The sequence below is a fragment of the Gallinula chloropus genome (genome assembly GCF_964237585.1).
Source record: "Gallinula chloropus genome assembly, chromosome: 5".
NCBI classification, from domain to species: Eukaryota; Metazoa; Chordata; class Aves; order Gruiformes; family Rallidae; genus Gallinula; species Gallinula chloropus.
Window position 1 is genome coordinate 20,016,491 of NC_140090.1, and position 114,974 is coordinate 20,131,464.

General features: G+C 39.0%; 1 protein-coding gene across 1 annotated transcript; it reads left to right on the forward strand.

The window, feature by feature from the left end:
* Window positions 1-18,755: 18,755 nt before the first annotated feature.
* On the forward strand, window positions 18,756-98,473 carry CSRNP3 (cysteine and serine rich nuclear protein 3; the record flags this gene model as incomplete). The annotated part of the gene is made up of 6 exons (XM_084264452.1): window positions 18,756-18,824; window positions 30,954-31,124; window positions 72,483-72,653; window positions 89,121-89,380; window positions 95,671-95,967; window positions 97,430-98,473. The coding sequence occupies exons 2-6, from the start codon at window positions 30,977-30,979 to the stop codon at window positions 98,471-98,473; spliced, it is 1,920 nt and encodes a 639-aa protein (XP_084120578.1). The 5' UTR covers window positions 18,756-18,824; window positions 30,954-30,976.
* Window positions 98,474-114,974: the final 16,501 nt, after the last annotated feature.

The following is a 114,974-nucleotide window of genomic DNA, read 5'->3' on the forward strand; positions in this document are numbered from 1 at the left end:
GGTTGTCACCCTGTTCCCCCGCCCTCTGCGGCAGTCGCGGGCGGGTCGAGGTACGCGCGCCCCAGAGCCCCGGTCGCTCTCCCCGCGCCGCTGTTCACGCAGCTGCAGCGCGCTCCCGTGAAGCGGCACAGACCGGGCGGTGCCCGCTGGGCTCTTCGCCGCCGCCTGCCGGGACGCGGCTCCCATCGCGACCGCTGCGCAGCAGCCGCCGACCCCGCCAGGTTGCGGCACAGCGCCGCCCCCAGCTCGCACGGCGCGCTGCGCCTCGGCCTCACCGCCCCATCCTCCGCTGGCACGCGTAGCGCGGCATGGAGCGGCGGGCGGGGCCTGTCTCCTGTGCGGGCAGGTAGCGGGCGCCCGCTCCAAGCCTGGCGGCCGTCGGGTGCCTCGGGATCCGCCCGCGACTGGAGCCGCCGGGGACAGGTAGGGGGAGTGCGGGGGAAGGCGGCCCGCTGGCGAGCGCTGAGGGCGCGGCGGGCGAGGCGTGTCGGGGGCTGCCGGTTTCCCGGGGTAGACGGCGAGCTCCGGGCTGCGGGCGGGGGCTGCGCGTCGCGCCTGCGAGGCCCCGGCCGACAGCTGCGGCGGGCGGTCAGGAAAGGCGGCGCGCGGCGGCCCCGGCCAACGGCTGTCGCGAGCGGCCCGGCCCAACGGCCTGTGAGGGAGGCGCGGGAAGGCGGTGAGCGGCGGCCCGGCCCAACGGCTTGAGAGGGCGGTCCGGGAAGGCGGTGAGCGGCGACCCCGGACGGGCGGCAGGTGAGGGCGGTGTGGGGGGAGACAGCGGCCTTCGGGAGCCGCTCGGTGTCACCCAGCTCCGGAGCTCGGGAAGCGCTGCTGGCAGGGCTCTGCTCTGGCGATGGAGGGCAGAGGGTCAAGCGTTCCCGTTACTTGTAACGGCCGGCGTAGGACAGATTAATTTCGGTGACGGGATTAGCTGAAACACAGGTTTTTCAGGCCAGGACCGGTAGGCCCATTGGGTGTTTCTGACCGCGGAGGAGCCTATGGAGCAAAGGTGCACCCCTTGTCAGCCCAGGAGCTGGGCGTTCCTCAGTGATGAAGAGAACAAACTCCACTAGTATGTGGGCTTGTAAGCTGCCCAGAGAGAGAGCAGTTGTCTGCAAATCACAGATGTAATTGGTCCTTGCCATGAAACTGCTTTTCCTGGTGCTTCTGACACCCAAGGCATACAGGAGTGAGGTGGCCTGTGGCACCCATTTAGGTCTCCGTGGGTTTTGGCTGTCCCCGAATGTTGCAGGTGCCCCAGCACCTTTGCTCCTAGCTGTGCTGAACGGCTCAGAGCCACCTGTGGTGCCAGACTGGAGAATGGGAGTGCCGTGTGCAGGTGTGTGTCTGAGCCTGCCCGCCTCTTTGCACAGGTGGTGGTAGGGTGGTGATGATAGCTGGTGTAGCCGCAGCTGTCCCCTGGGATAACAAAGTAAGTGGGAAACGTTTCATGGGGTTTTTGTGTATTCTGTGCTGCAGCAAGGCTGTGTTAGTCCTGTGTGAGAAACCGTTCTGAATCTCCTAAGTGCAGTAGATGTTAGGGCAACAGATACCACCAGTTCGTTCTTTGCCTGAAACACCTTTTGGTCCAAGTAGGCAGAAAAGATGGATAAGAGCAGTGGCTGGCACAGGCTAGTAGATCTAAAGAATAAACAGGTTGCTTTAGGATGAAAGACATGCTCAGTTTCCTGTGTTCTTTCACTCATACCTGTGAATTGTACCTACCCAACTTTTCAGTGTTCTGAATGAGGATGTGTTTTGCTGGGGGAAACTTATTTCTGGTAGACTTTAGTTAACAATTGCACTTCTATGCTTGTTGCCTTTATTTCATCAGTGTGCAACTTGGAGAAGTACTATGTGTAGAAAAAATAAAGCACTAAGAAGTTTGTAAATTTTAATGTTTGCTCAGAGAAGTGGTAAACAAAGACACGGGGGAAAGATGCTAGTGGCATACCCTAGGGTGACTCCAGGATGACTCTGTGCCAGTTAGTCTTGCTGGAGAAAAGCGAGCTGCAGTAATTGTGACCTCTAAAATACCCACTTTTAAAAGTTGACTATAAGGAAAGCTCCACCCTTTCTGTATGCCCACTCTTTACTGTGGTTTTTGTTTTAATTTTATTTCTGTGTTTACTTTATGAAGCGTAGTTCAGGCTAGCCCAGCAACATACCTCAGTAGTTGAAGCAAGTCATCAAAAATCTCATCTATCATTTATTTAAGATAGAGAATGCCATAAGAGCAGGAAAACCAGAGAAATCACCTATACTGTTTATCATTGTAATATTCTTAGAGCTAAAGAGCTCCATCTAGCTTTTATTATTAAATAAAAAGGACTTTCTGCAGTATGTGGTGGTGTAAGTTTGGTTGAAGCTAGAGAAATCTATTTGCAATTTGAGTTGGGTAGTCTCAGATTTCTGGAATTTAAAGGTGGTTGAATGTAGGCTGTTTTCTAATCATAATAGACTTGAGAAGTGTTTGCAGCATGCAGTGTTACCTTACAGTGGATTTATTGTTGTTATGTCTGGTGCTTTACTGTTCAGATCTTTGGATTCTGTTAGGTCATTCTAATGACAATTTAAAATTATTTCCTGCCTTTGTGAATGCATAGCAAGAGCTGCAGGGGGAGGGGAATACGCAATAAGCTGCTGCAGGAGGTTCTGATTGTCTCCTTACAACACACATCCACTATTGTAAATGTTGTACTTGGGAAACAAACGCCCTTGTAGAGAGGCTGCAGATCACAATACAGCCAGCCTGGTTTGACGGTTGTCGCACTGATAGTACAGAAGTAGAAGTGGCAGCTCCCTTTAACCACAGACAGCTGTTACAGCACTGATGCAATACATTGATATCTTTGTTCAGAGTGGAGAGAGGGGTGAATGGGACTGAACTGTGTTTTGGTTTCTTTTCTAAACAGCTGAATATAAATAGGGAAATCCACAGGTGGTTGATTGTAATGAATTTAGAGACACTGTGAGCCAGAGGAAAAGAAGAGTTGGCTGTTCCTGGCAGCAAAGATGTTGGCCTAACATTTGTATGGATCTGAGAAATTACTTCAGTAATTCAAGTTCTCTGCATGACTCATCGTATAGATGCAGCATTAAGTGAAGGACTGATATGCAGCTAAAATGATCAAGAAGATTAAATATTTTCCTGGTTTTTTTTACTATTTGTAGTATAATTTGTTGTATTATATTACTTACTTTCTTACTCCAAAGCCCTCTTTTCTCACAAGTCATGTCTGAGGAAAAGACACTTGTATTTTTGCTACTTCTAAAAACTTGATGAATACTGCTATGAATATAAAATCTTACTTTTAAATGTATTGCACACTTAACTGTTTAACTTTGTTGTAAATTGCTTGACTTCTTGAGCCTAACTTAAATATATTTTCAGTTTTTGCAAGCCATAATAAAGATCCAGGTATCACAATCACAGCCACCAGCCCCAACCACTGTCATTCTGTTTAGTGTATGGCTTTGGCAGGTTAAAAACAAACAAAAAAAGCCTGTTGAATTTCCTGAGTGAGTACACTCTCCATTGGAAGTGCCTTTCCTGACTCTGAGTATCCTCAGTTTTCTGATGATTTGTCCAAGCATTTCACAAGACCTGTGCAGTTCTGTGCCAGGGTGTGCAGGCTAGGTCAAAAAGGAGAGTGGACATGGCTGAATTGTAGGTAGCTGCCCTAATGTGTGCCAGGGAGGGGGATGAAATGAAGAATTAATCAAAACTAATAGGTTTCAGTGGTACTAGGTGCTGTATAATTGCTGTCTGGTAAGCAGAGGTTGTTAGGACAGATAAAAAAGGAGGTATTTCCTTGGCAAGGGTTCCACGGAGCTATTTGGAATCATGAACCAGATCTGCTGGTAAGATTTGTAGTTTTTCATAATCTGATACTTAAGTAGCCACAACATTGAAAGAAAAATGTATTTAAAATACATTGAGAGGCTGCTTTGAGTGCAAAAGCAATTATTGCAGATGCTGTTCTGTAATACTGTTTTCTCTAGGGTTCTTCCTGATTTCATTGTTGTGTTATAAATTAGCATATGGCCTAGAGGTCACATCAACTTATCAGCATTTCTGTGTAGTACTTCTCATGTGGTGTTCTCAAGATGTTTTATCATACACTTGTTTGACTGGAAAATAAATCTACTGCCTCTATAAGATTATAAAGGAGTGCCAAAAAGGGTATGTTTGATAGTATGAATTCCGTGTTATTACACGGATCCTTTGATCAGTGTGTTGGATTTTTTTTATTCACACACTGGGAATTGTTTGTGTTCAAGTGGGAATTGCATGACTCTAGGTTTAACACTGACTTTTTATTTTGCTTTGATGTGTCAACGGCCTTCTCCAAAGGCATGATGTTCTATTTTAGTAATCAAACATGACTTTTTGTTACCCGGTGAGAACACAGGTAGGAAAGGCAAATTGCATTATAGCTGACCTTGAAATATTGTTTTCCAGAATGGCATTATAAACTGTCTTACGCAATATAGTCTTCTTTTCTAAAGATCCATTTATTGTCCAGCGTGTAGATGGACTGAGCAATGTGAATCATTAGTGTGCACTTTGTACCGAATATGTCTGGAAAAGACATATAGAAGCTGGTATTCTTGCATTGCCTATAGCACAATTTAAACATTATTTTTTTAATCTTAATTTGTACAAGCAATATAAGTATGTGAGGAGGGTTTAGTGAAAATTTGTGAAGTATTTGTGGAACGAGAGTTTGGAAGTAAGATTTGAGGAAGCATTTTGATTTCAGCTTGAAAAATACCCAAGGATTTCTGTTACAAAAACCTGGGCTCCTGTTAATTTCCCAGCAGACATGTTTCTGTTATACCCTTGCCTTGTCATGACTGGCTTTTTAGCAGTTCCCATGGCAACAAGGATTTTTGATCTGCAAAGCAGAATGCTGTATATGCCTTGAGGGGATATAAATTTTCTTTATTACAGAATAAATTTAGATCAGGCACCCTGCTGCCCCCCTTAATAATCTATGTTTTGCCCTTAAAATTACATGTAAACGTGAATTCCTGTTTGACAAGAATGCAGCTCCCTGCTATTTTTGACATAGTATAAGAGATGGTGCACAATTTGTAAAGGTTTGCTGAGTGACAGCATGGAAAACATGTCATCCTCAGGTACAGTCCTGACAGGAGGCCATTGTATACACTTATAAATGTGCATGTGTCTATATTTGTGAACATTGTATATGTTTATAAAAAATGAAGAGTTAAAGCTGCTCAGGTTTTACACTGGCTTCTGCTAAAGTTTACTTTGGCTTGCACTTGTTTCCAAGATGCAGTCATAAAATATGAACTTTTTAAATGGTCTTACACATTTCAACAAAAGAATATCAAAATGCTATTTCTGATTCTCAAACTAAATTTTTTAAATTTAATTTGTGGTAATAATTTGTGTAGTTTTGTGTGTGTGTGTATCTCTCACCATTTTGAATGAATACACGGGTGGTTTGGGATGTTGTGGGATGTACCTTGAACCAAATAGTTGCTACAGTAAATATACTTAGGACATGGATATTTTTTCTAAGTTAGGTACATTTTTTGTGTTGTTTTTCAAAACCAATTCAGATTTGTTGAGTTCTCCACCTCCCCAGTTTTTATTTTGTTTGTAAATCGGGGAAAAAAGAAAATAGGAATGATGTAGCTACTGAAACAAGCAGCCTTGTTAAACTAGGCAATTACTGTTTATGTTGTAAATGCCTTTCAATATTAAAATTAAGAGATATCTTCATGGCAATTGAAAGGCAATTTAGAAATGTATTAAAACCAAAGTAATGCCGTCTGCTAGTGGCCTGCAGGTCTTCATGTGGTTTGGGCAGGGCCACCTCTGTCTCCCATTGTTGCCACAGAGAAGTGTAGGATTATTATGGAATCATGAAAATGTTGATCGCTGCAACTGAAGCTTCTCATCCAAAGACATTCAGTTCTGCTGGAGAAGAGCAGTAGGGTTAGTTAGTATTTAGGTATAACTTGATCCAAATACCTGTTTGCAAAAGATTTTTCACTTGTGCAACAACCTGTTGTAGTTTAACCCCAGCTGGTAACTAAGCACCATCCAGCCACTCACTCACCCCTCTTTTGCCAGAGGTAATGGGGAAGAGAGTGGAAAAAACAAAGCTTGTGGGTCGAGATAAAGATAGGATAACAAAGGAAGAGAATAACAACAGCAAACACCAAACAATGCACAAATGTGGTTGCTCACAACATCCAGAAGGGAAGAAAAAACCCTGATACGCAGTCTTTTACCAAGTAGTAAATCTGCCTCCTGGATAGTTTCCCCTATTATGTATGAATCATGATGTCATATGGTATGGAATATCCCTTTGGCCAGCCTGGGGCAGCTGGCCTGCCTGTGCCCTCCCAGCTCCCCGTGTACACGGCAGGGCATAGGAAGCTGGACTTGACTTGGTGTAGATACACCTTGACTTGGTGAAGGTACTACAACTTATTGGCACCAACTAAAATCATGAGTGTATTATCATCATTATTCTCATATTAAATCCAAACCACAGCACTATACCAGCTACCAGAAAGAGCTGAAATCAGGACATCTGCATTATGTCGTAGTTGTGAAAAAATAACATATATTCATGAGAGAGAAATTGAGCTTTACACCCATACCCAGACATGAATATACTGGATGCACTAAAGTGCGTAACAGTATAAATTTTTTCAAGTGAATCTAGAAGCTTTGAAATGACAACTTCCTCCCTGCTCCCCTCCAGATCCCTCTGGGAGATGAATTGATTAGGGTTAGGTGCACGTAGTTTAGGGCTATGCATTTTCCTTCTCATGAAAACAACTTTAAAATCAGTTCAGTGCTAATATTGTGGGAAAAAAGCTTATAGCCTGCCATAGTGTATCATTCAGAATCAGAATGGTGTGATATTGGGCCATCCTGGTACTTGGGAATTCAAGAAAGTCAGGGTATGAAAATTGGAATTTTGAACGTGGATCTTCAGTGATCTATGAAGGCTGATAACATCTGGCAGAGTATCACATATTGCTGTCTCCTCCTCTGCCTCCCTACACAACCTCAACCCATTTGTAAAGGCATGAAGTTTTATTTTAATGTTTTTCTGGCTTGGCTTGTAATACTAGGCAGTGTTGTTTCTCACTGAATAATTTGTACAGTGCTCTCTGAAAATTCAAGAGAAAAGAGAGTTGCTAGCCTGGTCTTTAAGAAATAAACAAACTCTAGGAGAAGAGATCCCTTAAATGCAATTAAAGAATAAGAAGAATTGTAAGTTGAAATGTTAGATATTTGCCATTGTATATGGCAAGGATGTAGGGCTGGTAATACTGTGTGAAGCTGGATGAATAGGTCAAACAGCTTCTGCATGTCTATTGAGTCGCATTAGGAGTGAAAATGCAATGGTGTAATTGCTGACCCCACATTGTTCTTAGGTATAAATCCTCTTGTTGCAGTCTCCACTGTTCCTCAGCATGTGTGTTTCATGTTTAAGGTCTTTTCAGATCATGTCCATCACTATCTGCTGCATAACGGACACAAACCAATTGTGCTGTGTGTGGAGCCAGCTGAGGTGGAGGTTTGCAAAATATATTTTGTTTCTAAGAACTTGTTTCTCTGGTTGATCTCATTGATGTACTGTGCACTGGTCACTAGGCTTTCATTATGGATGAAAACCAAAGTGAGGTAGTGACTCATTTACAGGGACGTATGTTTCTCAAGTATGTTTCTCAAGTAGATCAGATACTTCACACTGTATGTGTGTTCTCATGCTTGTGTAAAAGGAATACTGCACATCCTTTCGTTTCTAGAAGGAAAACATCACCCATATATATGAAACATCTTGTCAGCATGAATGTATTGGCAACTTATTGCCTTCATTGGCAAGAAGATAAACAACAGGATTTCTTAACTGCAAGTATTCACTAGGTGTCAGTGCATGATCATACTGAACTGATGTTCTTGCTGACTTCTGTGGTCATAGTGGTGGCACCTCCTTTATGAATAGGGAATTTAAAGAAACTTCCTACTTTTGTCTCCAATATGTCATGTGGTTTAATTTTAAGACTAACTAATGATTTAAAATAATTGGTTCAGCCTTGTTTTTAGGAGTAGTCTGATAAAAATGCTGATTTAAAAAATCTCAACCAACAGGTTTTGTGGTTAATGAAGGTAATTTTAAAGACTTTGACTAGCCCTTGTGTTGATCATTATCTACCTTTTTTGTCAATATGTTGTATTACTGATCAAACACATTATATGGTGATGTTGCTGATCCTGAGTGTGACTAAAATTCCTATTAAGATGAAGAAAAATTACAGTTTTCATGGTGATACATTATCTGTAACACATTTGCTTAATTATTTGCAAAACTGTTGTTTTCCTTAAGGGATGAGAAAGATCAAATTTATAAGTGTTAGCCCAGGTGAAGGGAAACCCCACGAATATAGATAAATTGCTTGGCTTCCTCTTGCTGTATCATGTCACAAGTATGAAAAAACATGTTTGTTAGTATACCTTATATTACTTGCATCTCAATATGAGGTTTTATTTTTAAATTGGTCTTATATTAATAACGTGTAGCCTAGTTTTAATGATAGATGATATGGGGATGTGTCTTTTCAATCTGTATAGTGTGATTAGCATTCATCTAGAATTTTAAATTGTAGCAAAATGGCTTTTTTTTTCTGTCTTGTAAGTGAAAGTATTTGGTGAGAACCATACTTAGCAGGTTAAAATAGTAAAAATAGTCATTCACTTGATAAATGTAAATAGCACTTGGTGACTGGTAAAAAAACTTACCCGTAAAAAGATTAGATATAAAAGGGTAACAAGTGAGGCATTGTTCCATTATTCCCTGGTACCCTGAGGGAAGGGTCAATACTTGTGCTAATAGGTAAGAGAAATTAGATTGATTACAAATACATGTTTTTTCACTCATGCTTGAAATATACTCCATTGCCATTTACTCCACATGTAGCAGAAAAACTGATTTGATTATTTGATGGCCAACCTTGTGTATTTCCCCTACTGTTGTACCTGTATGAGAGAACCGTTTTTGGTGCTATCTTTCTATATTGATCGCACTTATCTGATCGTCAGAAAAAGGCGTATTTCTTGAACCCTCGTGTCCGTCTGGTTCCATCATGTAGCATCTCTCATCATGGGACACAGCTACCTGTCTGCCCAGATATTATGACAAATACTGATCAAGCTTGTCTAAAAAGAGTTCATAAGAGATATGGTAGGAAGGCTGCATAGATCAAAATAGACCGTTGTCTAACATACACCTCCTCCTTGCACAGACACATATAGCAAGTTCTAAATATACAAGAACTTGAATGACTTCTTGTTGCTTATGACTCTGTGTCTCAGAACATTGAATGAAAGAAAGCCCATTCTCCAACTTCAGTTGCTCATTAACTTCACCAGAATTATTATCTTTTCACAATGATGCAAAAGAGAGCAGATTATGTCACCATCTTAAAATTGTTCCTAATTAAGGCTTAACAATTTATGTGTAAGAAATGCTTATTTTCTTTTTTTATGACATTTTTTGGGATTCTTACAGGACCTCTCTTCAGAAGTTAATCTGTCTGAAAAGATATCTGCACAGTGACAAAAACTTTGTCTTCCCTTCTTTGACATGTCTAGAGAAATTAATTTAAAATAATTCCTGGTGATTGTTTTATACTGTCCTGCTTTTATTGCCAACTGTAACATTCTGTTGGTATGATTCTGCTAAGTCTTTTCTATACAGGCTTACTGCTGCACTGAAGGTGATTAAAAAGGCATTTGTAACCCAAGAAATCAAATTGATGTTTCTATGCAGTTACAGTTTTAAAAGTAACACATGCTGTGTTTTTAGCATAGGAAATAGAGCTCCTATTTATGCAAAACATGCAAAGAGAAATTCAGTCATTCTGAATTTCACTGGGGTTTCCACCCAGCTGAAATGGAGATTCTAGCACAGTAGGATGACTGAACTTTGAGCTCCTTTGAGTGGAGTCAGTTACATGCACTGAAAATCCAAAGCACTGTTCCCTCGTCTGTGGGTGGACTCAAAATGTAATACAGGTTTTCTCTTTTACCGATGATAGCTGTGTACATGTTTATTGCAGTTGAGAACACTTCCTGAGAAAGTGAGACATGGTTACTGTTCTTTTCTTAGTCTGAAAATACTCAATTCCACACCAGCATCTTCCAGAAATGTACCATAATTGATGAGTTATAAAATAATTTGAGGAAAATAATGCTAAGCAGGGTTCTGTCTTTTCTTCTGGGTGATACTGTATGAAAAGGGACATAATACTCTAATGTGATATTGCGTCATTCAGTCAAGCAGAAGAATAACTGGGCTCTCTTTTTCACAAGATTGTATTAGACATAGAGATTAAACTCCTGTTCCCTTCCAAGTGAGTGTAGTCTTCTAGAACTCTTGCAAATCTGTATGTGAAGGCACAGGTGGATTGTTTGCAGGAGGCTATTTTCTTTGGTGTAGTGAATGAGCACATTTTTATTTAGTTCATCATCAAAACTATTCATCAACATTTTGAACTCCACCTTAGTCAAGGTGGAGCGAAAAGGTAAGTGATGACCTTTCTTTTTGCAAGGAGCATGACTCTCCTGGTTTTCAACTGGTACGGAGTTCACTTTCACAAGAAGCTGGGAGGAGACAGGCAAGACAACTGACCCAAACTAGCCAAATTGGTATTTGATACCATGATGTCATGCTTGGTTTGTAGGGGGAGCGGAGTGTGCACAGGGAGAATTGGGTCAGAATCTGGTCAGTGAGCAAACTGCATCATGCAATCACCTGCTTTGTATATTCTAAGTACTGTTGTTCTTGTTTCCCTTTCCTGCCCTTTACCTTTTTCATATTCTCCTCTCCATTGCCCCGGGGGGTGGGGAGGGAATGAGAAGAGTGAGGGAATATAGAGCTTAGCTGCTGGCTGGGGCCAAACGAGAGTAGTGACATATCAGACACTGTATTTACTGTAATTAACCGCAGTATAGGTGCTTAGGCTTAGAATATTTGGCTTCAGATGTTTATTTTTTTTTTATTTTTAAAATCATGTTCTAGTACTTTCTCCAATGATGCTTTCTGAAAGAATTGCTAAAGGAAGTCAAAAAAGGAAAAATATTTATGGTTTTTTTTAATAAACTCCTAATAATGTTTGAATACACACATGTGCACGTGTCTTCTCTAAATGCAGGTTCAGTAACGACATTGTGGGTATTAATTACCGTGAGCATTCTGTGTAAACCATACTCGCTTTTGAGTGGGAGCTTTCTTTGATCCTGTGACAGAAATAGAAATATTAAAGATTGATTTTGTAGTTCCTTCATCAATAAAATCCTTTATTCATGGCCCTAAAAGTAGGGGGGTCAGGGAAGGGGAAATGCTTTCCATGTTTGGTTTGTGGCATTTATTAAAGTAATTATTAATTAATTAAAATCTCCAGGCAACCTGGACACATGGAAGCATTTTATTTTCAAGCATCTTTCTGTGTAATTGCCATCTTGGTCTGAACTGGCTCGACTCAAAATCAGCTTAAAGGTTTCATCAAGTCAGTGCATTAGCAGAGGGAGAAGGAATATAAATAAAAGAACAAACCCATCTAACCTGCAACATAACAGAAAGAAAAAGAACCCTTATTAATCTCTCAGGTCCTCAGCTGTGGTGACTAAGGAAGATCTCATAAGGCGCTTGTCATAGCAATAAAAAGTGGTATTCCTCCCTGACCTAGCTGTCAGTCTGTGTCTGTATTCCTTCCAAAAGGGGTACTACCTCATCTTTTCTTCTTACCATGTTGTGCCAGCACTATGCTCCTCACTAGAGCAAATATGACTGAAAACCAATATATTTTTTACAGCTAATAAAAATTGGGTTTGTAAACTTGTTCAGGTTTGCTTAATCTTTCCTTTCAGCCATGAGGTCTAGATTATGGTTTGAAAGAAACTTGTTTTTAAAGTCTGATCTTTCAGGCTTGTGTACTGTTACTTGTGAGAAGTCTGTTCCTGAGTTTTGAGAAAAAAAAATAGCGTAGTTGTATGGTGGTATGTAAATAATGAGAATTGGAAATAATTTCTGTGCTAGGAAGAAAAAATAGTCATAGATGAATTAATGGAAATCCATGTATACTCTTGTGCAGAAGTTCTTTGCTCACCTTTTCTCTCTTTTGTGTCATATATCCCTTTTAATTTCATTGAAGGCAGATGACTCTACTCTTCAGCTAATTGAAGGAATATAAATGGATGTTGGTAAGTGGGTGGAAGTCTGAGGAAGTTGAAATTTATGTAACTTAAATTTCTGAGTGGTGAAAATTAGTCTGCCTTGAATATGTTTCTCAGTTTTGCCCCTGAGATTTGCTCTCATGTGACACAATTTTTATGGAGCTTTCTGGTGGTTTTTACGCAGAATTTTTTTTTTTTTTTTTTGAGGAAAGGAGAATTTGTTTTGGTTTTGTTTATCAAAGGATAAAGAAAATATACCAGTTTTAACAGGCGTGCTGCAGTACTGTTTCCCTTTAGTTCTGAGGAAGGAACTAACACGATCTGATTTTGGCATTCAGCCCAACAAGAAGCAAGTGTAATGCAGTGGGTTGGTTTGTTGTATTTTTTCTCACCAGCTAAGAGTAGTTCTTACAGCTAGTTCCTCCTAAGGAAATGTGTATTCTAGTGTCAGATCCACTGACCAGTATGGTCACTTTCTGTCATCCTTGTGTGCCTTGTAAAAAGGATGCAGTTACTGTTTTAAACTGGAACAAGCACTGTCCAACAAAGTTGCTTCAGAGACAGCAGACTCCTCTAGGCTCTACTGAAGAGTAAAAATGTATGAATGCTGTGGTAAATTAATCCTCTTGTTCTTTCCTGAAGCAGTTTCAATTTTCGGACTGTAGGGTGATGTGTCTTCACTGTGCGTCACCCGTTATTATCTAGCTGCTTCTCCAACCCAAAGAATCATCCCTTCAGGCTTCATTAAACGCAGTCAGCAGGGCATTGAAGCCAATACAGTTTGTTGTATGGTACCTGTATTTTAATACATTGCCATTTCTGACTGCAGAGTTCTGGTTTGTTCAGAGATTCATGGAAACTATCACACATGTCCAATTTGATAGCTTCTTGCTAGTTAAACCTTGGACTGTTGGAATCCTACATGCTTGAGGAATTTCAAAGGCTAGAAGATGATTGCATATGTCCACCATTTGTAAGAAAGAAACCTCAATTCTTCATGGTTTTAAGTCATTAATCACAAGTAATTTCCTTGCCATGGCAGTAGCTTCAAATGAGGGAAACCTTGGCATGGATTTCATAATCAAACATCACTGGGTTCCTGTTCTTTTAACCATGCAGGATTTTTGCAGGCAGCAGCCTTGTGTAGACGCCAGTAAATCATACGTAGCTCAGTCATCACTTTTTTCTCTGTGTTTACTCTGCTTGGGCACCATGCTGGCACGTTTCTTAATGGCATTGGATGCTGAGTTGCAGCATGGAATTGGTGGTGGCTCTGATAGCCTTGTTGCTGCCTTACAAGATTGGTTCGTCCCTCTTGAAGGGTCTTTCCACAGACATGTAGGTTGATGAGAAACAGTGAGAGAACATGTGTGCAGTGTGACCTATCTTCATTAGATGTTGCTAGTAGAATGGTCAATAAGGTTCTTATTTCTAAGCTGTGTAAGAAATTTTGTTCTAATGTCCTAGTAACTTAATCTTTCAGGAGAGTATGTTGTAGCAGATCTGACCTCTTCTAGCATTAATTGTTGAGGTGATAGCTCTTCTGCTCCTCTGCTTCACAGAGGCTGCTGCTTTTCTTAGGCAAATGCCTGATCCTGTGGTCAGTAGCCTGGTGAACAAGCTGTTAACAGTCTCAAATGTCTGCCTGAAGCTTCTTCTAAATATTGAGCTCCACCAATGTCTTCATTGAGCTGTATGTTAGAGCTGTTCTTGTGCTTGGCAGAAGAGATCTACAGTAATTGGTGTCTTATGAAAGACTATGTTATCAACTATCACAAAATTATGTAACTTGAGGATGAGTGCTGGGAGTTGTGAGCTTTACGAGTGCCTGGGTGGATGGGGTGTGCATTGAGAGATGTTACAGTAATCGGAGTTCCTTGAGGTAGGTAACTCTCCAAGTTACCTTGTGCCCCGGCCATTGTTTTCCTTTCGTTCTCTCCTACTTGCAAAGATTTCTCTTTAAGAATAAACTGAAATTGTGCAGAAGGTGCTACCTTGTATCCTAAACATGGGAGTAGGTAGTAAATCTGCACAGGCTATATTAGATTGCAGAAAGAATAGTGGTCTCATTTTGAAGTGAACTATGATTACTGATAAGCTGTCATCTCACTATATACCTTGTTGTTTGGTTGGTTGTTTTTCTTCGAAAATGTGAAATAAAGGCCACTAACAGAAAACCAGATGCAAAACTTAACAAATCAAGGATCCTTTTTGATAGCAAACAATGTTGCAAACAGGTATTAGTATTCATTTAGCTTTAAAGAATTTTAACTCCTTTATCTTAAAGGTTTATCTTTATGGTTCTAGGATGGAAACTGGTCTGTGCACTAAAGAATCAAGTAGCCTGGATATTGGATGGAATAAAGGGAAAATAGAAAATCTGGAGTTTTGGGGTTTTTTTTGTTTTTGTTTTTTTCTTTGTCTTTAGGCCTTATGCCTTTAAAAAAAGAGAAATGGACTACTGGTAGAGCCTACTAAGGGAGAGGAATGGAACTTTTGGCTCTGCTAAAGGAGGAGGCTGAAAGTAGATATTGTGGGAAGGATTGTGTTTAGTTTTAGTGGTGTATGCTATGAAATACAAGAGATTTGAAATTCTGGTTATTTACTAAGCCGTCATTTCATCTTTACAATCAGAGTTGTCTAAAGTGCAAAGATAAACATGGGCTTTTTTTTCCCAGCATCACTTAGTGTGGAAGTTTGTATGGTTTAATTGTCATTATAAATAGCTTGTACTATGAGAATGTTGTTTTGCTTGTCTCCAGTGGGTCTCTGCAGCACCATCCCACTTTGTGTCTGCCATAACTTAAAATTAATGCTGGAGTGGGAACTAAAATCTTGACTGGTAAGCCTCGATGTCACAAAGAACTGTGAGTTGCAAGTGAAAGCTGAACTATCCGTGAAAGTTTCGTTCATTACGAACCAAAGTCAGGAACCTCCTCCAGCCCTTGCAACATAGCTATGTAGATTTAGTCAAAGAGCCCTGGCAGCCTTGCAGATTCTGATTTCAATTTACTTCCTTTATTTTATTTGGTCAGCATGGCAAGGCAGTGTGCATTACTGAGGTCTACTCTATATATACATTCTAAATTTTTTTGCTTGAAAGCTTTTAATTTTTTGTTTTCTTTGGAAGCTGTAGCATATTATCCTTTGTCGTGGTTTAACCCCAGCTGAGAGCGTGTGTGAAGCAAGGGAAGCGAAAAGGAAGGGGCAAATAACAACCCCAAAACCAAGAAACCAAAAGCCCGTGGGTTGGGATAAGGATAGTTTACTAGAATAGCAGAAAGATAAAATATAACAATGCTAACAGGACTTTAGAGCAAAAAATCTATGAAACTGTTGATACACAATGCAGTTTCTCACCGAACCCACAGCTCAGGCCGTGCCACCCAGAGCCGTCCCGGAACCCGACCGTCCCCCAAAAACCACGTGTCCCGGAGCCGCCCCAGGCCTTCCTCCCATCAGCCCCCTGATATCCTGGGCAGGACGTAATTGGCAAGGAATACTCTCTTTGGCCAGTTTGGGTCACCTGTCCTGGCTTTGCTCCTCCTTTCTCATGAATAGAGAAATATGAAGAGCTGAGAAAGTCCTTGACTGACAGCAACTAAAAACATCAGGGTGTTATCAGCACTGCTTTCATTTTAACTCTCAAACACAGCATTCCATCCGCTGCTACAAAAGAAGTTAACTCCATCCTGACTGAAACCAGGACACCTTCCATAAAGGAATTGTCAAAAGAAATTTTTTGTAGAGTCAGAGAACATGGAGGCAACTACTTAAGTAGCAATGGACATAATCTGGGAAAGAAGTGAAGCAAGTCATTGCAGGAATCTGCTTCCTGACGAAGCCTTCTTTTTGTCTAATGTAATAGCTCTGGAGAAAATACATAACATGTATTCCCTTTCTCTGTGTGTATGTGATTTAGTCCAATATCAGCACTTTGGACCTGGAAGGCATTGCTAAGATTTTGCAGGTGCTGTCTGGGACAGGACAGTTGGGTTCAGGTGACATGCTGGGGAGCGGGTGAGTCAGTGGGTGACGTGGAACGGACAAGGGAGCCAGAAGCCAAAGGTGGCTCAACAGGATGGGCATGGCTGTCTGGCTCAGTCAGGGGCCCTGTTTCTGGTGGAGAGGCAGGACTGAGATCCCCCGCAGGCAGGCAGGCAGGCAAGCAAGCCTGTGGTCTCAGGGTCTGGGTCAAGAGCATACCTGGCCAGGCCTGGGCATGGCTGCAGCAGCGCAGAAGTATAGCGTAGCTTGGGCAGGGACCAAGGGCAAGAGGCTGAATATCAAAGCAGTGTCCTGACCAAATGGAGGCAGCCCACAGGCCTCTCCAGGCCACCAGCTCCACTGTCTAGAAATTGACCTTGTGCCCAGGCAGTTAAACTTGCAACACCACACAAGCGAATGTCCTCCTTGCCCTGATGGACTAGCAGAAGTGAATTCCATATATTTAATATGCATTAATTGAGTAAATTGCTTAATTTTTGGTGTGCAAAGTGGGTCAGATTTCACAAGGGCTGTCTGAAGGTTGTGTAGAATTCTGAAGAAACTGACAAGTGTAGGTTACAGAAATTGCACAGTCACTGCCCTGCTCAGGGTGTGCAGCCCTTTTAAAGTGCAGGGGCAACATCAGCCTGCTTAACGATGGTCATTTGTTGTAGCAAGCCTATTTGTGTTTTATTTTGGAAACAATGGCTGTATTAGAGTTGCTTCATTCTGGGACTACTTTAGAGGTGTTGAGTGTTTTGTTAATATCCTCCATTCTTCATGGTAGATTTTGCAAGGCATTCTGATGTACTTGTTTGTACTACCCATTTATCTGTGATTAGTTATTCTAATAGTGCTTCAGGGCTGGAACAGTATTGCACCTTGCATCTGCATTGAAAAGTTTTTTATATTAAATCCAGTTAAGGGACTACAGTTCTATATGTCTGTGCATATCCCTCAGCAGTCAGGCTGGTTGAGAGTTGAAGCTCTGGCACTCAACTCTAAATTTCTTTCTGCAGATAAAAAAGAAAACAAAGTTGAAAATACCTTCCAGCCAGTTGCTTAGAGGGGCAAAATGTCCATTTAGATTCTCCTCAGTGTTGCCCACAGTTCTTTCACACTAAAGAAAATTGTACTGATTGCCTGGATTTGAAACATTATAGTTGAGTTTTTTAATGCTTGCAGGAATGTATTTCCATTTTTCTAGGCATCTAGGAAGAGGTTTTATGTTAAACTAAGATAATTTGGTTAAAAGGACGCCTACTTGTTAAGACAGAATCTGAATGGTATGCACAGGATCCACTGGCAGTTCATTATGGTAAGACTGACAGCTAATTTTTTCAGAATCTAAACCAGCTATTACTTTATAGTGAAAGTATGCTAATTGGTATAGTCTCTGTGGTTAAAGATCAATAATTCAGTGAAGAGGATAGATGCTCTTATTTAAAGGAATTCACAGTTAATTTTATTGGAAAGCCATAGCTGAAGACTAAAATGTGTAAACACAAAGGTATTTGTCAGCTTCTGCTTTGTAACATCTTCCTTCCAAGGGGAAATCCTGGAGTACAAGTGCTTTGCTGTGGCACTAAATGTTACCTTAGCTAAGACTGAAGACTCAGTTGTTGATTTTAATTTTAATCAAATATTATAAAATAAACATGATGTTGTCTTGAGGTGAACTGATACCTGATTTGTATGGATATACAGAAAATTAAAAAATCCGTGATCTTAGACAACATACTAGATTTAACAAGTAATATTAATAATTTGAGTTACACAAAACTTGCTCACAGTAATTTTTTGCATTAGGATTCTTATTTAGGTATAGAGTTTTGTGTGGACAAAGCTTACACACATTGGATTTTGCCTACTGTTATAAATACAGTAGAATAAATCCATCTGCACCAATTATATGAGTAAAGCTTCATATAGGTAGAACTTGAAAAAAATGAAGTGTTCTCTTTCAGGTATTTTATAAGTACTGCCTTAAACCGAAGGAAAATGTTTTTAGTAGGAAATTACTGGCATCCATTTCTGAATTACTCTACTTTGCACTGAGATTTTATATTCTTGTTTTCTATAAAAGTGCCACAGTTATTTTGATAGTTACAAAATTTCCTAAATACATAGCAGCACTTTTTATTGAAGTTGTGGATAGCTGAGTCAGTCTCAAAGAATGTATACAATCAATAAATGTGTTCCTACAGCTGTTTGCTTGGGTTTTTTTCTTACAAAAAGGAGCTGAACGGGAGAATTGCTATTTACTAGTGGAGCTGAAGGTTATTAATATAGAAACTCGCTTTTTCTTGTCTTTAAATGTTGTCATTACCTTCCAGTACAGAGCGTCCTCACTGATTACTAAGTAGCTCATTAAAGCTGGTTTTTTAGATGTGCTTTTTTGTTTTGTTTTCTTCTTGCCGTTTTCCCGTTTTGCTGGCGTGCAGATGGGGGTGGGGAGTGGGAAATAAGGGAGAGAGCATGTTCCAGAGGATGCCAGGATGACTGCAGTTATTGGATGACTGCTGTCTGATGGATGGAAAAAGGAGGAGTAAACCTTTCAGTCTGCACTGGCGGAGCTGAAACGCAGAAACCCGTTTTACAGGTAAGGGTGGGAAAAAAAAATCCTGTTTTGGATAGCTATTCTTGATCCTTGCTACAACATTTCTTGGGTGTAAAAAAAATGCATGTGCAAGCATCTTATTTTTTGTTCCTCATTAATGACTTCGAAGCAGCTTTTTGGGTTCGGTTTCTCCTGCCTAGGAGGTTTCAACTGATGAGAGCCATAGACAGTGAAATCATAGGCATGCCTGATGCTGACAACTTTCTCATGTGACAGTATAGGCATTGCATCTCACTGATGCTGAAGTAAACTGTAGGAAGACATGCTTTTTCTGTGATGGAAGTGCACACTGTTGAAAATACAGTGTGTGCTACCAGCAGGAAGATAGTGCTGGAAGATCTAAAAATGTTTTCTTTGAGTTTGGATAGGAATAGGACTTGCAAATGAACTCTTCCTTAAACAGTATATGTTTTATTTAGTGTTGAACAGACAGTAAGAGTGGCTCCTCAGAGCTACTCTTAAAGGGCTTTTGTTAATTTTTGCATTATTTTTCGGTTTGGAATGAATGTGATTTATAATTCAGTCATAAAATTATATTTGTCATAAAGAAAAATATATATATTATCTACAAGGCAGATAAATATTATAGGTGCTACAGCCATACATACCAGTTTTAATAAACTGTTAAAATAGCTTGTATGGAATCTGTTCTGCTGAGTTTAGATGTTATGAGCACTGTTAGTTCAGAGATGCTGGGGATGGCAGGTAGTAAATAACTTGTTCAGTACAGAAAATAGAATTGTCTATCAAGCTACACTATTTAAGGATACAGGACTACAGGCAGAAGTCCTGGCCTCACAGAAAGAATTTGAGATTTTGAGGTTGACTTCACAGTGATAAAGATTGCCACATGTCAGTTTTCTGTTGACTTATTTCTATGTTTTACATAGAGCAAATTATTATACTGTAGGACCCCATTTTGCAGTTTTGAAGCAGAAATATTCATGGAAATAAATGATTGTGATTATAAACTGTTACCAATATACAGTGATTTTTAAAAAAAATATTATTGTTTATATTTTTAAAAGGAAGCAGACATTTGAATTACTTCTCATTAGTGATGGAAGGAGCACTTTGGGAAATATTTTGCTTTAGATAACTATTTGGTGTATGTAATCTCTTGAGTATCTGCAGTAGCTCCTGCTTACTTAAGATAATTAAGTGCCATATAGTTCTAATGTGACCTCTTTTCTGGAATTTCTTGAAGTTATGATTAGTAGATACCTATAAGCCATTATCAGTTTATACGTTTTATGGAAGAAGTTGCTTTAAAAGAATAGAAGGCAGTTGTTAATTCCCATACAGCATTCAAAAGGCAAGTGTCATTCTAAATTAATCCATTAATAGAAAAACTGGGAATGTTATTTTGTGAAGAAATAGTTTTTAATTAGTTAATTATTCATTTTCTGCTTTGTTTAAGAGTATATAGTCATAAAAATATTTCTAAGGCTAAAATATTGGAATTTAGTTTTAATAGATTTCAGAGATGAAAATGAATAAGTGTAACATGTGTTGTATTTTGTTGTATTTGCTGAGTGTGCAGATCCAAAATTATTAAAAAGTGATGCTATTTTAAAAAGAACTGGGCAAGGCCAATAAAAATCTTACTGAGCGCTACTGAGGACTGGAAGAAGCTTTATCCCTTATCCAATTAATTATAAACCTCACCAACTGCAAGTATCTGGAGTGGTGTCCTTTTCTCCTAGCTGTTCCTTCAGGGAATGGAGCCTGATATATTTGCTAGATAATAATAAAAAAAGACTGACAAACTGCATCTTCTTTTTATACTGGAATAAGAACATGGGTAAATAATATTGACTGAAAAATAGATGACTTCCATCCTAGTATCTATTATTTGTCAGGAATGGATATCTAGCTGATAGCATATGTACAACTCTTAAATTACAATCTCAAATCTATGTATTCCAATCACAAATAAGAAATCTGAGTCAGAGCAGCTCCAGTAACAGAGATGAGTTGGTGAAAACAGAGATCTTGTTCCACATGTATTTAAATTATTCTGTCTCCTTGGAAACGCTGCTGCTGCAGATGGATTTGGCTTTGGGTGGCTAAAAATACCTACCACTTAATAATGACAGCATGAAAGATACTGAATAAAACTACTGTGTTGCCACTAGTTTTAAAGTTCCCTAATGATTCAGGTATTCTGTGTGCATTTTCTGTCCAGTATTCGCTATCAACCACTGCCAGCGCTCACCAGCTCAGCAGAAATAAGATAAGCTCGTTAGCATGGTTGCAGACCCTACTGAGACAGGAATATGTGGGTGGGAGGTAGGATAGCTGAAGAGTTTGAAAGCAGGTAGAAAGTTGGGGGGGTAAGTTCATGGTCATGATGCGAGTATGCATTGTGTAATGTTTGAGGATAACAGGCTTATTCCCAGCGAAATCATCAATGGTAGTAAGAGTCCGCTTAAGGTCTGCCTTAGTAAGTTAACAATTTGTAAATGGAAGTAGGTCTGTTATTTATTGTGGAATCTTTAGTGAATGCTTTGTTAGTAGTTGTATGTGTAGGTGATTTAAGTATCACACAAACTGTGTGTTTCTAAGTCTAATATTTAATTACCTTAAAAGCCAAAACCTTGTGCTACTAAGAAATGTCATCCTTTAAAAAATTCTTTTCAATTAAGAAATTATAGCCACAATATTTTTTTATTCAGTTCTTAATTATTTATACCCTCCATGTATCACAACCTCTTTTGTTGTTAGCTGTTAAGTATATATAAAAAATACCACTTCTGTGGGTTTGTGGGTTGTTGGTGTTAGTTTTTTTTTCACCTCTCCGTTTCTGTTCTATGGTGTCCTGCTTGTGCCCAGAGAACAGAACAAATGGCAAACATTTCCTCAGTGCTGCATGGTGGGCTACATAGACCTCTGATTTCATTGATGCATATGTGATGTGTTGTAGCACAGATAAAATTGTGGATGAATTTTCCATTATTGAACGAGGCATTTTTCCTATTCTGCAGTGTCTCAAAGGCAACATTAAAATATTACAAGGTATTGTTACACATATAAATAATCCTCTGCAAGTTAATACTGAAACCTATTTTTAGGTGCCAACATAAATGCCAAAGGTTCTTTAAAGTAAAAGTTGAATGCTTGCTTTTGATTAATTGAAATGAGTAATAAGAAAGGATCAGGTATCTTGTTTTAAGATTCTGTTAACATAATAATAAGGCAGATTATTAAATGGATTATAGAAACTTTCTGTTGAGGACAATAAAATGTAATCATAGCAGGCCTTCTTATTGAGGAGAATTTGTTTTGTATTAAGATGAACAAATCTGGATTACTTTATTTTTAAAGATGCCTTTCCTGTAGTATTTAAAGACAAATAAACCTAAACACTGTTTGAAGATGTGAAGATGTGGTAAGTGGCTGGAAGTAGCATCTGTGTATTTGACGGTGGTAGTCGAGCTGTGCCAATTTGACATGAATCCTTTGATTTCTGGATATAGAAGCAGAAATTCTCGTCTGCTGAAAATACCAATGGAGAATTTGCACATCATTATCACTAGGTTGTGGAAGATAGTGGTGACAACAGAGAAAAAGTAAAGCTTTTTTGTTTTGGCTTGATTTTTTAAAAAATAACAAATTGCAGGCAGATGCCCTGAGGTTTCTGCCAGGCTAGGTTTTTCCAGCAGTTTTCAGCATTGTTTTTTCATGCCTGAAGAAATGGACTTCTGTGCTGTACGCAGGTTGTGTCAGACCCTGCAGGTGAAGACAGACAATCTTGCCATGTTTTTCACTCTCTAAGAAAAAAACTCAAATGATCCATTTGTTGTATTTCTAAATTCTAATCTTAATTAGACACTTTTGTCACATGTAAGTAGTACTGTTGTTGTCAATAATTATGGCAAGAGCAAGGTATGGAGAATTTTTTCCTCTGTTACCTAAAATTTGCATGTAAGCTCCCCAACCCCCCCTCCGATACAAACACTCAGATACACACACACACCCCCACACACCCCCCAAACACCCACACCCACACCCCCCCCACCTGCTATACATAAGCTGTTAAACTGGAAGAGTTTGCTTCTGTCTTTTCAGGTAAAAGAAGAAAACCTAGTTCAGAGTTTCTTTTGCAAGAATGTGCCAGTACGCTTGTGTCACAAGTTTATCTTGCTCTTCTTGGATTTCAGGTGTTCTGGTTTAGGGCTGTTGGGATTTTTTTTTTTGTTTTTTTCTTTGGGTTTTATTTTGTTTGGGTTTTCTGTTTGTATGTTTTGGGTTTTTTTTCTGTGGGGTTAGTTTTTTGTTTGGATGTTTTCTGCTTTTATGTGTTCTTTTGTTTGTTTAAACTCTGTTAAATGATACAGATTTCAGATGAGAGAATGGTTAACCCAGTGTCAAGGCTAACTTTATATTAAAGACCAGTTACTTCCAGCATTCTGTAAGTTGATGGCACTACTACAGAGCTGGACCTTACTGCTGTTCTTGTAGCTGAGAGCAGCATAATGCAAAGCCTCTGTGCGGAAAACATGACTGCCAATCTCAGAACCTCACTGCAGTTGCTGGGGTGCACCCCAGCTAAGCCAGCCAAATGTTATCTGTCCTTTTGCAAAGAGGTGCAATAGGATGTGGGGTTAGTATGCTGTCTGCTATAGAGCAGATGGACCAGTTCTTCTTATCATCTGCATACTCACTCTTCTCTAAAAGTCTGTGTATCTGTAGAAGCTGTGGTAAGACTAGTTGGCAGTGTTTTCTGTTTTTCATTTTATGAAGAGCTGTGATATCTTCTGGACAGAGCTCTGTGGCAAGCAGTCTTACAATACAGCCTAAAAAGTAGCAAGTGTCTTCTAAGAGCCCCATTGGTGTACAAATATTTCTGCAGTGGAAGCCAAATACATTGCCTTGTGTGGTAGTGATTTTTTTTTCCTTCCTTCAGACAGAAGCAAGAGATTTTGGTTGAAGATATTTTTAATTGATGAAATTTCATAATCAAAGCTTAAAACCTAGAAAAGAAATGGCCAATGCCAGGTTTTCAGCAGTGTTACCTGAAGACTTTGAAAGGGATTTCATGATAGGCTCACCTAAAAGTGTTCTAGATGACTTGGACAGAGGTTAGGCATTATGAACCTGAGTTTGTGACCCAGCTCCCGAATTACCTGTTTGTGTCTTGGGCTCAATCATGTATACATCTTTCACTCTTGTAGAAGCAGTTCTTGCTGCAGTATGCTTAGAAAATTGTAACATTTGTAACAGTCTCAAGCTAAATAGCTTGTGTGGGCTCATCCTGACAGGCAGACCTTTCTACCCCTTCTCCTTCTCCCAGGTTGTGTCTTCGTCATTGGAGACTTGAACTATAAGCTCCTGGATGCCTGATTGAATTATCATTGTCATTTTATTCTCTGGGGAGTATGCTGAGAGACAATTTAGGAGACCTAGCCTGGAATCTTCTGTTGACAAGTTACATGACTGTTTCCTTTAACTGTTGACATTAGTTGATGTCATGAAGAATTGAACTCGAGTATCAGGAGGCTGTTTCACTGCTGCCATATGTGCGAGTTTTATACCTGGATGTTGGAAAGGGAGATATTTATGTGTTTGGTCCATGTAAGGCCGTATGAGATGCTTCTGGAGGACTAATGGAGCCTGATCTGCTGCCATCACATCTCTATTGCATCTCTACATCACAGGACGTGAGCATATGCCAACATCTCTTCTGCATTCTAAATTCATTGCCATTGGAGCTAGTTGGTGGTGTTAGAGTATACAACAATGTGTAGGCAGTCTAGAAGATAAGTGGATTAGTATTCAAGTGTGAAATCAGGAGTGCTGTAAAGTAATGGTATAGAAACCCTGCAAAGAGCAGACTTGGCAGGATTTGGCTTGCAATGCCTGAACAGATTCCCCAGGTTGAATTGTGCAGCATTATCTTGCAGGATTTACTTGGTGCTATGGATTTAGCAGGACTGAGACAAACAAGCAGAGACACTTTTCCTAGTTTATGTCTGTGTAACTTGACCAGTGTGGTAAGCATAAATTTATGAGTAACATTATACTAATGGTATGTCCTGTGCCTATACAGAGCAGTCTTTTCAGTGGAATTAGCTTGCTATGTGTTCTTAATTTTCACAGATCGTAGTTCTGAAACTATCAGAGCCTACCTCTGGCAACTGGTGCTTGTGATTAGAGCTGCCAACATGTATTGCAAACATTAATTTGAATTCTGAACAGCTGTTTGATTCATGTTCATGTACCTCTGTTGTTCACTGTTTGCAAGCATTCATGCAAATGGATTTTTGTCTGCATTAATGCAGTTCTTTTACATGAATAGTCATTTTCACAAGCAAATTATATTCTTTATGTGAGTGATGTTGTCACTGTAGAGGCTTTTGGTTTTGACTCTTCCCACCTCTTTCCCACCCCCCCACCCCCCTTTAAAACTGTCAGTTACACAAAGAGCAAAAATAATTAAGTACAGTGTGTGGAACCAAGCAAATACCTCGACTAGTTCATGACCATCTCTGCTGCTGACATTTATTCATCAGGTAAGAAAAAAAATTTTTTTAAAAATCCAGCTTTGTTTGCAAGTTAGGAAAGAGACCTAAATTAAAAGAGAATATTAATCATAACAAATAATCTAAACATCGCTGCTTGTGAGCATCAATATTCATGATTTAACTGTGAAATTATTTGCCAAGTCTCCCTAGCTTGTTATAGTACATGCTGACTGGCCAGTGGGTGGGAGTTGTTTGTGATGAGTACTTTGCAGTAATGTTTTATGTGTAACATCTGCTTTCTGCATCCTCCTGTTCAGTTTGCAGTCATTTGCATAGAAGTGTATTTTGTTCATAAGCAAATCTGTATTGCTACTACAGGTTTTTTCTGAATTTTTCCTTACTTTCAGTTTGATACATTTGAGTGTGGCTCATAGGTCAAGTCTTTGTTTGATATCCGCCTTTTTATTTTTATTTTCAGATAAGAATTTTTATCCAGGTAGTCTTTATGTAATCGTTCCTCAAGAGGAATTAGTACAAAATAAGGTTTCATAAATAAATGAAAGAAGCAATTAATTTTATTTCTTCCTACTAAATGCCAGTGTGTTCTTGGACTTTCTCTTGTTTTTCCTGAGCTTTAGTCAGTAATCAATTCCTATACTGTGACTTTCCTCTAAATAATGAGCATGAGGCTATATAATCTGAGGCAGGGTCTTATTTTATTATTTTATATCTGTTTCATTATGCTTACTACATATGGTACATATCTGATGTTTACATATTCGCAGGTATGTGCCATACCTGTTCAGTTTCCTATGTGATGTTTTATGAGATGTATCATGTAGTACTGAATTTTGCAAAATGGTCATTTATTTGAAGATTTTCATCAGGGTGGAAATGTCTTTGGATTTGTCTTCTTACAGCAAAAACATTTTTATCCGCTCTTTATTTTCTGTATTGCAGCATGTTGTCCCTTTCATTAGTATCTTTCATCACATTTCAAAGCAGTAGCTGTTCTGAAAGTTAGGAGAAATGCTTTTACCTATCCAGTGTGGTACTGGTGGTTTTGTTGTGTGGATTATTTTGGTTTACTTAGTTCCAGTCTATATGTGTCAGTGAAACACTAAGGATATGCCAGCTTTAAGTTCTGTAGAGAAAGTTTGGCAGGGTGTGTTATGGAGTAACTTCTCCTGGAAACACAGGTATGAATGCACAATCACCCTTCCCTCCACTCATTCAGCAACTCTAACACTGCTCTTTTGGGGCTTTTTGCTGGGATTTGAAGATACATGCTTTCTAAAAGACTGCTGCAGTGAGGTGGTTAACGTGGCTTTATAAAATTTTCAGCCTTTTTAAGAACATTATTTAATTTTGTAGGTTCTGGATAGTTTTTGTGACTGTTTTAAATATATGCCTCCTCCTCTTCCACCCCACCCCCACACCCCTGTTTACATGGGATTTTTGTCTTCTAGTAATAACGTGTTGCCTCTGAACTTTTTAAATGTATGGTGCCTGCCAATTACCTGGCATCATAGCAAGGCAAAGCTGGTTGCCATGGAGCTTTGAGGACTTGCTTGACAGTCAGCCTACCTGCAGCTAGAGAATGGGTTAAATGATCTCTTTGTGGCAGTAGTTGCTTTGTGGTGAAGAAAAACTAGCAAAGAGAGAGGAAAAATGGCTGGTGGGGTGTTGAAGATACAGCCTTCTCCCAGCCCACATTCATCATATGCTTCTGCTGCGGCAAGTTGCCATTTCCTTGAAGAATCCTTAACTGTGAAGCAATTGGTGTTTGACCTAGAGGTCACACAGCATGATGTTCCTTGCTTTAATACTGTTCCCTCTGTTTCAACTTTGTTTTGCTCTGCTGTGGATTAATGCCACGTTAGCATGGTGATGAGCGTGGCAGAGGATGATGTATCACATTGCTGTGCGGGGATTTTTTTTTTGCGGAGGATGCATCAACAAACAGGAAAGCTTCCAGTGCCTGCTTGTTAGTCAGCTCTGTGAATCAGCAGGATACTGCTCCAAGTCAATCCTAGCTACTAGACAGCTATTTAGTAATTATCCAGAAAGGTCTGGTTTTAATTGAACTTTTCAAGCCAACTTTCTCCCTTTTTCACCTAAACAGAGTTTGATGCAGCAGTTCCCTAACTGTAGCTGGTCATTGTGTTTCAGAGTTTGCTTCTGATGGCTAGACCTCATTGCTGTCCTGTCAGAAGTCCAAGAATATCGATTTACCACTCTGTGGTTTTGTTTTTTTGTTGTGGGGTTGTTTTTTGGGGTTTTTTGTTTGTTTGTTTATTTGGGTTTTTTTGTAGTAATGTGCTGTGTTTGGTTCCTATGGTCAGTCACTGACTTTGGTGTACTGGGCTCTATCCAGAAATACGCACATTTGCTCATTTTTCTTCACAGTATATGTACTACTGTAGTACTTCTGCATGTTTGAGATTATTCCCATTCTAAATGAAACAGTCTTGCACACTGGCAATTGTACCATTGTGTAGTTATATTACTCTCACAATTTCTGTTATCAGATAGGAGGTCTATTTATAGTTTTACTTTCCATTCACTTACTGACTTGTGTAAGGCTTTGGTACCTTGTACCCAAACCTTCAGTTAGGATGAGATTGGATTCAGATTTCTTTGTGACTGCATTTGTTTCAGTTTGATTTCTCAAAATCAAGCTTACCTATCTCCCATTTCCTGGAGTTGTGATTCTCGCTCAGGTACTACAGGATACCTGTAAACAAGGTGTGGATTAAGTGTATTGGGTAGAAGATGCCTCATATGCTCCTGTGCAGATGTGCCTCTTGTGAAGAATATTGGCTTATGGAGCAGCAGCTGTTTATACAGATGTTATTCTAAAGGGATCTCCTACTGGTACGTAGTGTGTACAGCTTCAGATACTTTTAATCTCTCCCTGACAGCCACGCTCTTGGGTAATGGAAGTGTCTCCTTTTCCCTGTGTACCATTTTCATGGGAGACTTGACAGCAAAGAGTCAACAGGCAAGTGGCAATGCCTGAATTTTATTTCATTAGACTGTTTTGTCAAACAACTTTCTTGGCCAACAATGATACTGAAATATATATAATGGAGAGCTGTGCCTTTGTGTTGTGGTGATACTGAGGACTGAGGTTCTGCAGCATTCCCATACCTCCTAGCTTATCTTGATTGGCTAGCTGGGTGTGGAGTTAGCTATATGCCACTTCCAAGGACCATGGGAATCTTCTGTTATGATTCATTACATACATTTCTTAATGAAATGGCTTTGCTACTACCAGGTTGTGATATTGGGTGTAAATGTAGGCTATATGATAAAGGCAAGTAAATTTAAAACCCTTTGGAATGAAAAATATTTTTCTTCTACTACTTGAAATTCTCACGATCTGTAATGACTTTATTGATGTGCAAGATGCTGAGTGGTATTACTTGCAGAAGACAATGTCTGACAAAAGGGCCTTTGTCTGGAAATCTTCTTGGGCTATGAAATTAGTTCTTGCTCTCGTACAGTCTGCACAGTAGTGATGGTTGCAGCTATTAGATTTGCCTTACAGTGAGGTTTTTTTGGACCTGGTACTTCATGACTCCTGTAGCCATAATTTCAATGGATTTGGATGTGAGTTTGACCTAGGGCTCACTTGTATGATAAAGCCTTTGTGAGTGCATTTCTCAATCTCTTCACAGATGTTTGAGTGTAAGCATTTTCTTCCTCGCACTCCAGCTGTTTCTTTACCCTCTTCTGCAGTCAAGCTATAATCCCGTGGTTTTGATATTGCAGGCTGTTGCCATGGAAATAATGGTGATTTCACAATTTCAGTGCTGTAGAGCACTGCAGGAGGCAATGGAAAAGGTGGTTGGCAACAGATATGGTGAGGGCATGGGTACAGATCCGAGGAGCTGTTTTAAAACCTGCTTGTTTTGTTTTTTGGTTTTTTTCCCGGGGTGGAGGGGTCTGCCCCCTCTCTATTATTGTTGTGGGTTTTCTCTGTTGATCTTTATATATTTGTCTTTTTTTTTTTTTTAAATGAGTGATTATATTAAAGGTTGATGCTTAACAATTTCATGTATTCTTGTTTTTTGCAAAGGTTATTACAAAGTGATGTAAATGCTCCTTTCCTTGTCCTCAGAATAAAAATGCAATGTTTCCTTTGCAGTTTATATTAATTAATTTTTGGACAAAAGGGAAAAAGTTAAAATCTAAATAACGTATTTTGCCTGGAGAAATCCCTTTCAGGAAAAGAGCTTTTCTATAAATAGTAAAACAAGCAGAGAACATTGTGACAGACGTATGCATTTAAAGCTGTGTGACTGACAGCATTAGAATCTAATATATTATTTAATTTTTAGTGTGATCTGCATATAAACAAGTTCAATGCTGAAGATTGTCTTATGCAGTATCTGTTCTTAGCATTATGGCCCAATTCTACATCTATACGGAAATCTTTTCTCTAAATTAGATGGACCTGTAAAGATAGAGTGGAACTTACTGGAGGAAATCAACTTCGTTATAAAATGAATTGAATTGGCAGCTTAACAAGCTGAAGGCAAGTGGCGTTCAGAAGAATGAGAATTTTTGATACTATATGCTTGAAAGCATCAAACAGTAGCCTTTTTTCCTAAGCTATTTACAGCAACGTTCCACTGATTAGTGTGGTAAGAGAGCAGATATTATCTGTAAATTTTAAATTAAGAACTTAGAATTAATTTTCAGTCTTCAGTAGGATGTAATCAGTAACGATGGTGACAGTAAACTTTAAGATCTTTTTTTAATTAAAGATAGGCTGAAACAATTTTTTCCTCTATTGGATGCATTAAAATGATCTAGGAATTGCTTTAAAAATATTTTGATCTTTTTCTGTTTAGTATTCCATAAATGAAGATAAGATCAGTTGTTAATATGAAAGGGAAACAACAAGGAATGCTCTATGTGACCGGCTTTGTTGGGCAGTGTTATTAGGAAGCCAAATTCATAAGGATAGATTCAGTCCCTTGATAGTTTATTTGCGTGAATGGAAATAGTCTACATGTGTGCCAGTGTTCATATTTGGATTTCACAAAAGCTCTGCAAGAAACTTGTGCATAAATTAAAATGACAAAATGAGCCAGAACTGTGTTTGCAAGGGCCAGCCTGAGAAGATGCAAAGTATCTCATGTTCTCAAATCTAAGTGAGAATGTGGGCATTTGATAGTACTGCTATAAAAATAAATCCTTTAAAATAAATAAAAAATTACACTTTTTTTTTTTTTTGTCATGTTTCTTGGTGCCAAATAAGTTTTTAAGGGTTATTATGAAAGTACATTTCTATTGAATTATATTGTATTATATGTATGTTTGGTCCATATTTGTGTAACTGAAATATTTATGGGTGTTCTGCATGAGATTGAGCATTTTTTTGTGTGCTGGTATAATACAGGTAGCATTTACCTTCTATTTGAAGAAGAATGGACTACCCATAAGAAAGTGACAGGATGAATATACTGATAAGTCCTTTCTGGAAAAGTTGTTTAAAACCCTTGGTAAGGAGCCATTTAGCTACAGGTAGTAGTACCTATTTGCTATATTAACTTGTTCATGATAGATTAATTTAAAGACCTGGACTACAGGCAAGTGTTGCAGTGCCTCATTGTCCCTGTTCATGTTACAGGTACATGTCATAGTGCTGCAGCAATGAGTGGAATTTTAAAGAGGAAGTTTGAAGAAGTTGATGGCTCCTCACCTTGTTCCTGTGTGTGGGAATCGGATGATGATGTTTCTAGCAGTGAAAGTGCTGACAGTGGAAGTAATGTCCATCCATCTACTTCTAATCCTTTTACTCGTAAGTACTAAAGTGGTGTGTAAGGCATGTTACTCCTTTTCATGCAAGCCAAGAAAGGTTCATTTTACTTGGAAGAAATACAATGTAGGCTATCTGCTTTTATTTTGAAACATTGTTTCTGTTTTATTACACTTAAATATTGCCACTGTGAGGCAGTGTGAAAAAGAGTATTTCCTCTAGTAGTTGTTGTTTGTGTAAAAAATTGTATATCTGAGTTCTAGAGTAACTCCACTATTATACTGTATCATTTTCATCTAGATAGTGTGAAATGTTTTAAGTATATAAGAGAATGTCTTCTATTTTGGGTGATTTCGGGTAAGAGGAAGCAAAGCTGAAAGGCCAGCACTTCTACTTGACCCTATCTGTTCAGAGTTGAGAATAACCCACGTGATCTGTGACAGAATAGTTGATCCCTCTGATCATTTGTGCTGTTACCTAAGCCAGTGCTACCACACAGCCCTGTAGTTCCACACATTACAGGAGTAAACAGAGGAAGAAATGTGCAATTTTCCATGAGATGTTAGATTATTATTCACTATTTCCATGAGATACTTGATGAACAGAAATCCTATTATTTTTCCAACCAGCTAAACATTAATAGGTAATCTACAGCATAATTTTCTTGCAACTTCTCAGGTTGAGGTTACCAGTTAGTAAACTCACATAATTTGTGGCATGTACATAAAGCTTCGTATCTGCAGTAAGCCATGTGTGTAAATGAGCATAAGCAAGTGATCTGGACTTCACATGGCAATTCATATGTAGCAGCTAGAAGGTTGTCTCCAGTAAAGCTAGGCTACAGCATATGGAGTTGCAGTTGGAGCAAAATTAGTGTAGTTCCTTATCTGAAAAAGAAGAAAGCTCCTCTGCATAAAGGACACTTCTGTACTGCTATCTAAATGGACTTTTCAGAAGCATGCTGAGGGGGGTGGAGGTGCTTGACACCAAGGGGGCACTACAGGAGACTGTCCTGAAATGCATTCTGCCTAACATCTTTTTATCGGTCACCTGAAGGAGGTAACTAAGTGACTTACATCAAGTTTGCAGAGAACCACTTTGTCGGGAAAGGTTAATACCCTTAAGGGAAAAGCTGCCCTTGGAGGGTACCTATGCCAGCTGGAGGAATGGGCCGACTGGAAAGACAGAAAATTCAGCAGGACAAGTGCAAAGTTGTGTACATGGGAAGGAAGAGCCCCTTGCTACAGGCTGGGGTCTGACCTGCTGGGGAGCAGCTCTGCAGAAAAGGTGCTCGGGGTCATGGCAGACAGAAGTCAAGGTGAAGGTGAGCCAGCAGCCTGCCTCCCGGGCTTCATGCAGCACAGCTAGCAGAGTAAGGCAAGTGACTATCCCCCCTCAGCTCAACACTCACTAGGCAGTACTGAGGATATTGTGTCCAGGTTTGGCCTCCCCAGTGCAAGGAAGACATTGATAAAGTGGAGCAAATTCAGCAGAGGGTCACCAAGATCACGAAGGGGCTGGGATATTCACCCTGTGAGCAGAGGCTGAGGGGGGCCTGGCTTTTGTTAGAAACCATGCAGTACTTAACAGGAGCTTATGCAGGATGGAGTCAGGCTCATCCCAGTGGTCTAGATGGGAGAGTGAGAGACTACATAGATTAAAACAAGATTTGCTGAATGAATGTAAGGAGAAACTTTTCACCAAGAAGACAAGCAGGCACTGGTTGCCCATAGTGGCTGTGTGGCTGGCTAAAGCTGTGAGCAGCCTGGACTGGTATCTGAGTTGATCTTGGTTGCTGGCCTTGCAGATTGTAAAGACCTGGCTGGCTAAAGCTGTGAGCAACCTGGACTGGTATCTGAGTTGATCTTGCTTTGAGTAGGAGGTTGGAACGAAGTCCTTCCAACCTGAAATATTTTGTGCTTTTATAGCTTGTGTGCATCAGAGATTTGGAGAGAGTTGAAGTAGCACTACTTGTTCCTGTTGCAGAACTGGGCTCACTGGTAAGCAGAGAGCAGCAAGCATGTGTCCAGGAGCAGTTTGTGCAGTGCTGTGAAACATTAACTAGGTCTGTAGGGAACTGTGTTTTGCTTCATCAGTTTACTAGCTCAAGTCTCTGATATCTCTGGGATGTATTTGCTGCTATTCACTACCAAATCTGTGTGTACATCCTTCTGTGTTCTGATTTGGTACTTCAGGTTTTCTGCCTCACCTCTGTGAGTGCAGATGGTAGCCGGTTTTATGTAGGCTTCTTGCTGAATTTAGAATGCTAGTGGGAAGAACAAAGACTAGGATGACCTGAGACACAGGTAGATGTGAGAGATCTGTCTTCTCCCTCTCCCAAGCTCATCATCCAGCTGTGATTGTGTTTGAGACTCTTGCTGTTGGCTCTTGAACTCTCCATATTCAGTGATGGGATTTTCAGCCTGGAATTTCTTCCACTTGGCAGTCTGCCAGTGCTTTTGTCTACTGAACATGCTTTAGGGCATAATGCAGAGACATGTTATTTGCTTTGCTTTCATTTGTTTTCCATTTTTATGTGGTTTTGGTTGTGTGGTGTCCTGTTCCCCCTCCTTTGTTTCCTTCTCAACAAAGCCACAATCTATTTGCTCATGTTTCTGTAGGCAATGATAGTATTTTTTTTAATGCACCTAAATATTTTGTAAGGTTTTTTGGGACCAAATAAACCCACCCAAAACATGCCTGACTGCTGCCACAGCAGACTTTATAAATCACAAAGTAAATAAACTAGTTCAAGTGTTTTTGTAAAGCAGAAATAAACAGCAAAGATTGGCTCTTCACAGATGAATCTTGTACAATTGAGTGGTGTCAGAAATAGAAGCCATAGCTACTTTTTACAGTGCTGTTTATATCGAGTGGTGAAGAATCAGACCTATGTAATATTTCATGCAAAATACCTGAGGAACTTCTTGCTATTTTCTTGGGTTTTACCTCAGAGAAAATTTGGAGATTCCTATGTAACAATTTTATTTTTTGCAATTTTACTAGCATCTGTTGAGTTGGGTTTTTTTTAATGTACTTCTATTTTTTTTCTGGGGAGAGTGAGTTTATTGAAGTGATTACTGCAACAGATTCCTACTTACTAAAGGTTTTTCAGAAGATCTATAATTGCTTATTTTGTATCGTAACTTGTTTCTTTTCAGTTGGGCAATGGTAGTAGTGGTTTTCAGATTCCTGTCCTCTGTTGCTGGCGTTCCTTTCTATTTGTCATCAGCTTTTAACAGAAACAAATAACAAAATCATTAATAGTCCAAAATCTGTAGATGTAAAATGGAAATAGGAATATTTGCAAATAAAGATTATTTGTGAGACAGTGTTGCAGGATTGGGTTGCGTAATGTTTGAGTACAGGGCAAAACGAGAAAATGCACCTTGTGGCTGCAGACAACTCTGTCCTCAGTAGCAGATGTTATATGCATAGCAGCAGGCTTTTAGAATATGTAAGACACGTTTGCTTCAGCTACATCTGAGATCAGTGTCAAATTCTCTCCTCCTCAGCCCACTTCATGTGGTAATGTGTTTATTCTGTACACATGTTCCCTGAGGTCTGGGCTCCTCCTGTGTGCTCAAGGCCACTTTGCTGTTCAGAAAAAATTGAAGAGATTCATATATGTTATTCTCACTCTTCCTTATCAATATATGTGCAGATTCATTGCTTCTCCAAGGGACTGCTGAGACACAAAACAGCAATCTAAAAAAATCCTCTATTATGCCATGAGCACCACTAATCCCTATCAGTACTCAGTAATTCTTTTTGATAGTGGAGTCTAATATCAGTATAGCAGTATTTTGGAAGCTGCATGTAGATTAAGACCATTGTTAACAATTAATACTCACCCTTTTACATTTCTTTTTTAATAAAACATGCTATCACAGGAAAATAAATCTAAAAATGAATGTTGGTCATATCAAAATCAGTTAAATGAATACAGTAGCATTATATTGCTTTTCACTTCCTTAATGAGTAGCATGGAAATGAATGTGCCTCTTTTAATAAAGAAACCTATAGGTTGGTGTGGATGTGTACATTTGTATGCATAGTTATAGCTTGAAAAAGTGTAACTATATATGTGTATGTACATGTAATTTGAAAAGCATGTCCATATGTATTTATACAAACACAAGTACAGTAAATGTACAGCATAGAGAAATATTGAGTGATCTTTTAAATTTAAAAGCTTGTGACAGAATGCCATGGAACTGGATTGAGAAGCTATAGGGTTTTATACATACTGTTGTCTAGGGTCCTAGTCATGGTAACTGAAGAGATATATCTGTCTCTCTCCCTCTAAGGTTGGGGAATTTGTGTGAATCAAACAGTTGTTTTCTAGTAAGAAGCCTGCGTGGGATGTGCAGGAAACAAATTAATTTGTCCTCTTGTTAAGGAGAGGTCATTTGTGGTTATTTCCTTGTTCCTTGAAGAAAGTTTACTATTACGGTCATGCATTGTTTGCTGGTCATTTTACTAGAATCAGGATTTAACTTTGTTTTAAATCTGAAGTTTTTTCTTGACTCATGATTAGTGAAGTTGACAGCTGAATTTGTGCTGGACCAAACTTTATCTCAGGAGCAAGTGGAAAGTTTCTCTAATTTTTGTCAGTTAACCTTTTGTGGATTGCTGAAGCACCTTACAGACCTGGTCTCTCACCCCTGCCATAAATATAACTCTTAAACAAGGTTTGGGAGGGTGTCAATGAGGTTGTTCAACAGGTCTGGAAACTGCTAGATGCAAACATGATAGAACAGAGTTTTGTCTTTAAGGTAATTCACTAGGACGTGTTTGCTCTTTATTTAAAATGTGTGTATCTAGTTACTTGAAAGAATAAATTAAAGCTATAGAATGGAAATGTGTCTTAAGGAAACTGGCTGAAAACAAAAAGAAGTCCCTTAAATTTTTTTCATAAAACTCAGTTCAAGGCTTATGAGAGTTGTGCAGGTGTTTTGGATGGGGTTTGGGGGGTTTGGGTTTTTTTGGGTTTTTTTTTTTTTTAAGGTCGGAATCTTTCGACATTCACATTGCTTCTTGTCTTGTTCATGGATAAGCCACCCAATTTGATCACCTGCAGTGAGGCCAGTCCAACAGTGTTCCTGTGTATTATGATTATTTTCTTTAGAGCAGGATAGTCTCTGTTTCAAGGGCAAATGGTTGCAGTACGCCAGTGCTGTCAGTAATTATGAAGTGGTTCTTGTAAAAGGTGGGAAGAACTCTGGTGTGTGAAGTTGGTCTGTGATTTGGTTCTGGGAGATGGAGAGCGAAAGGCTCTTGTAGACTTTGCTAGTCAAGAGCAGAATTGTATTTTACTCAGTTTCACGTTGTAGGGAGAGAACCTGAAATAATGTTTGGCATGGAGCTGGACCGCCTTGGGTTGGCCTGGAGATTATAACCTTTTTTTCTCAACAGCATATGTAAGAGATTGAATCTAGTGGCAATATAGATTTTTAGTTACATATCTCATCTTAAAATGCCAAAAATAGGATCTCAGGAATGCTGAGAACACTGACCAAAAGTCCCTCCAGGGTATCTCAAACATTCAGTTAAGAAATTCAGTCCTCGGAAGTGGAAGCTTGTACTGAATGTTCTGGGAAGAATCTGTTTGCTGCTAATGTAGCCAGCGTGTAGAGCGGGAGTAATAAATACTATTAATTTCCAGACTCTAAGCAGATTACTTAAAACAATCATACCTACTCTTTGTTAGATTTTGGGATCTGCTTGACTCTCTAGTTAAATTCACTGAAGCATTTCCTGCATGAAAACCTGAGCCAGCAGACATTTTCTATTATCCTGTTGTTATGTCATGACTGACTTCAGTTTTTACAGTTTCCATGACAACTGTGGTTTTTGATTGGTAAAGAATAAAGCGCTAGAAGATTTTTATTTTTTTCTTGGCTGTACAGTATTTTTCCATCAAAGGAGTAGAGTAAAAACATCAAAATGCTTTTTGCTAATCAGTATTTTAATTGAATTGCTACGTAAATGTGGATACCTGTTTGTAGCAGACTCCGCATGCACTAACTTTTCAGACAGGGATGTTTTCTCATCTATTACAGTTGCCAAATAACTTTCTGGAAAATCAATGATAAGTTATACTTAGAATTTAAGAAATTATTTTTCATGATGACATTATTATTTTTCAAATAGTCTAGATATTTACATTCCCATGCTAGCCCTTAGAGAAATGTGCTTGTCAAGACGTGGCTGAAAGCAACACATTAGGTTGTTTTCTGAGATTCGTTGGCAATTTTTGCAAGTTGTGCAAAACAGCAGCAAAATGGTACTTGGGAACTAATGATGGAATTTCCTTAGGTAGGAGTCCAAAAGGAAAAAAAAAAAGTGGAATAAGAACGTGACTTGCTGGATTATAAGAGAACAGCAAGAGGGGTCAGAATGCATAGGGCAACAGTTACTGATCACGTTTGAAATAGGAGCTAATAGAGCTGATCAGAGTGAGAAGATGGCTTGCTGACTATGTCATGTGTGAAGGAAAAGAGAGAGGGATGTTCAGACAAGAGAAGCTTGAAAGCAACAGGGTGTTTATCAGTAAGAGCAAGAAAGCAGTGGTAACAGATTTTTACTTGGTAAATATGTCAGTTTACAGAAAGGTCTACAGATTGGCTGGCTCATAACTGGGAAAAGAGGGAGGGCTAATGAACAGAATAAGAATGAGCCAGCTTATCAAAATCAAAGGAATTTAATGCTCCAGCAGTTTGCAAATTCTTACTCGGTGAAAGTGATTCATCCTCTTTCACTACATTGCGCGTGGAACATATTTCAAAAACACAGTAGAAAATCACTGGAAGACGTTGATTTGGATCCTGTAGCATTTCCGGATCTTTTCTGCATTTGTTAAAGAGAAGCACTGTGCACTAAGAATGTACATATAAATCCTGGCCCATATGCAGGAGTATGTAGTACTGGCCGGTCTAGAGCCATCTTTTACAGGCAAATGGATCCCTAGGTCAGATTAATGCTGACTCAATGCAGGAAACTGATTAGCTTTTGTCTGTGAAATTTGTTAAATATTAAAGGTGGTGGTTGGATTTTGTCCTTCATTTGTGATGCGGAATAAAATTAGATTCATGGTTGGAGTAGTATACCAGATCAAGTTTTTTAGGTACTAGTTTTAGACTTTGTATAGCAGTTGATGTCTCTAGATGCTATTGCAATATGCAAAAACTTTTAAATAACTTTATAGTCAAATTTATAGACATAGAATGTGAAGTTTCTTTGTCACCTGTGACATATATGTACAATTTTAGAATCAAAAAATCATGGTGACCATGTCTTTCTCAATAAAGAGGAATGTGCCTAAGTCTTCAGCCTTTAAAATACTCCCAGAAGTCTTTCTTTTCATCTGATCTCTAGCTTTGATTTGAGTTAGTTTTACCATCCTTTTCTGGAGAGACCATAAGGTTGGGATTTAAACGGGGCTGTATTGTAGTGAAGACTCGTTCCATGGTGTCTGGTAACTAATATAAGAATTTAAAATGTGTTGCTGAGGGTAAGAACCTTAGATGTCTTGGGTACTGAAAGTAACTGTCCTGCTTTTCAGACATGAAGAATCACTGCCAGCATTTGGATATGAATGAAAGCTGTGTGTGTCTGATACCATTACATTAGCCTCTCTAGGAAAATCATTCATGAATCAAATCACAAAAGAGGGAGAAATGGATTTTTCTGTTACCAGTTTTTAAATTCTAATAGGTTCATTTTTGTCTGAAAAAGTGTCTTCATGCTTGCCTTCTCAAGACCGCTCTATCCTAACACAAGCTTTTATACCTTGTGCGAAGACCCAGTGGTCCTGGGTCAAAGCTTTCTTTGAATTTGCTTTCTGTGCTCTTACAAAGCAAATGAACCTTCAGAAGGAAAAACCTTCTGGAGGGCTATATTGGCTTCTTGCTTTCTTCTCACTCTGTAGACCTTAATCTCATACATGTGTTTCAGTCTTGCTCTTTGCTGAGATGTCCTGGTGTTCATGGCAGTCCACTGGTGTGCACCAAGTGTGAATGAAGTGTATTAAAGATCCTGATCCTTCCAGAAATACAGAGAAACCAAGTATCAATCCCCCCAGAGGTACTGTAGTGACAGTTTGAGCAGTTGGAAGAATATATCCAAACTATTACTTTGTGCATTTTGCCAAGTCACTGAAATCAAAAAGGTGGTTAAAAGGATTCTTTGTGGGTTTTTTTTGGTTTTGGTAATTTTTTTTTGCTAAAGCTGTGATGGAAACCAGGCAGCTTTCTCAAACTTCTTTGTCCCATGACAGCTTGTCTGTTTCACTTCAGAGCATTCTTGCTGTGGTGTCTTGTGTTCATCTACCAGTGGTTTTGAGCTTACAAGGGTTTAAAGCAAGTGAGGGGACATGATTCTCCATTTGTGCTATTCCATGCTGTGGATTAGCATTCTTCTGTTCTCTGAATGCCTAGCATATTTGGTGTTTTGATTGTGTATGTGAATACTGATGTTACCCTACTGCAGTGTATTTGTAGCACTAATACAGTTAAGGTGTGTGGGTAGTGTCCAGACCTTGGAGTTTGTATTTCAGAGCTTTCGTAATACTTGAGGAGGGGGAGGGGGAAGGGAAAAAAAGGGGTTCTCTGAACTCACATAATAGTGAAATGACTCTGTTCTAATGGGGGAAAGCAGTTAGCAGTTGTCAAGGATGTTGACTTCTGCTATTTCTCAGCTCATTATCAAAGTCAATTAGTGGTTTAGTAGCATGGAGTCTTTTGTATTTTAATAAATTCATCATCAACTACGTATGCCCTAGAGTAAGTGGTGAGAAAGGGATTTTCCCTTCAAACTGAAGACTGTACCACTTCTTCCCCAGTGAGGCTTTAACTGTTCTTATCCATGGCTCCAGCCTTGTTACGACTGAGTTTCACTGTGTGCTTGTGTGCAAAATAAAATGCCACCCCATTAACTCTCACTTGCAACAACCACACTGAGTACACTGTCTCAGAACTCACTGTGTGCTTATCAAAGACAGCTTAACCTAATGTGAGTGCTTTCTGAACTTCTGTGATACTGATGTTTAGTGGGTTGCTTTGTATGCATATTTTTCTTATTTGCAACTTCCTGTAAAGTTGATTGTCTCCAATTTGGAGACTCTAGGCTTGAGATGCAGACAAAGATTAGAGTTCTGCGGTTCTGACTGGTTAGCCAAGTAGTTTATCTACAGAAGGATATTAGGATATACAAAAATGTTAAAGGGGGGCTTACATTTGGAAGTAAATGGCAATTCCAAGCACTTCTTTAGCTCTTTCTTATTTTAACGGAGGTATGGCTGTATTTGTACATCACCTGCTCACAAAGAAAGCAGCCATAGGCAGTGGTCATCTGTAGAGCTATAGTTCAGCAGTGGTTACTATGGAAACTGTACGTGACCTACATTTTACCAAAAAGTGATAAAGTTTGTGATCTTTTTTTTTTCTTTTTAAATGAAGCACACCTATTGATTCCTACTGCTGTGTTTCCATCTTTACACATTGTTTTACTCAGGTAGTATTCTTAGTTTTGAGTGGTTCATAAGTGTGTGTTCTTGGGAAGAAGGTACTATTTAATTAATTATAGCATGCATTATAATAGCATATTAGTTATATAATGACCAGTGTATGGTCTGTAATGGCCTGCAGTAGAAAGGCTCATTCTTGTGAATTTACGTTTGACTAACATTAGAAGTCAATAGACTACTGCATGAATAAAGTTACTCAAACTGTTGGACTTTGAGTAAGCCTCAGAAATGCTTCTGGCTTCAGTAAATTCAGCTTGTTGCCCTTAAGGAAGTGAGAATTCTCTTAAAGAAAAATATACCACAGATGTTGGTAGAGAAAAGAACATTCAGAAGAGAGGACAATGTGTGACATGGAAATAAAGCTTGACTTGGGATTTTACATACACATTTCTTTCAGTGAGATGTACACAGAAGAGTTAAGTGCTGGGCTACAGTATGTGTCTAATGAAGTCATTAAATGTTGTGATTTGTCTAGAACTTTGGCTTGTGCATGGGAGAGGTCTTAATTTTCAGAAAATTATTTTAAAACAGATTCTTAGAGAAAGGTTTTATATTAGGTGTTTATTTTTTATTTGTGTGTCTTCTTTAGATAAAAACTCTCTTCTACTTTGTTCATTGTTCTTTGTAGTGTGAAAGAATGTTTGGTTTCACAGAAATTAAGGACAGAGGAAATCTAACTTTCTCTTCTCTGCCCTTGTATCTTTTGTAGCCCTTTTTATTGCTCTGCAGTTCATACAGCACAGTCAGTTTGATCTGTACTGTGTGGCATGTTACACTTCTGCCACTTCAGTCATGTGTTACATGATTAACAACCAGCTCATTTGTTTGCATACCTCAAAAACCCCACATTTTGTGTTTGCCTTCCTTCTTTCTCCAAAAAGCTCAAGTTATGTGCACTATGTCCAACTGCCTACACTGTGATACATGCCAACAACAGCAGTAGTATTGGGAAGAAATATTAATTACCAGTGTAGAACAGCCAGTATTAAATGCTTTTGGGAGTTGATCTAGTCTGTGTTTCAGACACAACTTTAATTATCACCAAAACTTCATGTATCATGATGAAAGCATTTGTGTTTTTCCAAATTATTTTGATCCTAAAGTATCTCAAGCATGCTTTCAGTAGAGAATGGTGCAGTAGCAGTGTTTGACCACTGATGCTCAGGATCATAGCAAAGAGAGCGTATAGGAGTTGTATGCCCAGTCATGGTCTGTGCTGAAGGAGGGCATGAAAACTGCCAGATATCTGACTGTACCACAGGTTCTTCGTAATCACATTATTATGAACTAGTTGCAAGCACAAAATACCTTCCAGGCACTCTTGAAGTGTGTCTCTGCTGTTCCTGGCTGCAAGCCTGTTTCCAGCTGTGCTCAATCTTCAGTGACATAGAAAGTGAAAAATGATCAGTCAAACTGTAGAAATAAGATTCTACATTCAGAAATGTTTAAATGAATATTCCTTTCTGATCCTCTGCAAGTTGAGCTGAAATACTGAACCAAGATAAGATTCTGATGTTATTTTAAAGGAAGATCACAAGTGGTAGCGACCAGAATGGAAAGTGGCCCAAAGAGGCATCTTTAATGGTTTATGCCACCAGTTCCTTCTCCTTTTACCACAGCCATGACCACGAGTGTATGTTTTAGATCAAATGTTATTTGTGGGTTTTCTATTCAAAAACTATATCCAAAAATGTCTTTTAGAAAGAATTCAAACATTGCTTTAAGGACTTCCAACAGATGGCAAGTCTGTCACCTGCCTTGGTAAGCAGGATTAATGTTTAATTGTCCTTGCTGTTACTGAATTTAGTTCTGTTCAGTGAAATACCAGGAGGTTTTCAGACTCCCTGATGTGTCAGAGCAGAAGTAGCTTGTGTACCAGAAACCAAATGTGGATACTGGCTATGTGCTCAAAATTTGTATGATCATTTATATTATAAAAAATATTTTGTATTTCAGAAGAGCAGACCTGGCTTCTTAAGTTAGTCAAAAACTGTTTGCAATGATTAAATATTTTGGTAAAATAACTACTGTGGCTTAGTCATACATGTGACTCATATGCTTTTCTGACTTCTTTTTCCCCAATATGGTAATTGGTTTCATTGCAAAACCCCGTGAATTTTCTGTTTGTTCTGTGAGTGTGCATAAGGCATCACTAATACTTTGATAGAAATTCTAAAAGTTTGTTGGTATCATTTTAACAGTAATGAGACATGAATTTCATTTTTTTAAGGACAGATTAAGGAAATGTCTACAGACTGAAAACATGATTTCAGAGGTCTAAAAATCTCCTGAGAGAAACTGGCGTTCTTTGAGATCACAAGGTCAGTAGTACAGTAGCAGTTATTCACATGCATATATCTATTCAATTATACAGGCCCGATTTCAGTTATGTGCCATTTGATGGTACGAAACCTGATGTTATATTTTACATTTCTGCAAATATTTTTATTAGCAATTTTGTGACAACATTAGTAAAAAAAATTCCATTTTCCAGCTGCAACTTTGTTTAAAAATGCTTAAAATTCATGCTAAAAGCTATTGGATTAGTATACATGAGCAGTTTCCAATGTAATTAGGTTTATACGGGAAAAATGTTCCTAACTCGTTGCCTGTGTTTGTAAATGAATTAATTATTGTGTATTTGCATCTTTCTTCACTTACTTGCAAAAGTTAAAGCTGTTTAATATTTTGGAAAAGGAAACACAAAGTTACCTGAAGAGGTACTTTCAAAGCTTGTATTTTAATTTGTCACATCATGATGTGATTTATTTTTTCCAAAGACTGGAAGTAATGGATATGATTTATTCAGCCATAAAGAGCTAGGCAACACATCTCAAGTAGTAAATGTGTTCAGAGAACTGTGTGTAATCAGTATAATATTTTAATAATGTCACAAAGTAATTTAAAATGCTTGATAGATATCAAGAAAATTATGATAGCATCTTCTCTTGGGTAACGCTTAGCTCAGATACTGGAAAATGTGTATAATTGTTATCCTTTAGGTGTTTGTTCTTAGAATGTTATTTTTAAATATTACATGTAGTGATGAAGGAAAAATCAGAAAGTGTAAGTGTAGTTACTCTTATCCTGAGGGGTCTGTTTGGATTATGGGTAACCACGATATGAATGCAGGCTTTAAACCTGTCTTTTCATGAAGGACCGTGGGTCTAAATGCAGCATTATGTTGCTTATGTACATCATGTGGCTACACATGTGTTGGGCAATAGTTTGTGACTACAGAGTTGCTGATCTCCTCTTCCTGTTTACCTTGCTGAATGTCTTTATAACCATAATCAAATGATTTTTTTATATCGTTTCTTTTTACCTTACCTCGATTATCCTTATCATGGATTACTGAAGGCAGTTGGCAGCCAATTCTTTCAGTAGTTTAAGCCTTAGCTTATGTGGTATCTGATTTTGATTATCTGATGAGTTTCTGGAGTGCAGAGGAGGATGCACACTGCTTAATGAAGTCTCACTTGCCCCAACCTTCCTCATATTTAGTGCATAAGGTGAATTAATCAGAATTTTTGCATAATTCTAATTTAAGAAAGAATAACACTGTTGATAATGAAATAATTTTCTTTTGCTGTGTTCAAGTGATGTGAAGTGAGTTCCTCTTATTTGTTTGCTTAGCATGCAGTGAGGTGGAACTATAATGAAAAAAAAAAAAACAAACAAAAAAACCCCAACCAACCAAACCCAACCAAACAAACCAAAACCTAAACAGCAACTCTAGCAGTACTGCTGACTTAAGAGGTGCTCCACTGAGTTAGATTGGTAAATACTGCAGGAAAACTTGCCAAATCATCCTTGGTGTTACTATTGTTCCATTGCTGGGTGCAATTAAAAATGCAATTTAGAAAAGTAATAGACCAATATGCCTTTAGTGGCTGCACCAGAAGGAAGGGTTGTGGAGGGGACCATGTGATTTACAGTAAGACAGTCTGACGAGCCAACTGTAAATTTGTGCCCTTTTCTAGACAGAGAGGATGTGTATGCAAAATTCTGGAAAATATTTGTAAGTGTTGTCTTTGCGTTGCAGTATAATAACTTCAGCTGTTCTTGAATTATGGTATATAAATGCATCTTTCAATGTAAGGCTTATAGGTACTGTGAAGGAACCAGTGTCTAAAAACCTCAGTTGAGTAGATACTTACCCTGATCTTGCTTATTGTATTTTAGCATTTATTGTTCTGTTGAATATATAAACTTGAAAAAAAAGAATCTGGCAAAGCAACCTAGACTAAATGTAAACAATTGAATTGTTCTTGTAATGCAGTTGCACATGTGGAAAATCTGGGATAGAGTCAGTAAGTTGAACTTTTGGAGTCACTTGGAAAACACTTATGAAGAAGAAAGGTTGTCACCTGCTTTTGTGTAGATAGTATCCAGGAGCTGCCACATGGATAGCGAAAAGGACCTTAAACTGTCCCCATAGAAGACCCCCAATTCCTGTACCAGTCTGGACTCACAGTCTTCCTGCCTGGTAGTAACACATAGCCACTGGGTATAGGAGTTTGTTCTCATTCATTGCCATGGATAAACATTTAGATAAGATGACAGCTTTCTTCCTCCTGCTTTTCTAATTCTAACAATAATGCATGTGAGAGGAAAGCATGTGATTCTTGATTTACCATGTGGTTTGGTAAGAATCTTAAGCTTGTTTAAAAACTGCCTTTTTAATAAACAAAATGCTTCATTTATTTCAGTAAGCATGAAAGCATGTGTCAGATTACTGGAATTAATTTCTTAGATGCCTAAATGTTACTGAACTTGCAAAAGCTTGTTGATACAGTTGTACTTAAAATCTGAGTCATCATCAGACACTGGAAGACGGTTAGTGCCTACTACTAGTTCCTGGTTATATCTGCTATTGTAATCCTGCAGTGTGAAGCCAAGCTTTTTCACAGTGTTCCAATTTGAGATGTGCAGGAAGGACAAAAGCGCCCACTCTCTCCTCTCTTTTCCCCCTGGTTCTTTGAACCAGATTGGGAAGAGGCTTCCTTTTCCAGGCTTCATTTTGTAAGTAATATGTGACCTATCTAATACATGAGATAATAGCAAAAAATAAATGATAAAATAGAAGCTATCTATTTTTCTGGATGTTTTTTCTCCTTGCCTTCCCTTTTCTGAAGGGGAATTTTGTTCTGTGTACTTTTTAAACAGCAGGTTAGTGGTTGTAGGTAATTCACAGTAATAAGCAAATTCCAAAATAAGGACAAGATGGGAAAATTAATAATTTAATTAGGTGGGATTTGCACAGGATTGCAATGAAAAGGTTTTTGGAGAAGCTTTTGTGTTAATTAGTTAAGTATAAAGTAACTTTAAAAGTGCTTATTCTGCACTTGTTTCGTGGCAGACTACATACAGTCTGCCACTTCAACTGTCTTGTTGCTCCTGGACCTTCTTCCTCAGGCATTAACCTATCTTTTCCTTGCTTTGTGAACACCCCCTCCTTCCCATACAGTGTCACCACTTAATTTCTCCTTGTGGATCAGCCCTCCTCAGAATTGTGACAGTCATCATAGCCTCAAGAGACGAAGTGTACTGAGGTATAGATGTTGATGTATCAAGCAAAGCCAGGTTCCCCCCTTATTTCTTACTGGATTTGAATTTCTCTTTCAGTTACAGGAGAAACAATAGACACTTCTATACACCTATAAGATAACAAATACAATTTTGATGAGAGAAGTTTTGTCTCTACCATGCATAATAAGGAAGAATTGCTAGCTGATAAGAATTTATTTATTCATTTATTTATTTACTTACTTATTTATTCTGTGTCCAAACATAAGGTTCCTGTCCACCATTTATCTCTACGCTCTACACCCTGGCTAACAACAAAGGGCGGGTGCTGGGGCGGGGGAACCCAAAACAAAGCCAAAAAAACCAAACCCCAAAACAAAATCCAGATAATCTACAACTCTTGAAATGACTGTATTTACAAGGTCTGAATGAGGTGGGGATGAAACTACATATTTAACTCTCAATCCACTGTTTTAAATGGAGGGGAGGAACAAAGAGACGTCATAAATCGCTAATGTAATTGTGCTGGACCAGCTGCCCAGATTTAGCAACTGTGAAATCTATAGTTGAAACCTGATTTATTTTTTTAACCACAATGTCATCTAATTTAGCTGTACGTGCTGCATCACCATAACTAGATCCAGTGGCTGCTTTAAGACGTTTTACCTGGTTGGGTAAACCCCAATGAGAGTTACTGCACAAATGCAGTATATACATCCTCTTCCGTAGTGTTGGCTTGGTGCTAGCATGTGTACTCAGCATAGGAAAGATGTAAGACATGCAGAGGCTCACCAGAGGCTACAGATTTCTGAAGGGGATGATCCTTGACAACACAAGTATGTTTTCCCATGCCAAGATCATAAAACTGCAGGACAATGGAACAGCTGATCTTTCAGGAACAAATGGCATAGCCTCTTTTAAAAAGGACATAATTTAATTCTATGTGATGGTGCCTGCATTTTAATTCATAGCATAATAAAGCCTGAACCCTTTATCTGAGGTCAGCCTATCTACTAGTGTCTTCTTTTAGGATTATTTAAGCACATAAAGAAAAATTCTTCTCTTCCTTAAAGATTTTCTAGTGGTTCAGTGCAGAGAGATAGAGATTTTGTTGATATTATGTAGTGCTTGAAATGAGACTGAGACTTGTATTCAGGGCTCTAGGGTTTCCTTCCTTTGGGAATCTGAAGAGTTCATTAAATAAATCTGGCCAGGAGAGATTAAGCTGTCTTTTAGCAAAGTGCTTAAGTTACATTCATGCTTAATGAGAATACCTGCGCTAGCACCATTGTTTTTTTAATATCTGTTCTCAAATGGGACCTTAAAAATTCAACCATATTAAAATTACATCGGAATAAATTATAAGGATACTGATGAACAATTAAAAATATAATTCACACTATAAATATTTAACCATTTATTTCTCCCTACCTCTGTTTCTTCATCATCATCCTTATTACCATTCTGATTATTTGAAAAGCATTATAATTCAGTGTTCTAGTTATGTACTTAAGTAAGTCTTCGACACATTCTTGTTATTTCTAATCCATCAAGAATACCCAACAGCTCCTTTATTTTCTTTACAGCAGTCTAATGAGGTCAGAAAGGTCAGAAGAAACTAGCAAGACAGGTCAGAACGGCTTATACATGGGTTCTTTTCTGTAGGGTGATATTCAGCATGCTGGGAATGGGTCAGGCTCTACTGTTCGGATTGCGCAGTGAAATAACGACATGACCAATTTGACAAGAAGTCTTCATTATCGTTTCTCACAGAATGTATTTCCAGGACTAGAGCAATTAGTGAGGATTATCTTTGAGAAGAGAAATAAATGTCTTTTAAATGCTTTGTGTGTACTAAAATAATGCTAGATGGCTTAAAGTTTTCCTATCTGAAGAATTTCTTTTTTTGTAAATTCAAGTGACAGGTTATCACCCAGTGTCAGAAGAAACAGTACTTTCCCATCCATTTACTGCTATTACATAGGAATAGATTTGTAATGCTCATATCGGGCTTAAATTTTCAGATTTGCCACTATATTTTTTTTGTACTTGCTATTGACAGTAGGGCAAAATAACTCCTGATTGATTTTCTTCCTCTAATTATTTTGACTTGTTCAGTGAGACAAATTCTTTCAAACTGGTGGTCTTGAAGAACACCTTTTAATCACTAAGAGTGCCGTTATGAGATAAGTAACAATAAAATGTTGCTTGAATTTTTTTTATATGGAGAAGTTGGCATGGAATAGTTGAACTGCTCTAGGTCTTAATAGATTATGCATTAAAAATGACTTTCAGGGTTTGACTCTTTATAGAAACTGATTTCAGGTCTCTGCTGCCAGTCCAATGCTAACAGGTTCTCCATTTTACAGTCCAGAGAAAAGTTTTGCAACATAACCATTTCTTCTTAAAGTACACCTGTATAGTGAAAATAATAGTTGTGTAGAAATTAACAAATGCTTAGCAGTTTCTTTGTAATATGTATCTAAAAAGAATGTGTGTTACTTGTTAGTTTTTATTCCTACTGTTGAATTGTACCCAATCAGGCTATGGCTTCAGAGTCCTCATTGGTTTACCCGCTCTATAGTTAAAATTCCTGTACCTTGTATTTGACATTTACTGTATGTGTGAACCCCTGAAAGTCTGGCTTTGTTTTCTGAAGATTTCAGTTTGGCTGTTGGGGAGACTTCTGGTGCTCCTGCTGCTAGTCAGTTACCTTGTTTGTATGCTTAGACTGAGCAAAACACTGGATGCGTAGAGAGATAGGCAGGCATTTCCACTCCAGTTCTGGCTCAGGCTAATTTTAACTCAACTGTCAGCCTGTCCAGTGTTTTGGGGGTTGGCTTTCCCTGCTTCCATCCGTAGTAACCTGAGTTCATTGGTATTCTTTTTGCCAAATTACCTGATTTGTGTAGCACTGATAATTTTCATACGTTCCACTTTTTGCTCAGTGCGTTACACTTCATGAATCTTTGCCTCTCAGTTTGCCAGAAGGTTTGAATGCAAGGGAATTGGGTTTTATTACCTTTTTTTTTTTTTTAAATGGATAGAATTATGTTCCTAGCAAATGTTGGCAGTCCATGTCACAGTATGGTGTTTCTGGTGTTCTCATTCATTTATTTTATGCTGCTATGCAGTTACTTTAGGATCCATGTGCTTTATTTTCTGCAGATGTACATTAGATAGATACACTTGTATTTCCTAGATCTCAAAATATTCAGCCTCATCTCTGCAACCCATTTTGCAAGAGTTTGCCATATTTCCATTTCTTCCTGAATATATAAATGCTGTTTCAAAGATTATGTTACTTTAACCTGCTGATGCATCTCTTTGTATCCTTTTTAGTGTCCCACGTTTTTACTGTTACAGATCTATATTCTGTTTCTGTCTCTTGACATAGAGCAAGTTCTTCCTGGTCTTTTCTTCTCCACTTACCTGCCAGCATTCATTAATATTGGTAACTTTAAAGTATTAAACTCCCATGCTGTTTCTAATGTTTTGGAGTAATTCCTAGGGTTTTTTTAATTCTTTTTTAAACCTCACCCTTATCATTATGTGTTTAAATTTTTATGTAAAAATAACTGGCATGTAAAAATAACTGTATTAAGTGCTATGTCTTTATTTGCTCTGCAATCCTGGCTTTTTGAACACACCTTTGTTACCTGCCAGACTTTTAAGATCTTTAGCTTCTAAGGCTATATATTTCAGAGGACCTTTTAAAACTATATATCAGGCTATATATGGCTTTTAAGGCTGTAATGCTATCATTATTGTGGTATGACAATCTAAGGATAACTGCCAGGCAAGATCGATAGGAAAATCAGTATTTTTTTTCTTTAGATTTGTTAGAAAAATAGACAGGTTTTTGTATGTCTGACCCATTTATCATGTCCTCAAAGGCTTCAGTTTGCATAGTCACCTCATCTTATCTGTGTAAAGATACAGCTTTTCCCTGCAAGCTCTGCCTCTGTCATTGCTTGACAATCTGAATGTCACGACAAGACTAGCAATTGTTGATCTGTTCCAGTATCACTATGAATGTAATTTTTTTAAGAGCTGTTTTCAACTGCTGGAAAAGAATAAGATCATCAGTGCGAAGTGTGTACCAATTTGCTGTTTTAAGTATGTTACAAGCTAAATACGACAACTTTCCAGGAATTCTCCCAGTGCTGGAGATAATAAGAAAACCGCAGGATACCCAATGCGCAGTTATGAACTCATTGCCATTGGAAATGACATAAAATACACTTTCTGCATTTAAATGGATCCAGTCCTGTTTCTCAGCCCAAGACATCCAGGGCAGTGAGAATGTCTTTTGCTCTGGAAAAGTGGTTGGCCCTGACAAATCTTTATAGTTCTTGAAATCTTAAATGGCTGAAGTCTGCATTTATGATCCTGTATCCTGGAGGCTTACATACATGCTATCAACAGTGCACTTAAGGCAGAAGGAGAGCAGTTCTGACATAGCTAGAAGAGTGGTAAGGTCACTGAAATATGCCCGACCCAGGAAATGAAATGAGATGGCCAAGAACCTTGACTTCCTGCTCTTCAGTCACAGTACTGGTGAGTTCCTCTGAGCTTGGTGCTGTTGATCTAGTAAAAGTTTGTTAATGGAAGGTGTTGCTGTCAGCCTGCACCTTTGCTGTCACCTGGAAGGTCAAAACAGACACATTGACTACACTTGCTAAATATCTAACTAGTGCTATCTCCAGAAATAAACAGGGTCCTCATGTTCCTGAAAGGAAGAATATTTTGATAGAGAAAATATTATCCTCCATGCTTAAAGATGTCGGTCAAAGGGATAAATCTGATTGATAAACCACATTCAATGCAGGGATGCAAAAAAAAAAAAGAAAATCATACTGAGGTAGCAATTACTGCTTTTCTGCAATGCAGGAAACTGTCAGATGATGCAACTCCCTTTCATGTGATACCAGGGGTCCCTACAGTCCAAGTTTTGTCTGCACCTTGAACTGGCGAGCCGTATTCAAAGTGTTTGAATATAATTCTGCTTGGAATGCTCACTTATTTTTTTTAAATCTAATCACTGGAAAACATGTCAAATAATCTAAAAAAGAAGAAAAACCTTCAACAAAATGCAACAAACAAAAAATTTTTCTCTGCTGAAAATGCACCAAAGCAACATAAGATGCTGAAAAAACTGCAGTCATTAGGGCCTGTAGCTTGCCATAACCCATGGCTGTTGTATTTCAGTCAGGATGATAAGTGTATCTACTTGATACTGTGACCAAAAATCTAACTGGAATATTAAGTACTGCAGCTAGTAGTTATCAAGCAGCTTAATTTAAAAAAAAAAAAAATAAATCATAAAGGCTTCTCAAATGCTGAAATCTGGACATATTTGAGCTATGAAAATACTCTAATAAAAGTCCTTATTTAGTCTTGATGCCATTTAGGTAGAACTTTTAAGTCAAACAGCCATTTGATTAACACTTCAACAAAAGAATCTCCACGCCTGAGTGTGTTGCAGAAATGTTTATCCTTGCAGTTTCAGGGCATGTGACTACTGCAGTTACTCTTTGTTATCTTGGAAAGTTAGCTTTCAATTGGTGTTTAAAGACACATTGTGTTTTCAGTCTATCTACTCAATTTGTAAATCCTGCTTGGAGAGTTTGGAAGATTGTCTATTTTGATCATTAAAGTAGTGGATTTATATCAGTACATCCTAGAACTGGCTACTGACTTCCTAATATGACTGGTTATTTAAATATTGCTAACCGATCATCTTCCTATGTGAAAGAATGGCAGTCAGTGTTCCTTAGAAAACATATTTCTGAGTGGGAGTGGCTTAATTTCTGAAGCGTCAGAATATTAGAATGACATAAGAAAGTTTTCTGTAAGTGTATAGTGGTTCAGGCTTTAACTTGGTGAAAATCTTGTCTGTGTTCTATGAAATATATTTTGGATGCTAAAATAAATGATAGGATTTATCATTTAATTTCTTTAATGCTTATTTCAGGAGTAGTTAAATTATTACTGTGTTTTTTAGGCTATGAGGAGAGGCATCTCCTGCAAAATACTTAATGTACTCTGCTGTTACGGAACATATGGCAGGGAGAAAATGTGTTGTGTGCAACTGGTAGGGAAGACTCCAGCAATAAAATTCCCAAAACTGTGCTGATGTTGTTAGAGGTCCTGGTAGACAAAGAGAGAAGTAAATAAAAATTATTTTCAAGCTCTGCAGGATTCTAATAAGGCATAATAGAAATGCTTGCCTAATACAAATGGACAGAATTATTAAAGGAGAATTTGTTCCTATGCTTTAAAGGTTATTTGAAACAGTTAAAAGTTACCATGGGACCTAAGATTCAATGTCCTTTTAAGCTTTAAATGACAAATCTAAGGTGTTATGAGAGATGTACAAAGGTGGGAAGAAGTGTTGCAGTAGATTCACTTCATGTGGAATGAGATTCCAAACTGGTGTTTAGCAATTCAAGGCAGACACCTTATTTTAGAATTTGGGTATCTTGTTGTCTGGAAGAATAAAAGTCCATTATGTATTTTAAGTAGTGCATTGAAAATGCCTTGTATTGCAAGTGAGGATGCTTCATAAACTCACTGCAATGAAATGTAAAAAACTGTTTATGTTGCCGCTTAGATCAGCGTGTCTATTATACTTTTGTTTGTCTCCCCTTGAATTAAAAGATTTGTGTTTATGGTACACAGGAACAATTTCAAAGATTGTAACAATGAAAGATTCATCTTCCAATGGAAGATAACAACTGAAGAGTTTGTTTGCTCTGATATGTAAATCATGAAAGCAAGGAATATGGCAATACTGCTGGTCACAGCGGTGCTTTAGAAAGTTCAGTTGACAGCAAGTCCAGTAAGGAAAGATGGTCTGTAACGTGATGGCTGGATTTTACTCATGTTTTGGCTGTGTTGACTTGGTAAACAATTTTTGGTTTACTGTGGCATGAAGGGGACTAGAAAAAACAAGTAGTTGGAGAAGAAGAGAAAGAGAAAATGCTTGCTTCAAATATATCTTTATTTTAAGCTTGTTGCTCATCAACAGCCAAGTGAAATTTATAGGATGGAAAATGGTAGTATGGGAAAAGGTGTGCTTGGTTACCAAAAAAGAGAAAAAGGGGGTGGAAAAAGTACCTTTGTTTCTTCTGTTTGTCTGTCAGTTTCCAACCGCAACAAGCACAGCTCTGTGTAGTTCTGAATTGCTCCCCAGCATGGATCATGTTGCTATGTCTGAGCTGTCATGGAAACTGGCTGGAGCAAAGCTGGCTTATGAAGCACATACAAGAAGGCACAGCCAGTCTCTCTTCTTAAAGTATCTGCCCTCTTCTAAGGGTTTTTTTTTATGTATGTGGCGGTTTTTAATATAAAAGATAACAAGGGGTTTGCTCTTTAAAATAGAATTTACTTCGGAAACTCTGTGTTCTGATGGCATTTAGGGCCTGGCATCTGATGATAGCTGTCTCAAGCATTCCAGCAATCAAAAATTAATTGCTTTCATTATTTCCATCACCTAATGCAACAGCATTCAAGAGATTCGTTTGCTGCTTGCTGTACACCTCTCAGTATATTAATTTGCATGCCAAAGTTAGTATGTTGCTTGGTTTTGGTAGTTAACTACCAGTTTTGAGAGTGGTTGTGAAAGGACAAAGAAGCCCTGTATGTTTACTACAGAGGAATACTTTTGCTTATGTACAGTAACTGCTGCCTAGTACCATTCAGTGGGTTTTTTTTCTGAAAGGGAGTGCACCTTCCTCTCAATATCCTTCCTGTCAGCTTTGTTTTATTTTAGAAAAATTCAGGTATTGTAAGGTGTAGTGAAAATGTGTCATTAAAATAGGTTGTTTTCAAGAGTTGTTGTGCTGAAAATCAATAGGAAGCAATGTGCTGTTGTGGCGCTGTGGCGCTGGCAGTCTTGACTTGACATGCTAGTGGTCACTGTATGAAATTTGGAGATGAGGTCGTGAAGGTGTCAGAAATCTGAACAGCTTCTCACAGGTCTAACCTTCATTTATAAACTGCTTTCTCCATCTATCTGAGGATGTCATCTTACATTTCAAATAGTTTTTGTCTGTTTTCTTGTGTTTGACGGACAAGAACCAACCATTTCAAAATATGGTTGCGCTGCTTTGCTGAAAATTCATTTATGAATGAGTAAGGTTTTCATATTTGTGTAATTTGGGAACCCAAAATACGTTGCTCTTTCTGGCAAGCTATTGATGAAATCTATTGAGCCCCAGAGTTGGAAATGACTAGTTAGTGTGGCACTACGTGAAGGTAGTTTAGCATTGGCTGTGATGCATCCAGAGAAAGGAAGACATTTAGGGCCAGAGGGAGGAAATGTGATGAAATTAGATTTGGTCTGGAAAAATATGTGGAATTAAGTATGTAATAGTATTGTCCCTCAGTGTTACTGATAGTAACTTCAGGTAAAGTGCTTTAGTTTTTTTTTTTTGCTCACAGGTGGGCATTTGTAATTCTGTAGAAGTACTTATGTAATAGTAGACTTCCATGGGAAGTTTCCACCTAAACTCAAATTAGAGGAGTTTGTGTGGGCAAGGTTTATGGTACTTAGCAAAGTAGTGATCACACACCATCTACTTCCAAACCTGAAAGTCAGTGCTGAGGCATTTGGAGATGTCGTTGGTGTACCTCCTAAAACGCAAACCATGGCATGCAAACCATGGTGTTTCTAAGAGGTGGAGTAGAGCATGTATGGTGGAGTAGAGCAGATATGGTGCACTGAGCATGTTTTGTAGATCTTGGACTTCAAATCTCTTTTGGCACTAGACTGCAGAAGAGTTTCAGCAGTTTCCCTTTCTCAACTGGTGTTGATACTGTTGCAATTCTGGTGTACTTGCAGAACAGGAGCTCTTGCGGGTTTTTTGCACCATAAGGGATTCAGCCCTGTAGAGTACCAAGGCTACGAGTGCAAGTTGCTTCTTTTTGTTCCATGAAATTGAATGGTACTGTGGCAGTAATTGTTTTGATTCATATCTGATTCATCCAACTGCGATACAGAATACTGAACAGCAGATTAAACTCAATACATAACAAAATAATTTAGTTGTATAAGTTGGGAATGATATGAAGTTAAAATCATAGGCTTAGTCTGTTTTGTGATATATGTGTAGTTTGGAGTCACAGTGGGTTTTTTGTTGGTTTTTTTTTTTTTGTCTTGTTTTTTAATTCCGTGCAAGATCTGTATTTTCAGTGCATATAACCTGCATAAAAGTACTCAAGTTTAAATATGTATAGGGTAGAATAAGCTAGGCTTTACATAATTATTCCATACTAATGATGGAAATTATTTGGTATCTCAGTTTCCTTAGTGGTGCCCTTTTGCTGTAGCTTCTGTGGGAATGGGAAAGTATAAGAATTTTCCTGTGAATTGCTTTTCCTACAAAGCAGATATGGGATCTGACAGTTTACCTTTATTTACAATTTATCAGGGGGTTTTGATTCTGTTTTCATTTGGATTCACAAGGAACCTTTTACTAGTGAAGAGAGAACCCATGCTTACCTCAACATCCATGGGAGACCTTGGGTGAAAGAGTCTTCTTTGCATATCATTCTTCCACTATTTTCTGAGAGAGGTGAATTTGGATTTTCCTGAAGAAGTCCTGCCTGTTACAGGAAGGATGCCAGAAACTATTGTCTCATTTGGAGATTTTCCTACTGTGGAGTGTCTGGATTCTGCTAAAGTGAAAGTCTTGGGTGATCTAACTCCTTTCATGATGGCAAGAAGGCACTTCCTCAATAGTATGTTTGCACAGAAATTTAACAAAATGGCTCTGACAAAGACTTCCTTCTATTTAGTGAACCTGTAAGAAGAATATGGGATAGTATAAAATTTAGCTACCTAAAATTGTCAAGTTAAAATTCGGAAATACCAAATTCAACTATGGAGGATTGAAGCTTCCCTTTCTCCCGCGCTTCCCATCCCCCCACCCTCCTCCACCCCTTCCCAGCCTTGAAGAACTGATTAACTGAGGCTGCCTTTTGTACAGCATGAGGACTGCTTGCTGCTATTGTCTCCTGCCGAAACAGCACTTTCCAGCTAACTGGTTTAACTGTATCATGTCCTTGAAAATGTTTTCCTCTAATGCCTTTTCAGGGTTTGAGAAGTCCTCCATAGTGTATAGAACAACAATTGAAAAATGTGACAATAGTTCTCTTTTCCTGATCAGGTTTTGTTTTTTCCATCTGTCAAACACTTGGTTTTTCTTTTTTTCCCTAGTGCTACTGCAGCAAAAATGCCTGCCTTTTGTTTATGTCTTCCTACACTAGCATCGTGACATCATCAGTGATATTGCCAGGGGAAAAAATATGCATAGCTGTAGCTAAGCCAGCTGTTCGTTAGCAACCCATCTAGTCTGCTTTAGTTTCTTCTCATTAATGTATATGTGGTAGTGCTTCCTGCTTACGAGATGTAGAAGGTTCTCAGCCATGAGCCATCTGCTCGATCCATGTCTTTGGATGAATAAAAATGGTACTTTTAAAATACAATCATTTTTGATAATGGAATTTTGATTAAACAAAAAGAATGAGAGTCTAGAAGATACTCATCTTAGAATGAAGTTGTGGGTAATTCTGAATCCTTTACTACCAGTCTCTTACAATTCAGTTTAATCATAGAGACTGCATATCAACTGTTAGAAAATAATACATGACGAGCAAGATATCAAGAACAATAAAGAAACAGGGAGTTTTGTGATTGATTTGCATGACGACACAGTAAAGTGCGTGAATCTGTTTGTCACGCTTGTCCCCTCTTCTATGCAAATCAGCAGCAGAACATCCACTGACTTCCACAAGACCAGAATAATGCCAACAATGAGCAACAAGCTGTCATTTATTCTAACGAGGGAGATCTTAAATAGAGTAAGTAGGTATTTAATTTCTGCAAAGGTAATGAGAAAATATTTTATTTTTTCCATGTTATATTTTCAAAATGCTACAAATTATTCCAGAGATAATCGACTAATTCGTAGAATAGCTGCATCTTTGCAATGTTAATATTATGGATATTTGCATGTTCAGTACCAGTTTTCAGGGGGAGAAGATATGTTCATTTATCATCGCTAGCTGTATGTTAAAAGTTTAAAATTAGAATACTCTGGCAGTTCACTCTGCAGTAGGAGTTAACCTCTCCCCAAATATTCCGAAATGGATCTCTAAGATTGACAATGTATCAGTAAAAAAAAAAAATCTTCTATGTACATGCTTTTGTAATTGTGACTGTAGATATCCACTTATGAAATCCTTAAATATTGCATTTTTAGATACTATAAAATGTCATTTAAATACAGAATTTTTCATTTAAAAAAGCCCCAAACCGAACAAACACCACTTTTCCCCCCTCAAGCAACCAAATTTAAAACAAAGCAGAACCCAAACACCTAAATGTAAGCAGCTGTTATCAAGAAGAGATTAGATTTCATTGTGCTCTCTAATTTCTCATTTGGATTAGGGATTAATCTTTGCTCAAACGGCCAATTCTTATTCACCTGAGTAGTCTGACTGAAACCAGCAAAACTAATTTTATGGCCAAAGATTACAGGATAATGCCCTTGACTGATGAGACAAATTTAAATCAAGGGACTGCTATTTAGGAACAATTCTTCATTCAGAAGCTTGTCCTCTACGTAAAGGATAAACACCAGCAGATTAAGTGTTGGCAAAATATTACTACTTCAGAATATTAATTTCAGGGTGTGCTGTGTGTGGAGTGATGCAGACAATGCATGGGTTTTGCCACTCCCCGCAGGAAAAAAAAAATTACTTTTAAAAACTCTCTATGTGAATTTCTATTTGAACCTGTGTTATGATGGGAGGAATAATAATAATAATAATAATGAGGAGAGAAAAAAAAAGTTGAGGGGATTTCCGTAATGACTGCTGTCTTAATGAGCTGAAGAAGCTTTAGAATTTGTTATCCCTTCTTCATAGTAGACCTCAGCTGATAAAAATATCCATAGCGGGTGAAATCAGTGGCATGCCTGGCTTTCTCAGACAAAACTCCCATGTGATCACACAGGCAGCCTCAGTGAGCCTGAAGCTGCTCAGCAAGCAGTAGGTAATGAGTCTTTGTGCAGAGCGAAGGTCTTGTGGCTGAACAATAAAGCATATGGTACCAGCAATAAAGCACAGTGCTGGGAAATTTAAGAAGATCCTGCTGGAACTAGGAAGACAGTGAATATGTCAAACATTATAAAATGATGATCAATCTGGTTTGGTTCCTAATTAATAAAAACAGTGCATGGATTGGAAAAACAACAATTTGAACAGGTCAGTTGTTTTATAGATTCTTCACACACTTCAGTGTTTTAAGCATAAGTGGGGGTTTTGCTGTTTCCTTATTAGTAGTAAAGCCAGGGGGTTTTGCATTTTTGTGTGGTGGGTTTGGAAGGATGCACATTAGTATGATATCAAGCTAAATAGTTTTAAGTTCTGTGATCAGATTCAGTGTAAAAATGATTTTACTATTATTCCTCTGCAATTCAGACTTCAATTGTGCATGAAAAGCTGCATAGCAAGTAAAAGTAAATTTGTTAGATGGATCATTTACCAGTATCATAAAATATTTAGTAACAACAATCTATTTTTCTGCTATGTATTCGAGACTAATTCTTGCTCAGTAGGAAATTCGTTGTGTCTGGCTAAAAATATAACATTGGAGCATATCTACCAGTGCACTTGGATATCTTTTTTTTCTCCACATTTTTCTTGGATGATTTTGAAAGTGGTGTTTTGTGTTATTTTTAATGCAACTGTAGACGCAGAGGAATGATACATTATAAACCTCTGCATTTATTTCACTCTAACATTAAATGCAAAATACGGGGTTTTTTTTCAAGCAAGTATTTGTTTCTCATAGTAGTCCTTAGTTAATCACACATTTTATTTTTTTGTAAGCGGCCCCTGAAGATTTTAGTGGCCTATGTTTATCTTACAGAGGAGAGGATTTCATCATATCACATAGAAATTAACTGTGTAAAAGTTATTTTTTTCCATAAAGCTCTTTGTAATAGTGTTTTTCTTTCTTCACCAGCAGTAGATGCAATAGTAAGGACTCAAAGAAATGTATCTGTTTATATTTAGAGAAAATACCATCCTGAGTGAGGTTGAGCCCTTGAAATGCGATTGGGTATATAAAGGAAAAACAAAATCTGGAGAACATAATGTAATTTTCATGTGAATTTATAATTGCACCAGCGGCCTGTTCTCTATAAATACCAATTTGAATAGTTTTAGAACGTGTATTTTGTTCCTGAGTGAATACGGGTAATAAATCTCGTCCAGCCCCCGGCCCTGGGCGAGTGTTTGGGTGCGTTGCCCGGAACTATTCACCGCTAATGAGCGGGCACTACGCACCACTCCTACAGATGCGCTCGCGATCTGTTTGTAGTTTTACTATTGTGTCTGTGCGTGATGCTAATTCACGTGGGTGAGTTGAAAGCAGCTGTGCATAAATCAGCCCTCTGCCTGTCCCCCTGCGCTCCTTGCCCTCTTTAATTAAAAAAGGGAAAAAAGGGTAAGGACGGCCGTGCTCTGGCTGCAGAGCCGGGGCCGGGGGGGGGGGAAGGGAGGGGGGGATGTGTGTGTGTGCTGTGGGTTCCCTTGGAAACCGTCGGGGAGGGCTGGCGCTCACCCGGTTTTGGGCGGGCGGGGCGGTAGAAGCTGTCGCTGCCGCCTAGCCCCGTTGCGGGCCCTCGGCCCCGGTGCCAGCCCCGGCTGCCCTGCCGGGTGCCCGGGAGGAGGCGCGGCCGTCCCGGCGGACTGGGCCCGGCATGCCCTGCGGAGGGGGACGGGCCCATGTAAATGAGGGGGTGGTGCCCAACGCTGCGGCGCGGCTGGGGCTGTTCTGCGGCCGGTGCTGCCCCCAGGTACGGCACGGGAGGGGTGTCTGCCGGGGCGAGCGGCCCATCGCGGTGGCCGGGGTGGAAGTCCCCGCGGTGCGTGGCTCTACGGCCGAAGCGGTGCATGATTGTCCGACCCCCGGCGTTCCGCATTGCTCGCTCTTCTCGGGCTCTCCGGAGGCGCGGTGCGGCGCGGCCCCGCGCCTTGCTGCGGGCTGTGCATAGCAGGAACTGCCCTTGCAAATAGCAGTGTGTGGCTCTTCTCTGGCAGGGGCTCTGTAGCCCGTGCTCTTAGATTCAGAAGTCTGGTGTGTCGTCAAGCGCAAAATTTTACAGTTAGAAATACTAGAGAAGCTCAAGTGAAGGATTGCTTTGCAGTCACTGTATGAAAGCATTTCTCCTATAGAAAGTAATTCTGTATAAAAAACCCCAAGCGGATACAGCTTGGCATCTCTTTGAAAAGACAGTAAAGTATTTGTTTCATACTTGCCATGTGCACCTCCCAATTTGTTTAACAGAGAACCCTGCTAAAGTTGTAGCAGTACGTGCAGTATTTACCATCAGGCTGGATGAGATACAATGAATGTGTCACTCCGGTAATTAAATGGAGAAAATAAAGCAGCATATAGTAATGCAATTATATAATTACTGTATTTGTCTAGGATGAGCGCAGTGGATTTTAAGTTTAGATTTATGAGGCAGTTAGGTACTTACAGTGAGTATGTACATAGATAAAATTAACAGCGTGCACTAAAATAACAATATTAACGTCCCTATGGAACAGTGTTCCCACTGTTAAAACAGAATCACAACTTTGAAATACACCTGCCTTTTCCCTATATGCACACAAACCCAAACATTTTTCCTGTGTGTGGATCAGCACTCCCAGTACAAAGTTAATTAAACTACCTTAAAGGAAAAAAAAAAAATCAAGATAATTCCTGAAGCAAGTGCTCTATTGCTGCTAAGTTATGGTGATTCTGAAATACGCTTTTCTCCATCTACACTCCTTTGAAACTGTTATTTCTATAAACGTTTTCTGCTGCAGTTTGAGTGCTGGATGTTGAGTTCCTTTAATCAGCATAAAAGTATGAAACGAATCTTTCAGCATGCATCAGATGTTTTGGAGACAATCTACTAAAGTTCAGTGTTAATTTACGTCTAGATGTGAGAAGCCTGAGTCTGGTGTGTAATGTTTTGGTTTGAGCACACACAATGTTTATAATGTATCTTAGATTTTTGGTCTTGTTTGCTTACTGGAAAGAAGAATTTGCTCTTGTTGAAGAAGACATTGATTTGGACAGATGAAATAGTTGAACAATGAAGTTTAAGTTCGATGTTAGTTGAAGATATATAACTCATGGTTTAGGGTACATAATGGTAAATGTTTGGAAATTCATTGCAAACTTTAAATATTTTCCCCAAAACTAAAACTTTCTTGCTCTTAAAAGGTACTTCTAGTAACTGAACTTCAGGGTTTTTTTTCTGCCTGAACAAGCAGGTAGAAAATAATGCTGAAGTGAGGCGGGTATAATCTCTTGCAAGATTGGTAAAGCTGTCTGAAAAGAAGTTTACATGTAGTCTGTCAGTATATGTCTTTGTCCTTGCTCTGAACCAGCTATGAAACTGGATTATAAACATGCCATTCCTTCAGTAAAACAATACCAAACACCATCACATCTTTAAAACAATGATGCCATTTGAAGGCCTACCAGTGGGTTTTGATCACTGCTGTTTCATTACTCTTTTGTGGGCGTTTTTGACCTTGAAAAGGGGTTTGAATGTAGATAAAAGACAGATATGACTCATCTACAAATGCACACAAGCCAAAAATATTAGTAGGTTCAAACAGTTTTGGGATAAATAGCATGACTTCAATTTCTCCATCTCTCCACAAACATGGTTACAGTGTTTTAATGAACCCAGTGATAAATGAAAGTTGTGAATAATTGCTAACAAAAAAAAATCTGGAAAATTTTGGTCTTTTTTTTTCTTTCAGATTTGCATAGAATTGTCTCTAACAGCTCTGCTTCCTCTGGTCTTTGCCCCCACTCTCCTAAAAAAGTTTGTATTTCTGGGACCTCTGCTTCAGTCCTTTTTTTCCCCACAATGAAATAGAGAAAATAGGAAAAGTAACATAAATGTGTATTACCATAAAAATTTGGTGAAAAAGCCACTTAACATGCAAGATATCTAAAGGCAAAATTAGCAATTTCAGGTTTTTGTATGTTTAAATGCAAAAATATAAGCAAGGTTCTTTAAACATGCCACTGAAATGCACTGGACCACTTGCATTTTGACTTTCTTATGAAAAGATAGATGGCTTTTGGTTACTACTTCATAAGTTGTTTCCTGAAATATTTAACTTGATGTTCTGATTCAGTTTGAGGCCGGGTAGTATTCTGCTCTTTCATAAGCAACAGGGATTTGCATATTAATTTTATTGTCTAGTAGGAAGTAGGGGCTACATGGTATGGAGTCTGACCCTCATCAGGCTTTCTGAGGGATGTTGGCAAGAACTAGAACATCATTTACCAACTGTAGCTTCACCATCCTGTGTAGCCCTTGGATTTTGATGAGGAAATGCAATCAGGTGATACTGTCATGTAGGGTAAGGCTGTGTGGAGTAAATAAGTGAGCCTCTGTGGTAATTGTAGCTTTCATTGGCATGCTGCCCCTTTGAAGGGTAATGAGAGGAATTTGGGGTTGTGTTACATTTGTTTGTTTCATACTGGTAAATCATTTCTGTGCATGTCTATAAATAAGTCATGTTTTTAATCTGTGCTATAAATCAGGATAAATTGGTCTGTGCTGAGCGCTGTGCTGCTGCAGCTACTCTGGTGTCAGTGCAGTGCCTCAGCTAGCTGGTCCAGAGCTGGCCCAGGGATCTTCAGCACTCTGCAGTAAAAGTGCTGTCTGCTGAAAGCAGCAGGCACTGCTGTGGTGTCTCCACCTGTGGCACAACCATACCAGCTGTGAAGGAAAGGCTGGCAGACCAACACCAGGACTTACCTTTACCTCCTGGGGGGAGAGGGCTGCCTTTTCTAACCCACTTTCCCGAGCCACCTGTGAGTGGGGTCCAGGGCTCCTCTGGGTCCCTGGACATCTCCCACCTGAGGAGCAGCTCTCTGGTACTTTGGCTGACCTTGCAGTGACTTCAGGTGGGGGTTGGGGTCTTTTGAGTATGGATGTGAAATTGATAATGAAGCTCTCAGTGATTTAAAATCTGTTCTTTATTATAATTTAATACAGTCTCATTTTAATGTAGCATGAATATGTAAAAAAAGTAAGCTGGGTTGCAGATGTTTCAGTTGTACTTCCTAAATGATTGCAATCTTTTGTAAGTGCTATTTCTGTGGGGTGAAGTGCTATTTGTGTGGGGTGAAAGGGTAAACAAAAGATGTATATATTTACTGGTTTTAGTGTGGATAACAAGTGATAGTACTGCTTACTTCCAACATGAACCATGACAGCTGACTAGGCCATTTTCAAGAAACATTATTGTCCTCGGGTATTTTACTGGGGGGTGGAGCATGGACCCCACGACTCTGGGGGACTTGGAGTGCTTGCAGAGCTGCCATTGTTTTGCTCTCTTGCAGTAACTGAGTCTTTATCGAACCACTTACTTTCAGAGTAGGGCAAGGTTTAACTTTGCAGTTTTCAATTAAGTCCCTCAGTTGTTTACCTCATCCACTCTTACTTCTAAACAAATGTAACAATGAAATGGAAAAGTGAAAATTACAGAATATTAACTGTCTCATCTTAGTTCTCCTGGAAAAGACAGAATAATCAAGAGATTTGATAAACCAAAATATCCTCAAATATATAAAATAAAAAAACCCTCAGGTTGATAGTGTAAGCCAGATAGCTTTGCAGCAGTGCTTTAAGGAGAGCGTAGGGCAGATAATTAATTTTGTCCCAGCAGAGTCCTCTGGCTGAGATGTCATTGAATGGTCATAAGGTGCTTACAAGTCAGGCGATGCTGTGGGAATGGGCTAGCTGCTTAGTTTCTATTCATCACTGTCTCCGTGACAAGAGTGCCTTGGGAAGTAGATGGGTACATACTTGTTATTAGACCTGCAGCTCTTCTGTCAGCCTTCTGGAAGAATTTCAGATTTGAATTATAAAGTGAACTGAAAGGGATTTTTAAACATGTTTATTATGATGCCAAGTCAGTACAGCCATAAACTTCAGATTTTATTCATCATTAAAAAATGTGAAGAGTCGATGTTCAATTATAACACAGTTGGGATCTAATTCAGGTCAGCCTTACTGTGGGCTGTAGCTTTACACGTTCATGTTGTGATGATACAATATACCCTTCCTCCAACTGTTGAGTATATGAAGGTATACTCACGCAGGTGAGTGAAGACCTGTGTGTAATTTTGCTGGCCAAAAGTATGAAGATGGAAAGATTGGCTTTATTTCCATATGTGCTTGTGTAATTGTAATATGTGTCATTGGATATGACCACCCTTTTTTGGGGTGGTCAGTTATAAAAAACTATGGAGAGTTTATTGACTGCATGTTTTCTCTCTATAAATTTGACCATCTCTATGTGATGCCATGGTCACTAAATTTGGGAATTTGAAGTCTTAGTGTAGCTTATCTTTTTGACTGATTTCTTAAGGACATGCCTACTATATTGCCAAATATGTCCAGCATATTTTCCTTTTTAGTTTTTTTAACCTATTACCTCATTTCATCTGAGCTTGAAAGAGTAGTAGTAGATTTTCCTCAAATACTGTGCAAATGGGTGGGGAAATGGGAAAGAGAGAGACTGTTAGTTCACACCAGTGGAAAAAAAAATGCTCTATGACTATGTCCCTGATTATCAAAGTAAGCACGTGGAGGAATGCATTAAACACCACAACCCTTTGTGTACCAAACCCCTTACTGTGCCTAAGGCAATCCATGCAGAAGAGGCAACTTCATGAAGAATCAAGTTCCATTCATTTCTCAGGGTATTTTTTTTAAACTTGAAATTAAATTTTACTTATATTTTCTAGCTTCATTTACCTTGTGCTGCTCTTGGAAGAGAAGGTGAATTGTCAACACTCTACATAAGTGTCAGTGTCAGGAGGAACCTTACCAGTTGTAGTGTATAAATTCACTGTTGCCTATATTCAGTAATTCCTTGTTCATGTGATGGGTTTTTCTGGTGAATTCCCCAATCAGTGTTTATTGTTTAAATAATGGTATTGCTAAAAGTCTCCTTTTTTGTTTTTAATGAAATCTATTGGTTTTCCTGGTTGAATAGTTACACCATATATGGTGGAAAGTCAAAAAGCAGACAATAGAAACAAATATTAATTTTACATCTTTTATTTTTAAATGTCATTTTTTGTGGGCCTGAACGCCTACATAGGACTGTCTTGTGTGTGCGTTAAACCTGCAGATTGTAACATTAGATGTTGGTTGTGGATTGTCCTTGATTTAGAAAGAAAGCTTGAATTATTATAGCCATAAAACTATTTTTGAAGATAGTTTTAAAACATCACAGCCTTCCAGTACATATTAATAATTTATATTGTCCAATACAAATAGTTTTATTGACTGTTCTCCAGGGAGAAAGATGCACTTAAAGATCTTTTTCCCAATTTTGGCTTCACTTGAGGCTAAGCCTTGAATGAAGTCATGATTTTACTGTCATGCCACAGGCCTATATTCATTTCATTGAATGTTGGCTCCTGCTAACCAAAATTGGTTTTGTTTATAGGGGTCTGTTTCATACACTCTCCCTCGAATATTTCCGCTAAAGAAAGTAATAGGTTTTATGGTATTTTTTGAGCTGATGTTTCTGCCATTTTCTTTCAGCTTCCCAGTAGAAAAAAGCCAGAGTAACCTCTTCATGAAGTGTTTTGGGTTACAAGAGATGCCAGTCTTATTGCCACGTTGCTACTGATAGCTATGACAAATATTTATTTGGTACCTTAAAATGTACACAGGCCCTGTGAGGGTGTTAGAGATTCAGTTAATGATGTTTTCTCTGATTGAAACATTTATTACAAAGGTGAAACAAGGTATTATGGGAGACTTTTATGGTTTCAGTGTTTAAAATATATAAAGTCCATCAACCCAAAATCTTTTGATTTGTTCCTTGTTAAGTTGTCAAATGCAAAGAACCAAGCTTATACCATTAGTTTTAAATTACTTGTTGAAGTTGGAAGAACGGGATTTGACCATCATAGTATCAGACGCTCCCCACCAGTTTCCCTGGTCTCCCTCACTGAAAACCCGGAGGCTTCTGGAGCACCCATAGGCAGAGAAGAAGGTATTCCTTCAGCTGTGCTTTTTTTTTCGGTGGATGTGATGAGACAAAGGCATCGGGTTGGACAAAATCATCTGCCAAGCTGGAATTTGAATGCCGAATTAAGGAAAGTTGAAACAGTCTCCATTAGGGAACGTGCTGAGCATGCCTATTGTGTAACGCTGCAGCAGTGCTAAAACACAAATGGCTGCTGGCTGTGCACAGGCAGTTCTTTAATATCTCAGGATTTGGTGTGTAATAAGCTAAGAATGTTTTTTCATGCTACCCATGCAAAGAATTCTTATTAAAAATATTTGTCAAGACAAATGAAACCTCTACCTTAAACATGTATACGTAATTAAATTTTAACAGTGTGTGACAAAAGCAAACCTGTGTTAGAAGAGCAACAAAATTTGCAGAGCTAAGCAATGTATAATTGGCAACTAGCGTAATTTTTGCAATTATATGACCCTTTACTGTGTATTTATTTTGATACCCAAAGCAATGTATATTTACACTTCAGAGATGGCTGTTGAAGCTAAGAATACATTTTACAAGGGTACTGCAAATAGTCTTAACTGTATTAGGGCAGCATTCTGCTTCACAAATCAGTGCTGCTGAGAAGCGGGGTATATTAATACAACTGATCTGTTTCTGCTGGTTGTGCTGGCTTGTTCAAAGTGAGCTGACCTAATGCAAATCTTTAGCTATATGTTCAGATACATAGCACAGATGAATTCCTGCTGCATGGTAACACTCAGCATTGATAACACCCGTATTTTTTTAGATCTCCTTTATAACTGGCCTCCAGTTATCACGGCGCTACATGGTTTTGCTATTTTGTTTGTATTTTTCTTAAAGTATGAAGGAAATTCAGTGGTTTGGGATCAGAAAATAATTTTTTTAACGTTCTACTTAAGTCTTCAATTCTTTCTCATTGTTTTTTCTCTCTCCAGTTTAACTTCTTCCATTGTGGTTCTTATTGTCAGTTCTCAAAACCTGATAAATTAGGGAAAATTTTGTGCATTTAGGTACATCTTTGACATTTGAGAAAAAAGTTCTTGAGAGTGAGAGTGCTTTTCAACCACAGCAGTTGCAAGATATTTTTTAAATCATTATTATTTTTAACCCAGGTAAAACAGTTTATCTCTTTTCACCTTGTAAATATTTTGCCAAGTTTAAACATACATGAAGGAACATCTGAAACTTACAAAGGAAATGAGAGAAAGTGGACAAAAAGTGAGATTAAGTGCCAAGCTCTTCATGTTCCCCTTGCCAGAAGAATATATTTAGAGGTCAGAATAGTCAGCATAATTGATTCCTGCCAGAGGCAGTATGAATTTATATCTTTACCCTTGGCTTGACTTTTAGCCTATATTTATTTAGCCATTTAAACTGTTGTTTCCATTTCTTTTGACTGTACCCTTGGCAGTCTCATTGTTGACACTTTTACTTCCTTCCTATTGGAAGTCATAATGTCTGGAAATATTTTTTTTAAAGAAAGTGTGTAGACTACAACTAAAGACTGTGTCACAAGTGTTAGTGTTTTCTCAGTTAAAGCAAGTGTTTTGTGGTATAAGGGGTATTTCTACATAGGGAGGTTCTGACTAAATATTTTAATTGTAATCTTGGCAGTACATTTGCTGTGATATGCAAACTTAATGTTTTAAAGATATAATTAGGGGTATTAAGAGATCTGAGTTGATTTTTAAGCTGTCCTGAAGATAAATTAATCTAGTTGTCTTTTCTTGAAGGGGAGAGGGATCACTGTTCAGACAAATCATTTTAAAAATGGCCAAGCTGTTGTCCCCCCAGAGGTTCTATCATTTAATACAGCTGCTCTGGTTTTCAAAACATTTTCTTTTGAAGTGTTTTAGAACTGATCAAAATCCCATTGTGTCTGAAGACAAGGCAAAATCACAGTGCCAGAAAAGCTCATTACCAATGCAGAAGTCCAGTACCACACTGTAGGGAGGAGCGTGCGTTTCTCAGCACTGTCATGATGGCTGTAAAATACCCCTGTCCTTCCAGCAAGGTCATTGAGGACCACAGGTCTTTTGCTTCTGAATGAGGTTTCAGGAGTAGTACCTAAGTCATGTTTCCTTAATGAAATAAGAAGGCCATTAGAGGTTAGATGCTCCAGTGTTAAGTGTTTTAATCCGAAACATCTGGGTGGTTACCCTTCAGCACGGAACCCCCTGCTCAACAGCTTTGCTGTCGAAGCTCCCTGGGGTCCAGCCACAGCCCAGTGACCGCACCTGAAGGCAAGCACATAAACCTTCTCTTTCAAGAACAGAGCATAGGTCACTCTTTTAAAATCACCATTCTTGTAAAGATCTGCTGCCGAGTGGGTTTCCTGTTATTTTACACAGTAGTTTATCAGCTAAGGATCTCACTGGGATGCTGGAGAGCTGAATATGTTGTTCAGTAATAGCTTAGTGGAGAGCACCCTCATCTTTTGCTTAGGTGGATGCTGTTTCACTATATAGAAAAAAACCCCTAAGATTCATAGTCCAAAGAGAGTGTGCACAGGCAGTATGCCAAGCGCCGTACTGGATTAACCAACCTTTGGGTACAGAAGCAATTGCTCAGGGGTTTAGACCCAGTTCAGCCATTCTGTCCCTTTTCCTTGTCAACATCCTCTGAACTCATACTCCGTTTTCTGTTTGTTCATAGGCACTTGCTTGGAAGAACACCAAGTTTCATGCTTCCAGAGGAACCTAGATATGAAGTTACTCAGGCATGTTAAATCTCTGTAATTTCTGGGTATGTGGAGAAGCAAACTTTTGCTAGGGAAAGTGAGACCCTGAAAAAGCTGAGAGGCCTTGGAAGAAGATGGTTTGGTGACAGAGGGACTGAGCCTTCTAGGTTTTGATCTGAGAACTGGTCAAAGACCAGTGGCCTTGGAGCCATTTCATCTAATTGAAAGCTGCAGTTCCTCAGTCAACAGGCACTAATCAGCCATTTGCGTGCCCCTGTGCCCTTTCAAGACGTAGACTGAGCATGCATAACTGCAATGTGGCAATGTGTACCTGTGGAGATTGCAGGTCACCCACCCCACCCCCCTGCTTTTTTTCTGGCCCTAGGGCATCTGGCACCAGTTCCCAAAGCAGACTCAAGGTGGCTGTATCAGGGACCATTGCTCTCTGTATGTTACTGTCAAGCACTGAGTACCTTTTAATGGGATAGCCACGTCTTGTTCTGGGAGTCATTAACTCAGAATTGAGTCTGTTTGAATAGTAACCGAGTGTACGAGTGGTTTCAGACCTGCACGGTTTTTTGCTCACTTCCTCTCCTTTGTCCTGTCTGATGAGCACTTAAGTTACGATGTCAGAAGTGGAATAGTGTCAGCAAGAGGCTCAGGTGCTCTGGGGCCTTCCCCAGAGGCAGGCTGTTAAGGGTTGCACAGCTGTGAGATTGAGAGCATAGGCAGTAACGTGCTGGGTGCTTTCTGGCAACTGCATTGATCAGACAGGCTCCTCAGCTTCAGGATGAGTAACTTGATGCTGCAGTTCCCCTTGTGTCTCCATTGCCATTCCCTCCCTGCACACCCTCCAAGTATAACGGCATTTTCTAATTCCATATGGCATCAGCAGATGCACTGCACTTCTTTCTCTTGTCATATCATTGCTATCAGTGATTGAAATGGAAATACCACTGTACCAACAGCAAAGCAACCTCAGTGATGTCTCTTCAGCTATTTCTGCTTTCTTGTATGTGTGGAGTTCTATCTAGTACAACGTGCTGCTAGACACTGGCATGCTTCTGCTGCTGTTCACTGTCCAAAATACTGTAAAGACTGAAACACTTCTGATTTTGAAGGGTTTGTGGATGTAGTTTTGGGAAATGTTTTTTACTGTGGGTTTTTTCCCCCAGTAAGCTAGTATGAAACTTCTTGTCTCAGGAGAGCAAGTCACATGAATTTCTAAGAGGCCATACACTGTCATATAGCAACGTTTCAGCCTTATGCTTCAGGGAAATTGACTGTAAGGATGAGGAAGCAGTCATGGATCTGCAGTGGTTGTGACTGGATTTCTCATCCCATTACTTTCTGCTGAAGCGTTAAATACTGACTACTGCTGAAGACAGGATATTAAACTTGGTGCAGTCATGTATGTGCTTCTTTCAGCTTTTGTTTCCTAAGAGGTGAATGAACTCCCTTATTATAAAACTTCTAGTCCTTGTCATTAAATAATATCATAAAAACGTTGTATAATGTATACATAGTTTCTAGGTTTGGCTTACAAAGGCAAGTTTAAACCTGCCTATAATTCCCTTAGGCTGTGCACCGGACCTGGTAGACAATTTAAAATGCTTTGTCAGCAAAGCAAAGCAAGTAATTAGAAACTAAGTCTCTGTTGCATGGGATGAAACCATGATATTCTTGCCACCTCAGTCCTAACATTTCCTGGAGACAGACTTAAGTGTTTGATGAATTCTGCTTTTGAGTTAGTTCTACAGATTTTGTAACCTGGTAAACCCATCAATGTTTTTTAATGTTTTTTCTTGTAGCTCGGTTTCGTTTATCCTCTCTTATCCTGTTCTAGCTGCATATCAGGCCAAAAATTGGTTGCAAACCTCTTCACATGGTCACTTCCTGGAAGAAAACTGGTGTTGAGATTTAAAGGGGGCTGTAGGATGCATAAGAGACATTGAAGCTACTTGGTACTAGACCGAGTGTGAGCAAAGATACCAGAGAATCTACTGAAGTGCTCTGCTTTACAGGATCAGAACACAACAGCTACATCACTGAGATGCTACCTCTGTTAAATAAAAAGATAAAACAGTACAGGCTAAAGACAGCATTCTCTTCCTTCTGCTGTCAAGTGGCAAAGTACAGTTTATGTCCACAGTGGCAGAGCTGTCAGCTGCCAAAACCCAGGTTCCCCCATCCAGCCTGCCTGCTGGGAATGGTTCTGGCGCCTGCTTTATCTTGCATTATCCAGGAGAGCACAAGGTGACTTGGGCCAAAACTCTGAAATGTGCTAATTGTTCAACTGTATGGCCAGTAGCGAAGCCTCTACCTTAACCTTGTCTTACTTACTAGTCGTTTAGTACAGCATATGTCAGCTTCCTGACAGTTTGTCGGTGGTAGGGGTTTTTTTAACCACATAGCTAGAGAAACGTTGGTTGGAAGGTGGCTCTGGAGGTTCTCTCTGAGCCAGAATGCAGCTGGCTCAGAATTAATAAATCCTAAAGGTAGCTTCAGGGATTTTAAAAAAGTGAGGAATACAAATTTATTTTTATTTCTTTTTTTTTTTTCTTGCTTTGAGTGGGATTTGGCAGAACCCCTGGGGTAAGTCCGTAGCACTAGGTTGTGTGTACTACTTTGCGAGTCTAGCATGTCATCAATCCTAGGAAAACTTTTTGCCTGGATAAATATCTGCACTGCTTGCCTCTGCAGTGCTGTCAGTGGCAGCTGCATGTCTTCAGAGTAAGCTTCAGCCATTGATGATCCCTTCTCAGTTAGTTAAGGGGACACTTTGTTCTTACTGATGCACAGTTTATATTATATTTCTACCTCTGCTGTTAGATTTCTGCTTGAACACTTAGCTTCATCATCATCTTCTCAACATGGACTCTAATTTCTTAATTGTGGGAAGGAGAGAGTTTAGGAGGCAGTTGGTATCTCTGACTGGAGTGGGGAATTTCTGATTCTGAATGTATTGAGCACTTTACTGGTATATGGTCTTTATGACCGCATTGTCTTATCTGTCCATTATTGGAATTATCAGATGGATTTCTTATAGGGTTGAAGCGAATGCATATTAGATGACATACATTTGGCAATGGGAACTCTATAGTGTTCAGTATGATTTCATCTTATCTAATTTTATCCCTCATTGTGAACATTCCTTCCTCCTGTGGCAGCAAAGGGTGTACCAAGCAAACACCAAGCAAGGGTGTTTAAAGAGAAACACCCTTTTTCTTGTTTGAAATTTAAGAAGATAACCTAGAAATTGGGATCCCCAATAATGGGGAAAACACTCTTGAAAGTAATCTGTTACACATAATTCTAGTGAAATAACCATCTCCATAACAAGTTAGAGTATGACTTACAATGGTTTGTTTCTTTCCTATAGTTTCACTGTAAATTAACTATATCTTATTTCATACTAAATGATTATTCAAGGGTAGAAGTGCTATCTTATTGGTACTGCTAAGTAAAAATTATTCTGGAGGTTATGACTGCATATTCTGCTGTTGGATTTTTTAGTGCCTCACTGCCTCTGTTCGTGTTACAGGTACATGTGACAGCATTGCAGCAATGAGTGGAATTTTAAAGAGGAAGTTTGAAGAAGTTGATGGCTCCTCACCTTGTTCCTCTGTGCGGGAATCAGATGATGATGTTTCTAGCAGTGAAAGTGCTGACAGTGGTGATAGTGTCAATCCATCCACTTCTAATCATTTTACCCGTAAGTACTAAATCTGTGTATCTAAAGAATTCCTCCCATTCCTCAAAATAAAATAAATTTTATGGTTAGATAAACACTGATTTTAAATTGAACAGATGATAAATTGGACTCTTTAGGGTTGAGTTTATGCAAAATGAGGTTGCATCCTCTTCCTTTCTCTTTAACTGTATAAAACAATCTGTCAGGTAAGAATTTGAAGTCAATTGGAAGCCCCTTCCTGTTTGCTATTTGAATTATGTAGCTGTTTGTAGTTAATGTTGGGAGTTGTGCTTAAGGTATTTCAAACAGATACTGTAGGGAAGGTGCTTTAAGTAAGCTCAATTATTTTCTCTAGGTAAGTGTACTGCAGCTGGCAGCTTTATTTGCAGTATTGTGTCAGTGAGAGTTCTTCTCCAAAGAAAACAATCAGCTTTCTTGTATTTGGAATTGAGGAACATTGTGTATGTGCATTACAGTAGTTCATGCCTCATGTGAGGAAGGGTATCTCTCTACTAGTCAATGCCTGTACTGAAGAATTTGGGGTTAAGTTAGCAAAGCTTTGTGTGCAACATATGTATCTAGGAAGAATAAATTTACAGCATATATTTGTAGTTTATGATACTGATTTTTGGTGGTTATATTATTTTAATATTGAACTGCTGGTTTTAAAAAGCAGGGGTTTGCCACCTTGAACTCTATTGCATATTGATCTCCTGGCTGGAATTTGTGACTATAAAGCTGTTTTCTTAAGACTATGGACAGAGGAGTGGGTAAAGCTTCTCATTGCTGCCCACATGATCCATACAACTATGTGGTCTAGGTTACACCTAGAAATCATGTTTGTAGTATGCCATATGAATATAATTATAACTGACTTGTTTACCAAATGCTGCTCAGCAGTTTGAGCCAGGGTTTGGATGTGAGGGTCTGAATCCTGTGTTCTAGAATGGAGCATTCCTGTGCAAAATGTTACACAGGCACAACTTCACAAATGCCTTTATGTGCAACAGTCTTGATACTTTAAATTATATTTAAGATGCAGTACTAGTAGGGGGCCTGTTTTATTGAAATGCCACAAAGGAGCTAAGTGGCCCAGTAAATCCTTTTGGTAGCATTAAGAAATAGTTTGATGACAATATTACCTGCATGCTGACCTTTTAACTTTTGCATCTGTTTAAGGACTTAGATTATTCATCACAGATTGAAAGCAGTCCCTTCACATCAAATAGTCCTTGCCACCCACATAGAAGACAGCAAGTTTATTGTGTATACGCAGATAATACAAAGAATCATAGAATCGTAGGGGTTGGAAGGGACCTCAAGAGATCATCGGGTCCAACCCCCCTGCCAAAGCAGCTCCCTAGGACATATCACTCAGGCGTCCAGGCGGGTCTTGAATATCTCCAGAGATGGAGACTCCACCACCTCCCTGGGCAGCCTGTTCCAGGGCTCTGTCACCCTCACTGTGTAAAAGTTCTTCCGCATGTTGACGTGTGCTTCCTGTGCTTCAGCTTGCAGCCATTGCCCCTTGTCCTGTCTCCACAGACCACTGAAAAGGGGCTGGCCAATTCCCCCTGCATCCCATACTTAAGATATTTATAAACATTAATAAGGTCCCTCCTTAGGCTTCTTTTCTCTAGACTGAACAGTTCCAGCTCACTCAGATGTACTTAGATTTTTATTTTTTATTTTTTTTAGAACTTCCAGATTATCTAAAGACTTTTACTTTAAAAAGCTTATTTTGAGTTCTCGGAATTGATAAGAAATGAACTAATGTTACTGAGGTACTTGGCCCTGTCTTGTCAAGTCAGAGTATGTGGAAATTGTCAGTGTTTGTATCTCACAAATACCAGTGTCTTACAGAGCCAGTAACTGATGCCCACTTGAAAACTACATGCAGATGCGTTGTACAGTAACAACACTGTTAACAGTGTACATTAAAGAGTAAACAGAAAGCCAAACACGTCCATCTCCCAACATTAAAAAGCTTTCCTAGGTTGAATATTTGAATCCATACTTTTAAGAGAATGTGGAGAGGGAGAGTTCTGTGAGACTTCAGTCAACCGGCTGAAAAGAGCCAGTGCAGAAGAAAGGCCTGGGCTGATTTCTTGCCTCTGTTACATGTTTGAGTACCACCTTGATGGGGGTTATCTTTCTAAGCCATTATCTGACACATTGTACCGTTTTCTTTCCTTTGGTGAGATACTGTCAGATCCTGTGTACTGTTTTCCTTTGTGTCTGTTTTCCTCTAAGAAAAGTATAAACTCTGTTTTACTGGCTGGAAGTGTGGGGGTTGTGGGTGACCTATAGTTGACACCAAGATTTATATGTTAATTCTTTAACTGAGCGTTTTAAAAAAGCCTAACTTGGCCCTCCAAGTTTTATTTTGCCTTTCTAATTGACCTGACAAGGAGATGGTATTTTAATCACTTGCACCTACAACTCTGAACGCTTCAGCAAGGAGGCAGCTTGTGTATAAATCTATCTAGAATAGCTGATGCATCTCAGTATTTACACGGCCCTTGAAACAATATGTGTTGGGTCAGATAAACAAGAACCTTTCAGCTATCCTGCTCCATTAGCCTTAAGGTCAGTTTAACCTGCCAGCTAAATGAGGCACACAGCTCCTCTGGATCATTCAGGTGGGGCAGAACCACCAGAAGAAGATAGCTTTGATCTCAACAATTAACCCTGTAGTATGAGAGCAGAAAATACATGACTGAGATGTCCTAAGTGCTATTTGTTGTGCCTACTACAGAGTTTCTTTAACAATATATCCATTTAAATAAATTGAGACAGCAACAGCAACAACAAATCCCTAGTCTAACTTACAGGCATCTTTCTTCTGAGTCAGGAAATGAAATTTCCGTCCGTAAAACATGGGCAACTATTGTCAGGTTCATAACCAAAAAATAAATGAATGTAATACTTCCTTGGTCAGGTGTGAGTATTCATATATATGTTTGTGTGTGTATACACACATATATGTACGCACACATCTGCACATTTTTAAATTTCTTACGAAATGGTGAGGGAGTGCCTTCATTACAACTGGCAGATACAATCCCTGATGGTTTTTTTACTTAGTTTTCTGTTAGAGGACATTCCTTTTTGATTCAGCAGGCCATTAATCACACCAGAGATTTACTTTAATGGATACAAAAGCATGTTACTAACTGGTACACATACTTGTCCCATTTCAGGGCCACTTTTTATCACTTTTTATCACTTTTTATTTTACTCTTTGTCAGGACTAAGGGTCCTTGGAGGTACATGGAATAGTGTGGGAGCACACTCAATGCCATTTCAGCTCCTATGAATTGCCCTGTTAAGCTAACACACCCTGCTGCTGTGTTTCACCAGCTCCATCAGTTGTCTTTGACATTGCTGTAAGTACAGTGCTCCTACAGATCCTCTGACTCTGTGCTGAGGGACACTGGGTTCCACGCTCCAGGTGAGACGGGTGCATCCTGCCTTCTGGAAGTACCTGCCCTACGTGTTTTATATATTTTTCTGATAAATACACAAATTTAAGTTGCAGAATTGCATGCGATCGAAAGACCTTGTAAAACCTAATCGTGTCCTGTCCTTTGTGTTTTGGTGCTGGTAAAAAATCCCCATAGCACATTTAGCACAGACACATCTCCTAAGAGATGTACTTTGAAGAGCTGCTATTGCTTTGCTCTGGCATTTCAACTTCGATGTAGCAAAGCTGAAACTTTTAAAGTAGTGCTTTTATTGCAGAGGTTTCTCTTGAGCTGTAGAGGCAGGTGAAATCTCCAGTACCAGCTCCTCTGACAGGAGGTAAAACCACTGCGCAGCCTAGTTGATACCCTCCATTAATTGTCACTATCTTGCCATTAACATTATCACTGTCATTAGCAGGCTATTCTGCAGACAGCCATAATCATAGGTACTGTCATTCTGCTAATTAGGGTACTGTCTTGGAAGAGTATTGGATGCTTGAGGTTTGTTATGAACGTGGCTGGTCTTGGAGGTGGTTCTGAGAATCAGGAATAAGGGCTGTTTTTAAGGGAGTTTTCTTAGTTTGTGCAGCTATTTCTCTGTATTTTTGAAAAGTGCATTTCATATACAAACAGGGACAGTTGTGGTTTTACATGATATTTTTTTGGGCTTAGATAACATATAAATATTTTTCTTTTTTGTTGAAGATGTTCGTGACAGGCAAAATACATTTGCAAATGCAAAGTCATGGACAGCTAAATGGGAGGTTGTTTGTATCAACTGGCTATTCACCAAAGTCACCTGCAAGATGGGAGAAAGGATTGCCTGCAGTGTCTTTGGGTGTTACTGCAGGGGATCTGTGTTAGTGGCTCTGCTCCCTTCACTGTTCAGAGCTGGGGGCCAAGGTCAGAAATAACTGTCTACCAAAGAGCAGCTGGCAGTTAGAGGAAACGGTGAGGTAAAGGCAGGTAACTGATGCCACTTCTCCCAGCAGGCTGATGGTATTCACACAGTGAAGAAACCAGGCCAGTATGATGAACATCACAGATACTCAGATGTTCTAGAGATAGAGTGTCGAGGAAGTAAACTTAAAACTGTCACTCAAATTTATGCAGTAAAATTCCAGCTTTTAGCATGCATCCCAAGAATTTAACATTTCTGTGAGATATTAAACAGTGCTCTTATAGTGAGGTAAAATATTCAACTAAAGTACAAATAAAAACCCTCTCCTATTCATGTCAAACTTGTCTGGGAGCTAGTACTTTTCAAAAGCCTTTTCAGATGTGGCATACATAAATCTAGCATTAGGCAAGCATTCCCACAGGTCCCTTCCTGTGAGGTGGATTTATCTCTGGCTTTACCCAAGAGGAAGGTACCAGAAGGGTAGAGCAGTGAAATGCTGCTAGGGCTAGTGTTGCTATTCCACAACATTGTCCCTGTCCTGTCTAATTGCCACTATTTGATTTACGCTTTTCTGACTATGCAGACCCCTTCCTTCAAGCCCACATACTTCTTTGGGTGGGTAAGTTGCATGTGACAGCATTTCCTCTTAATGTGGATTTCCAGCAAGTAAGAAGTGTCTTTCATCATTAAAAGTTTAAAATTTTTAAGTATATGGGACTCAGAAAAATTTCCTTTGGGAGTCAATGAGGTAGAAGGAGAGACAGAGATAGAAGCAATTTCTGGAGTGCGACCTTTTCCCAAGTTTTTGTTTTCTGTGAAAGATTGAGAAGCGAGATGGCACTGAAATGCTGTTCTGGCCTGGATTGCCATGATGAATTATGTTTTGCTGTTCCGTGGTGGTAGATTTGATGAAACACTGTGTGGGAAAGTCATGGAGCAGTTGGAGAATAGTGTTATTCATTCTTGCCATAGTGGTTTGTGTGGCATGAAGAGCATGTAAAAAGGGGACATGCTAGGTAGAAGAGTATATAAGAAAAGCAGCATTTCCGCTGGTTTAAGATAAAACTTTCATCCAAGAGGCTGCTTCAGATATGTTTTTTCCAGCCTTCTGAAATTTTCATGTGCCCGAGATATTTACGTGCTGGTGACAATGAATCGCTTTGCCCTCATTGATGCAAAAGTGCTGGTAATCTGCCTGGGAGCCATATGGCTCACATTTATTTTAATGTGTCTTTGACATCAGGAGAATAGCTGAGACAGCAGAAGAAAGTACTTATGTCTTGGAGTTCAGCCAGAACCGAGATTATTTATAATCAAAGAACTACCACTTTTCTCAGTAAAAAAATATTTGAAAAACATGATGGGCTTAAGATACCATTCCTATCAAGATTTTGTAAAATAAGGAAGCAAGCTTTGCATTTCTTAGACAAATACAACCACAGCAGGATCCCTTCCCAGGTGGGAGGGTTGGATTGTTTTGGCTGCTGAATGTGCAGAAGGAAACCCTCCTGTCTTTCACAGGTTTCACACTGCTGTAGCTCTGCAGCCCAGACAGCAAAATCAGCATGTTCAAGGCGAACAAAATCTGCAGCTGTATAACAGGTCGTGTATGTGAGAGGAACTCAGGAAATCTTTCGGTCTGCCAGCACATTATTGCTGTTGCTTACCTATTTCATCAGTTATAATTTATTCATACACAAATGAGACTTGGATGATTCTCATAAGCATACGCTGGACCGCTGGTGTAAATACTGTTTTTCCCCCTTGGAAAGTGACTTTTCTTGGGTTTTGGGAGTTGGGTGGACCCATGATGACATTTGTTACTAAGGCTGTGGTGGTTTAGCCCTGGCTGGAGGCCAGACACCCACCGAAGTCAGTCTATCACACCCCTTTGTAGTTGGACAGGGGAGAAAATGTATATTGAGAGGCTTGGGAATCAGTGTAAGGACAGGGAGAGATCATCCTGTCCTCAATGACATGGGCAAAACGGACTCAACACAGAGTGAAGGAATGAAATCGAATTTATTACACTACACACACAGTGAAACCGGAGTCGGAAGCACAACCAAATCTTAAAACAACATGAACAGATCTTAAAACATGTTCCCCTCACCGCTCCCTTCTTAGCAGACTTTAGTCAGGATTTTTGCTCCCTTCTTCCCTCCTGTTGTGGCGCAGGGGGGGGCAGGGACTGGGGAAATGGGGTTCTTGGTAGCACCTTACCCCTCCATTCTCAGCAGACTTCCCTTTAGCCATGATCTTGTGCCCATCTTCCCCCACACTGTGGAACAGGACGGGGTAGGGACTGGGAAAATGGGGTTCTCAGTCACTTTTTCATGAGCTGGTTTTTTTTTTTTTGGCAAATTGTGCCAAATTTGCATGCAATTTGTGCCCAATTTGTGCCCTTTTGGTGCCAAATTTGTGCCAAATTTGCGTACTTTTTGTACCCCTTTTTGTGCCAAATTTATGGCAGTTTGTGGCAATTGTTGCCGAATTGTGCCCTTATGTGGAAATTTTTGCCAAATTGTGCTGAATTGTGCTCAGTTAGTGCCAATTTTGTGCCCATTTTGTGCCCAATTTGTGGCAATTTTTGGCGAATTGTACCAAATTTGTGTGCAATTTGTGCCCTTTTCATGCCCAATTTGTGCCAAATTTGCGCACTTTTTGTGCCATTTCTGTGCCACATTTGTGGCAATTTGCACCAATTTTTGCTGAATTGTGCCCTTTATGTGGCAGTTTTTCCCAAGTTGTGCCAAATTGTTCCCTTTTTGTGGCAATTTTCCAAACTGTGCTGAATTGTGCCCAATTTGGCCCATTTTTTGCTCATTTTTTGCCCAATTTGTGGCAATTTTTGGCGAATTGTACCAAATTTGTGTACTTTTTTGTACCCTTTTTTGTGCAAAATTTGGAAATTTGCACCAATTTTCACCGAATTTTGCCCTTACATGGCAATTTTTGCCAAATTGTGCTGAATTGTCCCCATTTTGTGCAAAATTTGTGGCAACTTTTGGCAAATTTGTGCCAAATTTTGTGCCAAATCTGTGGCAATTTGTGGCAATTTTTGCCAAAGTGTGCCTTTATGTGGCAATTTTTGCCGAATTGTGCTGAATTTTCCTGAATTGTGCTGAATTGTGCCCAGTTAGTGCCCATTTTCTGCCAAATTTGTGCCCAATTTGTGGCAATTTTTGCTGAATTATGCCAAATTTGTGCCCAGTTCGAGCCTAATTTGTGCCCTTTTTGTGCCAAATTTGTGGCAATTTTTGCCGAATTGTGCCCAGTTAATGCCTAATTTGTGCCCATTTTGATGCCAAGATTGTGGCAATTTGTGGCAATTTTTGGCGAATTGTGCCAAATTTGTGCACATTTAGTGTCCGTTTTGAGCCAAACTTATGGCAGTTTGTGTCAATTTTCACTGAATTGTGCCCTTTATGTGGGAACTTTTGCTGAATTCTGCTGAATTGTACCCAGTCAGTGCTAAATGTTGCCATATTTGTGGCAATTTTTTGCGAATTCTACCAAATATGTGCACAGTTTGTGTGCAATTTGTGCCCATTTGGTGCCAAATTTGTGCCAAATTTGCGCACTTCTTGTGCCCCTTTTTATGTTAGATTTGTGGCACTTTGCACCAATTTTTGCCGAATTGTGCCCTTATGTGGCAATTTTTGCCAAATTGTGCTGAATTGTGCCCAGTTAGTGCCTAATTTGTGGCCGTTTTGTGCCCAATTTGTGGCAGTTTTGTGCCCTGGAATGACAAGAGTGAGTCAGTTCCAAAAAATACTTGAAGAACACCACGACAATTGTGCATCTTTCATTTTATTTTTATTTTTTCTTACTTTCTTTTGCCATGCCAACTGCGTATTGTCATGGCTTTTGCCTTTTCCCCATGCCTTTTGCTCTTTTGTGTTTGGCTGGGCCAATTGCCATTTGCCAACTTTTGCCGAACTGAGCCGAATTGTGCCGAACTGAGCCGAATTGTGCCGAACTGAGCCGAACTGAGCCGAATTGTGCCGAACTGTGCCGAACTGAGCCGAATTGTGCCGAACTGAGCCGAATTGTGCCGAACTGAGCCGAATTGAGCCGAATTGTGCCGAATTTGTGCCGAATTGTGCCAATTTTGTAGCCATTTCGTGCACAAGATGTGGCAATGTGTGGCATTTTGTGGTGAATTATGCCAAATTTGTGCACAATTTGTGTGCAATTTCTACCCTTTTGGTGCACAATTTGTGTGCAATTTCTACGCTTTTGGTGCACAATTTGTGTGCAATTTGTGCCCTTTTGGTCCCAAATTTTTGCCAAATTTGTGCCCTTTTGGTCCCCAATTTTTGCCGAATTTGTGCCGTTTTGGTCCCCAATTTGTGTTCTTTTTGTGCCCTTTTTTGTGCCAAATTTGTGGGAATTGGCATCAATTTTTGCCGAATTCTGCTGAATTGTGCTGAATTCCTCCGAATCCAGCCAGATCCAGCCAAATTCTGCCGAATTGTGCTGAATTCTGTTGAACTCTGCTGAATTGTGCCGAATTCCTCCGAATCCAGCCAAATCCAGCCAAATGCTGCCAAATTCTGCTGAACTCTGATGAATTGTGCCGAATTCCTCCAAATCCAGCCAGATCCAGCCAAATTCTGCCGAATTGTGCTGAATTCTGCTGAACTCTGCTGAATTGTGCTGAATTCCTCCGAATCCAGCCAAATCCAGCCAAATTCTGCTGAACTCTGCTGAATTGTGCCGAATTCCTCCGAATCCAGCCAAATCCAGCCAAATGCTGCCAAATTCTGCTGAATTGTGCCGAATTCCTCCGAATCCAGCCAAATGCTGCCGAATTCTGCTGAACTCTGCCGAATTGTGCCGAATTCCTCCGAATCCAGCCAAATCCAGCCAAATGCTGCCAAATTCTGCTGAACTCTGCTGAATTGTGCCGAATTCCTCCGAATCCAGCCAAATCCAGCCAAATGCTGCCAAATTCTGCTGAACTCTGCTGAATTGTGCCGAATTCCTCCGAATCCAGCCAAATCCAGCCAAATGCTGCCAAATTCTGCTGAACTCTGCTGAATTGTGCCGAATTCCTCCGAATCCAGCCAAATCCAGCCAAATGCTGCCAAATTCTGCTGAACTCTGCTGAATTGTGCCGAATTCCTCCGAATCCAGCCAAATCCAGCCAAATGCTGCCAAATTCTGCTGAACTCTGCTGAATTGTGCCGAATTCCTCCGAATCCAGCCAAATCCAGCCAAATGCTGCCAAATTCTGCTGAACTCTGCTGAATTGTGCCGAATTCCTCCGAATCCAGCCAAATCCAGCCAAATGCTGCCAAATTCTGCTGAACTCTGCTGAATTGTGCCGAATTCCTCCGAATCCAGCCAAATCCAGCCAAATGCTGCCAAATTCTGCTGAACTCTGCCGAATTGTGCCGAATTCCTCCGAATCCAGCCAAATCCAGCCAAATGCTGCCAAATTCTGCTGAACTCTGCCAAATTGTGCCGAATTCCTCCGAATCCAGCCAAATCCAGCCAAATGCTGCTGAACTCTGCCGAATTGTGCCGAATTCCTCCGAATCCAGCCAAATCCAGCCAAATGCTGCCAAATTCTGCTGAACTCTGCCGAATTGTGCCGAATTGAGCTGAATTGTGCTCAATTGTGGCAATTTGTGACAATTTGTGCCAAATTATGCCAAATTTGTGCCCACCTTTTGTGCCAAATTTGTGCCAAATTTGTGGCCATTTGGTACACAATATGTGGCAATGTGCGGCATTTTGTGGCGAATTGTGCCAAATTGTGCTCTTTTTGTGCCAATTTGTGCTGAATTGTGCCCAGTTATTGCCCAATTTGTGCCCAATTTGTACCTATTTTGTGCACAATTTTGTGGCAATTTGTGGAGAAGCAGCAGCAACAGGCAGCGAGCCAGCCCAGAGGGACCCTGGCAAGGTGTCCTGCTCCGTGCTGCAGAGGAAGGCAAAAAACCCCAAAGGACCAGTGCCAACATGCCACAGGGGAAAATTCCTTCCTGACCCCAGCAGCAGAGCTGGAGATCAGCTATTCCCTGAGCACGTGAGCAAGACCGACTCCCTCCTCCCACCGGCTGGTCACGCCTCCCCAGAAATGCCCTAGCCCTATTGTCTCAGCCTAGAGCCCAACGGAGGCCTCTGGCTTCCCAGAATGGCCTAGTGCCCCCACCCCCATCAACCTGAGGAGCAAGGATCCATCCAGCACCTGGCAGAGTGCTGGTCAGTGTGTGCTCCTTGCAACCTCTCTGCACCCCATTTGCTTACAGCTGCTGCTCCTGGCTGCACAGGGGATGAGGATGGTGAGCGCTCCTCAAGAAGGTATCCCCGTGCTCTGGCCACAGCCTTAGCCTCCTTTGAGTTGCTTTAGCAGCTCCTCTAAGAGCTCCTCTCTGGGCTGTGCCCAGGACAACTCTGACAGGGGGACTAGCAGGACGCCCCGGAGCATTGTGACATCACCGTTGCCTGGTTACAGGGGGTGACAGGGGCCCCGCCATGCACAGCCTGGCCTGCTGCAGCCCCGCCCAGCATCCATCCGAGGAAGGCCTCTGGGCTCTAGGCCTCTGAGCTCTTGGCCCCCAAGGCAGTCCCTGTGCAGTCCCTGTGCCCAGGAGGCTCAGAGGCTGTCCCTGCCTTTGGTCGCCATGGAGTAGACACAGCTGCTGGGAGTCCCTGATGTGTCCTCTGCCACTGGGCTCCCAAGGACAAAGCCAGTGCCCTTACTCTTCTCTCAGGCCATGACACAGACCAATCCTGTGGCACAAAGACCATCCCGATTAGTCGTTCCCCTTCTGTGCCGGATGTAAAGTTCATGAGGCCACGCAGCGTGGGCGCCCAGGGACTTGTCTGAAATCTTTTACATTTCTATACTTTGCTTTGCTTTGCTTTCCTTGCCCAGTTGTTACTTTTTTTTTTTTTGGGGGGGGGTGGGGTGGTGTTTCAAATTCTTTCTTGAGTTTTTATGTTTGGTTTACTCATGCAGTGTCATGCAGTATCATGTTATGCGATTTTCTCTTACATTAAATTACATTATTTTAGGGGGGGTTGTTATTCTATGTTAAGGTTTCTTACTATTTCATGGCACTCTATGCTAAACCTCCCTGGCAGTCTGGCAAAGCCAGAGAGCCATGGAAGTGAGCAGCAGGTGTACAGGCTGTGCAGCCTTTGAAACTTGTGCTGCTTGGCCAAGTTTCCATTCCATTCCATTCCATTCCATTCCATTCCATTCCATTCCATTCCATTCCATTCCATTCCATTCCAACTTTCCATTCCATTCTATTCCATTGCATTGCAACTTTCCATTCATTTCCACACTCCTGTATACTTTTCTACTCCCTCTGCTCCCTCTCAATCTAGTATTGAGACCGTCATTTCCCTGGAATGCCAAGAGTGAGTCAGTTCCACAAAATACTTGAAGAACACCACGACAATTGTGCATCTTTCATTTTATTTTAGTTTTTCTTATTTTCTTTTGCCATGCCAACTGCGTATTGTCATGGCTTTTGCCTTTTCCCATGCCTTTTGCTCTTTTTCTTTTGTGTTTGGCTGGGCCATTTGCCAATTTTTGCCAAATTGTCCCAAATTGTTCTGAATTTTGCCCTTTTTGTGGCAGTGAGGCCATGTTTACAGTCTGGGGGTTGCAGAGAATTCCTGCAGCCATTTTTTCCTGCCATCTTCTCTGCCAGCACCCAGCTACTTTAAACTGCGGCAAAGGTATGTAGGCTGAATATGAGCCAGCAGTGTGCCCAGGCGGCCAGGAAGGCCAATGGCATCCTGGCTTGTATCAAACACAGTGTGGCCAGTGGTTCTAGGGAAGTGATTGTTCCCCTGTGTTTGGCATTGGTGAGGCCACACCTCGAGTGCTGTGTCAAGTTCTGGGCTCCCCACCAGAAGGACATTGAGGTCCTTGAAACGAGTCCAGAGAAGGGCAACCAGTCTGGTGAAGGGGCTGGAGGGCAAATCCTGTGAAGAGCATCTGAGGGAGCTGGGGCTGTTTAGTCTGGAGAAGAGGAGGCTTAGGGGAGACCTTATCACCACCTACAACTACCTGAAGGGATGTTGTAGAGAGGTAGGCAATGGTCTCTTCAGCTGAGTAATAGGAGATAGGACAAGGGGAAATGGCAAGAAGCTGTGCCAGGGCAGGTTTAGATTAGATACTAGAAAAAACATTTTTACTGAAAGAGTTGTCGGGGCCTGGAACACGCTGCCCAGGGAAGTGGTTGAGTCACCGTTCCTGGATATGTTGAAAAAAAGGGTAGATGAGGTACTTAGGGGTATGGTTTAGCTTAGGATGGGAATGGTTGGACTTGATGATCTTAAAGGTCTTTTTCAACCTTGTGATTCTATAAGGAGAACAACCATGGGCGCACAATGTCAGCAGTTAAGAGAGCTGCTGGTATTTAGTTTTGAATAACCCATAGGAAATGAGTAATAAAATTCTTCAATGTCCCAATGATACATAAAATGAAAAATAAATTTTATTTGCAATGCAGAGGGTAAGTACAAAAATTCTTATATGAGCCTATTGGTAGGAATAAGGTGATGGCAACCATTATTTGAAACAGGACTTGCTGGTTTCTTCCATCTAACTACAACACTAAGGAGACTGTCCTTAGCCATAGTGTTCTAGTTACATTTAAATATATTATGAAAATATTTACACCAGTTTGTTACAGATCTGTGTATTACATCTCCCTTCACCCTTTTCTGTTAATGATGTGTATTCTAGATGTATGTTTAAACTTTTCTGGCATAAAATTTGCTTCATTCTCTTATTATTAACTGTTGCTGAACAAAGGCCCTTCTTTATTCTCTAGCCTCACATGACTTGAATAGCTCTCATTTTTCCTACCTTCTTTGTTGAGGAGTCTTTTACCAAACCGGGAAAGTATTTCCTCACTTGATGTGTTTGGTTGGTGACAGAATTCCAGCACAGATCAAGGCTTTGTAAAACAGACTTTCGCCAGGATGGATCTGACAGGGAAATTTTATTGTCAAAACACTATTTGTAATAGCTGTCCTTCTCCCATTATTGTCATTGTGACAGAGATTAATTCAGGGAAAGAATAGCAGCTGTGGAAGCTATTGTACAGAACAGTTTTATTTTTTAAGGTAATTGTTATTTTCATGAAAGCTGTATTTTCTTATTTTTACATTGATAGCTTCTTCAGTTTTGACTTTAAAGTTTCACTTCTGGAGTAACATTAAAAAATTAATTAGTGGTGTCTCTTGTTCCATGCAGAGAAATGGGACACACTAGGTGTTGAAAAATCTATTTAATGCACTTGATCAAGCATGTATAAGCTTAAAAAAATCTGAGGACCACTTAGTCTTTCTGGTAAACCATCTTGTACACCATTGCTGTTAGCCACAGGGTGGTAAGAATTGTACTTTTTGAAAGATAAAATGTTACCATTTTAAATTGAAACCATGTTAATAAAAATAATGGTAATAAAAGTTATGGTGTAGTGTCCCAGTGTAGGAGATGGTCTTCAACTGTGTGTATAGTTTCCCACCACTGGGAAGAACTATAATGATGTTTGTGTTTTGGTATGATTTCAGATGAGGAATTCTGACAGTGCTGTTTGAAGATACCTATGTCTGAAGACCTTCTTTTCTAAGAGAGAGTTCTGTAGCAGTAATTTATGTTCTTACCAGTATCACCCTTCTCTCTGATAATTGATGTACTTACGGCATTACAGGACCTACTGTATCTGTCAGAAATACTTAATTACATATAATGCTGAAATAAGGAACTAAAAATTATATTGTTTAAATACACAAGAATTGAGTATTTTTTCCTTCCATGGAATATATCAGACTTGTAGTGCATAAATGTGTTAAGAATCATGTGTGATCCACAGAACAAATTGAGGTGCTGGTGAATATTCCTTTCCCCCTCTAGCATCCTTGCTCACAACTGCTAGACCCAAGAGGTGGCATTCGTTTTCAAAACCCACCTTCTAATTCTTGTTGACAGTGTGCATCCAGCAGCTGGTAAACCAATACATCTCTGCCTGGCACACTGCCTGGAATCAGCATCACTGTTTTTCTGCAGAACGGGTGGTAGTGGCATCCACTGACACCACTTGTTGCACGGGCAGACGGCACGTAAATACTTTATTGAGACTGGCCAAGCAAGGAAGCTGCTACTAGATCTGTTTTGAAAAGTTACGTTTACACTCTTTGGATAAATTTTTAGGCTATGAAGTTTTGTTTCCCTGCAAAACCTTTGAAAGTGATGGCAAAGAGGTATGCAAACCATGCACAATCTGTGTTGCTCATTCTGAAAGGAGTTTACTAATCAATTTATGTCACTAAATTTTGTCCAGGCATATGTTCATGCTTTGTGATGTATCAGAAAATACATATTTTTTAATGTCCTGCTCTTTCTTGAGTATAGCAGTAGTCACAACTGGCTTGAATGTGCTATTTAAGGTACAGTGCATGCAAAATAATGTATGCCTCTGACTCCTGATAAGATGATCTGACTTCTGATTGATTGGCTTGCAGCAAAAGGACTGAAGACATTCAGCATTTCCATTGCATATCTAATAATGGTTCTTCTAAGATCATGTTAAGGTGGCAGTCTGCACAGAGATTTTAGGAATTATAGTAGGGCAAGAACACAGCGCCCTTGTGGTGCCAACTGTGCTTCCTTCTGTGTCCTTTGTTACGGAGGTAGTTGCGGTTCCCCGTTCCCCTCTGACATAGCTACTCCATGCTTTTGGATAACCAGATAAAATCCTGCAATCTCTTGCAGTTCCTGCCTGTGCTTGTAAATATTTGACTATATTCTGACTGCATCCTAGCAGTACCACAGAGGAGATGACAGAGTTATTGACAGTATTTCAGACAAATAATATACTATTTCAGTGTTTTACAGGAGCTCCAAGTAGCTTTACGATGATGTCAATAGGGCACACTGTCTGTAATTTGATTACAGGACTATATATTCCAATAGGCTTTTTCTTCATACAGTTAAGTAGATTAGGCAATTTTTTAGACTGAATTACTTTATATAAAAATTGGGGGATTTACATTTGTGGTGATTAATATTTCACTACATAATAATATTAGAGACTAAGAACTATATTTTAACTGTGACAACAAGACCTGTCTCTGGAGATGGTGCAGTTTTAGCTGAGCAGTGTACATCATGCTACTGCTTTGATAGAATGGTCCCAAGTGTGGGTGCGGTCAGGCACCTTTAAAATTATTTATTGCCTGAATCCTGGCAGTTGGGTCTCATTCACACCTGCCTGTTTGTTGCTTGTAAACTGCAAAGCAACAATGACTTATCTACATTCTCAGCATCCTGTTGCCATTTTGCAATAAATCAAATATATGATTCGGTTCATCTTAAAAATCAAGGGGTGTCTGTTACGTTTCTCTAACATTTGTGCCTTTTTTTTCCCTAAAAGGAGAAGGAAGGAGTTAATAAATGCTTGTAGAAAAAATATTTAACAGTTAAAAGGAGGTGAATCTGACTGCTACTCAGCATTATTCCTATATTATTCCATGGAGATGATAATGGTATGGATTTCTGAGACAGTCTGAAACACTAAGCGTATTGTCTTTATAATTTTTGTAATGCTAATTTATTGTGGTTTAGGTTATAAGGGAAAGGAATCTTTTCTACTAATGTGATCTAGAGCTTTAAAGATGTAGTTACAGATCTCTACTGCTATGCCTTGCTGGCAGAACAGGGACAGGTACATAGACTGAGAGGCCCAGTCCCATGTTCTCCTCACTGCTGTCATGTGCAACGTCATTTAGTTCATAGGGGGTTGAAGAGGAGGAAGTCAGTGGATTGCTGCCTTTGAGGTGACAAAAGAAACTCCTTTTGCTGGGATTTATTTGCTTCCTTTTCATAATGCTGTGGGAAATCACAACTGACCTGACCAAGAATTTCTGTTCTAAAGTAGACAACAGTGTTCATGATTGTAGCAGTTTGTAGTGACTTCTGCATCCTTGGTAAATGTTCCTAATGTTATCTCCTCATTCAGACTGCACATCATTGAACTTAGTGCATCAGGTATTGTTAAGGTAAATGGAACTACACAAGTGGAAATGTAGTCTATGACTGCAAGTTACCATTCATACTGTAATCTGCATCTGTTGTAGCTTCTTCAATCCTGAAGAGAGAGAAGCGGAAAAGAACGAAAAATGTCCATTTTAACTGTGTTACTGTTTATTACTTCACGAGAAGACAAGGCTTCACCAGTGTTCCCAGCCAGGGGGGGAGCACCCTGGGAATGTCGACTCGCCACAACAGCGTGCGCCAGTACACACTTGGAGAGTTTGCAATGGAACAGGAGAGGCTCCATCGAGAGATGCTAAGAGAGCATCTAAGGGAGGAAAAACTCAATTCTCTAAAATTAAAGGTAAACATTTTTCAAAACTTTGATCCCTGCCTTATTTATGTGAGTGAGCAGTGTCAGAGAAACAAAACCAATCCCTTTCTAGAAACTCCATTTTCATTTGAAACAATGGTGCTTCCCCACCCCCATTTATTTTACTGAAGACATATTTTTGTTGGATGTGTACCTCAAAGTGCTTTATGGGGAGGTGGTTGTTTACACCTTGTTTTCTACAGAGATGAAAACAAAGGCAGAGAGGGTTGTGAGTTAGCACTGAACAGGGTGTCCAGCAGAAGCCTGGAAGTGCTAGTATGAGACTGAGTCTTCTGAGCATGTGCACAGTGCCCTATTAGACAAGGGAATGGTAATAGGTCCTAAGTACAGAAGGTGAAACAGCTTCTTTTCTAGGCCAACTTGAACAAATTTGGCAAAAAGAAGCAGTAATAGTATGTAACTGTTTTCTCAGTGTACAAATCCGTATGATCATGTATCTTTAATTTTTTACCAAAGGATTCCAGTGTTAAAGAAGAAATGTGTCAGACACATTAACTGGCTGTGTCAGGTTAGCTAGTCAGAACCCAGCTTGGCTATAGCTTTGAAGCTGTCTTTTTCAATAAAGTGTAGGAAAGAAACTGTGTATGTGCGGAGAGGAGACTCGAGAAGGGACTAGTCTTCCTGAAGGTGTCCCTTCTGCCTCTTTAAAATAGGTAGAAAAACTTATGGTTTTGTTTTAGTAGTAGATGAGAGGCTTCCTGCATAATGGCTTGTGTTACATGTATTGTAGGCTCTTTTTCAGTTGAATCCTGTAATTGAAAGTGAAGAATATTTTGAACTGTAATGGAACTGCTGTGCTCCAGAGTCCCTTTGTGATACTGTATCTGTTTCAGATACTACCACAGCACAGAGCAAACTGGCACCCTCCAAGTTTAAGAAATGCCTTTCAGCACTCTTCCCCTAGCATGAACTATGGTCATGAGTCCTCTGTCCAAATTCCTGAAGTAGTGTATATACTATTGTCATGACTCCTTTCACTCTCATAATGTTTTTTTATTTGAATGGCTAAATAGATTCTTAAATAATCCATTAAATTTTAACTGTTGTAATGAAAGCAAACAGAAACCTACTCAGGACAAAGACCAATTAAAGTCTTTGTGTTTTCTTAATTCTCCTCTTGACTGGGATGGATCTCTGCTTCATTAACTTACTTCACTCTAGCCCACTCTTTTTAGGGCACAGACTCTACTTTCCACTCCTCTTGCAAGAAGATTGTTTATGTGGATGATAATCTTTGCTGTGACTGTTAAGTTCCTGCAAAACCTCTTCATAAGTATTCAGTGAATAAGGGAAACCTGATTTGCATTCCTCCCTCTGTCCTAATTTTAATTGCTTTCTTTTACCAAATAGAGAAGTCTTTTCCCCTACTCTTAAATCAGCAGTGGTGGGATTCTCTTCATTGATCCTCAGCAGTTGATATGGGAATAGTTTTCCAGTATGCTATGGGACTGGCAAACTGACTCCAAAGTTTCAATTCAAATATTAGGAAACTGTGGTTAGGTCTTCAGAATCCTGAGTGTGGCTTAAAAATGGTAACATCTTACTGGCTTTCACTCTTAGAGCATGTATAAAAACATTGGGAACACAAAAGTTCCTTTTTGAACTAGTCCATTAATCTCAGCTTTCTCAAACCTCTGATTATACACTTGGGATTAAAAAAAAAAAGCACTTTTCCTTCCCAAAATGAATCCAGGACTCTTCATTGAATTAGCAAATTGTCACCATAAAGCACTGAGTTTATTTTATTTACTTAACTGGGCCTTGCTGATTGCCCATCATAGAGATTGAAAGGCTGCTTGGTCATTCTCCTGGCTTCTAAATGAACTCAAAAAGGAAACACTGTAGCATTCTGAAGTCAGCAATTACAGTCTTTAATGAAAATGTACTAATTGGGACATCTGCACAGAAACATGAAGAAAATGAGAAAAGGATGTAGGGCAGTTTGCTCAAACAAAGTCACCTGAGTCTGTAGGTAGAAAGCAGTCTCCAGCATAGAAATTGGAATTGAGTCTCCATATTAGGTACTGTTTATTATTTTACTTGCTAAGAGGGAAGAACCAGATAAGAAACTTCTCTTAATTAAAAGGAGATAAAGACTTTAAAATTATCTTCAAGTCACTTTTGCCATCTAGCACCAGCCCTATGGTGTAAACACTGCTGACAGTGGCATAAGCACTGGTTAGCAGCCGAGTGTGAAAACTGTGATGGCAATCTGGACATAAAAGCCATCATGTCAAGATGAAAGGTACAAGGTAGGCATTACTTGAATATGCTGTCATTTGAGAAAACATTATGAGTAAGCACAATACATTAGCTGGAATAGTCCTTATTGCTTACTTATTATGCCTCCTCAAATGAAGATGTATTAAAATGATTAGCATGACCCTAGTGATGTTAAGGCTCCTGGGTCTGTGGATGCAGTTGGTTGCCTTTGTGAGAAATTGTGAGGAATAATTTCCAGCTAGGGCAGGCGAAGCATCTAACCTAAATTTTTGATGCTTTGCAGAGTTGAATTTCACCCAAAGGCTTCACATAATCATTGCCTTGTTCTGTTGTTAGGACGTTAACCTTTAGCTTTATGAGAGAAATTTTACCCATCTACATAGCTAGTTTATTTCAGATGAGCAATATTATGACAGTCAAGAGAACTTAATGTTCCCCTGATAGTCTGCGTTGGAAAATTTATTTGCTGGTTCTTGATAATCTTCCTCCCTCTGTAGCTTCCCAGTTAACTGCTTGTTTGAGAAAAGCCCAAACCTTTGATTTTATTAATTCATGTGTTCTTTGTGTGACAAAATTGAGAAAAAAACAAGAGGAGATGACAAAGAAGTCATCCAGCAAAGGAGTCGGGAGCTGAGGTGCCTTGAAATGGCAAACTGCTGTCTAATCCTTGGTCCCCAGGCATTTGCTTTTTGAGCCAGCTGGATGCCTGCAGCTTTCAGCACATGGCTGGAGTCCATCCCTTCATGGTCTCCCACTGTGTAGCTAAGCAGTTCACATTCGCAGGAGGAGGAGAAGAAATGCACGACAGCTTTGGTGTTGTTCTGTAGGTGCCTTTCTACCTGAGCAGTTACAATGTTCACCTCATGGGCAAGAGCCCTCCCCCCCCCCCCCCCCCCCCCCAATTTTTATTAAATAGCTGTTGAATAAAATTCTAAAATGACTACTGAAGCAGGGAGTGGATTTTTTTCCCCTTCCCCAGTTTCAACTTTAAATTCTAGTAAGTGATCTGCATAAGGAGTGTTTTAAGCCTTCTGTATATAAAAGTAGAAAATCCGAATTCTTAGGTCATTCTCTTGTTACATATTTATATATATAAAAAAAGGGAAGGCAAGCAAACATAAGCACACTGTACTTAGTTGTCCCTGTTAACAAAAAAAATGTATTAAAAACATCAAGGATGCCTTTCTGGATTTGAACATTCAGGCTGAGTTATACAGTGGATTATTCCCTCCCACCAGCTTCAGAGTGCTAATTCAAGATGCGTTTAATTACTCTGGGGATTTAACTGTGTCTCACTGTAGATTTTATAGAAAAAAAAAAGGATGACTTCTAATGTCTTTCCTACCTTACTGAACTAATACGTTGAAATGCCAGGTGTAAATAATCTCTTGGTTGGTGCAGGGCCAGGCAGAAGGAGCTATTGCCCCCTCTTTTCCTAGCCACTGTAATGTGAAATGTGTAACAGAAAACAGCCTAAGCAAGCAATCTGAAGGGAGTTTGAGAGGATGTGTAGAAAGATGAAGGAGTGATACATAGTTATACATAAAAGGATTTGAATGTTACAGGGATAAGAGACATGGTAAGTAAACTGAAACACTAAATAAAATGCAGGCACTATGCTCTGAAGGCTGCAGTTACAGAGGAGCATGAGAAGCCATTGAAAGGAGAAGGAAACAACACCACTAATAAAGTGGAGTTGTGGAAGTGGCAGGAGACCTCTGCATGAGCTGAACACAGGCCTGAATTGCAGAAAGGGTGATTACTGGGCTCAGGAGAGTTTTTCTGTGCGCCGTGTACGTGGCATGTAAGGACTACCAGTCACAACTCTGCTACTGCAAAGGGAAGAGTATTGCTTTTAATCTGACTTTTACTGGGTTTTTCTGTGATTGTCTTAAACAGTTTTTACAAACACAGAACTGCAATTACAAAGCAGAATAAACAGTCAGTAGGAGCTCATGACTGAGTAGTTCAATAACACTATAAATGACAGTTACAATCCAAAATAATATAAATGGGGAAATGAAACAGTTGGGAATGTAATAAAAGCAGAAATAGGGTAATGGCTAAGATTAAGGCCTGCTTTCTTATACACATAAGCAGCATAGCTGGATGGAGATGAAAGGGCTTTTGGCCAACCAAAATGTTGTATGATTTAGTAGCAGAAAAATGGAGTGTTCCTTTTGTAGTGATAATTATTAAATATTTAAACACTGAAATGCACAAGAAACAGGCAGTGGTAGTTATGACTGAAGTGTTTATCTGTATTTGAAACTGGCATCTAAACATTTTTTTGGGGTAACAGGCCAAGCTGAAATTTTCTGCAAGTAAATAGGGCAAAACAGAGAAAGCATTTGGATGGCTGTTTTCCTGTAGGTATGAAACATTCAAATTGCATTCACAGGGGGCATTTCTATGCAGTCTAGGTGATGCCCATGATGAAACCATTAATTCAAATGAGCCTTGAGGCTTCACCAATGTGTAATTATCATAGTTGCACCATTTTTTTTTTCCACAAAAGTGCTCACCTAGTGTCAACCAGCAACTTCATCAGTTGAGAACATACGTGGAGCAGGGTAAACATTTGGAATCTGATTTTTCATTTGTTTGGTTTTCCATTTTTAGCAAAATTATTTCATAGAACAATAATAAAAGTGTCTACTATAAGATACATTTTATAACCGTACTTGGTTTACATTTGCTATGTAGTACAATGTTCAATCTGAGTAATGAGATTGAGGAAATTTAGTGAATTTGATAATCTCTCTGAATTTTGTCTAAACATTTGATATTATTTTGATTGCCAAGCAATTTTCTCTGTAGAAGAACCTTATATAGAGACTGTAGTTGTGGTATCTGGCAGATACGACCAGTGAGTTCTGCTGTGGATGGAGAAAAAAAACCTTCCTTCACTGCAGCAATTGTTTTTCTCCTTTCTCCTTCATATCTGTCTGCATGTTACGGGAGTTGCAGGAATATGGTGCAAAGTGTGTTATCTTACGAAGTGGCACTGGATGTTTGTGCTTGATGCTCACAGCCATTTAATTTTGAAACAGTTTTTGAAACATTTGAGAGCTAGACTATACATTAGTAAAAATATAGTGACAGGATACTTATACCTACAGAGGCTCAAAAATTCATAGCCCTAGGAAAGGAGCATGACACCTCTAAAAACTCGTAAGATCTTCCATAAGAGGTTAACAACTTATTTCCTTTTTTCTAAGTTTATTCATTCATTAACTGCCTAAGAATAATTGTTAGTGAAGTACTAAAATCTGTGACAGCTCATAGCTAAATGGGCCCTTTTCAGGACCAAAGGGGACTAGAAAGAACTTCAGAAGAGCTATGTGCATCAGGACCATGAAATGCATTGCAAATAAACATGCAGTAATGGAAGTAGAAAGGGGCAGAAGAAAGTGACATGAAGGCTTAAAATTGTCAACTCAAGAAGCAAATATAGGCATATGCCCAGAGACTGAAGTGGAAATACTGCATTGTGACATCAGCTGTGCAAGCATCAAACTGTCAGGCCAAAGAGGAAAAGGGTAGTGAATGAAAGGCACCGTTTCACAAGTCTGTGAAGCATCGTAATCGGAAACAATGTTGGTAGTATAACTACTATCTCAGAAGAGATACTGACTAATTTCAGAGTGCCCAGCAACAGGAAGTAGAATCAATTAAGGGCTCAAAAATTATCTTGTGAAACAACATAGAAAAGACTAGGATTTTAGAAAGGCATGAGATGTGGCAAACAATGACAAAAGATAAAGGACATAAAGAACAGATAAGAAATTAGAAACTTGGAGAACAATTAGCTTCATGACATGTGAAACAAAAAATGTGTATTTAATTCACATGTAAAATGTGAATTAACATTCACCCCACCTGCATTTCTATTCTGGAACTTACTGGCAGTTACACAGGTTTTGTACATATGGCTTTAAAGCCATGATCTTAACGCATCACACATATATGTACATCTATGACACATGTGTGAGAATAGCTTAAGGACCTAACATGCTAATTGTTCTATGCGACAGATGACAAAGAACGGTACAGTGGAATCTGAAGAAGCTAATACCCTGACGCTGGATGACATTTCTGATGATGATATTGATCTAGACAACACTGAAGTAGATGAGTACTTCTTTCTACAACCCCTGCCGACAAAAAAGCGAAGGGCATTGCTGCGAGCTTCTGGAGTGAAGAAGATCGATGTGGAAGAAAAACACGAGCTGCGGGCCATCCGCCTGTCCAGGGAGGATTGTGGCTGCGACTGCCGGGTGTTCTGTGATCCGGAAACTTGCACCTGCAGTCTCGCAGGCATAAAATGTCAGGTAAATGTCTATATTGTTGTTACTTAACTATCAGGGGGAGGGGGGAAGCACGTGTGTGCATGCACGTATTATTAATTATTAAACAAAAACACTTGTGGATCTCAAACCAGTTTTTTTAATGCCCAGATTTAATAGAATATAGTGTGCAATACAAATAATCTCCTTAAACATCTTTATTTTATGTCTGGGTTAGGCACATACACTGTTAAGGGGGTTTTTTTGTTATTGTTATACAAATACTCTGCTCCTCATATGCCCCTTTGGCCTTTATCTAAATATGTAGATGAAGACAAGATGTAGATGAGTAGCCTGCAGATTGCAAAAGGGATAGTACCTTTTACTTCAGAGACAATTCACATACTGCCCAAATGTGAATTCTAGTCCCAACTCAATGAGTAATAATAACTGAATCTCTGTGGTACTGTCCTTCATTTAACGTGCATGACACTTCAAATGAATGCATGATAAATGTGCACGTAGGCAGTCTTTTAATAGAGCAGGTAGGCTTTTTTCCCCCGCCGACTGAAAGAGTGTTTGTATTGTACATTTGCATGATGCCCTATGTACACCTGTAACTGTCCCAAAATGTACCCTAAAAGATGTTCCCACTAATTCCTGTGGTGCTGTTTTGCAGCTTAGTTGATCTCTTTCTGAATGCATTTTTTGTTATTTCTTATATCCAAGCTAAACTTTCTCTGCTGTTGTAAATAATACATTGTTTGTTGTTCTTGTTCTCATCTTCACATGTGGGGAAGATGGACTAGATTGTGTTATATAGTTCTCCTCTACATCATATTTGATGTTTAGGTATTATAGCGTAGATGAAAATCATAGATCTGATCTGTTGTACTTGAACTGGTGGATTCACTCAAACTTTTTTCAGCCACAGAAATTTAAGATGGCTGTTACTAGATAATTATCTAATAATAGTTTTGCCCACAGTCTGAACTTGTAACATTGAATCTACAATTGACTGGAATATCTTTTAAAATGTGTTTGAGTGTTGAGTTTTACTTTTTGTGGTCAGGTGTCCCCATTGGCAACTTTGTAAAGGTTTTTACATAGAATTAATTTTGTTTCGATAGGTTTCTATTTTTACCAACTTTTTAAGACGCTTTCTGGTAAGGCTTTTGCCTGGATTTGAGCACAACATGAAGTAAAACTGTAGCACATCCATAAAAGCTACCTAGTTTTTGCACCACTGTGTAATGCTGTCAGGTAAAAACAGAAACATAAATACCTTTCCTACTCTGCAACATTGGTGCATGTATGGGTGCCTCACTGTTCCTAGCAGTAGTGCTAAAGTCCAGGGCTAACCCTCTGAATTATCGTCCCGGGTTCACATATTTTTACAAGTACTTCTCCAAGTGAATCCCACTTCACTGTTGCATTTTTCTAGGTTCTGTCATATGGCCAGGGGCTTACACTACGTATTGTTAATCTCTATTCTTTTTTTTAAAAGGTGGATCGTATGTCTTTTCCATGCGGTTGCACTAAGGAAGGGTGTAGCAATACAGCAGGTAGAATTGAATTTAATCCTATCCGTGTACGGACTCACTTTTTGCACACAATAATGAAACTTGAATTGGAGAAAAATAGAGAGCAGCAAGTTCCAGCACTGAATGGCTGCCACAGCGAGATCAGTGCGCACACTAGTTCTATGAGTCCAGGACCCCACCCAGTGGAATATTCAATTGCAGAAAATTTTGAGATTGAAACAGAACCTCCGGCTGCTGTTATGCATTCTCAGGCAGCCGAGGACTTGGACTGCCATGGGGAAGAGGAGGAAGAGGAAGATGGGAGTAGCTTTTGTAGTGGAGTTACAGATTCTAGCACACAGAGTTTAGCCCCTAGTGAATCAGATGATGATGAAGAGGAAGAGGAAGATGAGGAGGAAGATGATGAGGAAGAAAAAGCAGACGATTTTGTAGAAAGCATGGGCTCCCATGCTGATATGGTGCCTCTCCCTTCTGTCCTTTGCTACTCTGATGGAACTGCTGTGCATGAAAACCACTCTAAAAATGCCTCATACTATACTAACTCTTCAAATCTGTATTACCAAATAGAGAACCATGTTGCTGGCACTGCTAACCCGCTTGGTGAGACTTACTCGGAAAGGGATGCTGTCAAGAACGGTAGTCTTTCTCTGGTGCCTTACAGCATGACTTCAGAACAGTTTGTTGACTACGCACGGCAATCAGAGGAAACTTTTAGCAGCCCTCATTACCCTTCTGCAAACCCCTCCGTGATTGTTTGCTGCTCATCTTCTGAAGGTGATAGCTCTGCTCCCTGTAACAGTTTATACACTGAGCATAGGCCAAGCCACCCTCAAGTGGAATTTCACTCATACTTAAAAGGTTCTTCTCAAGATGGCTTTGTTTCTGCTTTGAATGGTGACAGTTGTGTACAAGAGCACCCTCCTGAGAATTCACTAACCCTCCCAGAAAAGAGCAGACTGCACGATGAGTGCATCAAATCACCAGTGGTAGAAACAGTACCTGTTTAATATTAAAATTGTTCTAGGACTGATTGCCTGTATTAAAACAGACTCACGTTGGATTTCCTAGAATCTTACTTTTTTAAGAGGAGGACAACACTTGGACTACAGTCAATGTTCCAGACATACTTTGTTTTCTCAAGCTACACTGGCAGTGGTATTGCACAAAAACAGTTCATGTAAAAGTTTAAATAAAAATAATCAAACTGTCTTTTGATAAAAATAAAACACAAGTAAAAAACATGCCCAACATATTTCAAAGTAGCCTACCTATCAAACTGTATGAAACCTGCCAAGCTATCTGAATCAAAGCTTCGTGTTTTTGATTGTCGGGCCTGTGCAAGATTGTTAAAAGTGATACTTTGAAATAATCATGTTTAGAGTCCTAATTTTCAACATATCTGAAAAGATGGTAAGTTTAATGTAAAAGTAACTACTGTACAAAAAAGTTTTAATTGTTCTGTACTGTATGTATTTTATTTATGGTAGTTTAGTACTCATGTTTTGATTAAAATGAACAGCATGTTCATTTGAGCAGAAGATCCATAGCTAGTTACAAAGAGCATGTCCTGTATTCATGTGGAGTACCATGGGGGTTTGCTTTGGTTTGGGTTTTGTGGTTTTTTTTTTTTGAAAGCCCACTTCTCGTAAATGATCTTGAAACACATTTTGAGAGTGTCTTTTACTGATCTTGACAAACAGAAGAGTCAGAAAGGGGGCATTTACATCTTCTAGAAAGGCGAAAGGTAGACAATCCTCCATTCAAATTAAAATCAGTGGCATTATTCCAGAATAAGTACCCCCTCCCCAAAGAAAAATGATATTGTATATAACGGCAAAGCAGTAGCATAAGCTTGCACAGCACCTTTTTAGCCCAACAAACATTCAGATACTTATGCACTTTAGTGCCATTTTGCAGTACTGTATTAACTGTGGGAACTGTGAATTATTTTGGAGAAATGCCATAGCTCCAGACTCAAAGGTATATGTAAGATCTTAAAATTCACTGTAACAAAACCTGTATGTTCTTCCTAACCCAGTTTATGAGTATGCCAGTAGGTAATTTGTAAAAGCAGAGTCTTGCTCAGAGAAGTTTAAATGAAGCATTGTAAAAAATGTGGAACTGTCTAGATTTCCTAAGTATTTAGCAGTTTTTATGAAATATGAGACTGGCTATTGTGGACTTCTGATCATATCTGTAATTTACAAAGTCATTTGGTTTAATTAGGAACCAGTAGATTGATTCAGTGATGAAACAGCTCCAGGAATTTTATAACTGCTAAAGTTGGCAAGCAAAGTACCCTGTGAATCATACGGATATCCATTACTTTGTACTCCTTTTGTTGTTAAATGAAATGGGAATTAAAATACCTGCTGTATCTCAACCTTTAATTTATTAACCAACCTTGCTTTCTTCTAGAAAAGGAGGTAGAGGAGCCTTTTTTCTCTACACTGACCATTTTGTACTGCCTTATTTTGATTTCAAAATGTATTTTAACAGTTTTCTTCTTCAAATACTGAAATTTTATTTATTGTACATCAAGTGGGTTGAAATGTAGACCTGTCTTGTCGAAAGAAGGATCAGCATCTTAGTTTTTATCTGTGTCAAATCTAGGTGGTTAACAGTATGCATGTAAACACAGTGTAAATTTTAGCTCTGTAACAGTAACTCTTCTGGTTAGAAGCTCTTTAAAACACCATGTACAGTAGAAAAACTGCCAGATTTAAAATACGCTTTTTACAAAAAATAAGCTGACTTAAATGTTTTTATATCAACTCTGGGCAAAGTGATTTCTCATTGTTATGCTAAATTAGCAAAATATTTTTATTCCATGTAGTAGCTGGAAAGGTTTTTTATTTACTTGTTTCCACAAGAAGTCCTACCTGTTTTATATGAACTGTAATGAAAAGTTGTAGTTCTCTAGAAACTGTGTTCCACACTTGGAACATATTCCATCTCCTGGGACAGTACAGTCATGTTGGTTATCTGGCTCAGCAGTTCCTTCGCCTTTGTTCCTCTCGGTCACAGCTCCCTCTAATCTCTCTAAAGGTCGAGTAGCCAGGTAAGCTTTTCCAATTCCATATAGCAAATACCCATCTTTATTTTTAAGAGAAACGTGTCAATTCATAAAGATCTGAATTTAAGAATTGTATTATTTTGCTCAAGATATTCTACAGGCAAATGTAACAAGTGTTTATATAGGTATCTTGCATTAACAGCAGGCTTAAATTTGGCACTCTCACTCAACACCAGCACCAAAAGCACAAATCCCTTCTATTTGAACTCAGACAGTAGCAGCTTTTTAACTTTTTAGGGTGTTGGCTACTGGAGGATCATGCACACTTTTACCAGGGTATTTCTCTCAGGGGAAAGGTATGTGAAACATTTTGTTTCATTGTTCACCCCCTTACTGAGCAATAAGAAATTATTTTCTCGGCTCCTGTGCTTTCACATGAAAAGTATCTTTAATCATACTAGCAAGCACAGTAAATGATTAACCTTACAAAATACACCTCAGCTAGCTTTATAATACTGTGATGATGGTTATTTAATATTTCCATTGGAACAGGCTTCAGACCCAAGGCCTCCTTAGTATTAGCATTTGTATACATTTCTGACTAGTTAAGATTCATAAACACCACACCATTGGGGCATCGGCTTTGAATACAGCTAAATTCTCTAAAGCTTGCAGCATGGGATAACAAGCAGTAGCTTGTAATGCACAGGGTAGAGAAGGCAGTCACTATATAAAGAACTTGGGCTACACTATTTTCCTTTGCTTAAAGTAGCAAATTTCTGGGAGTCACAAAGTAAAAGATGCAGAATAAAGACAGATTTGTATTAAAAAAGCAATCTTAACTACTTGGTGATACGTAGATAGTTATACCCATTTTATGTTCTGTAATCAACATCTAATCTGAGGATACAAAGTAAACAAATCTTATTTAGCTTTGTAACTTGTTGGAAAAACTAAACCTGTTTATAATAAGTAGAGATTATATGCTAATGGTATGAACAAGTCTTCTGCTAGGGACAAGCTCGTATTGAGGAAAGACACACCAGAAACCTCTTTTTTAAATATAGGCTACACCTATTCCCCTAACAACTCCATACCAGCAAATGACAAAGCTAAGGCCTTTTGCTAGCATGAGGGTTTTTTTAGAAAATCCACAACAATACAACAGCCTTGGCCAAACCAGACAGGCTCCTTCTTAACTATGAAATGAAATCTAGAGTGAAAGTCAAGATTCCTTGTCTTGTTTACAAGAAAAAAAATCTCTTCATATAAGAAAAAATGAACTTAAATCATAGGGTGGAAAATGTTGTAATTTTATTTTCTGGGCCAGTATATAATAATACATGATGTGTCCCATTTCCTAGTTGGTTAGTATTGGTTGATAACCAATCCTTTTGTTTTGGGTCAGCTTATTTCCGCATGCTAAAGTATTATGTTATTCAATGATAAAAAGCAGTATTTGCTTCTGTATTGATGCAGTATATCATCTGTGGAAATGTTTACTGACAGCTGTATCGCCTTTATTTCCCAAGATACCTGACTACTGATACTCACTCCTAAGAAGCCAGGTTAATAAATTGGTAGATGGTTTGCTATTATGATACGTAGTTTTAGAAAACATAACAATATCATCCTGTTAAAACAGAATTTTCACACAGAACTTCACTGGAACAGCACCTAAAACTGGGTCTCTTCTTGCCTATAATGTGATGTTGCCTCTCTTGGAAAAATATAATTGTTAAAGTTTATACATAAAGCTTCAACTGACATTAGACATAAAACTAGAACATTGCTGCCAAAATTGCAGCAATTACAATTGTTTCCTAAGAGCTATAACTCATGCCTACTGGAACATCCTTTAAAAAATTAGAAGCTGGTCAGTAAAAGTTTCTAATATTTCTCTCCCTTTTTATTTCATTTTAATATTCTTTGATGAGCTGTATGCCATTTAGATCAGGAATCTAGATTTGTAAGGTTTTCATTTACATCAATTCCTGCTAGTGAATCATAATTTGAGATGACATTTGTTTACTTTAAGGCCACTGATTACACTGTAATAGTAACCATCCTTTGCTCTCACTATGGTTCATCTGTTAACTGATTCAGTTAACAGGTCGGTTCTGCAGAAGCTGTATGCAGTAGTCAGGGTGGTGTTACTCACTGGATTGCTACTTGATCCAGATACAGTTCCTAATCTTACCTGGGTGTTGTATTTCAGTAGATGTTCTAACCAACTGATCATGTAGCATTCCCTGCTTCACAGTCAGAAGGATACCGTCACAGAACACATCTAGCTTGTTAAAGATTGTACACATGCATTTGTATGCAAAAGAAAACATATATTACGGTTTTTAATATTTCAGATGTTCCTGACTTTTTCAAAGAAATGTGATATGCTGCACAGAGAGCACTGGGCTCAGACAGAGGAGACCTGGGTTCTATTGGCTTTACCTTTGTCCCGCTGTGTCACTTCCATTCTCTTGGAGATACTGTTATAAAATGTAATTCCATAGAACAGGCAAAATACCACCTTCTTCCTTTTCTTTGGCATCATAACTAAACTTTCACACTGCAAACTAAGTCACTTTCCCAATAAAGTTCAGTAGTCCAGCTCAGAAGTGACTAGCTAAATGCAAAAGCAAGCTCTCCTTTCCATGGACCAGACTGATGAGCAGACATTTAACAATAAATTTCACAGTGACAGCTAGAATACAAGCTGTGGTGAAGACACCACATTTACCTGCTGAGTGCTTAGCATTTCAACAGCAAGACTGAAGTTTGGCAGCAACAGACAGTCTTACTGCTTGCACACTGCCTTCTTTTGCCAGATGAATTCTCTATCAAAATTCGATGTCTAGGCTGCTGCTGGAGGGAAGCAGGAAGCTTACTTAGAGCTAAAGCAAGAGACCCCCATGATATTGCTTTAAAAGGCATTTGCTAAATAAGAAAGTGACATGTGGTAGCTCATGAGTTGCATAAGCTCATGTTCATTGTGCCAGTTGTTGAATTTCCTGAAGCAGTTAGGAACAAGGACAGAAGATGATGATATGGGAAATCCTTATGTGTTACGGGGTGTTACGCTTTCCCACTGGGGCTAAAGAGTAATTTTATCATCTACTTTATTATGGTTGCAGAACATCTGATGTAAAATACTTAGAAAAACTAGAAATAACTCAGAGAATATATTCTATAGAATTTATTTCTAAAATATTAAATCTGATTACTATTTTTTTAAAATGGTAGAAAGCTGCTGTTATTTTCAAAACAGAGTCTAGTTCATTAACATGTTCCTTGGTACAAGAAATCTCAACATTTGCCTTTTCAATGTTTTCAAATTTTTGTTAGATGTTCCTTAATTTTGCTGTTCTCTGTATTTGCTGTCCATGTGCAAATTACTAATTGTCTGTTTTCTCCAAGAAGTGTGAAATCCAAAGCATGAACATTGTGGAGTGATGAATAAGTGTGATTTAATAGTAAAGATGTCTGAGTGAACACACACTTGAGTTCTTAAGTGCTTCCTGTTCACTGTCCCTTCCCACTCCTACATCAGAGGCAGCTTTTAATTTTGTTGCTACTAAACATGCCAGAGTATTGTTTTCACTTAAGGAGGAGAGTTACAACATCCATGAGAACTTCCTGCTACCCTAATGGCTGATAATAAGAATTTTACTTTTAACAATATCCAATTTATGAAATATCTTTGCAGCTTTAGTCTTCTGGGTTTTTTTCTGTCCAGCCTTCATCTTAGTGTATAGGAAAGGTTTGTTGTACGGTAAGGCTTTTCGTTAAAATCAAGCAGAATGGCAACTCTAGTGTCCTTTCTGCTATCTATCCTTTATTTTACTGAAAATTAATCTTAATTTTCAATTAAGATTAGTGTGTAGATAGATCAGAACTGTGCTGAAATATAGTCCCCCACTGGTGAGAGTCATGAGTGAATGATCCCAGTGGGGTCCATGTAGACAAACAAAGAAAGAGGAAGGAAACCTACCCACAGGCTGCAGAGAAGTGGAAGGGCATCCTTGTCAACTCCTGAGATGTGCCAATCCAGGGGAAGTGTGTTCTTGATACAACACAGCCCAGTACAGGGTAAAAATCCAAGATTAGGGAAAGCAGAAAATAATCACCTGGGGGAACGAAAAGTTTCCTTCACTGTGATGATTTTTTTTCTTTTTTCTAATAGAAGACATAATAAACCCACTCTTTTTATAAAAAAGAAACAAGTTAGATCTTAAAAAGGAGAAGCTGTATAGTCTTTATAGTTAGGAGGACAGCTGCTGTACAGAAGGTCCCACTGACATGAGCACCACATTCATGATGCTCTGTATTGCTACTTCTCAATTGAGGTGATGATAGTCCTTCATCCAGGGCTGGGGCAGAGGACAAAAAAAGAAAATTATTGACTCTATTTTAATTTGGATCTTAGCAATGCCACTTTTGTTAGGTATTTGATGAATGTCAGATAGAATCAAGAAAAAAGAACTTTGCCTCATACGTATGTTCTTCTCTAACTGTGCACTTATCCAACAATCCATGAAGATTGGATTAGCTTTTCCTTAGTGGACTGGAAAAATGGTGGAAGAAACAGGTGAACACCATCTTTCTAACACAAGGATCAAGATAGTCCTTTGTCCTGAGGCGCAGGTGGATACACCCTAGAGTATGTAGGGCAGGATAGAAAGGGAAATTTAGAGAAAAAGGATGAAGATTACAGGTGGATAGAAGCAGACGTTTTTTCCTTCTAAAGGTCAAAAGGAAAATTATATGAAAAAAAAAGTACAAAGGGAAATTAAGACAATCCCAGAGCAATGATGGAAAAGTATATGCATGTTCACTACAAGCTTGGCCATGGTAGCTCATATTAATTCTGTTATTTAATATATTTTAAAACAAACTCAGTGAACATGGACTCAGTGCAAGGAAATGTCATTTTTCTGTATCAGTTGTATATAGGCAGACATTAAATAAAAGACTTATCCAAAAGCATGGAGTAAAATTACAAAGCAAAGCATCATCCTAGAAGCGTGTCTTGTCTTTTGCCTACGTCAACAGCAAAGTCACATTCAGTATCATTTTACCTAACTCTGCTCCCAGGCACATACATACTCTGATGTAACCAGTTTCTCAGGTAACGAGACACTGAAAGAAAAGAAGAAACAGGTGTTCTTTTTATTAGCATTTTAGCTTGGGATTTTCAAATGAGACTTAGTACTATGGCAGCTGATTCTTCTAGCAATCTCCATCTTAAACTTTTTTAAGATGCTTTTAATAATGAACTTTTGGGTTGGATTATAGGTGAAGGTCAACTTTGCTGGGGTACTGGCACATCACTGTAAATAACCAGCCATCCATTTGTGAGTCTCTGATACACAGACTAAGCAAGAGTTTTCAGCTTCTTGAAAAGATCACATCATGTGTACTGGCAGCTGGTTCTCTTAAACCCGAAAGCAAGCATGCTGGTTTTTCAAATACCACCACTTCAGTTCTCAAACAACAATGCCCATGTAAACAATGCTTAGTAACTGGGCCCTTCTTTCAATTGACCGATTGTAGGCACTTCTATGGAAATATGTCTGAAGTGTAGTTTGTGAACCATGTTAAAGTGTTTGATGTAAAATAAGCGCTAGACATTTAACAGTGCAAAAATAGTCAAAATCTGTAGGTTACAAATCTGTTCCTAAAAGCCTCAGCCTGTAATATTGTCTTAGTAAAGTCTATCTTTTGAGTTAAGTTGCATTCTGGTGTAATAACCTTTTACAAATAAAGTCATTAATACAAATGTACTGGTTAATACCTGTTAACATAAAACACAGCAATTGGTTATTTTGATTCAATTCCACCTATGGCTAATAGTAATTTTGTAGAAAACACAAACCCAACACTTACTGCATCATTATGTTTATAAAGTATTTTCATTGTTTTCACAAATACAAGCTATGAAACTTTTACACTGTCTAGTCCACCCCTGCCTTTTGGAAGGTTCATCTCTCTATGTGTATATATTTCCCTATAGGAATATAAAATTACTCACCAAATTGCTGTTGGCAAGTGATAAATAATACTCCACGACATGGATTCCAAAGCACTTAAGCTGATGGTCTTTCAGACATGTAATCCATTCAAATGGAACTAGTAAAATTGGGGTGTAATTGCAGCCATTTGTTTAAAATCTGTACGTTACTTCTAACTTTACTAAGGTTTGAAAAAAGTATTTATGTTAGTTAAGTACTTAACATTTTCCATTACAGAGGATTTTGCATACTAAAATTATGGAGATCAACGTATTTAATTGGACTGCTGCTTTTAAGCTGTTTGAAGAATAGAAGGGAAAGAAAATTCACCTTAAAATCTGTACGTGGAAGTAAACTTCATGAACTACACGTTTCCTTATTTTCTTTCTTTTTGTTAAACAAGTCGTAACATCAAAGATGCCAAAGGGTAATTATAAGCTACAATAATATTCAGCAGAACTTAACCTAGACCTTATGTTGTAATAATTTATTCAAATTAACTGTATTCTTCAGTATTTATATTTTCGGTATTTATTATGAATGATATGGAATTTGATGTATTTATTGTGGCTTATTACTGCAGTGTATATATTACAAAAATGAGCATTTTTAAGTCTTAACATTAGGTTTTTTGTTAATTAGTGGCACTTGTATCGGCTGTATTTTTATTATATATTGTACAATATATATTGTCCATTTGTTTGCAATGAAGTAAAACAGGTTTCTAAGTTACACCGTGGCTGCCAGTGCTTTGTGCATCCTCCTTCTACTGTGCAGTCACTAGACATGCCCGTCTTGTCCAGTAGTGCCAGAACTCGCACTGCACATCCTCCTCCCTACCTGCAGAGCCTCTCAAGATGCTCCATGACATTTCAAGCATTTCTCCCATTCCTCACTGTCTGATAGTCTAAAGAAAAACAGTTTCCTGCTTTTGGTTTGTCTTTCCCTCCCCCCCCCCCTTTTTATGCACATATAAATATGTAAGAAAAGCACAGAAATGCCTTGTTAGGTATATCCATTTGCCCTTTAATGGTACTGCTGCCTACACTTTGCTTTGGCCAGTGGAATAAGCTACAGGATTCAGCTGCACCTATCATGGTGAATTTAATAATTTCAGTTAGAAGTTAATAATAGTTTTCAACAGCAGTTGGAAAAAGCTTTGCAACAGCTCTCTCTGGTGGACAATTTGCAGTAATTTTATACAACAAATTATGTCAATAGCTACAGTGGCATGTCCAGCATACTGCTAAATTTCAGAGCAACCCCTTAATTACTTTGAAAACTACTGCTGGACATTACTTCACTATGAAAATAATTGACAACCACAGGTCTCCACCATCTTTCTATTCTTATGTTTGGTAAAAACGAGCTGTAGGTTTGTAAAAGGTGAGTTGTTCTTAAATGTGCATTAGTGACAAATGACATGTGGCTTAATTATTTCTATTTACAAAAAGTGATAAAGATCAGATGTTATTCTCTAGATTAGAGGTCCCTTCCAACCCCTAACATTCTGTGATTCTGTGAGGAGAGAAAAAAAGTTCTTACGGGATTTAAGGCAGCATTACTTTTAGCATTTAACTTGTTAGGACTTACACAGCATGGAATAGATAAGCATCCACTATCACACTGTTTTTTGCATGGCCATGAACTATTAATAGTGCTGCTCCAGGGCTTGGTATGTCATACTGACAAAAAAAAATTGGTACAAGTTTCAACACTCCTGTTCTAAGTCAAGACATCAGGATTACTTCTTACAGACATATGAAGACTTAACAGTAAGGTTGAGTTGTAAGTTGTCTATTAATAGTACTCACACAATTCTGTACTCACACTGCTGTAAATCAGATGTTACTCCCAAGAGTGATGAAACAAAATCCTCGTGTATGGGGAGGTGATGAAGTCCCACTGCAGTAACTGGTGCCGTCATCAGGCAGAGCCATGAGGGACCAGTGGGAGTTGCCCAGAGCCCTTAAGTCCCAGAACACATAGGACCTGCTTTGTCCTGCTGGGAGCATGGCTGTGTTGTCTTTGCCTGACATTAAGCTGCCTTCTCCACTGGTGATTATTTTCCTGGATGTATAAGAGAGCGCAGTGAGATGGAGGTTAACACTGATGCTAGCTCTTCTGGTAACCATCAGTAGGGGGGATGAATGCAATAATTACTGAAACTGTTTTAATTTTTTTTTAAGGCAGCAGTAAAAGAGCCAGAGAACCCTCCAGCAAACTCAATGATTCGTCAGCATGCTGCTTATGTGAATGTTGACATCCAGAAGAGCTGCACGTAATATGAGGCACCTGAAGATGTTTCAGTTAAAGACACGTAACAGAATTTATAAAGCAGAAGCCCAGGTTTTAGACAGGCCCAGCCAATCCAGGGAAACCAGTTTCTGTTCCACAGCCAGCAAAAACATTGCAAGGCTACACCTTAACCACAGGCCTTGCATAAATCAGAAGGCAGGGCAATAAGTAGCCTTCAGTGCTTAATTTCCAGTTACCTAGACAAGGAGGCAGTAGCCATGCTTTGCTCTGAGCTCACCAGCATTCGCTTTCCCTTATTCCTTTCTTCTTCTCGTTACACATTCCAGTCCCTTTTGAAAATATGCCAAAGAGCGCTTGGATTAACAGGCAAGTATATTCACGGAGTCTTTCCTGGCTCTACAGTAGCATGGCTCAGCAGCCTAGGTAAACCTGCTGTGCCATTGTGAACTACTGTCCACTGTTTAGTACTTATTATCTCATAGAAATACCTTAATTTTAAAGCAAAGTTTAATACTAAAGCAAAGATTTTTATTTAGATTCAGGGTTACCTATGTAGACAGATGTTGTTTTACTGAATGACCTTTAGCAGCAATTAGACCAACAAGAAGTGACAAAAACACATATTACTGTTTTCCTTGGCAACAGCCCCAGTAGCTTGCAGCCTGTCAACTGACCAGTTCTCAGTCACAAGGCATGTGATGATTTCTCTGGTAGCACATACATTGTCAGCCACTTACTGTTCTCCTGACAGCGTGATGTGCTTGGAGCGCAGATGGTTTAGCCAAATAGAGAAGAAAGCATCTAGATTTCTCAGACCTATATAAACCCAGAGGCACTCCAAAAGAATCACTAGTTCAGTGAACTATGGTGAAAGTCATTAAGAAACCTCAGCAGCAATTACAATTGCAACCTTGGAGCTTAAATTGCCCCATATATTTCCTGTCTGAGTGCCTTTTTTGACAACATTCTTCCCAGCAGAGATTCCAGATTCCTTACAACTTCAGTTTTCCATCTTTTTCCTCAACTCTCACTGCCCTTCCACTCAATTCTCACTGTTGCTGTCCCATGCTCCTAGAGGCACCTGACCTTTACTTTCTTTGCTTTTCCTCCCACATCTTTCCCTTATCCCTAGCATTTCTTATTGTGACTTTTCCAAGCCCTTTTTTTCTGCCTTTGTCACTGTGGTCCAACATTACGGTCCTGTCTTTCAGACTCCACCATTTTTTCCTTCATCCCACTGGGAGGAAGGCACCTTTTCCCTGAGAGTTTTAATGTGCTAGAAAATTGTATTCTCTTCCTTACACACAAGTTTATGCTTGGTAGATACAGACTAAGAGGAAAAGAGGAAACTAAATTAGGAACAGAGTTAATTAAATTAGGAACAGAAAATAGAACCACTACAAAATTAAAATACTAAATGTTTGAAATGTCTTTGAGACTAATTTTTTGTAGGGTTGCTGGCTTTAGTAGTAAATGCCACTTTAGCAACACAAAAGTTATTCACTAAATAATTATTACTCCTTACCCACAAGCTCTTTTATTCCTGAAACTCCTATCTCCTATGTACCTTACAGAAAACACAGCATTTCTACTTTTAAATTTGCAGAACGAGATTAGTTGTCATTTCCTACCTTTTCAGTGTGCGAATGGAATGCTGACCTGATGGCAAACAACTTCTAAAGGCAATTTGCCATTATAAATCCCATCAACCAGAGTTTCCATCATCTGAAACTACTTCATGAGGAAGGGGGGTGGGCAGAAATATGACATTCACTTTTTAGGGGATTTTACTTTTGTTTGCTGAGCCAGGGAACACCAGTGTGCAATTTTAAGCTCTGTATACAATTCTGTACAGTTTTAAATCATTGTACCCAATCCCCCCCAAAAATAAAGGGCACCTAATATATACAGTAATATTTCCAACACAGCTCTGTCCCCATCCATCTAGCTCACTCCTATTCTGCTTGTCTTTTCCTCTTCTGGAAAAAAAGGAGGAAAAACCTCCAACTCTTTGATAATGCTGTACTTTTGAAATCTATTTTCTTCTTTTTAAAAATGGTAATCTTGTATTAAATTCTTCCTCAGACTGGGGAGAAATCAAGCTAACATTTTCATAATAAAAGATAGAATCAGATATTGTAGATTTAACTTAAAAAAAACTTCAAAAACTCTTAAGAGGGCAACCTAAAGTAAACGGTTTATTAACGTTCATAATGCAGCAAAGTTTTTTAAAGGAAGTTTGTGGGGGTTTTTTTAAGCACCATGATAGTAAACTACTATTGAAATATTGTTGTGCTATTGACACAAGTGCAGTTTTGGACAGTATGTTTTGGCAATGAAATTCTTGAAGAATTCAAGAGGTTCATTAACGTACAGAGAAGATTACATGTCCCTTCCTTGGAACATTTGAGAGGAAGTGCAACCCTCAAGGAAGCCTGTGCACAAGAAGTTCAGAGGACCATCTATAGTTCTGACAACAGATCCACTGAAAGCAAGCCCCCTTCCTCTCATACCAACATCATTCTGAGTAGATGTGTAAGATTATATAAATCTCATACCCAAAATACAGAAAAGGAAGCAGTGTGCACAAGTTCTTTCAGTTTCATGTATTTCTCAGTTAAAGTAATTGAACATATTTTTTAAAATGTAAACAGCAAAACAAAGGATAAAGTTAGTACTGCATTGTAGAATGTGCCATAAGTACTAAGGAGAATCATGTTGGAGGAGTAAACTGTGCCAAGAGGAGTATCTGCTTCTGCCCTCAAAAAAACCCCCCCAAAAAATGAGCCCTGTGAAATAAGTTTATTTTTCAGAAAAAATTGAAGTCTAACACTAGAAAAGCACAGGGAAGAGGCACAATAGCCAATACTTAAACTGCTTGAAATTTTCCTTACTGCTACTTTCTTACTTCTTTTGAAAAATGAACTTTTTAAAAATATAATTGATTTTTAAAGAAATCTTTTCTAAATCTCCAATCATATTTATGGATCTACTGCTCTTCTAAACTCATCTGATATCTATATGTACATATACACTTACATATTTGGAGGTGTGATACACAATACAGACACAGATGTTAATTGCAGATCTTTGAACAGAACAAAAAAGTCACTTAATGTCTTCCTCTGTTCACAGAGGCAGGTACTAGGGAATCAGGGTAATACTGAACTGCTGTTGTACCAAGGTCTGAAAAAATACAGACTAAAATGTCAATTATAGCTTAAAGAACAGATAGTAAACACACAAAAAAGGATCAGAGTGTTTGCAATATCAGCCATGGTTAAAAAGCCTATGCTTAAATGTCTTTGGAGTTTTAGGCCAGAAAAGAAGTCTCAAAAAATGAAAGGAAATATTAAAGGCAATTTTAACCACAGAGTAAGTTTTCCCCTTTCACAGGGGAGATCCTCTAGCACTGAACTCCTGTTCATGAAGAGATTCCTACTTCCAAGTGCAATGGAGCCCTTGTTTCCTTGCATTTTAAATTCTATGCAAGCTTTTAATGTTACCAATTTTTCCTTTTAGATGAAATGAGTAGATAAAAATGGTTCATATAAGAAAATTCCAATCTGACAAATTTATAAGAGAAGCAGGTTGCGTGAAGAAATTAAAATTACCCTTGAGTAAAAGGGTCTTAAAAATAGCATCATACATTACGATACACCACGAACAAGGAACTAAAAGAGCTCAAGTCCTTTTATACAGTTGTGCTATGTACCTTGTCTTCTGCAACAGGCTTCTTGAACCTCGGTTACCATTTCATACCTGGAGGTCATTATGGCACAGCTGCTATCTATGTAATCCCCCATTCTCCATTCGTGTGACCTGCATCCTATTTTTGCTCAACTCCTCCAGTTTGTCAAGAGCACGTGCTGCCCTTCTGATACTGGCTTGATCTGCAAAAGTAATAAGAATACTTTGTATTCCATTACTGGATTATGGAAATATTTGTCAGAGGGCACAGGCAGATCGTGGTACAATGACATTCACGGTGGCACTAATAAGTCTTCCCAGTACAGTCTTTTCAACAATTTCTGTCCACACTGTTGCAAGTTATTCAAGTCATACAAGTTTAACTTCACAGGATATTCTCACAGGTGCCACCAAAAGTCTTACACAAACCAAGACATGATTCAAAGGCATGATTATTGAGCCAGAAAAAGAAATTAGCTTATGTTAATGCTTCTGACAAATTCTTGCTGGTCTTGCTTATCCACTTGCTGTCTTTTAGATAACTTAGAACTACTGAAAGGATGTCTTCTTCAGATGCTGAACTCATTAGTCAGATACTGTTAAATTAAGCAGAGAGAGGCTTCCTCCACCATTAGAAATAACAACCCCCCATCATTACCTCCTTATCCACCATATTTTATGGATAAATTAGCATTTATCTTCAATTTATCTTTATGACAAAAAGGACAAATTTAAGTGTATGTTGTCATATTCAACCTTTAATACCCCCTCTTCAAATTTATTCTCACCTTTATATTTGACCATGCAGATATTTGCGTCTGAATTTCCTTTTGGCAGCCATGACTTTTTCCTTAATCTCCCTCCTGGACACAGTACTTTAAGGAAATACTAAGCATTTTTCAAAATACTAAGTGTTACTGGCTGCATCTAACTAGGCCTGACCTTACCGTAATGTGCACCTTTAAGATTCAGATCATTAAAGGCATTTATTATTAAGCCAGTTGCTATTACACCTCCTATTTCATTCCATTTGAATAGATACTCTAAATGTTCAACACAGTTCTTCCGAGAAGCTGCAAAGTCTAACTACCTTTTTATCTTTGATATTTCCCATCCCTACTTAGTAACACTGGCACATCTGGACAACATTAAGTCCTCTCCTTGTCTTATTCTGCTGCTTTCTTCCCTTCCTAGAAGCTTACAATTTTAATTTCATAGCCTATTTCCTCCCATAACACATGCAAATTTAATGTTATTTTTAAACATCTTTAATTTGCATAAAACAATTAAGTCCTCTCCAAATCAGAATATAAAATTTTATTAAGAAATAGAGTTTACCATATTAAAGTGCAATTTTATGTGACCTTAAATGCTTTAAGGGTAGGATGATTGTTAATCTCATATTCATACCAGAAACAGACACTTTCAAGTAAGTACACATCTTCTTCCTAAAGAGGACATTTCTTTTGCAGAAGTTACCTTCGTTAAAGGAGGTCAGAAATGATCAGTCAGAACATGCACATGGTTGCAAATCTCCAGGGAAGACTAACAGAAGCTGTTTTAAAAACTGTGCAACCAGTAAAATAACCCCCAAAAAGCCAAGCATATCCTGGTTAGGGTTAGGGTCTGCATCAAGAGTGACCAGCAGGTCAAGGGAGGTGATTCTGCTCCTCTGCATCCAGTTCTGTGGTCCTCAGTGCAGGAAAGACATGGACCTGTTGGAGTAGGTCCAGGGATTGGCCACAAAAACAATGTTTCAGATGACTGGAACACCTCCTGGTTGAGGACAAGCTGAGAGAGTTGGGGTTGTCCAATCTGGAGAAGGGAAGGCTCTGGGAAGACCTTATTAGTAGCCTTTCAGTACTTCAATGGGGCAAAGAAAAAAAGATGACCAAAAAGACTTTTTCATAGAGCCTGTTGTGACAGAACAAGGGGAAATGGTTTTAAACTAAAACAGGTTGGATTTAGACTAAAAATAAGGAAGAATTATAGTAGATGTCTCATCCCTGGAAGTATTCAAGGTCAGGTTGAATGGGGCTCTGATCAACTTGATCTAGTTAAAGATGTCCCTTCTCGTTGCAGAAGGGGTTGGTCTAAATGACCTTTAAAGGTCCCTTCCAACACAAAATATTCTAAGATATATATTTTTAAATAATCAAAGAAAAGCTATTTATGAAGTCATAGCTCTACATGATCTATTGAGGTACACTTGTGATTGCTTACAAGAATACAATATTTCATTAACAGAGACAAAAGAATAATTAAGGAAGGCCAAGGTCTCACTTGGACTGATAGAAATGAGGTCAGCCCTTTGTAAAAGGGAAAACAGCAACAAGAAGTAAAATAATAATAATAAAAAAATCAACATGCAATTGTTTGCACAAGAAATTACATACAGGCAATATTAGAAATAGGTTAGGGAAACAATGCATTAATTACTAAAAGATAGGGGAAAATAGTGGGTTTAGTAGATGACATATAATTTAAAAGCAATAATGAACAAAAAGATGAAAAAATATGTTAAATGTTAAG